At 36.0% G+C, this 144,179-nt stretch overlaps 3 protein-coding genes across 3 annotated transcripts; 1 reads left to right on the forward strand and 2 right to left on the reverse strand.

Moving 5' to 3' along the window:
- The first annotated feature begins 8,144 nt into the window (after positions 1 to 8,144).
- LOC149542842 (Ribosomal protein S21 family protein) lies at positions 8,145 to 67,626 on the forward strand. Its single transcript, XM_089797732.1, has 2 exons — positions 8,145 to 8,757; positions 67,183 to 67,626. The coding sequence occupies exons 1-2, from the start codon at positions 8,303 to 8,305 to the stop codon at positions 67,190 to 67,192; spliced, it is 465 nt and encodes a 154-aa protein (XP_089653858.1). The 5' UTR covers positions 8,145 to 8,302; the 3' UTR covers positions 67,193 to 67,626.
- LOC149542843 (uncharacterized) lies at positions 18,088 to 19,169 on the reverse strand. Its single transcript, XM_089796518.1, has 3 exons — positions 19,000 to 19,169; positions 18,702 to 18,889; positions 18,088 to 18,605 (listed from the first exon to the last, which is right to left on the reverse strand). Exons 1-3 carry the CDS (start codon positions 19,167 to 19,169, stop codon positions 18,088 to 18,090), a joined length of 876 nt encoding a protein of 291 aa, XP_089652644.1.
- LOC149542844 (uncharacterized) lies at positions 19,834 to 21,111 on the reverse strand. The gene is made up of 2 exons (XM_089796519.1): positions 20,319 to 21,111; positions 19,834 to 20,173 (listed from the first exon to the last, which is right to left on the reverse strand). Exons 1-2 carry the CDS (start codon positions 20,417 to 20,419, stop codon positions 19,834 to 19,836), a joined length of 441 nt encoding a protein of 146 aa, XP_089652645.1. The 5' UTR covers positions 20,420 to 21,111.
- Positions 67,627 to 144,179: the final 76,553 nt, after the last annotated feature.

Raw genomic sequence — 144,179 nt, forward strand, 5'->3', positions numbered from 1 at the left:
AAAATATGTTAACTTTGGGAGTTATAACTCTAAACCAAGCTTTAGCCCAAAAAGGCTTACGATGCTCTTCAAAAACATTAGCATACACTGAGGACATAGAAAATATCCATTAGGATTATATTTCCATATCAGAGAATCCTCCTCATGGCTTGAAAAGACAACATTCAGAATTTTGTTGAGATCATTTAGGTTTCTATCCACTCTCTTGAGGTCCAACCAATTATTCTCCTCCCAATAGTCTTCACAAAAATCCTAAAGAGATTCTTACACTGCTCCATAAAACCATTCCACCTTTGATTAGCACTGAGGGGGTTATCAAGAATCCAAATATCATCCCAAAAAAGAACAGTCCTCCCATTTCCCACCTTCCACCTGACCCCTTTCTTAATAATCTATTTATTTTTTTGAGCATGTTTCAAAATCATTGAACCCCCTTGAAAAGTCTCATTGTTAAGGAACTGTTTAAGGTCTTGATTTTCCCTTTTGTATTTATCATTCCAAATATCATGCTATTCACCTTCCTCTTTATGTCATCTCCATAACAGCTTGGCAAGAAAATAATCATTCATAGTGGCAACTCTTCTAAGGCCAATGCCACCTTTATTGAAAGGCATGCAAACTTTCTCCCAAGCAATCAGGGCCAGTCTTTTCTTTATTTCCACACCCATCCATAAGAAAAGCTTCTGAATTTTTTCAATTGCCTGAGCAAACTTTCTAGGGATCTTAAAAACACTCAAGGCATACAATGAAACATTATATAATATGGATTTGAGGACAATAACCTTACCTGCCTAACTAAGGAGGGAGCCTTTCCACCCTGCTAACTTTGAATGAATTTTATCAATCGACGAATTCCAAAAGATCCCAAGTGGGTCCATACAAAGGGGTAATCCCAGATAAGAACCCAATAAGGTGCTAATCTCACAACCAATAATTCTTTTAATTTTTTTCTGTCTATTATCATTAACATTGATGAAATATTTCACACTTTTGTTCCAATTAATAATTTGACTAGAAGCTTGCTCATTATCCTCTAGAGCATTCTTTATGTTTCTAGCATTTCTAACTGAAGCTTCTCCCATCACTATAGAATCATCCACAAATTGCTGATGAAAACAAATAAGCTCTTTAGACGAGGGTTTGAGACCAACAAAATCAGCCACAATCACCATTTTTTCCACAAATCTTCCCAAGCATTCAGCCATTAGAATGAAGAGGATAAGTGAAAGTGGACCCCCCTGCCTCAAACAACGAGAAGCCCATAAAAAAGGAGTTGGCAAACCATTCACTAGCACCAAGAAAGTAGCAGAAAAAACCAACACAAGGACAAATTCCCTAAATCTCTTATTAAAACCAAAAGCTTCCAACCCTCTTTGGAAAAAAGCACAGTCCACCCTGTCATAAGCTTTGGATAGATCAAGTTTAAGGATGAATGTTTCATTAGTTGTTTGCATTTACTTATCTGTATATGGGTACAATAAAATGTTTCATGAATTAAGTTTACATGCCCCTTTGATATCATTTTCAATTCTTGCTTCTTCATGTATGATTCTTGTCTGTTAGTGACAAACTGGGATCGAACCCTTGTGGGAGCCACATTTACATCCACATGTCACTAAGCCATCTTTCACTGCACATGACACAAACTAGTTAGAAAATAAATGCGGGTTTGAGATTTGGTGATATGGATGTGTGTGTGGGGTATGTTGATAAGGTAGGCAAGTCATTGCTTAGATCCATTGGATCTAACTCCCCTCTTGCTATCATTTTCAAGATTTAATGCTGGAAAGTGAGAAAGTGGGAAAGTGGGAACAATAGGAGTGCAAGTGTTCAAGACAACTAGCATCATTGTTAGTCATTCATGCAACGACTGACCCTATCTCTCCTTTATGCCTTATTACATTTTATCACATATTTATTTATGTTATTCAAATTCAAGCTCTAAATGTGTTCATTTAGGTAGTTTCATGACTTATATGAAGCAACACAACATCTAAATGAATAGATACTACATTTTCAAAAAAGAGTTTTCATAGTGTATGTTTCCAACTCTGTTTCCTAGATGAAATGTAATACTTGTAAGCGCAAATAAACAATGTAATTTATTTCTTGGCAAAGCTTAACAAGATGAGATTAGTTTTGAATGTACCTATCCTTAGTAGCAAAGGCTCTACCTAATTTGAGCCTGCAGCGAAAAAATAGGTCACTATAACATAAACCAATAATGAACACATATAAACTTGGATAGATAACTTCAATTTTTGTTTTACCACACTTTGTTTTCTTTGCGCTCTTAGTTGGGTGTTGAATAGGATGAGCAAGATGGTTTGAAGTCTAGTTGTCTATAATTTGTGCACTCTTACAATTTGAATTTTGAATTCGAAGTTTTACTTTTAAAATTTCATTTGATGATTGCTTTCAAGAAAGATTTCATTGGTCTTTAATGATTATTGATGGCCTTACACAATTTGATTTTGAAATTGTAGGTGGTATATTGTTGAGGTGACCACAAGTTGTGCGCTTAAGAAGGAATGACGATACATTTTGGTTGGAATAATGGGATGCAATCTTGTCTAAGTATTTAGAGTGGTACACAGACTTAGGTAGTACATGTCTCAATAGTGCAATGAAGTCACAACTATTAGTATGTCTTGAATTGATATGTATCCTCATTTGCAATATACTATTGACATGCAAGTGATTACACATGAGTTGTATAACCTAACAAGCAACAAAGTTGGGGCTTTTGTACAAAGCCACCCACCTTAACCTGTGCGAACACCTATCAATAAAAATAAAAATAATAGGTTGCTTTTCTAAAGAAAAAAATTACTAATATTTAATTTGATGCATTTATAAAATAACAAGGGCTCTATGGGAGCTAGAGTCCTTGCCTATTTTGTATTTGAATACAAAAATAAATTCGATATATTTGCAAAGGCAAACTGAAAAAGGAAGCTTAATTTTTGTTTAAAAAAGTGGCTCGTCAATTCAACGACAACTGGGTGTCTTGCCCAAAAGCATTTCCATGTAGGGAAACTTGTGACTTGCTCATTTGTTCTAATCTACAAAAGAAGCAGCATATTTATATTCTATAAATAAATTTATGTAGAAGGCGCTTAGAGATATTGAGTATAACAAATTTTTTGTTTTAAAAACTGGTGCTTTTACAATAGGGGCAGTTTTGTCTATGGCCACTATAACAGTTGGCATTATCTCCTATGTAATTGCATCTGTCATTGAGAGTTTGACTACTGTTACACATAAGAGTCGTAACATTGCAATGACACAATCACATGCTGTCTGACTAAATCCAGAACCTCTTCTTGTGCCTGAAAATGCATAGAATCAAGAACACTATATGGAGTGATGACTAAGAACAAGCCACTTAATCAACAGATGAGAGATAGAATTCAACTTCAAGATGATTTCATTGCAAAGGGACGTGTATATTAACTAGGCTATAGAGGGTGAAAAAAAATTATTGAATTCTGCACACATTGTAAGCTTGATTTACTCAGAGTTAGTTGTATTTTATTGTAATGGGTAATGCAGATGAACAATTGCCTAAGCTGGACCTGGAGTTTAGGCAATTGGCCAATAGAATTTTGACATTATTGTATAAAGTGAAGAGTTTCCCTTAACTTTGATTGCCATCTTTTGGCTTATGTATTAAGATTCTTTAATGACTCTTTTTCTGCTACACATGGCAGATGGTATAAAAATGGGTCCTCTTGTATTATGTTTTTTCCATTTCTCCCTAGCTATTTTACTAGAGTTTTGGTCACTTACTTCTTCTATTGATGTCAGACATTATAGGTTTTTAAAACTGCAATGATGCAAACAATTTCTTCATTTTTCTCCAAATGCAATCCAAGCACTTTGCCTGTTTTACAATTTTAAAGTACTTTTGAATTCTAGTTGACATTATTTTGTTAAGAACTATATTGATTAGAGAGTTGAATCAGGGACATGGTGGCACATTGGATTTCTTTTGACAACAACGACAATTGGGCAGACTAGGTGTAACCAGCCCAAGTTTAAGGCTAGGCATTAGTGATTTGAGTATCCATCATATAAGCATATAACTTGGTGTGCTGCAGCTAAACCCAATCTTTTTAACTGTAGCTAGTATGATCATGTGACTTCGGTTTGGCCGCTTGCTTGGTATGGCCTTTAATTCTCTTTGTACTTGAAAGACTAATGATAAAAGTCCAAGCCCATATGGAGATAATATCAAGGATAGATTACATGGTTTCTCATATTCCTATCACCAGGTTCTATCATTTTTAACTGTTCTACTAATCTAAAATTCAGGAAGCGAGCACATGTTGTCAAACAAGGAACAATGTTTGGCAAAATCAATAGCATTACTTGTAACTTCAAATTGAGAAAAAAATGTGCATTACCCTACCCCTCCTCATGGAAGTTAGTCTGTTGCCCATGGGCAATGAGGCCATAAATAACATGATATGTAATAGAAACTCAGTATGAATTTTGACAGCAAGAAGAATGACTTAATAAAAAAGAGAAAGAATTAAATTAATTTGTTTATATTCTGAAATCTATTTACAATAAGTAATGGAAAATGCTTCATATCATTTGTTTTACGTATAATTTCATTCAAACCAAGTGAACTTGTAGATTTCAAATGATCAATGAGATGAACAATATATAACTCCTCTTCTGAAATTACAAATAATTAGTCTACGGACATACCAAAATAAAGAGTATAAATCATTAAACAATGAATGCAGGGGAAATAATTATAAAGCTATGTATGCCAACTGTTGCTGAAAAAGTAAAGCAACACATTAATAGCATCATTAACTTGAGCAATCTGCAATGCAAAAGAAAATGTAGTAAAATTTAAGGCTGTGAGATAAAGTTGCTGAAAAACGTTACAGAACAAGAGTCTACAGAGTTGTTCCACAGACTATTTACAAGTTCAAATGACACTAAGACAAGAGGCATTTGTGAATCTGGGAAGGAAAAGGTTTACCTGAAAATTATATTCCATATTCAATCACGAGACTGAGACTGAAAGCCTAAAAAAATAAAAATTAATAATACAATAGTACGAACCCAATATCAGATTGGCCAACTTCAAGAATATGCAAACCTTGATTTAGTTTGAATTAATATTAACATTCTACCTGAAGGAATAGATAAAAAACATACTTGGAAACCTGGAAGCCATAGATATCCAATATTGTATCTCCTCCAAAATCCTTTTGTCCTCATATATTTCTATAGTCCATTCAAAATTCGATCCATATAAAAATGTCTACAATTAAAAAAACCCCAAACCAACCAACATAGCTTTGAAGTGCAAAAAGAGGCATACCAACACAAATATTACAGAGTGAAATCTAAGGATCTTAACATTATAAAAATAAAAAATTAAATGAAATGTTCTCCACAAAATGAATGAGCATACAACTTCAAAATTTTATTTAAAAACTATTACAAAGAAAACCAAAATTATTAATAATCTATAAAACCCCAAACCAACCAACATACTTGAAAGTGCGAAAAGAGGTATACCAACACAAATATTACAGAGTGAAATCCAAGGATCTTAACATTAAAAAAATTAAAAATTAAATGAAATGTTCTCCACAAAATGAATGAGCATACAACTTCAAAATTTTATTTAAAAACTATTACAAAGAAAACCAAAATTATTAATAAACTATAATAAGATACTACAAAAAAATCCAACTTTTAGGAAAAGATGGTTGCTAACTTGAAGAAGAAAGGTTACTTACTAGTTATCATGCCAGTTATCAGTGAAATTAAAGTTTGGGGTGACAAAAACTTTACAATTTTTTCTATATCTATATTGATAGCTCAAAATCATTATCAAATAGAGCAAAATTAAAACTGGAGATAGCAATCTAATTGAGGATAGCATATAGAATTTTATGCTAACAGTCTGCCTGGAGCAGCAATGCTTTCATGTTACAGTTAACAAATAGAATTTATAATGGTCTCTGGACTAAATTTTTCTATTCCCAAACTAATAACAATTATAACTCTTCATAATATTGTTCTCATTGAGTTACAACAGCAGAGTAGTATAATTGAAATGAGATATCAGATAACAAGAGTATAATAGTAATTAAGTTCACTAGAATAATAGAAGATCAATAGCCTTTAGAGGACTAACATCAACAAAGTTGTCTCCCTTCATTTTGGGATAATGTAAATCCATGTCAATTTCCAACACTAGAGGATAGCGTTTTGGAGGAATCCGATACAATAAATTCCAATTAAATTGGGACTGACTCACATTCAACAACATCAACAGTTATGCCTAGAATGATTGAAATAAATGATTTATATAGCCATTTCCTAGTGAATTAGAGTCTTAAAGCACTTAATCAATATCGATTGAGTTCAGGAAAAGAATTAGAAGAATATGTGGTGCAAACTGTCAAGCACAACAACTATTGTGGTGCTTTTAGAATATGTAAATTTGTGCTTAGCAAGACATTAAAATTTGCTGGAAGTATGACATCTAAATATAATTCTTTTATTTAGCTCATCATTTGTATAATAATGGAAGTTTATTAGGCAAATACTATAGCATCTAAATATGATTCTTTTGTCTAGCACAAAAAACTCATGCCAACCAACATTGCTACTTAAAATTGCAAAAAGAAGGCATAACAACACAAATATTACACAATCAAAGCCAGGGACCTTAACATTAAAAAAATTGAAAATTAAATAAAATGTTTACCACAAATTGAATCAGCATAGCAATTCAAAATTTTATTGAAAATCTATTAATAAGAAAACCAAAACTATTAATAATCTATATAGAAACCCACAATATATGTGAAACTTAAATTTGACTAAAACACAAGGATGGTCCTCGACTTGAAGAAGATAATTTACTTACGAGTGAAGTGAAGATTTGGGGTTATGCTCCAACACCCATACTTGGAAGAACAAAGATCTTATGAGAAATTGTGCGTCGGAGCTCTACCTTGGTCAGAACAACTCTGGCTTCATAATCAAACCAAATATTACAAATTTCTTCCCTGTAAAACCATTAATCCAGACATAAGAACATATGCCAAATCTTTTAGGAAAGAAAAGAGGCATAAGAACATATGCCAATTCTTTTAGGAAAGAAAACAAATATTTGTGAGAAAGACACCATATATCTGTGACCACTTGAGCATATATCAAGCATGACCTAAATCACAATCCGTAATGACTATTACCTCTATAATCAATGTTTTCCCTAAGGCCTGCAATTTTCAAGTGTATACGAAGTGCGATTTACAAGTTTATACGATTAGCTCAACATTATGCAAGAATGCTTTGATAAAATGAGAGCCCTATTTTGACAAAATGGAAAAAGGGTTTTGACATAATGGTTTGAAAATATGAAGCACAAGGAAACACAATGCATATGAAGCACATCATCCAAACCCTGCATTCAAATCCTTCAATCAAAGCATTGAACCGGTTAGATGGAAAATGGGAAATACAATGGTTGGAAATACTTTTGAATTCTCTAAAAATAATCCATTGCTACCATGATGAAAACAAAAAATGCCAAAATGTGTAGCACACTCAAAGATTCAAGGAAAAGAAAACGCATAAGCTTAGGGGTTCTCTCACTTAAAAGAATTGCACATACAAACACATAAAATGAAAAGGAAACAATTTAGACACAAAACAAAACCCGCTACTACTGTGAATTTCCACAACCTTGTCTCCCAATATTCAGTAGTTATGTAGGTTTCAATGCGGCAATCAATACAACTGACAGAGTTAATATCGAAGCGTGCGACCAGCAACTGTCCTCATTAAGAAAAGCTTTACAGGGGTTGCCACTTTTTATTATTATTTCTTTTTCTCTTTAGAAAACTAATTAAAGCACAAGCAAAATAGAACGAACCAATAGGAAAATGGAAAAATTCGTGCTGATGTAAAAATTAGAAATATTAAACACTGTCAACCATACGATATATTATTGTTTTCAAAGTTTCGAAGGAGAATTAATCGATTATAATTACGATATATTATTGTTTTCAAAGTTTCGAAGGAGAATTAATCGGTTATAATTACCATGAAAACAATAGTCTCTGCCTTTTTAAAGGCAGGGACTAATAATAACTTCTGCTAAACCCCCTACACTTCTCCCGTGTTCCGTATGCAACACAATTTTGTTAGGAAATTATTTGATCTCATCACAAAATAGACATTTTTAAACGTATTCTGTCGTGCTTTCATGTAAATGTAGGCTCAATTATTTGCGGGACGACAATAGGGAAAAAAAATGCAGGGGCTCCGTGATCAGTTTGCGTGGCTTTGCAAGGGAGTACTGGGTTCGTCTCTTTCAGAAGTCAAATGCCTTTCTACCCAACATCACTCTCATCATTTGGTTGGCAACTCCGCAGTGGCATGCCTGAGGCCCAGCATTGCAGGTTTTATAAGAAATTTGCATTCCTCTAGGCGTGGCAGCTGCGTTCGATCCCTAAACACCTTCATTGGCGTCGGACAACAAAGGCGAGGAATTCGCATGAGAGTGCGAAATGGGAACGTGGAAGATGCGCTGAAGTTCATGCAGAGGCGTATGACCTCCAGTGGAATGGAGAGGCTCATCAGGAATGCTCCACGTTGGCACATTAAGGACTCTGAGAAGCGTATTCTGGCCCAAAAAAGGCGAGAGAAGAAGGAACGCTCTCAAAACCTTGCAAGAAAGCTTAAGTCCATTCTCGTGAAAAAAGTCAGGTTAGTGTTTATTTACTCTTTGAAAACCCTAGGATTGTGTATTCAGCTATTTGTTTAATGTCCCTGAAAATCATTAGGGAACATTGAACGATATGACCGATTGTCGTATTGTGTGGAATACAATATGCGCTCTTGATGTCGGTGGATTGACAAAAGGTAAAAATAAAACCTAGCGTACAAATTAGAATATTATGTGAGGAAAATGGAATGAATTGTAATTCTGGCTTCCACAAGAGTGACCTCATATTGCAAATTAGCATGTGTCTCTATGAGACCAAAACAAATATCGTGTATCTTGCAGTTACTCTTATTTCCAATAAAAGTCATCCACATGCTTTAAGGATTCTGTTGATTTGTTGCAGTTGACTATTGTATTTTCTCCCAAAAAAACTTTGCTTATATGCCAGGGATTTTCCTTCTCGACAATGAAGTACATTAGCTTATTTGTGATGACAGTAGGTTGCTGTCTCGTCAAATCCGTCCAGGATTTGTGCCTAGCCCAGAAGGCTTACCCCGTGCTAGAACTTACAAATGTGGCTGGGTCTATGCCCCCTAGTGTTTCAATCCAGATCTCTTTTTGTGCCAAGAACTGATCTCAATCTCTCAACCACTACATAATGAACTCATTGGCATCTTAGATTTCATTCCGTTTTAGATTCAATCACTATATTGTAAAGAATGGGGTCATTCACTATCAAGCTTCCTTTAGTAACAAATTAACAAACATAATAAAATAGGACTTACTATATTGCTTGAGACATGTAAAAAGAACTCCCCTTCTCCTATAGTATATTGTAATGAAATAGGTCATTTGCTTTGCAAGCATCTTTTAGTAACAAATTGACATAAATAATAACACAGGACTTACTATATTGCTTGAGACATGTAAAAAGAACTCCCCTTCTCCTATAGTATATTGTAATGAAATAGGTCATTTGCTTTGCAAGCATCTTTTAGTAACAAATTGACATAAATAATAACACAGGACTTACTATATTGACACAGATGCATAAAAGCAGCTTCTCTTATCCTTGATGAAATGCACACATCATTAGTTCAAACTCTTAAGCTGCATTAGAGTGAAGGGGCGATCCCACAAGTTTTTGGACCTCATTTATTGGCCCCACCTTGCTAGATGACAGTCTAACAAATTGCCTCACGGTATGTTCTTTTTTTTAACCTTTAAGATCATTGAGCTGGAATGGGTTTTCGCTTTTCAGTGATCTGAGTGCAGCCTTGAGAATTCTCTTTAAAAATGCTATTTATGTGCTCGACCTCACTCAATGCATCATAGTGCTTGTGCACTTGCATGCAGCAATGTCCTCCTTCTTTCATATACAATTCTTGCATGCCACTGCATAACACTCCTCAGGTGCATCCTACTGACTTGCATATGGTGGCACATGCCACTATACAACCAAATCCTATAGGTATACATGTGGAGCTTCTTCATCCACATGTAATTCGATTGTGCATCTAATATGTGGTGCTATTTGTGTGAAAAATTAGTATCATATGAGTTTGACATTTGTCATTACCCTGTCAACATAAATAGTGCTACATGTATGTATGAAACTTGTTAGCACATTTTGAAGCCTAGACAAAGGCTCATTTGTATAGATTCTTTCATTGTACAAAGTATGGCATAAAGGAACCGACCAATATCTTTGTTAGTCACTAGCAAGTCATACATGTCTTCTTCAATGGTACTTGTCTTTCAAAGCATTTCATGCCTTTCATATGTGCATTTCAATTCTAGTTGAGGGTTTCACTTACATAATCCAATAACTTGCGGATTAACAACTAATTTGCAGCTTTGTTTTTGATCCATGTGGCAATTGCATCACGGGTATTAGAGCTCAAAAGTTTTATTTTCATGTTTGCGTAGACATTCTTATAGTATTTATAAGGATTGCACACACGAGTCAATATTTGAGCATTGCCATGAACATTGAGAACATTGCAAATGTTAGACAAATATGCACCTAGGGCTTAATAGATGCTGAAACATCGATCAATGTGGCATTAGAAACACACCTTTATGAATACTTTGGTTAGTTTTGCAACTTCACAACTCAAATTGAACCAATGCCACCACGTCTTGACTAGCAAGCTTCAATGTACCATCAAAATCTTTTTGCAATTAAAATGAATCTTGATATTTTAATGTTGTGTCAAAAATGTCCAACTATTGCATTATTGATGGGCACTACTTAATGCATTGTTTGGTAGGGAGCATGAGTCAATGAGTCTCGGAATACACCTATTAGCACCCTATAGGAAGAAGATTATATCCTCAAACGCTACTAGGATAATTACATTAAGTTTCAATAGTTGCTTTGAAAAAACTGCGGAATCTTCCATCAAGTTTCATGACTACTTTGTGTGCTTGTATGAAGAAATGCCTTAACATCTTAATGTGCTTTAATACATATGTGGCCTATTGACCTCCATCGATGCCAAAATGGAGTTCTTTACATTTGACACTTTGGGCTAGGCTTTTTGTCATGCATCTAGTTTAGAAGCTAAGATATAGATAATGTAGCACTACCTTCCCCCATGTAAGAGAAAGCTTGTGTTGTAGAACAACTTTAGGTATTTTGTGCCATGACGTAACATGCTCGCTTAAAAGCTACAACAAAACTTTTCTTTTCTTGAGTTGAGCCCTAAGCCTTTCAACACATTTGTGCTTGCTAGGGACAAAGGGAAGTGACCATGACGTGAGCAATGATATAATCCCCACCACACCATCTTCCACAGTGATGCTAATTGTTGTGCACAACAAAATCTTCGTTACACAGGCAACCATGGATCCTAATGAGATGCGACACCTCAATGCTACAATTGCACCGACATACACTTATAGAGAATATGAGTAGCTTTTCCACATGAAGTACCTGTTGGGGTGTATTTTCTAACACAAACAATTTAGAATAAAATCCTAGGAGTATTCTATCCTCTCTGGTTCAAAATCTTCTTTGTGCTAAACAGATGAACTATGTGATTACAAAAACAATTGCAAGGTTCCAAATGCATCGGTTTTGCTGGTCTTAGGATAGACTCTCGTGGTAGGATGATTTGCTGAAGACCTTCAAGGGGACTTACTTTGTTACTCAAGAGTTTGTAAACTTTTGGATGATGAATTTTCTATTTTTTCTATTTTTGGGTTTTTGCGACGACTTTAAAAATAAAGTGCAAAAGAGGAGGGTTGAAGAAGATAATTCTAAGCCTAAACTAATTCTGCTAACTAATCCTATAAAATCTGGAGACAAGGTTGCAAGTGGAATCTGAAAACCTATCCTTGTTTTGCCAAATTCTACAACTCTATAAGAATAACACAATCTTTTAAGATATTCCAAGGATTTTCACATCACAGATATTCACCAAGATTCTAACAACGAATACAATAATATAAGTTTTTCTATCACAAGTTCAAACTAAGTTGGCACGATAGTTGAAAATCATCCAATTATCAAAAGTATGAACATATTGATTCCATAATGAACATTCCCATCAAATCCTTTATTCATTTTAATAACTTTGGAAATAAAATCTACTTTAAGCGAGAAACAAGAAACCATGCAACTTGCAACTTGCAACAAATATCAAATTCACCAACAATTGAACAATGAATTTACTAAAGATGTGTTTTATGCAACAATTTATTCGAATCCCTTCACAAATGAAAAGAGTGGGGTTTATATAGGAGTTCAAAAACAAATGAAGGGCTTAGATCAATTTAAGTGTTAAGATTGATGACCATGACCAAGATTTTGACAACTATACCCTAATTAGGGTTTACAGTGATAATTGGTAGATTCCCAGGCATTACCCAGGTGCAAAGAAACAAAGATTCAAGCCAACGGCCGGGTTCCTGCTTAGTGTGTTCCCGTCGGGTTTGGCATGCAGTTGCGCCTTTTTTTCCCTATAGTTTTGTTTCATTTGGGAGCCCTCTTGCTTCGTTGTGGTGTTTTTAGCCAGTGGCTTGAATCTTTGTTTCTTTACACTTGGGTGTAGATCTTCCTGCGTTGCACGTGCTATAATTTGGGTGTTGTTGTCCATCTTCATTGACTATTCGATGCTACCTTCTTCGTATTGGCTTGGGTTCCCTTAGTGGGGCGTGTGTTTCTTGTTTGCTCGTGTAGTTTGTTCTTCTTGGCTTCTAGCTTCCATCGTGGGTGTTTGGTGTTTGGTTTCTAGTGCAGGATCTCTCTTGCGCTAGTGTTGCTTTGTCACGTGTTTTGGTTTTACGGATAGTTGCTGCTTTGTTTCTCCTTTTGGCGTGGTTCTGCTATCGTTTCTTTGCACTTGGGTGTAGCTTTCTCATCTTCCCGCGTTGCACGTGCTACAATTTGGGTGTTGTTGTCCATCTTCATTGACTATTCGATGCTACCTTCTTCGTATTGGCTTGGGTTCCCTTAGTTGGGCGTGTGTTTCTTGTTTACTCATGTAGTTTGTTCTTCCTGGCTTCTAGCTTCCATCATGGGTGTTTTGTGTTTGGTTTCTGGTGCAGGATCTCTCTTGCGTTGGTGTTGCTTTGTTACGTGTTTTGGTTTTACGGATAGTTGTTGCTTTGTTTCTCCTTTTGGCGTGGTTTTGCTATCGTTTGTTAGGTGGTGGCTCTCTCATTGTTGTTCCCAGAACTTGTTTGCTTTCACTCGTCTGTAGAGGCCGCTTCTATACGTTGGCTTATGTTTGCTACTGTCGAGTCTATTTGCCTCATTCCATGTGGTGGTTTGGTTGAGCAGTTTCTTCTACTTTGCTAGTGTGTGCGGGTGCAATTGCCCTTTTGCTTGATTCATTTTTGCAGTGATTCTTGACCATGCCAGCATTTGCTGAGATCCCAAATCTCAGCCTCCTTTGACATATTAGAGACTCTATGGCCGTTTGCTGAGTTGGAGTCGAAAAACCAACACTTGAGAGACATCGTGAAGTCTCTCTTCGAGACAATTTTGGCACTCGAACAAGAAACCGATTCTAATTTTACACTTTTACGCAATTTTTCTATTGCATTCACTATTGAGACAACATCTATCAAGTCCCATCTTGACTCTGTCATTGGGCACCTGGACGAACTAGACATCATGAAAGACAAGCAAACTGAAATTGTGGCCAAGCACTCTTCATTGCTGTTCGAAATTGAGCTGAAAGTTAAAACATGGGCCTCTTCGTGTAACAACAGTGGTGTTGCACCTCTTTTGGGCGTAGAGAAGATGGTTCAAGGGAAGATTGATGACAAACGTGTGAGGTGTGCTCACGAGCTAAACTTGCAAGTCCGTGGTTTTCCTACTTCCACTATGGACCCCACATCAACCGGTTACCGTTTCCTCAATGATCAACTTGGCATCTTTGATATTGCGTTGGATAAGAGTCGACTTGGCCCGGATAACACCCTCTACCTCCGGTTTCTCTCTTTATTTAACAGGCTTTAGGCTCTTAGGGCGAAGAGGAAGTAATTCCCACTTCTTACTAAGATATATCTTGACGAGGATCTCACGAGATCACATGTGACAGAGTTGAAACAAGCCGGGAGTCTCGTTGCAGAGGCAGGGTGCAATGGGAAATGGGTGGTTATTCATGACTCCCCTCCCAATGGTGGGGATCTGAGACCAGCCTCAAGGTTAGAGAACAATCTCGTTAGTAGTTAGGCAATAGTGAGCCCTCCTTCGGTTCTTTGCCTGTTAACTATTGGAATGGAAATGACTCTTTATGATCCTTGGTCTATTTTGGGATGCGGTGGGGTCTATTGATATTCTAGTTGTAATTGAGACTCACAAGAACTCTATATGTCCTCTTCTTGGGTATGCCAGATACTAGTGGCTATTAGTTTGTGGGGATGAGGTCTATGCTTCTAGCAATGTTTGTAGTCCTAGGGGAGTTGCTTGATTAGAGATGGCCTTTTCAATCTACTTTAGTGGTACATTTTGACACCTTTGCTAGATTCTTGTGGATCTGTAGTGGTCGTACTAGCCGTCATCACAGTGATATCTTTGTGGCTATTTGCTACTTTCCAATGACCACTCCACCTTATGCCATGCACAGTGCCGAGGACAGGGAGCTTTTTATGGACTTGCACGAGTACATCTCCAAGTTCATGGCGATGGGTGATATCATCATCTTAGGAGACTTTAATGCATGGACTAGGGATCTCTAGACTCTTATTCATGATCGTGGCTCAGACTTGACTTTTACTATTGAGACAGATTCTGCCAACCTAGGTCTTCAACCCCCTTCCGAGGATTGTCGCAAGCCTCTCTCGTGCAATGGTCACCAGCTCCTCCAACATTGTGAGTCGTCTAGTCTAGTGAGTCTAAACAACCTCTCTTGCTTTCCAAGTTTTGAGCTCTTTACTTGTTGGCCTCATTGTGGTGGTGCGAGTGTGGTGGACTATGCTCTCACCTGTGCCTCCATCCCTTCCATCCGCAGTTTCACTATCTCCTGCCTCCCTTTGGCCAATCATGCCCTCCTTAGCCTCATTGTTCACTTTCTCCCCACTCTTGCCTCCCCTCGTTCACTCCTCATCTGTTGTGACTCGCCCCCATACCCTTTTCCACTTCCCTGAGAGTGATGTGACCTTTTCACCCCCCATCTTAAATGACTCTTCCCAACCACTTCACTAACTCTAGTGAGACTTCTTCCATCTTTGACTTATTGGCCAGTGCGATTTGGGGGTCGACTCTCCTCTCCATCCCTCACTGCACCACTCCCCCCTCTCGCACTCCCAAATGTCAGAACACTTCCCTTATGAACTAGTGATTTGACGATGACTGTAAAACCTTCCACCTCTCCTTACACTCAACCTTTGTGGCTCCCTCCCATACATACACTCGCCTGCGACTCTCTTACCACCTCTTCCTTCGCTACAAGAAATGGTTTTTCATCACATCTTAGTGCAGATCTTTTTGTGACATGCTTATTCCAACCACAAGCTTCTCTAGTGCACCCTATTCCCCCGCCATCCCCCTGCCTTCCACCCTTGATCTTCGCTCCCTCACCTCCCATATGTCCACTCTTTATGACATTCTCGACCAACCCTCTCTCCGCCTCACCCCTCCTCCCCACTGCCACTTATTCACTCCCTCTTGCATTTACGAGGCAATCAAATCCATGAGTTACAATAGGATGAGGAAGGGTTCTAGGTTGAGCTCTTCAAGCTTAGTATCTCGGTCTTGGGTTCCTTCCTTCCCATGCTCTTCAATAGAGTGGTGTGTTCTGGCTTTCCTGATTCTTGGTCGAGACATGTGATCTATCCAACACATAAGACCAGGGAGACTTCTGACCTTGGCAACTACATGACCATCATGATTGGACACACCTTTTCCAAACTGTATGCCATGTTGCTAAACACTATCCTATCCAGAGAGCTTGACATGAGACTTCGTTGGGCTAGTGGCGAGGTTGGTTTTTGGGAAGACTATTAGACCATGGACCATATCTTAACATTGCGGGCTATTATTGAGGAGGCTCGACACTACATGGTGAAAGTCTACTGTTGTTTCATGGACTTTCGTAAGGCCTTTGATTCCATCCCCTGGGTGGCCCTTTTTCAGAGCCTTAGAGACATTGGGATTTCAGAGACTTTACTGACAGCTATTATGAGGCTATATGAGATTGTGATGGGCAGATTTAGGACTCTCGAGGGTTTCTCCGACCCTATTTAGAACCCCATAGGAGTGAAGTAGGGCTGCCCTCTCTCACCCACCGTGTTTGGCATCTATATTGATTAGTTGGAGGCCTTTCTTAGGAACTCCTCGCTCCTTGACGATGGTTGTTACTTGCATTAGGTTTTGATCTCCATTCTCATCTTTGCCAACGATGTTTGTGAGGGTCTTCAGAGGCTTCTTGATGGGTTAGCATCTTTTTTGCGACTTACAACAACTTGTTGTGAACTTGGGTAAGACTCGGGTCATGGTCTTCAACTGCTTGAAGACCTCACATCTTCATTTCTACTTTTCGGGCCATGAGGTTGAGATTGCTTCCTCTTACACTTTTCTCGGGGTTAAGTCTTTTGGACCCCACTTCAATTTGAGATCCGCCATTCAACCCAGGGTTGGGCTCCCTTATCATGCTGGAGAGACAGTGCTTTAGGCACCACTTCCAAGACTCTATGTCTAAGTTGTCCCTCCTGGACTTCTTAGTGAAATTGACTGTGCTTTATGGTTTTGAGGTGTGGGGTCTCGCTCTCCTGGACTCAAATTGGGCCTTGTTCAAGTGGGTTCAAACGCTTTTCCTTTGGCGTTTCGCAAAGGTCACCGGTCCACCCCACACAGTACTATTCTTGTAGAGTTCGGAGCCCATCGTTTCAGACATGGGGCCATCTTCGATCTAATCTAGTTTTTTCAGCGTCTCTGTGGTTTTGCAGACTCCGTAGATGGTCGCCATCAATACTCTTACCTGGCCTATTGCTCCTCTATTACTGTTGCTGATTTTGATGCCGCTACCAAGGCCCGATGCTGATATGCTCAGGCCATCGCTCTGTTGAGATCAATCGAGATTGAGATTGATTGCCTTCCTCCCTTTTAGTTTTCATTGGATGCTCCTGCTCACCTCCTTCCCTTATAGCAGGTGCTGAATGGGCATGTTAGACTTGATATTTACAATCGTTACATTATTACGGCTTGGACTAATCCCCCCCTCGGGGGGGTTACGTCTACGGACGGCCTTCTATGCTGAGCACTTTTTGAATATCCAAGATGGGATTATTCCTCGCCAGGCTATGAGTTGGTTCCCACAGACCATCCAAGGATTTGACCTAGGTTAAAATAACATTTTAATACAAAGGTTGGCTTAGGTTAACAATTCCTATCATGTACAATCCACACTATATATGCTCAAAAGAATGGGAGTCAATGATGTGCAATGCTTCATGAAACCATAGTTGGAAAACTCGCCAAATGCAAAAACTCGCCAAGCCCCCCAAAAGTTTAATCGGGAAAAACTCGGCGATTTAAAAAAAAAACTCGGGAACCTAAAAAACCGCTGAAATTTAATTAAAAATACATTTATTTTGCAAAATTTAATGAGAAGATGCATCTAATAAGTTAATTAAAGACAATACAAAAGGAAGAAACGAAGTTTAGATATATATAAATGTATAATGCGTACAAAATTGCATTCTCATGCAGAATGCTCATGGTAGGAAGCAAAATAGTAAATTACTAAATAGTTTCAATCTGTCAAACTAGAAGTAAATACTAAAAGTCTAAATACATCAATACAATTTGACAATGTCAATCACCTCTTCCTCTTTCCACTTGCACTAGCAGGAAAGCGAGGGGGTCTAGTCCTAGAAGAAGTGCCCCGCACTGGGATAGGGCGTGAGCTGTGTGACTATGAACTCTGTGGCTGTGCCCCCTCGCTCGATGTCCCTACTGACTGGCTCGGCGTCCTAGAAGAGGATGCATCTCCTCCTAATGGTAATGCCTGATCCTCGCCTGAATCATCATCATCCTCGTCCTCATCCTCAATGTCATCCATAGTGAACTGAAAATCAGCGTTAGCCTCCCCCTCCATGGCCTGCCTCTCCAAATCAGCGATCTCATCTGGTGTAAACAATGGACTTGGCTCCTGTGCTGTCCAATCAAAATAAGGATCTATCTCATCTAGATCAAGCGGACCAGGTAGTTCTAAGAGTTGTGCCTTTTTTATGCGCAACTTAAGATTATAGTGCACATAAACAAGGTCATTAAGCCGTTTTTGAGTCAATTTGTTTCTTTTCTTTGTATGGATGAACTCAAATAAGCTCCAATTGCGCTCACAATGGGATGAGCTACAAGGTTGGGATAGGACTCTGAGAGCAAATTTCCTTAAATTGGGGGTATTGCCACCCCAACTTGCCCACCAAGCATCTGCAAAACAAAATTAAAAAAGTTATAAAGCAATAAAAAAAAAAATCAGAAGCACAACTTATCAATTAGCAAAAATTTTAAAGTTTGACGCTTTACCTGGTGCTTGAGTAGATCTTGCTCTCTTTGCTAGCATAGAAGAGAACAAAGGACCCCTTGATTCCACATAGATTTGTTGTTCAGTCACAATAAGGTCTCTCTCCTCTTCACTTGATATCATTCTCTCAATGCATTTAGAGAGACCTTCCATGACCTCTCCATTAGGATCTGAGTAGGAATCATCAGCCCTAAAACAAATAGAAAATGATATCAAATCTTACTACACAACCTTAAAAAGTAAAGTAAAATAAAGACTTATTAAAATCCCAACTTCAAGGACAATCAATTATCATAGTACCTGAATTTGGGATTGAGGAAGTAGCCTGCTGCATGAATAGGTTGGTGGAGCATATTGTTCCACCTCCTATCAATTATTTCCCAAATGGGGTCAAATTTGAGACTATCCCCGTGATAGTGACTTCTAACAGCCTCTTTCGCCCTATCCATGGCCTCATAAAGACCTCCCATTGGGGATTGCTGCCCATCACATGTGCGCAAGACTAGAACCAGGGGCAGAGACATCTACATTTGAAATTTGAAAAATACAAATTAGTTAATAACATAGTAAGTTATGAATTGATAATGAAACTTGAATACACTAAAAATATAATGAAGTTACCTCCACAATCTCCTTAGCCTTTGCAAAAAAGCTATCATCAAACACTATTCGTGCCACAACCTCTCCCTCGGGCTTCTTTGCGTAAGGTGATGCAACCCAATCAGCACACACAAACATTTGCTTCAAAGCCAATATGTGGTCAAGAATACTTTGCAACGTCAAGAAGACCGTTGCAAACCTTGTCATAGCAGGTCTCATCAAATCTTTGCCTTTAGTGGCTCTTCTCATCAAACTGAGAACCCATGGGTGATCATAGATATATTTCGTGACTCGCCTAGCATCTTCCACAATTGGACTCACCCAATCAAGTTTTCCTATGTCCTCCAAAAGAAGGTCAAGGACGTGTGCTGCACAAAGTGACCAAAAAAGTGTGGGATGCCTCTCTTGGAGGATTCTACCTAAAAGATTAGCAAAAAATCAATAATCAATAACAAACTTTCCATATTTAGTATTTACAAATTACATCAAATCTAAATTGAATAATACCATTATCCAGATTCCACAGCATTACATTCATGATTCATATTGATTCAAATATAAAAAATTAAATCTACCTGCTGCCACATATGCTGCTGCATTATTTGTGATTATTTGCACCACATTCTCTATTCCCACCTCCATGACAACATTCTCCAACATTAAAGCCAATGTGGTTGCATTTTTCACTTTGTTGGAGGCATCGACAGATTTCCAAAACACCACATCATCTTTGCAAGCAATCAAGAAGTTAATAATGGTTCTACTTCTTCCATCTGTCCACCCATCAGATAAAATGGTGCAGCCATACTTCTTCCACTCTTTCTTTTGGTCTTCTATCAACAATGTTGCCCTACCAACCGCTTTGTCAAGCAACCTACAAAATTTAGGTGTAATATTAAATAAAGTGTAAGTGTTAGTAAAAAATTAGGAAATAAGTTATAACAATTAAGATTTAAAATATAACAATGAACTAAAGTGAATCACAATTATTTACAATTACTAAATAGTAAAATACTAACCTTCCACTCATATCCTTGCGATTAGGCGGCTTGTACCCTTTGCCTGATATTGTCATTGCATTCACCATATTGACCCAATAGGGACTATCAACGGCATTCATTGAGATATTGTTGAAAAACCAAAAATCAGCTGTTGCGGGCCTCAGTCATGAATCGCATCATATAAGTAACACAAATGACATCCTTATAGATAGTAGGGCACACGCCCCTATGTGATCTTGATCCATGCGCTCTACGATGTGTTAAAAGCTGCCCCTGTGTCGCTAACATGAGGAAGCTACCAACATTAAACATTGAAGATAGGTGCCCTCAATGTTGGATGATATGTCCAGTGAGAGATCACCATGCATGAGACCGATTCGCCACCCAGTTATATAGGTAGGGGGCGGTCCACCCCCCAGCTATAGTAAGGACCCTAACTGGATCTACGGCTAATGGTGCCCTACTATTCTAAGGCCACCTATAAACCGAATGAATCGAATCTAGCCGAATGCCTTCTTTAGAATACTCATGCACCTCCTTAAACCATGCAGTGCCCTCTAATGATGGCTGTGCTCCAGGTGTGTTCCTGGGCACAAAATAACCACCTATCCCTGATGGGGATCCGGATGGTGATGATGAAGAAGTAGGAGATGTAGAAGAAGTGGAACCGGTAAATGAGAAATTTTGTTTGCGGATTCGTGGGCCACCAAGAGATCCTGGTATGTTCTCAAGTGCTTCTTCTTCCTCTTGCATATCAAAAGGAGTTCTTTCTGATTCAGCTATGGCTGCCCTCATAGCTAATTTTGCCCTCTCCCTATTCAATTTTTTCTCTTCAGCAGCTGCAAGTAGGGCATGGATGAATCTTTTTTCTTCATCAGTTACCTTGAGACAAGGATTTGAGTCATGTTTCTTTATGCCTGCAAGGTGGTATTTGAGGCGGTTTATGCCTCCAGAAATAATTCTCTCACAGGGAATGCATATCACCTTCCCAATATCATTTGGATTTGGAGCTTCATAGGCATACCGCCATGCCTATTTTTAGGCCGAGTGCCTATATATCCAGATGGGCATGGTGTTTGTGGCCACTCTTCTTACGGGTTTGTCATTTTTTTAATGGTTGACCGCTGCCCTACACATAAATATATAGAAAAATGAATAAACAAAGTTAGAACTTAGAAGCTAGGGTTTCAAATGATTCAAAGTTTCAAACTTCAAACTTCAACCATATCTTTAGCAAACAACAAACTTCAACCATATCCTTAGAAGCTAGGGTTTCAAATCAAAATGATTCAAAATGATTTTAAATGATTTGAAAACATTTACAAACAAGTTAACAACAAAAAAAACAAAAGAACATTTGTTATAAAACTATAAAAAGTTTTCAAACTATGATAAGATGAACATACCTGGAAAGAAATTTGTCTTCTAAAATCGGTTAGAATCCTCTACAATCCACTCAAATCCGCCTTGAATCGCTTGCAATCAGCCAAGAATGCCTCCAAACCTTCTTCTCTTCACTCCTCAAGGCTCTAAACAATCCAAATACAAGAAAAAATGAGAAAAAAACACATTCACTGCTGCTTTAATCCGTCACAGGCCGTGGGTGAAAAACTCACCAAAAAATTGCGAGTTTTTTAAAAAACTCGCCGAGTTTTTTGCGATTACTCGCCGAGTATTCGGTGAGTTTTTACCAGTCCGCTGAGTTTTTGAATCGGCAAGTTAACTGGTGAAAAACTCGCCGAGCTAGGAAACTCGGCGAGTTTTTAAAACCCGCCTAGTACTCGGCGAGTTTTCCAACTATGGGTGAAACAATTGAGGGCATCCACTAACTAGTCCACACATTCTTCTTCGCTAATAAATTTACAATTATTACAATGATACAACACATGCCACATTTGTTTAGGCAAGTGAAAAGGTTTGGTTGCATAAAGAAAAATTGCTTCCAGGGTTTGTTGGGAAAGACCCTTTGGACTTTTAAGAATGAGAGGGAGTTATGAACTTCTAACTGCTATTTTGCCTCAATTTGGAGGGAGATTCACTTTGTGATGGAGATTGGCTTAGGTTTACACCTATTCCTGCCTTTGCGTTTGGATGATTGAGCTATTAATACTTGCCTCTTAGAACTAGGAAGTGCCCCAACTGGATTTGCTTGCCCGTTTTCTAGTAATATTCGGTCCCTGAGTCATCCGTTTTCAAATAGAAGGTAGATAACACTTCAATTTTTAATTTTTAATAGTCAGTACCCAAACCATCCATTATCAAGAAAATGCATTTTTATTAGATTCATTTGTTCCACAACCTTTTAATTGTGACAATAACTTGAACTTAGCCAAGATGTACTTAATGGAGGTATAATCATCACAACAAATGAAGTTTTTAATCAGCCTCTAATTGCAATGCACAAAACTCACTAATGGTGCAAACCAATTTGTCAAATTCGCCATATACTTACTATTGTGTTGTGCATTTTGCAATATGAGACAACATATTATTTGATACATGCAGTCCAATTGTCGCACGGCTACATTTAACCAAGGTTGCATGGTGACACGAGTACTTAGGGTACGGGTATGGGTATTTTTCATAATAGGGGACGGGAGTACTTGGGTATGTCAAACTTTATTTTTAATTATACTTTTATATTTATAGAAAATCTGAAACTATGAGTCATGACAATGGTTTTTCAAAACAAACAGAGTGATAAAGTTTGCAAATGTAATGTAGTGTTTTCAGTTTCAGATTTGCTATATGTTTGTAATAATACTATATGATAAATGTTTAGATGCATAGTAGAGAAGGCAGACTTTAAACATGAACAAAAAGATCATAAATCAAATGACAATGACATTGCAAATGATAAACCTCTGGCTTGAACTGTGAAAAAGTTTATTGTTAATCAATATTGTATCGAAGTATCAAACTGATTAGGTATTGGATTAAGCTTGATAACAACAAGTTGATACACAAACAATACACCCAAAGAAAAATCAGTAATCTTAATCAAGGTTTTTAGCTATTAGGCTCTCCATTGAGTACCCGATAATTGAGATACATGTACTGTAACAAACGAATTTTCCTAACCAGTTTAAAACACCTAATTAACGAATAACTGTTTCCATTTCACATGACAATGACTAATCTAATTAGAAAGTGTAACATACGAATTTTCCTAACCAATTTAAAACAAATATTTAACTAACAACTAATCCCATTCACATGACAATGATTTCCATTAACTAATTACAACTAGAAAGAAGTAACTGCTACCTAATCTATTTGCATTTTAAATTCAATGGATGTAAAGGAAATAAATAAATGATTACATTGCTATCATTTAAATCAATCGAACATATTCAAATGAAAGTAAAGTAGCAACTACCATTCTAAACATCCAATATATTCATGCATATATTTCTAAACTATCCATTTATGTTTCCATGATTCCAAAGGTAAAACTGCAAAAGAACATACACAAATGATGGAGAAATCTCTTTGTCTTGTTGTTCAAGCCTCAACATTGGTGAGAGGTGAAGCATTGACATAGGCTTAACCTCCCAACCGTGGACCTTACTTATCCCCACACATCCTAACTTAATAGAATGGCCCTCCCTACCTCGGGATCGGGCTTAGGATGTTCTTAAGTCTAGCCATCCGAGCAACTCGGTGGTTTGAGTGTCCCATAAGTTATTCCTAGATAACTGAAGCTTCTGGACAAACAAAAAGATCTCATGATCAGTACATCTGTCTATATCTACCTTGGCCAAGGATTTCAAATTGGGTTCGTAAATCCGATCTCCACCGCCCGACTTGACAACAAGTTTAATCATTAGGACATGCATGAGCTATTATTTGTGTTTGTTACTTAGTTATCTGATTTCAATCTTGATTTTGTTTGTAGGTTAGATTTTACACCTCTTCACCTATTATTGGCTTTTTTGCTAGGTGAATTCCTCGGTGTCAATATATTCTAATTCCATGCATGGTAGCGTGTTAACATTTGGATAAATTCCAATATACATATTTATCTTAGTTTTCAATAGGCTGCATAATTGATGTAAGCTCAAGACTGTTTGGAAATTGGTATCATAAACACCTCAGACATTTATAGATTTCATATTAGATTATCTCCACAAATCATTTCTAACCAATTGAGGAGAATATGTAGATACAGAAAGGAAGAGCAGAAATAAAAATTTAGAATGGAAGTACGTATGCATTATATTTGCATTCGGCTAAGTTCAGATAAGATCGGTTCCATATTATCACTGTTTCTAAGCAATAAACTTGCCATTGCAATACTACGCAATCGGTTCCCAAGGATTACCAAACAAAAGTATAACTTGCGAGTTCGGGTGTAACCTGTTCTCTCGCAATCGTAGGTTGGGCTTTCGGCCTCACTTCCGTAGCAGAGGATGTATCGAGTTCACAGTAGATGACTATGATTGTAATTGCAAGGATTTGGTTGCATAAATCAAATGATGTTCGGTGGTAAAGAAAGAGTGTACAGAACAATGATTAATCCTGGAGTAAACAAAAATGTGAGAGAGGCATATTCTCAAACCCGATCATGACTCCTTTAAAAGTTAAGCCGAGATTCCTTGGCTTCCATACGTTTCCGAGAAGTTTGTTCAGTTGCTTAAAAAATTTCAATTTTGATAAGAAAAGAATAAAAGCGGGAAGTTAATTGAGGAGAAAATGAAAAGATTAAATCTTTATTATTATTATTATAAGCTCTTATGTACATTCTCGTATGTATATTGATGAGGTGGCATCATTAGATTATTTATTATAATTTATTGGCGCCACTTCATTTTTATTTATATAAGTTTGTATTTATGAGTTTATAATAATGATTAAATAAAAGAGATTTAATAATTTCTTAAAAGGTATGAATTATATTTAGTTTTGATTATTTTAAGTTGTTATTATATTGTTTTCTTAATAGCTCATGCGGTCCCTAACGAAACCTGAGGTCAAGTCTTCGTATCCTTTCCAAGGCAGTTTAGGTCATACCTGTCGATCTTGATGACTGGGCCATTTAGACCATCTCATTTTGATGATCTCGTTTAGCAATGCTTCCCCTCTCCTCAGTCTTCTTCCTGCAACCACTCAAGCAAAACATTCTCACCAATACATTAATTCAAAAATATAAATATACATATTGATCGTTAGTTCCAATCAAACGTCATTCAATCATCGAATGACAATTATAAGTTGCGTAATCATTTTCTTCAACATCTATATTAACTAACTTATTTCACATGATCATGAAGGAATAATTCGTTATCAGTTGGTACAACGTATATAATTTAACTCACTTGCTGCACATGACTAGGAAAAGAAATAATCAATTGATGCAATGTATATAATTAACTAGTTTCACATGTTTAGGAAAGAAAAATAATTCGTTAAACCAACGATAAAAATTAGGGCAAAAATTTGGGATGTAACATACCCACCTCCTTAGATTTTTTATCGTCCTCGATGAACATAACAACAAATTTAAGCAATACTTAGTTTATACAAGAAGAAAATAAATATTCAATTCTCAGTTTTAGTGAAAAGATGGGGATATCTTTGATAATCCTCCCAGGTGGCATTATCCTCAGTATATTGGTCCCACTGGACATTGCACTGCATCACTTCTCGATTTTGTAAGCGTAGCTTACGTACCTCAAGTATTTTAAGTGGTCTTAACTCTACCACTCCTGGTTCTCGCACCTGCAATAATTTCCAATCAATCATATGTTCATGGTGGAAAATATACTTTTTAAGATATGACACATGGAAGACGTCATGCATCCTAGCAAGGGCTGGTGGTAAAGCAATCCTGTAAGCTACTGGGTTCACAACTTCCAAAACTTCAAAGGGTCCCACATATCTCGGGGCTAGCTTAGCATTTTTGTCAAACTTGATAGTACTTTTCTAAGGTTTAACCCTTAGTGATACCTTGTCCCCTACTGAGAATTCTCTAGGTGTTCTTTTGGCATCAACATAACTCTTCTATCTGTTGTTCGCTTCCTTTAACCTTTGACGAATCTGGGTTACCTGCTCCTCCATCTCTTGAAGCATTTCAAGCCCAACAATGATTCTGTCTTCCAACCGATTCCAACTTACTGGAGTTCTGCACTTACAACCATACAAGGCCTCAAAAGGAGCCATTCTAATGGTGGACTGATAGGAATTATTATAGGCAAATTCTACCAGGGGTAAGTATGTTTCCTATTGATATTGTCGGTCCATACAGTATACTCTCAGAAGATCTTTTAATACTTGATTTATCCATTCTGTTTGACCATCTGTCTCAGGATGATAAGCTAAAGTAATGTTTAATTTAGTACCCAAGGCTGTAAATAATGTTTGCTAGAACCTAGAAGTTATCCTAGCATCCCTATCTGAAATAATTTTCTCCGATATTTCGTGCTACTTGAAAATCTCTTTCATGAACTTATGGGCAATCTTGGGTGCTCCATCAGTTAAATTTCCTAGTATGAAATGAGCAACCTTTGTCAATCCATCAACCACGACTAAAATAGTGTTGTGTCGATTTTGTGTCATAGGTAACCCCTATACGAAATCCATGGATATTACCTGCCATTTCCACTCGGGTACTTCATTTGGGTGTAACAAGCCTGCTGGGTACCGATGTTCTGCTTTTACTCTGGCATTCCAAACATCCTGGGACAAACTCGATTATCTCCCTTTTCATTCCCTTCCAGAAATATAGAGGTTTATATCAGATAACATTTTTGTTACTCCCGGATGTCCTGAGTATGGGGCTGAATGAAATTCACCTAAATTTAGTCTTCAGAGTTTAGGGTCGTTGGGCACATAGATTTTGTGGTGATATCTTAATAATCCATCCTCTTCTAAGCTAAACTCTAAATACTTAGGATCTTGTGGGTCTCTGATAAGAGCTAAGCTTATTTCTGTATAAAACTTATCATGCTCCAAGTGTCGTAAGATCTGGTCCCTTAACTTGAAGTTTACAGTAGTTATCACCGAGATGTGTCTTCTCCGACTTAGGGCATCTGCCACCTTGTTTTCCTTACCTTTAATATAACTTATGTCAAACTCATAATCTGCTAAGAATCTCAGCCACCTCCTCTGTCTAGCATTAAGATTCGGTTGGGTGAAAATATACTTCAAACTATGATGATCAGATCTAAGCTCAAAAGGTTTTCCGATTAAGTAATGTCTCCACATTTGCAAAGCATGCACAATTGCTGTTAATTCAAGATCATGGGGTGCATAATTCTATCATAGTTTTTCAGTTTCCTAGATTCATAAGCAATAATCTATTCATCCTGCATTAACACACCTCCTAATCCTTCTCCGGATGCATCTTATAACAACGAACTGCTTTCGTAGGTCAGGTACCCTTAGTATAGGTGCTGTAGTCAATTTTTCTTTCAAAAACTCGAAGTCTGATTAACACTTCTCTATCCAGATAAATTTCTTACCCTTCCTCTGAAGCGAAGTGATCGGATAGGCTATCCTTGAGAAATTTATGACAAACTTTCTATAGAATCCTGCTAGCCCCATGTAGCTCCTAACTTTTGATACATTCCTGGGTATGGGCCATTCCTTAATTGCTTTTATCTTTGACGAATCTACCTCTATACCTTGAGCTGATATAATGTACCCTAGATACTGAATTTCCTTTTGATAGAAGATGCACTTAGATAATTTCCCATATAGTTTATGTTCTCTTAATCTTTGTTGAACTATTTCTAAGTGCCTCTGATGTTCTTCCTCGTTCTTAGAATATATTAAGATGTCATCTATAAAGACCAATACAAACTTGTCCAGACAATCCTAAAATATGTTGTTCATTAGATTCATGAAAGCTATTGGGGCATTGGTTAACCCCGAATGGAAAAACTATAAACTCGTAATGTCCATACCTGGTTTTGAATGCGGTTTTATGTATATCCTCATCCTTTATTCGAAGCTGATGGTGTCCTAACCTGAAGTCAATTTTTGAAAATACTGTCGCACCCTTCATTTGATCAAAAACATCATCTATCCTCGGCAATGGGTACCGGGTTTTGATGGTGACTTTATTGAGCATTCTGTAATCTATTCATAATCTCATGGTTCCATCTTTCTTCCTTACAAACAACACTGGGGCTCCCCATGGTGAAACACTGGGCCGGATCAGTTTCTTATCTAGCATATCCTGAAGTTGGATCCGTCATTTCATTAATTCTGCAATTGTCATTCTATATGGTGCTCGGGATATGGGTTCCGCTCCTGGTATCAAGTCTATGGTGAAATCAAATGCTTGGGAAGGGGGTAGTCTAGGAAGTTCTTTAGGAAACACATCTTGATAATTCTTCAAATAAGGGTATTTTTCTTCGAAGGACTCTTTTAACTTTTGTCTAATTTCCCCATCTTCATAAATGTAGTCATCTCCATAAGTGGTGGTTTTAGGTTCCGTTGTGTCCTTAATCTTAATTGCAAAAATTTCACAACCCTTTCTCCCATATCTTTTAAGTTGCATTGCAGAAATCTGTTTTGATCTAATTTCATGCTTAATCCCTGAAATGCTTGTTGGTCTACCTTGATCATCCGCACAATTTACAATTTTGGCAAGACAATCGACTATGGCCTAATGTTCACTGAGCCAATTAATTCCTATGATAATGTCGTATGACCCAAGGGGTGCTATATACAAGTTCAATTCCGTTGAAAAATTCGAGAAGTCAACCTGAGCTTCAAATAGACATTGCTCTACCTTAGCCCTTGATTGGTTCGTATATTCGACTATCCATGGTTTTGCCATAAAACTAGATCTTTTCGGAAACCTACTTAGCAATCTAGGTGATATAAAACATTCAAATGCTCCAGTATCAATTAATATGGACACAGGGTTTCCATAGATCTTGCCCGGAATTTCAATGGGGCCTATCTATTGTTCTGCTTGCCTATTATCTAGAGCTGCGTGAATCCTCTGCCAAAAGATTTGCTGTTGTTGCAGTAAAGGTGGTCGTTGTCGCTGGCTGACGTTGGGTTTATTGGGGCACCGGTTTACATAATGATCTCTTCCATAGTTAAAACATCCTCTTGGTGGTCCTTCCTTTTCATTATTCTTGTTGTTTTTATTCGTATTATAATTGCTTTTGGCATCCTCAGCTCTATTGCCCTTTAACTTTGGTTTGCTTTATTTGTAGTCCTTAAGTTTCTTTTTCTAAGGCTTGAAATCAGTACCTTTTGAATTTCAGGTTGTCTTCCTCTTGTTGTCTAGGATGGAATCATCCTTTCTGATTTTGTGTTCTTGCCGAATAACCTTCTCTAGGGCCTCTTCTATGGTTCGGGGAGCGAGAACATCAATAACTCCTCCTATCCTATTGTTCAATCCCATGATGAATTTCCTCACCTTCAAATTGCTGTCTTGCTGATAAGGTGGCACATATTTTAGCAATTGAGTGAACTTCTCCAAGTACTTATGTACTGACATGTCTCCTTGTTCTAAGTTTTGGAAGTCTAAAAGCTTTTGATCATAAAAGGTTTGTAGCAGCCAACGGTTCCAGAATATGTTCACAAATTTATCCCAGGTGATCTCAGTGGTTCTAATGTTTTGTTCAACCTTGGTGTTTTCTCACCAGGTTGTAGCTTCTCCGGTAAAATGGTATACTCCCCAAACTACTTTTGAGGTTTTAGAGAAATTCCTAATCTCAAAATACTATTCCATCTCAGTTAACCAAGCTTCTACTTCCTCCCCAGACTCAGAACCAAAAAACTTAGGTGGTTTTATTTTCTTAATGTCTGCTGACAAGTTAGCCACTATCTCTTTCTTCTTTTGCTTTTCTGATTGCTTGGGAGAGGGGTTTTTGATTGCTTGGGAGAGGGGTTTTTGTTATGCTTAGAGACTTCTGTCTCTGCTCTAGGAGGTGGTGAGGTTTGAGTTTCCTTGTGGTTCTGCCCTATCTGGGTTGCCATTTCATTCATTCTTCTTTCCATGTTTTCTAGCTTCAGTTGTGTTTCTTGCAAGATCTGGAGTAGCAATTCATTAGAAGATTGAGGGTTTTCATGTATTATGTCTTGATTACAATGTTCTCATTGCTGTTCATTTTTATGTTTATGGTTCCCGTTGTTAATTTACAATTGTGTCAATTATGTGGAAAAAGAAGAGATTTTTACAAAAAAAAGAAAAAGTCTTGCAAACACATGATTTTCAAATAACTTAATTTAACTTATTACTTCGTTGCTTCACTTAGAGCAACCTTATTTACAAAATTTCCTCTATTGAGGATGTTTACATCAACATAACATTTAGTCTTGCTTTTCAGCACTTAGTTTTGGTTCATATCGGTACATATCCCTCACCATCCAGGATCTATGGAACTGTAGAAGAGGATTTCTTTGCTGAGAGTTCCAGCTTTGAATCAGCTTGTTTCCATATGTTACTTTGCTAGAGGAGTTCACTTGACTCTCTCTTTCCTCATTCGCTGAATTGACTGATTCAGAGTTTCGTTGTCTTGGGGTATAGAACAACAAGTGTAGCCATATTTAGTCATGTTTTTAAAGAGATAGGGAAAGATGGGGTGTCGAGTCTTCTTGCGGGGTGTTTTACGTACTTGCATCCTGTAGTTAATCCAGAATTCTTTCAGGTCTCAAGAAGGTAGGGTGCCCTAGGTTTAGTATCGAACCCAGCGCTCTGATACCATATTTAACAAACGAATTTTCCTAACCAGTTTAAAACACCTAATTAACGAATAATTGTTTCCATTTCACATGACAATGACTAATCTAATTAGAAAGTGTAACCTACAAATTTTCCTAACCAATTTAAAACAAATATTTAACTAAGAACTAATCCCATTCACATGACAATGACTTCCATTAACTAATTACAACTAGAAAGAAGTAACTGCTAACTAATCTATTTGCATTTTAAATTCAACGGATGTAAAGGAAATAAATAAATGATTACATTGCTATCATTTAAATCAATCTAACATATTCAACTGAAAGTAAAGTAACAACTACCATTTTAAATATCTAATATATTCGTGCATATATTTCTAAACTATCAATTTATGCTTCCATGATTCCAAAGGTAAAAGTGCAAAAGAACATATAGAAATGATGGAGAAATCCCTTTGTCTTGTTGTTCAAGTCTCGGCATTGGTGAGAGGAGAAGCATTGACCTTACTTATCCCCACACATCCTAACTTAATAGAACGACCCTTCCTACCTTGAGATCGGGCTTGGGATGTTCTTAAGTCCAGCCATCCAAGCAACTCGGTGGTTTGAGTGCCCCATCAGTTATTCCTAGATAACTGAAGCTTCTAGACAAACAAAAAGATCTCATGATCGACACATCTACCTATATCTACCTTGGCCAAGGATTTCAAATTGGGTTCGTAAACCTGATCTCCACCACTCGACTTGACAACAGGTTTCATCATTAGGACATGCATTGAGCTATTATTTGTGTTTATTACTTAGTTATCTGATTTCAATCTTGATTTTGTTTGCAGGTTAGATTTTACACCTCTTCACCAATCATTGGCCTTTCTGCCAGGTGAATTCCTCGGTGTCAATACATTCTAATTCCATGCATGATAGTGTGTTTAAACATTGCAAACATTTGGATACATCCAATATACATATTTATCTTAGTTTTCGATAGGCTATATAATTGATGTAAGCTCAAGACTGTTTGGAAATTGGTATCATTAACATCTCAAACGTTTATAGATTTCATATTAGATTATCTCCACAAATCATTCCTAACTAAGGAGAATATGTAGATACAGAAAGGAAGAGCAGAAATAAAAATTTAGAATGGAAGTACGTATGCATTATATTTGCATTCGGCTAAGTTCAGATAAGATCAGTTCCATATTATCACTGTTTCTAAGCAATAAACTTGCCATTGCAATACTACACAATCAGTTCACAAGGATTACCAAACAAAAGTATAACTTGCAAGTTTGGGTGTAACCTGTTCTCTCGCAATCGTAGGTTGGGCTTCCGGCCTCACTTCTGTAGCGAAGGATGTATCGGGTTCACAACAGATGACTATGATTGTAATTGCAAGGATTTGGTTGCATAAATAAAATGAGGTTCAGCGGTAAAGAAAGAGTGTTTAGAGCAATGATTAATCCTGGAGTAAATGAAAATGTGAGAGAGACATATTCTCAAACCCGATCATGACTCCTTTAAAAGTTAAGCCGAGACTCCTTGGCTTCCATATGTTTCCAAGAACTCTGTTCGGTTGCTTCAAGAATTTCAATTTTGAAAAGAAAAGAATAAAAGCAGGACGTTAACTGAGGAGAAAATGAAAAGATTATATCTTTTTTTTTATTATTATTATTATAAGCTTTTATGTACATTCTTGTATGTATATTAATGAGGTGGCATCATTAGATTATTTATTTATAATTTATTGGTGCCACTTCATTTTTATTTATATAAGTTTGTATTTACGAGTTTATAATAATGATTAAATAAAAGAGATTCAATAATTCTTAGAAGGTATTAATTATATTTAGTTTTGATTATTTTAAGTTATTATATTGTTTTCTTAATAGCTCATGCGGTCCCTTAACGAAACCTGAGGTCAAGTCTTCGTATCCTTTCCAAGGTAGTTTAGGTCATACTTGTCGATCCTAATGATTGGGCCATTTCAACCATCCCATTCCGATGATCTCGTTTATCAATGCTTCCCCTCTCCTCAGTCTTCTTCTTGCAACCGCTCAAGCAAAACATTCTCGCCAATACATTAATTCAAAAATATAAATATAAATATTGATCGTTAGTTCCTATCAAATGTTGTTCAATCATCGAATGACAATTATAAGTTACGTAATCATTTTCTTCAACGTCTATATTAACTAACTCATTTCACACGATCATGAAGGAATAGTTCGTTATCAGTTAGTACAACGTATATAATTTAACTAACTTGCTTCACATGACTAGGAAAATAAATAATCAATTGATGCAATGTATATAATTAACTAACTTGTTTCACATGATCAAGAAAGGAAAATAATTCGTTAAACCAACAATAAAAACTAGGGCCAAAATTTGTGATGTAACATGTACCTTGTACTTGGGTACGAGTACCAAGGGTGTGGGTACAAGTACCCATGCAACCTTGCATTTAACTTGTTTCTGTAAGGACAAATTTCCAGCTTCTCAGTGAATTATGTAGACTTTTCAACTAATATTTGCCAATATCCTTTAGATTATTGTAGTTCACAATTTTAGTTTCCATGTGACAATTGCGCAAAGTGAGGAGCTTAATAGTCTTAGCTCTCGCTATGTTAGTAACTAACTCCAAGAGAGCAACAAAATAATGGGCACTTATATCATGACTTATACTCCCCAAAAATGTATTAGTATTGTAATTAAAGCCCTCTTAGCAAAGTATTAATGGGCACTTATGTGCAATGTTTACAAGGGAAAGTCTAAATTTGTGTTCCACAAAGTTTCATTGATAGGGATGGGTTAGGGTATGGGAATGTGTCTCCAGCATGTGTACAATTTAGGGCCAATTTTGAGGGGACGACTATAAAAAAAAAGGGAATATAGAGAATTTTGAAATATGCACAACATAGATAAAGCATCTATCATAGACATTTTAGAAGCTTAATACCTAGTAATAGACTTAAATTGAGATTTCATATTTGAATCGATACACAAAATAACAACATTTAAATGCCTTCATTGTCAATATACGACATACATATAGCAAAAATGCCCAAAGGCTCCAAATTTCAACCATGAAATGACAAAAAATGTTAAAATGTAAATACTATAACTAAACTACTAAACAATAAACATAGACATACACAATAATATATAACTGCCCATAATCAGTAGATGGTAGGTCTAAGAATCTAAATCAAGTAGATTTGATGCCCTAACATCCTCTTTCAACTATTGTTCACTCCTTGACCAGCTGCTCCTCTTGCTGCTCTGCTCTCTTGCAAATATGAAAATAAATTTTCTTTTTCTTAATTTTGGTTATTTTATGCTTAGATTAGGTCTTGGTAGTGTTAAATGTGGTTTGGGTGTCCTTGTGGGCCAACTATCCTTTTTTTTCAAATTTAAAAATGCCTTATTTTTTAACACTAGCAGTCCAAAAATGACTTGATCTATAGGGGACGGCCTAAGTCCCTGAGATGGTTAGGGAACCTCTTGCAATCCCCTAACTGTCCTAGCGACTTCTAGCCATACCTCCGTACCATGCTGCTCTTAAAGTGGTGTTCTGGGAATGGTACTCGATTTAGTGAAAATGGCATGCCTTTGGGGATGACAATTCCTGTCCCCAGGGCTGGTATGGGTGGAATTTCACAAGAGATGCATCCCCATGGAATGTAGTCTAAATAGATTCTTTATAATGCATAGATTTTTTAAAAATTAAAGAAAAAATCAGTGTACAATGAGGATGCATCTTTGGAAACTATAATCAGAAGTTCGGAACAATTGTTATTTTGTCATTAATGTCAAATCTGTTGGTGAGATAGTTTGCTATGTGATCTAAATGTCATATCTATTTGATTGATGCAGAGGATTTGAGAAGTTGTTCATGACAAAAGCATCTAGAGGATAGGTTGAGTTATGAAGAGGAAACTACAAATGCACATTTGATTAGTTAGACTTTGACAAGATAAATTGATTGTTTAAATCATATTGCAAGAGGAGAAGACAGTAATGTTCAAGTCTTGAAAGTGTGAGCAAAGATAGAGCAAATGTGTAGGCTTGACCGAGTAATCTGAGTAAAAGACTAAGAAATTTTGATGAACATGCCGAGTGATGCTAGTGTCAACCGAGCCACAGTAAGTGCCGAGCAAATTCAGTGTTGGTTGAGCATCAGTGTCGATCGAGCGACAATGTTGATGCCGAGCAAGAAGTTTTATAGCGACCGAGTAACCCAGATGACCGAGTGTCAGAACTTAGTGTTGGACGAGGAACAACATTTTAATTGTTTGCAAGGAATCATAATTTCCACTTCACTAAGTTGATTTCTTGGGATAAGGAAAGCGTGTTGAAGATAAGGATTGATGAGTTGGATCATTTAATTCCAGGAGAGGATTAGGTAGTTGACCTAAGAGGTGAATTCAAGGAGAAGTTTCTAGAAAAGAAGAGATAAACAGAATGGCGATCAGATTCATTGAATTTGATGGATCGAATCATGAATCCGAAGATCTACGGTGTTGATGAAGCGACAAAAGATCAGAATTACCTATTTAAGGAGGTACAGAGGCAAACTTTCTGTATTGGCAGAGAGGTTGTGCGTGTGTGAAAAAGTTCCAAAGAGTTGGAGTTGTTACTAATGTTGTTGACTGGTGAATCTAAGCAGAAGGCTCAATTGTGTTGAGAAGAAGTGAAGGGTGATTGCTTGAAGGGTTGCCAAGCAAATTTGAGAATGAGATGACAATGGAGGCCAGCCAGTGAATCAATATTAGGAGCTGAACAGAGATCTGTACATGCAAAGTGAGTTGTACTTAATAGATCAAACTTGCTATTACTTTCTAACCATTGTAAACAGTATTTGAAATCCTTTAATCAAGGTTGACCTAACAATCATAAGGACTTAACAGTCTGTGCAAATCCTTTAACCAGGTGACATTCTAATGGAATGTTCTAAAGTCCTCTAATAAGGCCACTTCTAATAGGGTGATTAAATCCTTTAACAAGGTTGGCTCCTAACAAGGCTCACTTCAGAAGAGTGAAAATTGGTGGCATGTTGCTAGTGGTTTTTCCCAATTTTTGTTTCCGCGTTAAATCCTAGTGTCAAACTTGTGTGGATGTTATTATGATGCTTTACTTATTAAAGTTTACATTTAGCAAGTCTTTTATTTTAGAATAGTGGATAGCTAGCTAATGTTGCAAATAGTTTACAATAGAGACCAAGTAATGGAATGATAAGACTTGAAATTGTTTGTGTTTGTTTGTTCAATTGGTACATCTGGACCTTGGATAACTAATTCACCCCCCCTTTCTCAGTTATTTTAAATATTCTAACAGCATCCCCCCTATTGAAAGATTGTATCTGCGATAGAGATCTCTATCTCTATTTTTTAGAAACATGATTGTTATAATTGTTATGTTCATCTTCAATTGAAGTAGACATTTGTGATAATAATTGAGATAATATTAAATATAGAGACATGTGTCATGCGTCATGTGTAGAGGCATGCATTTGGAATACAAAGAGCCTTGTTTTGGGAAATTGAAGAGACCTTTAGTTGTGATGTGAAGAGTCTCTCTATTTGTTATATATTGTATCAAGCGAAAAACATTGTACACTTGAACATTTTATGATCAATAAAAGTGATATTTTCTTGTGTGGCTGGTTTTTCCCTTTAAGTGGAAGGGCTTTCCCAGCGTAATCTTGTGTGTCTCTTGTGTCTTTTTTGTTCTTCCTTATTGTTGTTTATCTTTATTTCTGAGGAAAACTTAATATTGTGTAAAAGCCTTGTTTGGATAAAAGCAATAAATGGGTTGTGTATCTATTTTGAGTTTTTTCATGTTGATGTTTTTTTTCCCTCTATTTTATATGGGATTGCAAGAATATATCTAGATTGGAAGTTCTCAAGCCTTCTATAATTATATTTTTCGATATTTGACTCACCCAAGCTGCAATACTCTTTGTCTACATATTATGCAACATTCTTTTTTGCGTAGTGTGATATTTTTCTCTCTATTGGCACCATCTGGCACCTTGCATGAATCATCTTTCATGCCGACAATTTATAAGGCGACGATTATTCTTATCATTGACTGGTCTCTCATGGTTGAATTGATGTATCTCTCTACCGTTTGTGAAACTGAAATTTATTGCTCGAGTAATGCCTGCTCTAGAACTGATTGTCAGAATGATCAAATTTGTAAAGAAGAGCAAGTCCAGTGGTCACATGTGGCTGGCTCAATTGTGGGAAAATTTCAGAAGATACTTTGATTGCAAATATCAAAGCTTGGCCCGAAAAAGGCCCAGAGCTCGTTGATCAACATCTTTTTGTATGGGAATAGTTTCAAACTTAACTGATGCAAAAGTCTATCACCTTCCATCGAGCATTCTTGATATGCTCTTGAGCGAGATATTTTAGGTTCAGACTATTTGGATGCTATTGGAGATTCAAAGATGGTCAGAGCAGAAGCCAAAGTCGGAATTCGATTACTATGGTAGCATGAAGTATATATGGTAATCGTGATGATCAAAGGAATTGTAGGAGTGACGATTGTGATAGTAAAGGAATCCATCAGAGGAATTCTAAATGATGATATTGATGTAACGCACAATGAAGCATATTGGAGGGGCTGGAAATAATAAATGGAGCTTCCTGAACAGATCTTGGAATGACAACATCTAGTAACTCATTTATGTTACTTGCGGTGAGTTGTAGAATGGATGAAAATGCTTTGTAGCCATTATGTTTGAAGGAACTGTTGCACCGGTTGGCATCATGTAGAATCATTTATGAGCCTTGACCACCGCTTCCTCTCACATTCCTATGTGTGCAATGCTCATTTGCTACCTTGACATTTATTCCTTTGCCCTGCATCCTGACTCTTAAGTTTGATCTTGTAGCACATGTATGGATGTTCACTGTTTTCCCGGACAGGAATTGTGAGGAAATTGCTTAGAGTGTAGTTGTGAGCATTGCAAGTTTTGAACAAAATTGCGAAAAAAGATGTAAAAGTGGCAAAAAGTTGCTTTGCAACTTTTGCAACAAGTTGTCAAATTTGGCTTAGTTGGTGCCAAACAACTTCCCAAGGGTCATAACCTTTCAAATTCAATTTGAAAGGTTGATGACCTCTATTTATGTCTGATTCCATCGTTGGGAAGGCAGTTGTGATTTTGTGCATTGAAGTGATAATAAAAGTTGAAACTTTTCTAGATGATACTGATAATGCAAATTGATAGATCACACTAGGGGACGAGTTTGCGTTGGTTGAAGGAAATCCCAAGGCTTGGGGAGATTCGAGGAACTTTGAAGGCCGTTGATGTTACCGTAGGGGATGCATTACAGAGTTTCCCAAGCTTTGGGATTGTATGCCTATAAGGATTAAGTTATGGTATTGTAGGTAATAGGTTTCGTATCCAGGGGCTCCTATTCCTTGTGATCTAGATGCAAAAATTTGAAATGCTAGTAGAGCCTATGCAACATGTCATCTAGAAGCTAGGTATTTTCTATTTTTATCTGCCCACCTAAAACCATCTATTGCCTTGTCATATATGAAACGGTCGTAAAATTTGTGAATGTAAAATTTTTAAAGAGAAGTGTTTTTGTTTGTTTGCTTTCAACATTACTTATGCTAGGTTGATTTTACTAATCTCTCTTTCTTGCATGATGCCTCAAGATGATGAGAGATTACTAACTATAGTAATGAACATGGCGACTTGCACTCATGGGACTGAGTTGACATTATGTATTTCAAGATAATGATATTTAGTGAGAGATTTTTTAGTTACATGTTAGAGGGAGATGTTCAACTTAAGAGGGAGGTTACATCAATTATCTTCAAAGCCGTCTCTGCTAAGAGAGAATCTCAGTCATTATACATACCCAAGGTGAAGTTCTCTTACTTTAGAGACAAGGTAGGTATTGGAGAATTTGAGACTCTTGTTGGAAATGAGTCTTAACTGTGATTTTCCTTGTTGATTATGAGTTCTAATTCTTGTGGAATTAATAAAGTTTTAAGGATAGCTATGAAAACTCATTCACTTATGAGGGAAATCATGGTGAACATGGTGTAAAGGGAGTCCATGATGTCATCACGTTGAGAGATTCCGTGATGGGAGTTGGATGTTATGTTGAGAGATTTCATGATAGCATCACATTAAGAGAGTCTGTGATGTAAGTTGGCCGTGATCCTTGCAGGACTGCCATGTCGAGAGATTCCATGACAACATATCACGTTTAGAGAGTCCGTGATGTGATCTTTGTAGGATTGTCATGTTGAGAGAGTTTGTGGTGTAAGCTGAATATGATCCTTGTAGGTTTTTCATGTTGAGTGATTCCATGAATTATGTTATGCTGAGATAGCATGTCTTTTATGAGAATCTATGTGATGAAAATTTATCTTTGACATTTTTTGTTGCAGCTATGTGTGATTGCTATAGTGAAGATCTATCTCTCGCTAAGACGGAGTGTTGAAGATTGTAGCTGCGATAGAGATCTTTATCTCTATTTTTTAGAAATATGACCGTTAGAACCGTTATGGTCATCTTCAGTTGAAGAAGACATTTGTGATAATAATTGAGATAATATTAAATATAGACATGTGTCATGCATCATATGTAGAGGCATGCATTTGGAATATGAAGTGATATTTTCTTGTGTGGATGGGTTTTTCCTTTCAAGTGGAAGGGTTTTCCGAGGGTAATCTTGTGTGTCTCTTGTATCTTTTTTGTTCTTCCTTATTGTTGTTTATCTTTATTTTTGGGCAAAACTTAACACCCTCCACCTAACCCCCCTGGAAAAAAGAATAGAAAAAAGAATAGAAAAAAGAAGAGAAATCATGTCCCCTATACAAGGATGCTTTTGAGACTTGGAGAATTATGGGAAATGTTACCCCGCAACAATACCACCTTTGCTCCCTCTGTTGGAATGCCATTGGGTCACTTGCTATATGGCACATGCCATTACATATTGATTGCAACCTTTTACTTTGTCAAAACTAGTTTGCCTTTCATGGGGCAATTGTGGAGATGCTATATCATAGAGTTTACCTTTGAAGATTTCAAATATCCTCAGTGTGTATATCAACACCTCGACCCATCATTGCCTTGCCATTGCCTCCTTACCGTCCCCAAACTTAGGCCCTTGGCCCCTTCGTCGTCAAAACCCATCCCCACACCCCCTTCTGAGGAAACTCCATGGAACTATGGAAAAAGTGTTTATCATATACCAAATAGAGGTTACAAACAAATTCCTTGTTATTCTTTGATAAATTTTGATTTTTTTGCCTAAATTTGACTTAATGAACAAAAGATATGTTTATTGGAAAAATGTGCAAGAAATGACATAGAACATATTTTTTAATGTCTACCCTAGAATCTAGAAAAATAATGTGAACGGCATCAAAGAGCTCAAAAAGGGCTTGCCCATCCCATAAGAAGTTGAGAATTTAACATTATATGTGGCTTGTCAAAAAATGGCCCTTAAAGGAATTTTGATGTTACACAAGTAGATGGGCTCTTTAGGGTGAAGTTTTTGTGGCAATAGAGGGTGGAGTAGCCAAGGAGGTATGTAGAGCATTAAATAAGCAATGTGAAATGAATGGCTATTGATGATGAAGGTGCTTCTAAAGGTTGATATGGGAGGCAATTGAGTGCAAAAACCTTGGTGCCAAACTTTAGTACACACAAAGAGTTGTTATTGAGAGTATTTGGCGACAACAATGACGATGATAGGGATAAGGTATAAGTTGTCCTCATCAAAAGAGTTTGAGTAGAAGGTTGCTCTAGGATGTAAGTCAAATCATATTAGCACATTGATTTGGATGAGATTAGTCCTTGCCATGCTTGAATTGCATAGAACGAGGAGCCTTCCTTGTTTACGGAGTGTAGGATTGTTGATTCAACGAAGCCAATGATAGATGATGTAGAAGAATAGAAGCATGAGAGATGTGATTGGATGACATAAACGTAGACGATGTCGAACATGAGCTAGAGGTAGAGTCACTGCCATAGTAGCAAGGTGGAGTATGGAGCTAGATGAGTTGATCCTCACCTCAATTTTTCACTAGAGGGTGAAAGAAAACTGTAAGTTCTTTTGATTGCAATTTGTATTTTTATGCAATTAATGATGATTTTCAACGACCATCAACATGAATAATTAATCATTAGTTAAGTGTTGCATTCATTCATTGGTTGATGGGATTTTGTACTCTTTGTTTTCAAATCTGATAGAAAACATGTTCTTAATGTTACATAGTCTCATTGAATACATTTTGTAATTGTATTTTGGATACACACACAAAATTTTATAAAGTTTTGCGGAGTCGAAATTATTCCGTTCTACAAAGTCCAAGGATGTCAACTATGCGTTCAACTAGGATGAGTCGATCTATGATGAGTCTGAGAAGATGGAATTTTATTTGGTAATGTTGGTTTTGTGTCAAGACTGTCTTAGCAGTTAGCTTGCACCACTCTGTCAAAGATATTATGCCAAAATAGAGAACGAGTGTGCCATTATCTTGAATATTTGCTGAAATATTTAGAAACAGCATTATGCTGTTGTAGATATGAGTCATTGTGGATGCAAGGTGGTTCTTGATCCTTAATCTTTTGTAAGTGATAGACTCTAAAATCCTAGTTGATAATGAAAGCAAATATTGATATTTGATGATACTCTAAATTGCACAATATATGATTTATTGCATGGAGCATAAATTCAATTTACAATAATATCTTGGTAAATAGTATGCTATTGAACCACTTCAATTATCAAACTAGGTACACACAAACATATTTATGCATGCATATTTGTTGCAGTAACCTGTACATGCCATGAGCATAGGGTCTCTATTGCCACAGGTGCTCTTGGCAAGAATTGCAATGAGTTGATTTCTATAGATTTATGTTTGAAAGGAGTTGTTATTAGAGATGCAACAATTTTCAAAGATTAATGCTGCAAAAACCTACATTGGTATGGTTTATGGTAGTAAAAAATAGGTCCTGCTATCTGAAGCTTTTTGTTGAAGAGGTTTTTCATGTTACCACTCTTGAGAGCACAATAATGAAGGAAAATATACAAAATCATGAAACTAAAGGAATGTAAGAGAAATAGGAATAGATACTAAATATGTTTCTTATTCAGATTCATATGAGTGATTCCAAGTGATTTGTATTAATGTGTTTGTGGAGAGTTAGGGGAGTGCTGAATTGAACTCAAAACTAGTGGAGGACGTAGAAATTTGTCACACAAATAGGACTCGTTAGGAAGCACAAACTTAAACAACGTAATGGAGTAGATTAGTGGGAATACATTTCTCCAGTTCTAACTGTCCTTGATGGTGGATACAAAAGCCAAGAAACATGAAGTTACCATTCAAAGTGATAGTTCAAAAGACTTGTGAAGATACTGATAAAGAAAGTAATAGAAATCATTGGTTGGATTATTGACAATGAAACTACAAAATTTGTTGTTTCAATTCAACTTTCCTTAGCTCTGAATGTCAAATCTATTAGCAAACTGAAGAAATAGCAATTTGAACGCTTTTACCTTGAATTGTGGATATCTTATTTATATAATTGAAAATAATTCTCATGATACATACTGGTTAAATCCAAGATGATGAAAGAGGTTTTTGGATGACACAAATTGATACCAACAGCATATATAGATAGCATTAGTGATATATTCGTATGCAACCAAATAGTCTTTCACAGCATTGAAAGTTCATTTTCGAATAAGAATAAAATGGCTTTGCCCATTTAAGATGTACCATTGATTGGAAAGGGAGGAACTTGGCTATAGCAAGTTTGTAGAAAGAAGATGCACGGGGAACTATATCATCAATCCAACTGTAATCGTCCTTCTCCATAAAAGGTGTCACTTATAAACACTGGCTAGTAGAGAACCCGAGGATCTCTTATCAAGAACATTCTGATTTTGATAAATAATATTTTATTGGGGTATTAAAATGAATCGACATGTTGCACACCTACAAAGCTCCACCTTTAGTCAAGCTTGCAGTCAATTGACTATGCCATTCTGATCATGGTAATCAATATCAACCAAGTTTTCTTTCTTTTCTAAATTACAAAACTATCAGTTCTTGGTCTAGTTTGTAAATTAACAATCTTGTACAAATTGCTTACAAAGGAACAATGAAAGTTGTAGATAGTTGAATTCTTGATAGTTGGATAGTACAAGTACAAAAGGGAAAAAGGTGTAGGGTTGAAATCTTGAACTGGCATCGCAATTGAAGAATTCTCTAGTACAAGTTGTTGGTTCCCAAAACCGCAGATTAGAATCCTACAAGTCTTGCCAACTCTATGCTAGGATATCCAACCGGTTATGGCCAACTTGACAAGGCCAATCAATTTGATTCGAGTCTTCTACACTTCTAGCTTTGCAAGACCAAGGTGGGTATACCTAATCCTGAACAAATCACTTGAGTCCAAGATAACTATAACAAATCGATTTGAATAGGAATGCAATGAAAGTTTCCCAAATGGCAAGGATTACAGAAAACTTTAAACTTGCAAATTATGAATTAAGAACAAAAGTAAATGATTGTATAAATATGAGTGTTTTAAATAAAGAATAATTATTATGGATAATTGCAACAAATGAATATATTAATTCTTCAAGGAAGGATGTAAAATAATTGCCAACGTATGGATTATGAATCATGAATAATATAAAGACCAGTGCCAGTATTGATGGGCAAATAGAGCCAATATTATAAGTTATTATGTACAACTTTATAAAGTTTTATGAACCCTAACTATAAACAATTTAGTAATCAAGACGCGACGGATAAAACATGTAGACACAATTTTAAACTAGTCTAGAATGCACTTTAACTCCTATGGTTAGGAGACAAACCAGACACAGATATGGAAACAGTTAAATATTTCACAATATTTGTGATGATCAAGCTTAAAATGCTATAATTGACCCTATCCACTTATCTATCATATGAATTATTTAGCGATTATAAAAATATCTATAAAGGACACAACTTAATAATATTTTAGACTCTAATGCAAATAAATAAAATAAACACGCTTACTGGTTATGCCAGAAATGAAAAGGCAATGAAGACACTCATTACTGATGATCGGTCCGCTGCAATTCGATTCCACATTAGCATAATAAAAGTTTAACTCGATGATCCAATATCCATGAGCTTAGTTCAGCATTCCATCTTCACCAGTTGAAAGAATATAATATATCAAAAATGCATAATAATATGCAAAAGTTTTAGTAAGTTTGTATATGAATATGATTTGTTCCTTGTTTGATTTTACATCTATATTTATAATAAGCGGAGAGATGCAAGTCCCTCCTCAAAACAACATGCTTTTTCATAACAAATAACTTAATATGAAATATAAAGTTTTGACCATAATTTTGTTTTGGTATAAGCGGAGGTCTATGATTATGTGCCTTAGGCACTTAAGTGGTGGCCAAAATATGATTAAAATGGCTTGCACATGCATTCACTGGAATCCTTACGCTCTCTATGCTCCTCCTTGTGTAATTACATAAGATTGCTGCTTGAATCATGTCTGAGATCCTTATATTTCTGCGTAGCTTCTTCCAGAAAGGCCTTTATTTCACAAGTTCGAACATCATGGAGTGGCTTGCATCTAGGTATATGAGACTTGAGGCCAGGAGTTTGAAGTTGTTACGAATTGGAAGACTTACAATTCCACCCAAGTATTTCTTTTAGTTTATTGCAGTTGCATAGAACTTCACTATACATTGCCGCCTTTGTCTTTTATGTGATTTGTTTATAGAGGAATTTGCTTGCACTCGCCAAATTAAAATATCGCACAGTATGACTCCCTTCATGCGTAATTGTCGGGCTTCATCTTGGAGATGTTGCTACCACATATCAGATGCATTCATGACAAGTATCGGGCTCTTTGGTGAAGGCTTTTCTTCCACATTTCATTTCATGAACTGTAATTACATCTTCATTCCTGGAGATTATTTGTATCCCATGAGCATATGGGAGTAACTTCATCTTGGAGTTAAACATTCATTCCTCTTTTGTGTTGATTAACCCTGCAATAGAACCAAAGCAACATTAGATATGGAATAAAACTAAAAATTACAATATAATCAAATGAAACGAATTTCCCGTGATTCCAGATTGAAAGGTGCGTGAGCTTTGGTGATTTCCGGTGTGGGAACAACTGTAGTTTATTCACTGCTTTGGAAACAATATATTGAAATATATTTCGATGTTCTCCTTTCCTGATTTTTTATTTATTTGCCTTCCGAATATTGAAGACTCCCGGTGAATAGACTTATAAACACCTTCTATCAACATGTGCGGATGGCATTTCTATAGTTTACCATGACTTTATTGGGCTTTTTGAATTCATCAAAATTTGTCTCTCTAACTGATCAATCCTATGTGAATGCCTTCATTCATGTTGCCATAAATTTTCTCTCTTTGACCACTGCTTCCTGTAGAACTCATCTTTGTCTTTGTTCATCAAATATATACTTCTGTCGTGTTCAACAAGGATGCAGTTATAAATAACTGTGTTGTGCGATAATGGAAACTGCTGTGTTACTTGATGGCATGGAAAATGATTCATAGTCCTTATGCTCTTAATCATTGTATTAAAACTTCATTTCTGCTGCTAATATGAAAGTGCCGGCAGTAAGAATATATGAACTGTAATTCACTCTTTATTTCAGATGCTCGATATAGTTTTGCCTCTCTTGCCCTTCAATTCAGCTATCACTATAATGCCGGCTTTCATCTTTTGCATATGGATTGTTAACTGTGCGAAAGTGGATTGCTATTTAATATTCTTATTGTGCGTGTACGTGCTGCATATGCATGCTCAATTCTGATATGATAGTGAATAGAGACATTGATTCCTTTTTCTGTGCATATATAATAGTATCCATTGCTATGACAGAAATAACCTCTGTATATGTCTGGACGGCATGCTTCCTCTGAAAGCTGGTTACCAAGACTTGAAACAGAAAGTTCAGTGCTCTTAGCGAATCGTTGATGGCATAATACCAGTGATGTGGCAAGTTCTTTATGTGACTCGTGCAGCTTTCAACGTTCTTCCATATGTCTTTAAACTCTTTATCTCAATACACATAGATATCTACTTTTGTTGAGTACGGCATCATCATTATCAGATGCATCTTATTAAATTGTGTGGTGCTACATTTTCCCAATACGATTTGACAAACATTAAAACTTATATAATAACTTTGATTTATCTCCCCTGTTTCTTCTACAAAGCTCTTCATGTATTGCTGTTTCTTTTAATCCTTTGCACAACACCCAAAGATATCTCTGAGTTTAATTGAGTCTTTTCAATAATCAATGGGTCTTGCTATGTTGCAACAATCACCCATTACTATCACCATCTCTTAAGTTTGGTAAAGGTATTGTCGCTGATATAAATGTTGCTGCTTTCAAACTTATAAATAAATATGAATCTCCAATATTATTTCTTAAATGGAAGAGCTAAATTTTGCGAAAAATTAAGACTCCATCACAAGTCTCATGGAAATTTCAGTACAAGGGAAACAGAGGAAGGAAAAAATATATCAGCACAAGTATCATAATTCAATATAAATTACACCTTGGAGAAACAGATCAAGCAAAGAGAAACATGTCCAAGTCACAAATTTAAGCTGGCTAAGCCATGGCAATTCCATTCCTGAGGAGTGGCTCAGTGACTACAAAAGAACAATTACCACATAAGTGGTGCACATTTAGGGTGGTTGAACCACTTAAATCTCTTGCAAAGCTTGGCAAATGACTAACAGAACTATGGTCAATTCTAAGTGGATAACAGAAATACAAAACACACTTGATAGTGGTTTAACCCATAAAAACTGAACCTTAGGTGGAAGAGGTTGCAAAAGTGCAATAAGGAAGAAATACATTTAACTAAGTGTAAATGGTGCACTTTGCTGGTGACAATGCTATTCTAAAACTCCGATTATGGTGATGAACCTAACAAGAAAATAAGTGTTTGTGCGATTATAAAATGCATGTGGATGAAGGTCATAACCGCATCACACTTTTAAGTGATCATGTCATTAGCAAATGACGAGTTATGGCAAGTGATGAGACCATGACATTTGTCTGTAGCCTATCGCAATGAACTTTTACTTGCACCATCTCCATCATAACTACCATAATCCACAATAATTTGTCTCTTTACTAAGATGGTGACATTTTAGGTGAAAGCAAGCATTGCATGGCAAAATCTTCATCACAAACAATCGCCAAATCATCTTGTAGCTTAAGTCGATCAATTGCCTAATCAACTTGTTCAAACTGTCAGCCTTCACAAACCTATCGGTCCTAGAAAAGACACCTTATCAACCACAATCTTATCAAACAAAAAACATCCTATCCAAACATCAACATATCCAGCCTTATCCTATATGAAGCAATCATCTTTGACAAGAAGATTTAAATCTTTGTTGACTTGTTTGGTTAGCAAGTTTTTTTTCCTTGGTTGATCTTTTTCATGTCTTGTTCTTATGCTACTCAAGGATATCCATAAGCAATTAGAGGAGCAAAGATGGGATATTGGCATTGTCTTTTTGTATTATGTGTTTGTGGGATGTTTTCATGAAATTTAGGGCAAGTGTGTTCTTGGTGTCTAGTTTGGCATGTTCACTTAGCATTTTTAATTTTTCTTACATCCTATGCAAGTTAAAGGCCATCTAACACTTTTTTGCATAGGGCTCATCATGCCTTTTGACTTTCACACATACCTTGACCACAGACACAAATGCCTTAGAATGGATGGGATCATTCCTTGTTGGCAATGTGTCTATTTATGCATAGTGATATTGTCTTCACCTTGTTCATTCCATGCCTTGTTGTATATCTATCCATTTGCAAAATAAGTAAAAAATTGCCCCACAATGATGGTATGCACCGTTATAATGAAAACTTAATGTTCTAATCTATTCATATCTTTCCTATCTATTTGTTCATAGTCTCATTTCTTCTACTCCATTTTTTGTGTCCTCTTGATCTATCCACCTTCCTCAACCAATCTAACTTCCTTCCCTTTTATTTTATTTTTCTATTTTTATCTTATACCTTTCAACATCAAATATAATTGCACAATACTTTTTGCATTCCTGCATCCATAACCTTGTATGTACATCGTGGCATATACATATAAGCACCATAGGTATAACCCTACATCTCATCAGGACATAATCATAACATGTAATGTCCCCTTTTTAGCATTCATAGCATGATGTTGTCGTTAGCCTATTTCCCCACGGTCTCGTAGGCTAACCAGGACATTAAAGGGGCTTAGAGGCCATTTGGCCTAGATAGTTTCAGTTGCAGGTCTTTCTGAGGGGTTTTGAGGCAACTTTGGGCATACTTACTATTTATAGTAAGTCATCTTGGGCATGGGTGGACATCCAATGGCAGCGGTATGTCGATGGTAATTGTTTAAAATCGGCAAGAAGACTTGTTTATCATTGATAAGATTTGTTTTGCATTGATAAAGCTAGTTTATAAAGTTAAATTTAAATATTTAACTTTATTAATGCATAGACTATAGTTTGTGGGAAATATTTAAATTAAAAGAGTCCCCTTTATTTTATAACACATTGGAGACATAAGTTACATAAAGAGAGTTATGTTTTATCCCACATTGAGAAAACGAAGGACGGAGCTCTTGTGAGAACACTATAAAAGAAATGGAAAGAGCTTCTTTTAAGCATGGTTGGAAATATCAAAGAAATTGGAGAATTTTCTGGAGGTTATGTCTCAATAGTTTGAAGGACGAAATCCCTTCAAGCTGAAAATCTTGACGCCATTGAAAGATATGGTCTTGAGATTCAACAGGGTAGCAATCCAAAAAAGTAGAAACGAAAAAGCAGTCCGAAAAAGCGGAACCGAAAAAGCAGGCGGAAAAAGCGGAATCGAAAAAGCAAGCGGAAAAAGCGGAACTGAAAAAGCAGGCGGAAAAAAGCGAATCCGAAAAAGCAGTTGAAAAAGCAAATCGGAAAAAGCAAAGCAGAAGGTGCAGCATTGTAGAAAATTATTACAGCCATCTACAATCAGCATTTTTGAGGGCAGATTTGAGGAGGGTTATTACAGTGGTATCAGAGCTTGCTTGCAAAGTGTTTGACGAAATGTCAAACAACTGAAGTATAAAGATTTTTGGTGTTTGAAGAAGTTATAACCTGTTGGGGTCATTACAGTGGTATCAGAGCTATAAGTCCTGCCATCCTGTGGAGGTCTTATAGGGAATTTGGAACAGCCAGATAGAGAGAAAAATGTTTGACAAAATGAATGCCGGTCCAGATCAGGGAAAGGAAAGATTCTTACAATTATTAGACACCTTAGCATAGGGACAGCAATTAGCAGAGCAAAGAGCACAAGAACAGAGTCAGAGATTTGAGCTTATGATGCGGATGATGGCTTGTCAAATGGGGTTGAATGCTAATGTGGGTGGAGGAAATAATCAGAATGGTAATAATCAGGATGGGACACATAATGGAGGCGAACAAGTTGGGAACAATTTCGGTCATGCACCCCAGCAAACTAGGACAGTGAGTTCGTGGGCCATGATTCCCATATTTCCTCCTAGAGCTCCAGAGCAGCCTGTACCAGAGCCCCAGATCACTGATATACAGGACCAGCTGAGGAGAGATTGGGAAGCCGGAGGTCCATATTTTATTGCTGCAATCACCTTTAGGGAGTATATAGATGTGTGGATGAAGCATATGCCACGTGGACATGACAGGAACCAGAGCTATGAGCTACAGAAGAAAGTAGGGAAACTTCAGTTACCATGTTATGATGGCTCGGAGAAGTCTACAGCAAGAGCTTGGGTTCAAAAGCTTGACACATATTTTCAAATGAACCCTATGCCTGAGAAAGAAGCTATTAAGTATGCAGCAATTCACCTGGATGGGTTAGCACACGAGTGGTGGCATCATGGTATGGTCACTATGGGTCATGCACACATTACCTCATATGTGGAGTTTACGGAGAGACTGATTGAACGCTTTGATAGGCCTAAGGATCATACCTTCCCTATGATAGGCAGAAACTTGTATGAGGAGTTTAACAGACATGCAGATTCGATACAAGGAGACTTTAGCACATCTTCAAGTAATGGTTTATCTGCATCATCTTCACAGGTAGAAGGGGTTTCAGATGTTGTGCAGGTTGAGCCAGTTGCATTAGAAGGTGATATCATAGGCACATCGGATTGCATGATTGACACAGATAGTGATTCCAGTACAGTTGGGCTGGATGAAGTTACAGCAGTTGAGGATACTGTCATGTTTGAGGATAGTACAGTTGATCAGAAAGTGAGCATTCAGGACTTTGCAGAAAATGAGTATCAAGCACAGTTGGATGCTTCTTCACATCATATAGAGGCTAGTAGCTCTTCACTTGGTTTGGCAAGCCAGCTGAAGACAAGGGACAAGGATATTGTCGCGACTTTATCTCATCATGACAGGATGTATGGATTGATTGAGAATCACATTTGGATGATTCAACTGCAGGAGAGACAAAAGGGATTCACAACAGGTTCTTCTTGTGACGACTTACAGCAGATCAAGGAAGGCATGGAGGCAATGAAGGTAAGTTACATACACCGACTTTCAGATCGCGATCATCTCCTTAATCTTGCAGGGATCTATTTAGATGCATTGAAGGAGGAGGAGGTTGACTAGCTTTCTCATGAGCTAGAGGATACTCGGAATTCCTTGGTGTGTATTCAGTTGGCTCTCCAGGATTCTGAGAGACATGTGGACGAGCTTTGTCTTGAGGTGAGCTCAGTTCGGGAGTTAGCGCTTATAGCAGGGACTCAGTTTTCTTTTACAGTCAGGTCACATGTTGATGATTTCTCAAAGATGACAGAGTTTACAAGAGAGTCCCAGGATCTAATTATTACAGATGACACCCAGGGGGATGTTGTGGATAGTTTTGAGGACTTAGTTTCCTCAGCAGTTTTTTATGGTACGGAGGGGTTGGACAGCGATGCTACAGTTTTTGATACTACGTATGTTGATATGAGCTTTGGAGTTGATTCGCAGGATATGGATGGTAATAGTCTAGAGACCAGTAACTTTGAGGATGCTCCTTTAGACAGTGTGTCAGAGGAGGTTTGTAGGAGACAGTCTAGCCAGTGCCATCATGTGTCTAGTCAGTTGAGAGTTAGTGAGCGAGACATTTCTATCGCTTGCCAGCATTTGGACGCTGCTCGTTAGTTGTTAGTAGTTTATGGATGGGGTTGTCCTACTAGTGATGAGCAGGGAGGTAGTTATCTTTCCTTGACAGAGATCCACTCTTTATGGGAGGCTATTCGGATTCTGAGACAGGATTATATGCAGTTGGTAGCCGACAAAGATTATCTTATGGAGTGGGGGAGTATAGCATACGATGCATTATTGGCCAAGGAAGATGAGGTGAGTGAGCTTACTCAGCAGCTCGAGGTGACTTCTGAGATTCTTGAGAGTACACAGTTGGCTTTCGAGGAGTCACAGTTTCATTTGGCTAAGGTGACCATGGAGTTAGAGCGATTGCAGTCTTTACCAGATTCTGTACAGTTACAAGCTGTGGTGTCTAGTGATCCGAGGATGTCCATGGTCAAGATTGTCAGAGACAGTGGAGATGGGGATGCATCCACCCTTGTTACTAACATTGGCATATCGGTTCCGTTCCTACTAGAGCCAGGTTCAGTTGAGTTGGGTGCTATAGTAGATTGTTGTGGTATGCCTGACATGGTGGTGGCCTCTAGTACTGATGGCACAGAGACTAGAGATGTTGTATCAAAGATCATGTGTGATGTTGGTGAGCCGACAGTTGGCATGGTTCCTGCTAGTGATACTACTCCCTTGGCGATGTCTTCGAAGGTAGTAGTTAGTTCCAGCTTGGTTAGTGATCGATTGCAGTTAGTTTCATCTGGGTTGCAGTCTGAGCCATTGACTAAGATTGGCGCATTCTATCGGCATTACATTGTGAGGTATGCTCATCAATTTACCTTTGATGACCATGTTGATGAGATGATGATATGGAGATATACTTTGATTCCTAGTGCTTGTCATCAGTTATGGGATGGTTTGACGCCACAGGATGAGAGTTGTGATGGGCATGACATGGCAATAGGTTCTGCAGTTGATAGCTTGATAATACATGACTTAGAGCAGGAGTTTGGGAGTGATGCTTCAGCGGTTGTTGTTATTGATTCTACTCCTTTGGTTATGACATCTCCTGACTTAGTTGGTGATCAGTCACAGTGGGTTGTATCACTTGTTCATGGTGAGTTGTTGACTGGGGTTGGTTCTTTTTATCAGCATTATACTGCAGGGTATGTACATCAGTTAGCATTTGATCCTTGTGTTGAGGAGTTGGTGGCAGGCAGATTTGGTTTGGGTTCCATTTCTTGCTGTTTATCTTGTGATGTCTTTTCACCATCAGCGGTGCATGGGAGTTATAATTATGAGACAGTGGCTCGTAATCTACAGAGTTGTGTTAACTGCAGTAGATGTACAATGTGTGGATTCTTTGTATTTGGTGCAATTTCATGTGGGAGTGGTCACCATTGTTGCAGAGTTGGATTGTACATTCCATATAGACCAGTGGGATGCGTTGATGGTATTTACTGTGTTGGCAGTTTGGGTTATCTACTCTACTTGGGTTCTGATATTTCGAGAGCTTGTTTCTCATGGGTTCTTGACTTTGGAGTTTGGGTGTGAGTTGTATTCACTAATTTGATTATGGATTCCTCTTGGTTAATTTTCAGAGGTTGTTGCAAGAGCCTATGTTGACTAACAGCAGTATAGTTCATGACTACATTTGGGATCCAGGTGGATTGATTGGGTTGTTGTTCGGCCATTGCTTGGGGACAAGCAATTTTGGGAAGGGCGGACTGTAATGCCCCCTTTTTAGCATTCATAGGATGATGTTGTCGTTAGCCTATTTCCCCACGGTCCTGTAGGCTAACCAGGACATTAAAGGGGCTTAGAGGCCATTTGGCCTAGATAGTTTCAGTTGCAGGTCTTTCTGAGGGGTTTTGAGGCAACTTTGGGCATACTTACTATTTATAGTAAGTCATCTTGGGCATGGGTGGACATCCAATGGCATCGGTATGTCGATGGTAATTGTTTAAAATCGACAAGAAGACTTGTTTATCATTGATAAGATTTGTTTTGCATTGATAAAGCTAGTTTATAAAGTTAAATTTAAATATTTAACTTTATTAATGCATAGACTATAGTTTGTGGGAAATATTTAAATTAAAAGAGTCCCTTTTATTTTATAACACATTGGAGACATAAGTTACATAAAGAGAGTTATGTTTTATCCCACATTGAGAAAACGAAGGACAGAGCTCTTGTGAGAACACTATAAAAGAAATGGAAAGAGCTTCTTTTAAGCATGGTTGGAAATATCAAAGAAATTGGAGAATTTTCTGGAGGTTATGTCTCAATAGTTTGAAGGACGAAATCCCTTCAAGCTGAAAATCTTGACGCCATTAAAAGATATGGTCTTGAGATTCAACAGGGTAGCAGTCCGAAAAAGTAGAAACGAAAAAGCAGTCCGAAAAAGCGGAACCGAAAAAGCAGGGGGAAAAAGCAGAATCGAAAAAGCAAGCAGAAAAAGCGGAACTGAAAAAGCAGGCGGAAAAAAGTGAATCCAAAAAAGCAGTCGAAAAAGCAAATCGGAAAAAGCAAAGCAGAAGGGGCAGCATTGTAGAAAATTATTACAGCCATCTACAATCAGCATTTTTGAGGGCAAATTTGAGGAGGGTTATTACAGTGGTATCAGAGCTTGCTTGCAAAGTGTTTGACGAAATGTCAAACAACTGAAGTATTAAGATTTTTGGTGTTCGAAGAAGTTATAACCTATTGGGGTTATTACATAACATGCATAACAACAGTATAAACACATTTCATGAGGTCATGCATTCATAACATATTGTAGTTTATTATCCCTAAAGCTACCTCTTGAGAGGTTACTAATAAGTGCCTTGAACACATAGTTTGTAAAAATTATAGTTGATGCCGGAAATCGTCATTGAGTTGTCAAGTCAAGACTTATGGCCATGCTTAGTAAAAAGATATGTAAATTGATGTTTACTTTTTATTTATTTTTGTAATTATAAAAATCAACTTTCTATGCTTGTAGGATCATTTCCTATTAATGCTAATTTACTAATCTCTAGTTTTTAGCCATTTGTCAATGTTTATTAGATTTTTTCTTCAGAACTTGTGTTGCGATCAATTGTTGGTCTCTGCTTTAACGAGAAGAAAGTTGTCTCCGTTTGTGCTTGATAATATAACTTCAAATGTCAAAACCTCACTACTTGTCTTATAAGGTGTTTGCCCCTAAAAAGAGTAGCAGAATATAACTGATAGAAAGTTCATGGGGAAGACCATAAAATGGGAAGACATTTATATCCGTCAAATAAAAAATAAAAGCACATGGTTGAGATGTAAAGCATGATAGGGTGGGGAAATTAGTGTCAGTGGAACATTTGTTTGCACTGAAACATGGCATTTGCATTAATGAAGTGAAAATGCTACCTAAAGGAGATCACTCTTTGAAGAGACACTTGAGAGAAGCTGACAAAACTTGGTAATATGATAATAATATAGATAGAATGGAGAATGAATGAGTATAAATTCTTGGAGGCCTTTGATACATGACATGTTAGTATGGCATAGATGACATAATAGTAATTATTAAACTATTTATTAATTTTTTAGTGTCCAACTCTCGAAAAAGCTTAAAACCCCATTACTTACTTTATTTAAGGAACAAAGAGAGTGGCCGATATTCCATATCTTTGATCTAATGATTCCTTGAAGAGGAGCCTCGCAATGAGACTCAAAATTTTGGAGTCAAAAACCATGATGCAGTTATATCTAGACATATGTAATTATTTTTAACTCTACCTATGAAAATCTTATATCTTCAATTGATTGATTTCATCAAGTTTTGTGAGTTTAGAGGTAACGGATTGTAATATCCCTTGCCCAAACTGACTGATTTTAGCTCAAGGAATATTGTCAAACATTTGTATTGCTGCCTTTCAATGCTAAGAAATTTAGAATGTTCGCAATTAATATTACAATGAATTAATATGCAAGTGCAGTTCTTTTGATATTTTCAATGCATATACATAGAAACTAGATATGAAATGCATACCTACAGCCAACTGACATTTTGACAAACAATTGACATACAACTAATATGCTGATCATATATGCTATTAGATGGACATTTCGTCAAACAAATGGTATGCAACATGTATCTCCTTTATTGAATTCATAAACATGTACAATGTTACTATGAGTTTGCCAAGACAAATGGCTTCCAATAATGACTACAGTAATGCCAAAATCTGATTCTGAATCATCACAGCAAAATCATATACCCTAAAACAAATACAATGTTAACTACTAATAGCTGCAAGAGGAACCTGATAACAGTGATGCCTAAGAATGGAGATGAATCAAGCATAAGTACTGTAGCGCGGCATCGTTCTTGCGTACTTTAGTAGCCAACAATAATTGTATTCTCCAATTTAAACACAAATAGAACTCCTGAATTGAAGCTCTCCTGAATACCAAATTTAGTGGATATTTCACCACCTCAAATGGTTGCAACACTGAAGAGTTGATGCTCTCCGATGGTTGACTGAAATTAGAAACCTTATTTTTTTCTCCCAAGTTCTTATCAAATGCAATTCACATAATCGGATGATTAACAATGAAGCTCTCACCTCTATTTATTCTTTTCCTTCACCCTTTGAGAAGGAAATAAAATATTATTTAATTGCATTCTCTAAAAGCTTCCCCCTTTCCAATACAATAATTAATTGCATTTCTAGAAAATGCACTCTCTAGAAGCTTCTCCCTTGCAATACAATAATTAATTGTGCTTCTAGAAAATTAAATTAATTAAATATAAAGTCACCTTTTAATTTTAAATTTTTTTAATGACTTCATAAGAAATTAATATAATCAATTTCTTTTTATTTCTTCGCTTAGCTTTCAGAGAATGTAAAGGCTAAGAACCTCATTGAGTTGCTAAAGAGATGAGGACATTATAGTCCGCCCTTCCTAAAATTGCTTGTCTTTAAGCAACTTCAAGTCCGGATGTTGCAAAATCTCCTTATTCTCCCATGTCACATCCTCTACTGGCAAGTCCTTCCATTTCACCAAATACTCCCTTATAGTACACCGCCTCAAGTTTTTTTCCCTGAATTCAATGATAGCCTCTGGCACCAATGCCAATTTTCCCTTATCATCCAAGGGTGGAAGCATTGTAGAAGGAACAATATGATGTCCTAGCGCCTTCTTGAGGCGTGACATATGAAAAATGTTGTGCACCTTGCTCTTCGCCAACAAGTCTAACTCATAAGCCACCTCTCCCACTTTCCTGATAATCCTGAATGGACCATAGTATTGTGGCTTAAGTTTCTTGCGACCACTCTTCTTGAGAGTGGATTGATGGTAAGGCTGCAACATAAGATACACCATATCTCCAACCTCAAAAGTCTGCTCAGTCCTCTTCTGATTTGCATACTACTTCTGCTGATTCTGTGCCTCGGTTATATTATCCTTAAGAGTCTTAACAATGTCTTGAGTCTCCTGTAACAAATCACCTGCACCAAGCACTCTACTATCACTCAAAAGTAGATCCATAAAATTGGGTGCCTCATATCCATACGGGCCATAAAGGGTGACATCTGAATAGACATGTGATAAGTGGTATTCTAGTACTACTCACAGAGATAAATCCACTTTACCCATGCCTTTTGTTTCCCTGCTATATAATTTCGGAGATATCCCTCCACCCATTTATTCACTATCTCTCTCTAACCATCTGTCTAAGGGTGGTAGCTAGTACTTGGAGTGAGCTCTGTTGCACACCACTTGAATAACTCCTACCAAAAGTGACTCATAAACTTGTTGTCTCTGTCACTCACAATGCTCTGAGGTAAGCCATGTAATCTGAAGATCTCCTTGAAGAACAACTCTGTCACCTGTATAGCAGTGTATGTAGCAGCGATCAGAAAGGTGATCGGAAAGAAGTGTGCAAACTTTGTAAGGCAAGCCACAACCACATATATGTAATCCCTGCCTTGGGCTCTAGGCAGTCCTATGATGAAGTCCATAGATAAGCACTCCCACTTCCTATCAGGAATCGAAAGTGGCTGAAGTAAACCGGCTGGATAGGAGTGTTCCTGCTTATTCTGCTGGCAGGTGGGACACTCCCTAACATACTGGAGTACTTCTACTTTGAGCCCTTTCCATGTGAAGCACTCTCTAATTTGCTGGTATGTCTTGTAGAAACTAGGATGTCCTTCCATAGTTGAATCATGAAAAGATTTTAGAATCATCCTCCTCACTGTTGAGCTTGGGAGCAACAATATTCACCCTTTGTAAATGATGAGCTCATTTGAAACGGTGTATCTTTTGACCTAAATAGTTCCATCTATAAATCTGACTGTCTACACATACTTTGCATACTCTACAAGCGTCTCCAATCCTCTGATATGTCTGTCAATAAGCTCAAATGGGGCCTACGTGATAAAGCATCAACAAATACATTCTGTGTCCACTTAAAATATGTAATATCAAAGTCATAAGACTGTAACTTGCCCACCCACTTCTACTGCCTATCATTGACATCTCACTGCCCCAAAAAGTGTTTTAGGCTATTATGGTCGATTTTGATACAAAATTTTCTACCTACCAAATATTGCCTGAATTTAGCCAAAACATGCATAATGGCTAACATCTCCTTATCATATATGCTGAAGCTCCACTCTGGCCCTCTTAATTTCCTGCTCTCATAAGCAATAGGGTGCTTCTCTTGCATAAGCACCGCTCCAATGCCCTCTCCGGAAGCATCACAGTGTAGCTCAAAAGGTTTGCTGAAATTTGGTAACGCTAACATTGGACAGAAAGTCATAACTCCTTAAATTTCTCTAAACACTCCTATGCCTCAAGAGCCGACAAGAAAGCTCCCTTTCTCATCAAATCTGTCAAGGGTGCTGCATGCCTTGAATATGCATCCACAAACCTCCTCTAGAAACCACATAATCCCAGAAAGCCCCTTAATTGTGTAAGGTTCACTGGTGAAGGCCACTCCACAATGGCACAAATCTTTGCAGGATACATGTGTACGCCTTCTGCACTGATGATATGACCCAAATACGACAACTCTGTCATACCCAAATCACATTTCGACTCCTTTGCATACAAGGACTCTCTGCCCAATATATCCAACACCATGTCAAGGTGAACCAAATGCTCCTCCCAAGATCTACTGTACACCAAGATATCATCGAAGAAGACAAGTACAAATTTCCTCAACTGAGGATGGAAAACCCTATTCATTGTTGCCTGAAAAGTAGTAGGTGCATTAGCCCAAATGGCATAACTACAAACTCAAAATGACCACAATGACATCTAAAGGATGTCTTCTTGATGTCCTACTCTCTAACTTTGATCTGGTGATAATCTGATTTCAAACCAATTTTTGAGAAGAAGCAAGCTCCATGAAGCTCATCTATCAACTCATCGATCTTGGGAATGAGGTACCTGTTTTTAATTGTCTTCCTATTAAGCACCTTGTAATCAATGCACATCCTTAATGTTCCATCCTTCTTCACCAACACCACTGAAGAAGCGAAAGGACTTACTTGGTCTAATGTGGTCCATAGCAACTCCTTTATGGTTTTTTCAATTTCATCCTTCAATCTTTTTGGATGCTTGTAAGGTGTAATCATGACGAGCTTAGCCCCCTCCTCTAACTCAATGATTTGCTCAATACCCTTGTCTGGTGGTCTACGTGGTGGAATGTCACTGAACACCTTAGAGTGTTTAACTCTAAGCTCCTGAACATCAGGAGGATATTTAGTCTTTTGCTGCCCCTCCTGTGATGGCATCAACATGCACTCTGCTGCCCACTCTACTTGATCATGTCGAATCAATCTAGTGATCCTCCGAAAGAGACCATTATGAAATCACTGTCGCCGATTGCCTTAAGAATTTGTGTCTTCTCATTCACTTTAAACCTCATCTCCATCTCCTTGAGATTAAGATTGAATTCACCAATATCATGCAACTAACTCATCCCAAGGACTATAGTTGTATCTTCCATGGGCACAACATAGAAATCTGCCTTAAAGGCATAATTATTAACTTCCAAAGGGAGTCCAGTGTTCTTACGATCACAATTGAGGACATAGCCATCCACTACCCTCACTCTAATTCCCCCAAACTCCTCTGTTTGTATGCCACGCCTCTCCACCAACCTAGCATCAATGAAATTATGAGTGGCACCAGTATCAAACAAAGTTATAACCCGCTGTCCAGCAAGTACTCTCATTCAAAATGATCCTTCCTGCTTAATACTAGTGAGACGAGCTTCCCTAAGTTGCTCATCTCCTTCCCCATCTCTGGACTCCATTTTAGACAAGTTTTTAGCCTTGTATTCCTTTTTTTCACCATCTATTTCCTCTATATCAGACTGCTGGTCTGAATTATCTGATTCTGATTCCTCATAGTATGCCCACATAATTTTGTTAGCTTTGCCCTTTGGTCTAAGAGGACAGTCATGGTTTGCATCATAGGGTCCTTTACAGTAGAAACATAATTTTTTTTCCTCAAATCATTTAATGTTTCCTTGTCAAAAGGTGCTAGAGTTTTATTTTTAGAATCATTTTAAAAATCAATCTCTTTGTGGTTTTTTATAAAATGGTTGTTATCCTTACTAGAAGATGCTCCTTTGGACTGAAATTTGTTTGTTGGAACTGCATGTTCCATACTTCTTGCCTTTTTCATAGCTTCCTGTAAATAAATGGGATTAAATGCCTTTATCCAACCTCTCAGTGGTTCGGATAGGCCCTCAATGAAAATAACTATCAATCTACGCTCTGAAATGTTTGGCACCATGATTGCCAACCGCTGAAAGTCACCAATGAAATACTCCAAGTTGCTTGTTTGTTTCAGTTGTGCTAATTCCCGGAAGTAAACCTTTGGATCTTTCTTGTCAAATCTTTCAACCAACCTATCCACGAAATCCTGGTACTCTATCACCTGATTATGCTGAAGTGTTACCATACTATGGTACCACCAATCATGTGTTACTCCCTCCAAATGCAAAGTGGCATATTTGATAGCTTCAATCTCTGTCATTGGCCTCAGTGCCAAGAATGTGTCAAGCTTATGAATCCAAGCTTGAGCTGTCATCTTACCATTCCCATCAAATTTAGGCATAGTAAGCTTGCCTGTAGCCCTCTTCAACTCACTATTTTGACCCCTAGGCCTCCTATCCCATCTGAGTGACCTGTAATGTTTTCTCCTCTGATTTACAAAACGTTCAAAGGTCATCCTCTCTCGAACTTGCGGTGCCAATAATTCTCATTCATCATTTGTAGTTATAAGGATATCTGCAAATGTCTCATCCTCAACTTCCTCTGTTGGTTCCTATACTGGTTCCTCTCTAACAAAAGTAGGACGTGTGGGCATGTCTGCTATTTTGGAAAGAGTTCTATGAGTTCTAGGTGATCCCACTGCACTCTTGTTATCCCCTTGTTCCAAATTCCGTCTGTCCTGTGGGTTTATGCACTCAACCATGGTGGTGAGTGCTTGCAAGGCCTGAGCCATTCGCTCGTCTTGTAACCATTGTTCTGAAAATTTTCGTTGTTCCCTGATCCTCATTCCTATTGTCTCTTGGTGGGCTACGCTCTTGCTTGTCACCCATGGTGTCTGGTTGCCTAATAAAATCTTGTTCCCTGTCAAACAAAGCTCAGCGGATAGTGAAAAATCTGTGAGAGCCAACCTCAGGTGGCTTGTGATTGCTAAACCCTCAGGATGGCAGCATTTAACTCTGATACCAATGTAATATCCCTTGCCCAAACTGACTGATTTTAGCTCAAGCAATATTGTCAAACACTTGTATTGCTGCCTTTCAATGCTAAGAAATTTAGAATGTTTGCAAATGATATTGCAATGCCTCTTACAATGAATTAATATGCAAGTGTAGTTCTTTTGATTTTTTTTTAATGCATATACATGGAAACTAGATATGAAATGCATACCTATAGCCAATTGACATTTTGACAAACAATTGACATACAACTATTATGCTGATCATATATGCTATTAGAAGGACATTTCGTCAAACAAATGATATGCAACATGTATCTCCTTTATTGAATTCATTCTCATTTACAATGTTACTATGAGTTTGCCAAGACAAATGGCTTACAATAATGACTACAGTAATGCCAAAATTTGATTTTGAATTATCATAGCAAAATCATATGCCCTAAAAAAAATTACAATGTTAACTACTAATAGCTGCAAGAGGAACTTGATAATAGTGATGCCCAAGAATGGAGATGAATCAAGCATAAGTACTGTAGCGCGACATCGTTTTTGTGTACTGTAGCAGCCAACAATAAATGTATTCTCTAATTTAAGCACAAATAGAACTCTTGAATTGAAGCTCTTTTGAATACCAAATTCTGTGGATATTTCACCACCTCAAATGGTTGCAACACTGAAGAGTTGACGTTCTCCAGTGGCTGACTGAAATTAGAAACCTGAGTTTCTTCTCCCAAGTTCTTATCAAATGCAATTCACAATAATCAGATGATTAACAATGAAGCTGTCACCTCTATTTATTCTTTTCTTTCACCCTTCTAGAAGGAAATAAGATATTATTTAATTGCATTCTCTAGAAGCTTCCCCCTTTTCAATACAATAATTGATTGTATTTCTAGAAAATGCACTCTCTAGAAGCTTCTCCCTTGCAATACAATAATTAATTGTGCTTCTAGAAAATTAAATTAATTAAATATAAAGTCACCTTTTAATTTTAATTTTTTAATGACTTTATAAGAAATTAATTTAATCAATTTCTCCTTATTTCTTCACTTAGTCTTTGGAGAATGTAAAGGCTAAGAACTCCACTGAGTTGCTAAAAAGATGGGGACATTACAGGGATTGTGTGCTCAATTTCTTTCTACACAACTAGAACTGGCCTCTTGTAGATTTTTAACCAGCTAAAAATTAAACAACACCGAGCCCATTTGATCTCAGATTTGTCATGTGTTGTGCTTGGTGATAAAGATACTGGATTTGTTAATTAACATGGTATCAGAGCAAGGCTATAAATGTAAGAAAGAGGAAAAATGACACGTCAATCAGAATTACAGACCGGATCAAAGATCGAATATGAGAATTATAGAAGAAAAAAAAAGAAGAGAAACGACAGAGAAGACAAGATATTTTTCCTCGACCTGTAGCATTGACTTATTCACTTGACTTTCTTGCAACGATAACGAACTCAGGCCAACCTTTTTTTATAAGAAATATTGCAATCTCTGGGATGGAAAAATAAATAAATGAAAAATGTGGCATAGGCATTGAACAAAATAGATAATAAAAGAATGGCCACCAGTCAGAAAAAAAAGAAGAGAGCAGATAAATTAAAAAGAGGATGCATACTATAGAATATTAAAAGGAATAAGAAAATGAAGTGTGGGGTCCTAATTGGCTTGACTTGATAATTGGGGATCCTCAAGCACTCAAAGGAAAAATGCAGGAAACAAATCATACACCATTTCCGCTATATCCAATTCGCATATGTCATCAAATTATTAAATGGGGGGGGGGGGATTATATTTGAATTAAAGGACAGACCCTAATATACAGTGGCATATATTAAAAGAAGTTTCAGTACATATTGAAAGAGTGAATACCTACGTGGATCCTTCCGAATGGGAAATATGTGAACAACGTATCATGAACTGTACAAACCGCTCAAGCATCAACGTGGAGCCACCACATATGCAGAATATAAGATGGGGAGAAGATTTAATATAAAAGAAAAGGCAGTCATCCAACGTGAATAATTATTGAAAGATCCTCTTCCTTCGATTCACAGGCCACGTGGATAAATGTGGACCCATCACAAGTGTGGAGCAGTAACAAAGGTATATAAAGAAAATTATGTTCGTTGTCCATCTCTTTCGGAGTTCCCAAGGATAACTGGTTTGCCAAATTTGGAAAAGACAAGGCTTAATGTGTGTGATAAAGTGAACGAGACACTTGATTGTAGAGCATGTGTAAAGCTTCAAAAGTATCTGTCTTTGAGGATTTCTAGATGGCTCACATTCCATTGATCGATGGTTGTTACAGCCTGTCCAAAAAATCATTCTCAACATATGTGAACAAGTGACAGAATGTTCAGGTAAGGCTGAGAAAAGTGCTTTAGAGATTGTAGCATTATAGGTGCTCCATCTACAATGATAACATGAAAGGTCTGCCAAAGATGGATGGCTGCTAAGCATTAGAGAGAATCAAAGTGAGTTGGAAATTGAAGGAGGTCCATTATTACTTTCACTGCTACGAATATGACGATCTTGAGTTTTCCTTGGATCACCAGAAAGATGAGGCATTCCCTAACATAGATGAAGATACACATATTTTGTATTGATAATTAGTAACAAATAGAAAATGTAAACTGCGGTCTTGAGAATCTCTCGACGTCTCAGTACATATAACACTCACTATTACAGTAGAATGAAGACAATAGCACAAACATCTGTTTGGAAATCCCTATTGATGTCCAAGGTTTAAATTTTTTAAAAAAATAAAAATAAAAATAAATAAATAAATAAATAAATAAATAAATATATATATATATAGATATGGATATATAGATATATAATAATAAACAAATATGTTGGAGCTCAAAATCTTATATTTTCCTAATCCATCAGGGAGGAAGTTAGGAGGGACAAATGGGACCCAAATAAAATAAAATATATTTGCTCAAACAAGCAAGAGGAGATAACTTTTATTGGACCTACACATTGAGGAGAATGTGTCAAATTAGAAGAGATATTATCTATGCACAATTGGAATACAGGGAATACTATACATATCCATAGGGAGGTAATTTCCTATGATAAAATCATAGTGTATGAGCAAAAGATTCTCATCAAGCATAGTACTACATATTTGATAAACATCACATTAAAGGAAACAATTTTACTGGTATTGAATCATTGCATATATATGTGAATTAGAAACATCTTACAAAGATAACACACACACTATCAATATTAAGTTACAAGTACATAGTTGAAGAAGAAATCTCTCACAAATTAGAAGAATCAATCCCTAAATTCCTCTAAATTGGATAGGGGACATTATAGTGAGTGAAGTGGAAAGACTATGATGGTCAACTTATTAAAGTAATGCATATTAACAAAGACAGTCCTAATCTTTGTGATTATGAGTAGCAAACAAGACTTCAATAGGCATACTTGATGGACATCCAAGTCAGCACAGAAATAAAAACACAACAATCATTAATGTGGAATTGAAGTTTTTACCTTGACGGCACATCAACATTTAATAAACTAGAGGATTTGCCTAAATAGACTGTCAAATAGACTAAGGTTCTTAGATCTATTAAACAAAAAAAAGTTTTTCATACTTGAATATGATGCAAAATTGTTCGACAATATAAGAGTGAGAACTTCACATTGTGGTGGGGAAATGATAAACTATGTTCCAATCTTACTTGAACCATCTTTAAAGGGAAGATGTTCCATTCATGTGAAGATAAGTATTTCTTACCTTTAAGTATCACATTTATCTTCTCACTATATTCTCTCTATTAATTGTATTTCTATATGCACTATGAAGAGTCATTTCCTTGGTCTTTTCTTTTGTCTTTGGAGATGTTCTTGCAAGAAGAGATGCTTGATACTTTACACGGGCTACCAATATTATAGTAGCTTCAAAGAACTAGTGATATAGAATTCATTGGTCATCTGATGATCAGGCTGGATAAAGTGAGACCTTTGAAGCAAATATCCTTGATGATTGAGATCATGAGTATTTTTCTATATTTAGAGGGAGTATGACACTTCATCTAAGGCAACGCAAGAGCTTAGAAGAATAATATTCAGAGGGAGTCTAGAAATACGTTTGTATGACTGCATGATTTTGATGGGCCTAATATTGAGTGCATCATGAAGAAGTATTGACTTATCACTAGAAAATCAAAAGATTGATATCAGATTCAAAGTGAGTTTGATAGGCATCCTTGGGTGAAGAGAGCTTTTGAGGAAGTAACTAGATGACTTGACTTCCCAGGATTGATGTTCAGAGGGAGAATTTTGAGGTGCAATCCTTTGTAAATGAGATCTTCTCTATGAGAAGTTCTAGGTAAAATTTATTGTAATGTATTCTTCTCTATGAGATTGAATTAAGGTGAAAGCCTTTGTACCACCCTCTGACCTGGTTCATGGTGGTTACTATTTCACATATGATATGTAATGAAAGATGACGATCTTTCATTGACATGTATAAACAGAAGGTAACCATTGTAAGGTGACGATCTTATAAATGGGAGACCTATTATCATGACAAACTTCATTAAGTTGTCCCAGAGTTCTGGAAGTCATGATAACGAACAAAAAGTAACTATTGTAAGGTGACGACTTTATCAATAGTTGATCTATCTCCTAACACTAAAATGTTGGATCAAATTTTATCATTGTTCTTCATGCCGGATTTTGCCAGACACCTTGATAACCATCGTGGTTCTTTGGGCCGGATTTTGCCGGACACCATGAAAATCAATTGTTATGGTTCTTCAGGCTGGATTTGCCAGACACCATAACTTGATAGACCACACTCAAAGTGTGTTTAATCTTGTATTATATCTTCTTCAATTCCCTCCTCGCTAAAGAGGGAGTATTGAAAAATTTAGCCTCATAGTGAATTGAAGCAAATTCCATATGTAATATATATATGTGTGTTGATGGATTTATGTTGATATCCTTATATATGTCATTCCAAGAATATCATACTGAGACGATATCTCTTCATATACTTGAGAGCACAAGATGTTCTACAAATCCTCCCTAGCTAAGAGGGAGTGTTAGAGTTATAGCTTCAGTTGGATAAATTCGTTATGAGATACATTGTTGTATTTGGTAAATCATCATTTTCTATATATACATATTCATGTAATAATATTATATATAATATACACACACATATAAAATACAAATTATTAATTAAATGATGATTAAACCTTGGAGACATGAGACATGTCTCCTCTCATATTTATATGAGATCCAAATCTGCATTTGGAACATATATATAACAATGACAATATAATTACATTTGCAGAAACCGATCCATGTTAGTCAACACGATTATGTTGCTTTATTTTACAATATGTTTTACAAGTATCTTAATTTCCTTGTATCCTTTTGTTAGTGCAGCATGAGTTCTGGAAGTATTGCTTGATGGCCCCCATCTAGTGAAATTTATTATATAAGCTGTTATTGATCCCAACCCTCTAGCTGGCCACGTGGGCATCTTGAGAAAAGTACCATGAATAAAAGATCTGCAAGTTTTATTGGATTTTGTTTGATAATGACTGGCCTGCATTTAAGTCAGTCCCTCGATGAGCTATGATATCCATCCCAGCATTAACAACTTGTTACATTAGTATATAATACTGACTAGTCATATTGTGCGTGATGCGATGGTTAACTTGTAAACTTTTTTGGTTAAGCAAATACTTGATGACATAGGACTGGGAATTTCAATCGAAAACTTACATGATGCACCTAAAGCACATTGATTTTGTTTAACTATAGAGTTTCCCTTGCTTGCTTTGTGGGCATCAAACTGATGATGGTCATTAAAATCAACCATAAACAAAAAGGAAGAGCTGATTGACATTGCGAATTTTGTTTTACTCAAACAGTGCTTTCTTGCTTATTATTTCCTAAGATGATATAGCTAGCAAGAACAGTGTCATGGGATAACAGAACGAGAATAAGACGTATTGTTGGATATTGATATCTCTATCTCCAGACAGAATGCCAGGTGTAATTGATGAATTTCTACTGGATAATTAGTGGCTGAAATTTCAATTGTGTACATCTGAACAGTTTATTCTTGTTTTGACACTCCTAAGAGGAGATAACTAGCAACAGTAATGCTTTGCTAATATAACTAGAATGATATCTATGGTTATATTTATGTCTTGGTCACCGGGAGAGAATACCAATTTTATATGATGAATGCTTATGAGTTATTGCAATTCAGATAGATTTTTTATAATACAGATTTGCTGATTACTCATCCTTGTTTTGTTTTTGAAAATGTGGCATCAGAGGTCTTTGAGATTAGGTACATGACAAAGTGAGAAGTGCATGCTGTACACTTTTTTCTAGCATTTATGAAGGTTGCTGTGAACTGGGAAATCTTACGTAAAAGATGACCATGAAGTTTTGGTTACGTTGAACTTTAAAAGGTTTTCTTTCTTTGTGAATCTATTATTAGTGCAAAGTTTGCTGCTGTTATTGCTAGAAGATTTAGTTTCTTTATATTTATTTTGAGCTCCTTTAGCTCCTTAACTATTGAAAATGCTTTAGATATAGTGAATTTTGAGTAATACTGTGCCATTGGATCAGAATGACAAACTCCTCCTTTTCTTTGGGGAAGATGTTGTAGTTCTTTAGTCATCTTCTATGTTAGATTTTCAAAGCTAATTTGAAGCCTTCATTTTAGGCACTGGCTAATGCTTATCCTTCAGTAAATGTCTACTTTTGTGTAAATGTTTGAGCGGTGGTTCTCATTTCAGTACTTTTTACATTACTGTTCAAGCTAAATTTGTACATCAGGCAAATAGCTATGTTACTATTTATAGGGAGATGTAAGCATTTCAATTCAGTTCTCGTATTATTTTGTCATTAAAGGCTCAGTATTTCCGTGTTGAAGAAACAGAACCCTTGGACGATAGACAATATATATGTTTAATTGTTTAGTCATTTAGGAAGTTTTTACAATCATCAATTTCTATGATGTATACATGGAAATACCACATTGGCTACAGGGTACATATTTTGTTCTATATTAATTGAAATGTGCAAAGCAGTTCTTGCAGAATTAAGTTCTATATTAATGGCTTTTTCAATGAAAAATCTGTATTGTTGGTTGAAACCCTTTTAAACGCAAAGCTACTCTAGTTGAGTGTCTTCACGGTGGTCCGAAATTTAAGGGAGAAATTCCAAAAACTGTATTCATGAGCATTGCTATTTATGTTACAATTTTTGCTGCATTTATTTGTCAAAAATATTGTTGTGCTGAGAGGCATTTATCAGTCATACAAGGATGCAATCAATCTTGGTAAACAAGAATTCCTTTTGAATAAATTTGATGTTTAAATGAGAGTTGCATCACAGCTGTCTGTTTATGATGGAAATAACAGCTATCTTTACATGAAAACTATTACAATAATAGATAAGACGTCTATTATTAGTTAATGGTTATCTTGTAAATATCTTTAGCTTTAATTTGCTTTCGTTTTTTGCTTTCTCTGGAATAGAATGTTTCTATTCTTTACGATCGTTTCCTAAGGAAACATCGTCTCTTCCTTTTGTATAAATTGACCTTTCGGTCTCTGTTATTAATAAGCAAGTATTTACCAATTACCTTGTAATATGGTATCAGAGCTAAATACTTAAATTTTTTCGGAAAAATTTATAATTTCTTCTTGAAATTATTTGTTTAAATTTTTCCAAAATTATTTCAGCTAATTTCTCCAAAACCCACCTAGGGTTTTTCTGCTTGGAGAAATTCTCGAATTACGGGTCTGCCAATCGCGTGGAAATCGTGGCCATTTTTTGAAGACTCGCGTTTTTGGGGTGAAAATCTGCATGTTTCTGTATCAAATCTTCATGCTCTTAGCCGTCTCAGTCTGTCATCGTGCTCTGGGAAGCAGATTCGACCATTTTTCATCAAGAAATCTGAAGTTTTTTCAAGTTTTTTTCAGCTAGGGCCGTTTTTTTTCGAAACCCTAATTTTTGGGGTCGAAAAAATATTTTGTTTGCAGATTCTTAGTGGGTTTTTCGAGAACTCAACTGGGTTGTCGTCCGTTTTTTCTGGGTGCCTCGATTTTTGAGCTAGCGGATTCAAAAAACGACAACAGATTTCTTCTGGGTTTTTCGAGCTCTCTTTTGGGTCATTCTCTGATTTTTTTGGGTCTTCCGTATTTTTGCCTCGAAGAACGTGCCTTCACAGATATTCACAGTTTTTCATTGAAAAACGTGCCATGGCATCTCTGACAAATATTCTGCTCGAGCATAATTCCAAATTCAATGGTCGCAATTATGGAACCTGGAAGCAGCGCATCATCGCAATCTTCGAATATCGAAACACCGATCAACTTGTTCTGGGTGTTAAGCAGCGTCCGACTTCTCCGGGTCCTGATCAAGATACATGGGATCTGAACAATCGAGAGGCAGTAATGCTTCTCAAACTCTCCGTAGCTGATGACCAGCTTTCTCAGATTCCATCCGGCAAGACTGCTGCCGAAATCTGGACACATCTAAAAGGTCTTCATGAGACTTCCGACAAGAGCAAAGCCTTCTTTCTGAAAAACACTCTGTTTTCTATTGTCATGGATGAGCGCACCTCGCTCCAGGCACACCTGAATCGGATTCAGGAAATCCGTGATCAGTTACTTGCCATCGGTCGCAAGATGGAGGAAGAGGATATTGTGGTAATCACTCTTCGGAGTTTACCAAATTCCTATGAGCATTTTATCGAGACTCTCAACATCACATCTACTGGTGTTGATCTAAAGTTCACTGATCTCTGCACCCTGCTACTTCAGCAAGATCGGTGGAAACAACAGTTCGGTAGCAGCTCCAGTTCCACCTCCACTGAGCAAGCCTTAGTTGCGAAATCCTTTCAGAAGGATAAGGGCAAGTTTCAGCAACCATCTCAGCAGAAGTCTTCTGCTCCAGCATCCGATGGTACCAAAAAGAAGAACATTCAATGCAACTATTGCCACAAGTATGGTCACATGAAGGTTGCATGTCGGAAACGCTTAGCTGCCCAGTCTAAGCAATCAGGTTCGCAACCCAAAGCGAACAGTGCAGAGCACACTGAGCAGGTGGAATCTGCCTTTTATGCCTTCATGGCTAAAAGACCTGCAGATCATGTACAGTCATCTGTCTGGTACATTGATTCAGGTGCCTCTCGACATTTCACTCACCGCAGAGACTGGTTTACTGACTACCAGCCTTATTCAGATTCTGTTATCTTTGGTGGTGGAGAAGAGTACACGGTTGTTGGTAAAGGCAACATTCAAATTTAGTCTGTTGGGAGGAAGCTCATATTCCTTGATGTGTACTACGTTCTAGGGATGGAACTAAATCTACTCTCGGTCAGTCAGTTGCTGCGACATTCTCCACACTTGGCAGTCACCTTCAGTTCACATTAGTGCACCATCACTGATCGGGCGACTAAGTCTACTATTGCAGTTGGTCTTGAGGATCATGGTCTTTTCAGACTTACTGATTCTGGTGATTCTCAGGACTTAGCTATGGCTGCTCGGCGATCTTCCATCAGCTCACTTTGGCATCAGTGATATGGGCACTTAAATGTGCATTATCTCTCACAACTTGCTCGGGATGAGCTTGTTCTTGGTTTGCCAAAGATTCAAACCCAACACCTTGGAGTTTGTGACGCATGTCACGCTGGGAAGCAACATCGCACACCTTTCCCCAGTGGCGATTCTTGGCGAGCTTCTCAAGTACTTCAGCTTGGTCATGTTGATATTTGCGGCCTTATGGCCACTCCTTCTGTTCTTGGGTACAAGTATTTTCTGTTGTTTGTAGATGATTTCAGTAGAAAAATGTGGGTGTATTTCCTTAAAAAGAAATCTGATGCATTTATTGTATTTCAGAAGTTTAAACCCTTAGTTGAAAAAGAGTCTGGGAAATCTATTATTACTCTTAGATCAGACAATGGGGGGGAATTTTGTTCTAATGTTTTCTCCAGCTTCTTGGATACACATGGCATCCAACGCCAGTTCACCACACCCCACACGCCACAACAGAACAGTGTAGTTGAACGTCGAAACAGGACAATCACCGAGATGGCTCGTTCCATGCTCGAACACAGACATGTTCCGAAGCGTTTTTGGGCAGAAGCAGTTAACACTGCAGTTTATCTGTTGAACCGGTCACCCACAGTGGCGGTCAAAGGTAAAACTCCGGAAGAGGCCTGGTCAGGTCGCAAGCCCAGAATCAGTCACCTGAAGGTTTTTGGCTCTCTTGCTTTTGTTTGGATCCTTGATGCTTCATGCACCAAGTTGGATGCCAAGAGTCAGAAACTGATGCTTGCTGGATATAGCAGTCTTCACAAAGCCTACCGCCTTATTGATGTTGAGACATCTCGTCTCATATACAGCCGCGATGTAGTCTTTGATGAGCAGCGATGACCATTCATGCCTGTTTCTCTTGTTCCTGATCCAGCAGACCAGCCTATGCAGGTTCATGATTTGGGAGTTCGGCTTCCATTAGGTCCACCTGATGGGAGGGCTCCAGTAGCTCCTACAGCTCTAGTCCTGCCAGTGATACCTGTACAGCCACCTCCGGCTTCTCCTGCAGGATCACCTCGTTTTGAAGATGCTTCACCTGAGTTTGATCCAAATTCTTCTGATCAGGATCCTGCTGATCAAGCATCTCCTAGTACTACTGTTGGTCATTCTCCTCTCCGGCCTAAGTGGTGGGCTAAGACACTTGCTGATCTTCATGATGATGAGCTCATTGATGGGAGAACTACTCGAAAAAAGAGCAAAACTATAGATTCTGTTAACTTTTCTCTTATGGCCAACATTCACAGTGTGTTTGAACCTCAAACATATTCCGAGGCTAAAGAAATTCAAGAGTGGGAACAGGCCATGCAATCTGAACACCAGAGCCTGCTGAAGAACAACACTTGGGTCCTTTCTGATCTTCCCCCAGGGAAGAAACCCATTAGCTGCAAATGGGTCTACAAAATCAAATACAAATCAGATGGTACTTTGGATAAGTACAAAGCTCGTTTAGTGGCAAAGGGCTTTTCTCAGCGTCAGGGCATTGATTATGAGGAGACCTTTGCTCCTACTACAAAGATGAGCACCATCAGATTAGTCCTAGCTATGGCAGCACAGTTTGGCTGGAAGGTCCATCAGATGGACGTAAAGAGTGCTTTCCTGAATGGTGATCTCCATGAAGAGGTCTACATGACGCAGCCTCTTGGTTTCAAGGTTGCTGGGAAAGACCATCAGGTTCTCAGATTGGTAAAAGCTCTCTATGGTTTGAAGCAGCCCCTCGGGCATGGTACATCAAGATTGATACGTACCTCAGTGATCAAGGCTTCAAGAGGAGTTCTTCAGACTCAAATCTGTACATCAAGACTACTGACAGTGACATCATCCTTCTGATTATCTATGTGGATGATCTGATCATCACTGGCAGTTCGGCATCTTTGATTCAGGGAATCAAACAACACTTATGCCAGTCTTTTGATATGACTGACCTTGGGCTCATGCATTATTGCTTAGGTGTTGAAGTTTGGCAACAGTCTTCTGGTATATTCATCTCTCAGTCCAAATATGCCAGAGCCTTGTTAAACAAATTTCGAATGCAGGATTGCAAACCTGCATCTACACCTATGGAGAAAGGTCTCAAGTTATCAGTCAAGTCTGATTCTCCTTCCGTTGATGATACTACGTATAGGCAACTAGTAGGCAGCCTCATCTACCTATCTGCTACTAGGCTTGATATCAGCTTCGCAGTCAGCTATATTTCACGCTTTATGACAGCTCCTAAGGCTGATCATTGGATGGCAGCAAAGCGTGTGCTTCGTTATGTGACGGGCACTTCTGATTATGGACTTCTGTATTCTCGGAGTTCTAATCCTAAACTCAGTGGGCTCACAGATTCAGATTGGGCAGGCTCTGTTGATGATAAAAAGTCAACATCTGGATATGTGTTCAGTTTGGGATCCGGTGCAGTCACATGGACCAGCAAGAAGCAGCAGGCAGTTTCTCTCTCTTCTACAGAGGCTGAATATAGAGGGACTGTTAAGGCAGGATGTGAAGCTGTCTGGCTTCGTCGGATGCTTGGGGATATGCAGATGTCACCAGTAGGATCGACTACTCTGTTTGTTGATAACGAAGGCGTTATCAAGTTAGCACAGAATCCAGTCTTCCATGAACGAACCAAGCATGTGGATGTTCATTGTCATTACATACGACAGCTGGTTGAAGACGGGACTATAGATCTGCAGTATGTTCCTACCTCAGATCAGACTGCAGACATTCTCACCAAGCCTCTTGGTCCTGATAAGTTTGTCAAATTCAAAGGACATCTTGGTGTGTTAGATAGATCAACCATTAAGGGAGGGTATTACAATAATAGATAAGACGTCTATTATTAGTTAATGGTTATTTTGTAAATATCTTTAGCTTTAGTTTGCTTTCGTTTTTTGCTTTCTCTGGAATAGAATGTTTCTATTCTTTACGATCGTTTACTAAGGAAACATTGTCTCTTCCTTTTGTATAAATTGACCTTTCGGTCTCTGTTATTAATAAGCAAGTATTTACCAATTACCTTGTAATAAAAACTGTTCCAAGAGTGAACCATTTCATGTTGGGCACTGCATCAGTTTTCCATCATATTTATCATTTTTGTGTCTTTGTTTGCGCTCATTTTTGTTGGGGGGAGCTGAGCATAGTGAAGTTCCTTTCCCATGCAGAAATGTAGAGGAATTTGTAGCGTATGATCTGGGTGAAAGAAACTTTGCCTCTCTGGCGCTTTTTATCTCCTCTGTCCTAGTCGGGCTCTGTCTGTTGTTTCGGTCTTCTATTACACGGAGTTTGCATTGCCATTGCCATTAGTGTCACTCGTGGAGCTTTCAAATTATTTTTAATTTTAATTTTAAAATTATACTAGCGCTTGCAGCAAAAGGAGGTTGCAGTAGATGTAATATTTCAAATGCAAATGTCCTAACAATTTAGAACAATTTGATTGAAATATCTACTTATCAGCTTTATACAATTTTTTAAATTAAATGTTTCGAATCACACATAAGTGGGTGGGAAGGACATTGGGAAAGGTGGATGATTTTGGTTTACTAATGTCAAATTCATTTACTTGAAAGTTTTTGGAGCTTTCTACAATTCCTTTTGAAAGATTCTGGAGCGTTAGAAATGAGGTTGCTGTAAGTTGTTAGGCCTAGTCTTCTCTACTACTTTGCCTTAGAAATGAGGTTGTTGTAAAGTTGTTAGGCCTAGTCTTCTCTACTACTTTGCAACCCATAAAGCAAGCTGAGGACACTTTCCTTACTATAACTATTAGAGATTTGGTGATTTTTCGTTCATTACCACTTTGGTCATGTGCATAATTAACCCTAAAAGAGTTTAGTCTTTTATGTTTAGAAATTTTGAGCCAATGCCATGATGTAGCTGTCTCCAATGGTAATCTAGAAATAATTGCTATATTGTCTTTTAGTTGACAACTTATCCAAATTTCGATATAACCATTTTCAAGAACTACATCAAGTTTTAATAAAATAGCTTCTCCATATGTAGTGGACAACCATCATTTCTCACTATGTTACTGGTGTTGTTTCAAATTTACATGCTAAAATTTAAAACTAATATAGAACTCAAGTATGAGTCGATAAACAAACCATGTCACTTGGTTCTATAAAACAAAACGAACACTGCTATTCATGTTGACATGTCAGTCCACCTCAATATTGAAGACAAAGTCTTGTCAAACTTGCTCAGTGTGGCCAACATGCCCACAATTATAACAAATGATGACAATTAGAACTCTTTTTCTATATCCTTAAAAAAATAATAAAAAATTAAAATTAAAAAAGGCAATATGTTTGAAATTTTGCTTGCTTGATAAAATTAAACAATGCCCATGTGCATCAAAGCTTAAAACAAAGTCTTATGGTTGAATTACTTAATTTTAAAATAGATTGTTTTTCTATTTATTTATTTTATAATGAGTGATATCATTATATATATATATATATATATATATATATATATATATATATATATATATATATATATATATATATATATATATATATATATGAAAAATAATACTTTAAATATGTTGCAATATATCAAAGTAAAATAACTCAGTTTGTAATGACAATTGCAAACATACATTTCTTACAACAGATACTTCCATGACATACAATTCATTCAATGAATAGGACCGATATCTATCTTTAGTAATTACAATAGAAAGATAGAATCATAACATATGAATTAAAGCATAAATATGCAATAATCATTACAAGCTTGATAGGTATACCCATTAGAGGTCTTTGTTTGTCAACCAAGTGCAAAACATTCAATGCTAAATTTACAATCTTTTGATTTAATTCCCAACACCTGATCCATCTAGATTAGGAAAAAAATTGCTCCCCACTCATCAATAAGATGCCTAGAAATTGTTAGTAGGACCTTTATTTTGTAACAATATCATTATGTTGTTAGAGCTACAATTACCCTAAACAACATATAGAATAAATTAAGACCCATTTGCAGCTTGGTTAATTAGGCGCCAAGTCGTCAATTACATTATTAAACGAGCTCCTTTGGTCAATCATGATCATTAATGCAACTTCTATGTGAGGCCTCACTCAATTTGCCCTAGCATAGATGACATATTTGCATTATGATACTTCTAATTCAATGTTTTGATACACTTTTGAGACTATAGAGTTATGTCATTTTAATATTTGCATTTTGATGATCCGCACTTATGTTTGCACATTAGGACTTAATTGATATATTTAATGATCTCATTTCATGATCTAAATTATTTCAATTGGTTTTATAGAAACTAAATTGTAGAAATGCTTGAAATGTCAAATTGCAATGTTTAAATAGAAATTAGTTTTAAAGGATAGATTGTGATATGCAAGAGGACCTAATTCCAACGCTTGGTGACTTATAGTCATGGATTCAATATTTCACCACTATGATAGAAAATAGATTATAAGGTTGTTTAGAATGTTATTTAGATCATGTTAAGTAAAGATCAATATTGATATGTAGGGATTGATATTTTAATGCTTCGGATATTTTATATGAAAATGATTAGAATAGGGAAAGTTAATTTGAAATAATGAAATATGCAAGCCTAATGTTGAATGGGATAATGATTTATTGCACATATTTATTTGTTGCTTACATGATTTTCTTGGACTATTGATGCTCAAGTTTAGTGTGCAAGAATTTGACCATGGGGTTTAACGGGGAACCAAGGCTCAAGCCCATGTGAACATAACATAGCCAAGGCAAATCTTTGGAAGATTCAAAGCCTCATTGTGATGTATTTATTTTGTAAATGTGAGTTGCATGTGTAGTAAATTTATATTCATGAATACTTTAGAAACGTGTCATTGTGAATTGTGATGTGTTCTAATATGTCACTTGACACTTGTGTTGTCCATGGGGAGATGACATGTCATTCAAGGTTTGGCAAGAAGTAACCTAACCTAAACCTAACCCTAATGTAGTACCCAAGTTAACCTCACATGGGAAAATGTCATGAGAAGTCTCCATCAAGGGAAATTCGAATTCCAATTTCATATTGACTTTTAAGGATCAAAAAGTGGTCCTAGGGGGTTATTTTGGTGAAAAATAAGTGCTCTCATGATAGTAATATGGGTTGGGGGTCTAAATTTAACCTATAGTAGGCCTAGATGACCTTAGGAACCCTCCAAACAAGTCACTTTCAAACCAATTCGAAATTTGAGTTGTCCCATGAGTTTACCCCCACTTATTCCACTTAGTCAAAGCAACAATTTTGGTAGGGACAAGGGTGTAAGAAATAGTGGCTTGATGTTTTTGCCAAAACAAGATAGGGGGAGAGCCTTTTTAGTGGACTTGGACAAACTAGTAGAGTGTCTACCCACTCTCTAACTTTAGAGACTCTTAGGATTTGGAAGCTTGGAGGGAGCTTTTCTATAATCTATCATTTCCATTTTGCAAAGGAATTCAAGTTTGGTGTTTCTTGCCATGTAGTTAATTCCTTCCATTTTGAAGTTGAATCTTGGTATTGCATTCATGAGAATGTAGGTAGTGAGAATACCATTGTAAGCAAAATGTGTGGTATCATCTTGTAGCATGTTGTGTTGTGTTCTGATGAGAATGAAGTTTGGATTTTCATTGTTTTCTGCTTTTGATTTTCCATGATTTTGTGCATGAGTGTTGTTATGGGTGTTGGGGCTTCACTTACCCTTTTTGGGAAGGGAAGAGAAGTCCAGGGTGAAGGGGTTAGTTGGGCTTGAAAATGTATTGAGAACCTTGGAGTATGGGCTCCATTGTATGCCATAATCATTCATATCTTGCTGGGGGTGATAAGGGAAGTATGATGTATAAAGGAAGTTTATGGAGTATGGGATCCAAGAGAGCTATAGTTGATGGTAGTGTGTTTGGAAGATTATTGTGAAAACCCTGAAAGGGCATATAATTGATGTTTGGTGAAAGCCTCGAAAGGGCATGAAATTTGTTTATTGTAGGTATTGTTTGATATGGAAAATCTCTATTTGAAAAGCACACCTTCACCTTATGTTTATGGTTCCATTGGTGAACCATTGAGAAATATGCTTGGGATGGAATTGTTCAAGTTTTGAAATTTAATGTATATGCATTTGCAAGATTGTATGTGAAACCCGGCTTGAGCCTTGTTCCCCTAGCCCAGGGGTGGTCTCTTTGGAGGCCTATGGTTGGGTGGAGAGTACCCATGGTCCCTGTTGTTTTGTAGGTTTTATTAGAAAAGACCCAATGAGGAGATTAGGGTTTCACCTTGGCAATGTTGAAGAGTCAAGTATTGTGAAGAGTCCAATGTTTATATGTCATCTTGTAATGTGTTGTGATATCAAATTACCATTGTTGTTTTCGTGTAATGTGAGGGGGGATCACTTCTGAATGTATATTGTTGTAAATGAGTAAAGAGAAATTTGGATATTGTCATATGTATTTGTATTGTGAAATTCAATGCCATGTATTTAGTTACAATGAAGGTTGACAATCATAATAGTCATAAATGGAATGTAAAAGAAACTCATTTTATAAGATATTTCATTGTTTGATGCTCACGTAATGAACCTGCATTGTTTGTATCTTGCTCATTTTGGAATCATGAATCAATACATTTCCAAAATATTGTTCATATAAAGAAATCTCATGATGTCGTAATTCAATAAGAAATATCATTTCAAGTTCCATTAACTGATAGAATGGATTAACCTATTAGTTCATATTTGATCTTGTTTTTAAAAAAAATCACGTGCTCAGTAATTATTCAAGTGGTTTCTAATGGATCCATTAAATTTGGTTTTTACATTGAAGTATCAAAATAGCATCATACTAATGCCAAACCAAGATTCACAACAACATAGTTGCATAGAGAAAATAATTTCAAATAATACTAGAACAAAAAAACTAAGGGAAAACACTATGGCAGACTAAAACTATAGTGTTGGGAGAGTGTTTTCCACTCTCTAGAAAATGTATGGGGAGTGGGATTTAATTCCAATATTCAGATACCAATTACATCCCAATATAATAATCAAGAATATTCCAAGCATCTTGTCCTGTCAACAAAAGAGGTACATCAAATGATGACTTAGGGATATAAACTTTATATTCATTCCATTTAGAATTATTTTGTTTATGATGTGACTGTATGTCACAATCCACAACAAAAATAATAATAATAAATACCATGATCAGGTGTACTCCACAACAATATCAAGCAAGAAAACTCTGAATGAAAAAAAAAAAAAAAAAAAAAAAAATATATATATATATATATATATATATATATACAACATATTTATGAACTAATTCCTTTTCCTAGGAAACATGTGATAGGATATGTCCTTTAAAAAAAAAAAAAACCTATCCCACTACTAGCTACCTACCTAAATACCCTCCCAAAGGCATGACCCCACTCTAATACATTAATAAACAAGGAAGAAAAATAAGTATGGGAGAAAGAGAATACACAAAAAAATACACTTTCCCATATTATGTATATTCCACATGTATTTTAAAAAAAGAGGAAGCAAAGTATATTGTTTTTAAACAAACAGAGAGGGGACAACATAATTACTTTACCCCTTACCCAAATTGAGGCGTCACTTTCCAAGGAGGGGGAAAATTGGCACCTACCTTGGAGATAAGTCACATCCCCACCTTGGGATCCAAGTGACATTGCGCCCCACCCCCCTCCTCCCCCCCATGCAAGTACATGGCCGCCACCCTAAGCTTGGGGAATAGGGCTGTTGACACTCGACCTAGGTGCCTAAGACGTTGGTTGATGCATCCCATGCCACCTCACGCCTAGGAAAGAGGAAAGTGTTTGGGTGGTCACGTGGGTTTTTTTTTGGGTAGTGATAGGAATTAAAGTAAAATGAAAATTTATTGGTGGATATGGAGACGTTAGGAAAAAGGGTATGTGCATTTTAGTAGTGGGTTATTAAGTAGAGGATGTTCTTAGTGTAGATATGATATGATATGATATGATAGATTTTAATGACGTCCACGAGACTAAAGTAGTCTATAGGACTCATGCAATCACCCTCCCGAGTCAGGAGCGGAACTAGTCATTTGTAAAGTTTTGGTTAACTTGTCTCTCCTTCTCTGAAGTTTAGTAATCAAATCCGTTGCTCTCTTCACTTGATCTTCCTTGAATAAATAGTTGAAGTCCTTGTTCTGCAGTATTTTTGTATAACCAGATCTAATGTCATTGTAAGCCAGGCAGTCCTTGACAAAGTGTTGCTCTGTCTCAACTATTCCCATATTACAAAATAAACATGTTTTGTCTGCCCACTCTTCCTTTGGAACTTGCCATCGACCAGTTTCACATCGCAGCTGATGTGAACTAGTTCTAAGTTGTGCCATCAACATTTTTCCTTTCCAGTTAATAGGTGCTCTTATATAGGCCTTTTCATCATGACTAGAAGTGGGATTAAATTCTTTAATGTAATAGGATTTTTTCCATCCTATGCGTCTTGTCCATAGAATATTGCGAAATTTTTCATTGACAAACTTTTTTATTTCTGTAATGTTATCCGGGCAAGTTTGGATGTTGATATCCCATTTTCGCATCCATTTGTCATTTTGCTTCATCCATGTGCTTTTCCGCCTCACGAGTTTTTCCTCTATGATCAACTTGGGCCAACGATTTGTTTCAAGACCTTGGGTTTTCTTTAAGTAGCTTATCATTCGGACCAAAGCAACAACTTCTAATGGAAAGGAACCCACCTCCGCCAAAAGGATCTCATACGGAACTATGGTCTTGACTTTAAGATTGCATGTGATGAAGTGTTTTTGAATTCTTTCTACTTGTCGCCATTTCTGTTCGGACATACTACCTCCCCACACTTCACATCTGTATAAAATAACCAGAGTGACCAGCAAACCAAAAAGAGTTTTCATGGTCGTCCAATCCCATAATTCTGCGTTCCTGCACTTGTTTTGTAAAGAGTATAACACCTTCCAGACCCCTTGGATCCTTTTTGATCTACAAGTATCCCAATTGAGTTTGTTATGAAAATCGATGCCCAAGTATTTGTACTCTTCCACAATCTCAAGTGGGCTATTTTCCAATAGGGAGAAGATCGTAATTTTGGTTTTACTAGTGTTAACTTGCATTCCTACTTCATGACAAAAAATTTCTAGTGCTGTCAAGTGCTCTTTCAAACCTTTAGCTGTTCTAGCAAGAATTATGAGATCATCTACATATAAGAGCAATCTTATCACAAAGTGGGCCAGCTGCACCCCCTCACCATTGGTCTTGTTTATCCACTCTTCTAACTTGTCAATATAGAGCCTAAATAATGTTGGAGATAGCGGACACCCTTGCTTAATTCCGATGTTGCTGTCAAAATTTTCTAATAGCCCTTCTGTCGTTTTGATTTTAGCTTTGACTTGCTCATATAATCTGTAAACTGCTGACCTAAGTTCTTTAGGAACTTCCAACTCTTCCATTCTATCCCATAATTTATTATGTGGCACTGTGTCGAATGCTTTTTTAAAGTCCACGAAACAACAAAAAGCCTCGTTCCCCGGAGTGTCCCAAAATTTCTCAATCAAGTATCTAAGAGTGATGCCATGATCTATAGTAGAGTGTTTCAGTCTAAAGCCTGCTTGCCCTATTGCACGTTTGCCTTCTGTTTCAGCCCAATTGCTGATTTTTTGTTCCACCAAGCTGCCAAATAACTTGCCAAAAAGTGGATTGATCATGATGGTTTGGTAATTAGAAGGATTATTTATATCTCCACTTTTGTGGAGTGGGATCACCACACTTCTTGTCCATTTTACAGGGAAACCTTCTCTATTGACACTGTTGAAAATTTTAGTGATGTGTGGTGTGAGGGTTTCAACCCCCATTTTAAGTATTCAGCTTGAAGCCCATCTATATCTTGCGCTTTACCGGCAGCTAACCTCCTTATGCCTTGGATAATATCCTTTTCACTGAATAACTCCCCTATAATATCTGTTTCCATGGTTCTACGTTCTCCTAGATCACACTCATAGAGAGTCTTGACATATTCCAGCCATTTCGTTCCTGTTATGTTGTTCTCTATCTGAGTTTTTCTCTGCTGAAGTTCTTTCCAAAACTTTCTGAGGTTGTTTTTACCAAGATTAATCAACTCGATTCTTCTCTTATTTACATACTCTCCTTTCTTCTTTTTAATCAGTTGATCATACTCCTTTCTACTTTCTTTATTTATGTTCTTTTTCCAATTTCTTCTTGTTGTTTTGCATTCTTCATCAAACCACGGAGTGGCTGAAAAAGTGTTCTTGGCTTCTCTTGTGGCCCTAGATCTTTTACACTTCTCCAGTGCTTTAATGATAGTAAGAACAAGGTTGTCCTTGTCCATGAAATGTTGTTTATTAGACTCGGGATGGTTTTTCGAAACCCTAGACAACCACAAAAGAGAGTTTTGGAAAGTAGCACGGTTTTCTTGTGTCATTAAAACTTTGCCAATCAGAATCCTCTTCCTCTTTTGTAAAGGTTTTGGGACAATATGTTGATCTTTAAAGTGAGTGGCCACCCTTATCAAAATGGGGTTATGAGGGATGTAATGAAGGGTGGGTTAGAAGTTTAAAAATAGTTGGTGAATTGATATAAATTGTTTTTCATAGTTATGTTTGTATTGGAATAAATAGTGTCAAATGGTAAGTTACTAGTAATATACATTGAAATGGAATATTAGTATGGTAAGTAGATAATGAATGTTGATAAACGGTGTAAGGTGAATTAATTAGTAAAATAATAAGATAAGTAGTTTGGGGTGGGTTAGTAACATAGAACTTGTGGGTAATTAATATCTGAATCTAATGCTTTTAAGTTATTGGTTAAAATAATATTCAAGTTAGCAATTAGATAAGTTGGTAAATGGATGAAATAATTGATAGGTGAAAATTAGGTTTTGCTAGTTGATAACGTTAGTAGTGATCGTGAAATAATTAATAAATAAATTCCATAGCATAGCTAGTAGTTTATTAGCATGGTTAGATTTTTATTAAATAATAAAGTGAATGTGTATTAATACTAGTAGACATTAGTAGTATATAATTAAAGGGTCAATAACCTTATAGTAACATGGAAGCAGAGGGGGAAATGTAACTTTTCAAAATTTGAAACTTGCTTTGGGCAGGATTCCTTTGGTTGGTCGGGATTAGAATCATGGTTCGGGTCACGGATTGCAGGGAGGGGATGGAGAATGTCAGGGAAATTTAGAGGATGGAGAATCGACAGAGAATGGAGACGAGGACCCACGTGCCCCTAGAAAGGCTCTGGACAAGTCACCTTCGGTCCCCAAGGTAGGCCTTGTAAGGAAACTCAAGTGCGGAAACAGCTTCCTACACTAATCTCATAAGGAAAGTATGATGCAAATCCTATTAAAATCTTCTACACTTACAGATTCAATATCATGTAAACAACAATATTGCAGCCAACCATGCATACAGAAAATAGACAGAGAAAGAAACACATAACACAAAGATTTGCCGGTGGGGAAAAACCTTTCGGTAAAACAACCCCACCCCTTCAAAACCTACACAATGTATTATCTTCAACACAAGGTTACAATACACTTGCAATGCAAGTTCAACATCAACAACAGAAGACTCCAATAGCTACTCGCAGTACCAACAATCCACCTTTTTCGCATCGCATCTCTTCGCAACCCTAAAAAAATGGTTATAAAATGCGCTTCACTTTAGGGCTGCTCCCAAAGGTAAATCGTATTAGAGTTTTACCATTCTCCGAGAAAATAGGAACCCCAAATTTTTTTTCAAACCCCACTATTGGGGTAGAGTGTACAGTACTCAAATATCTTAGTTGCCACATGTTTTCACCTGTCATTGAATCTTCCTAACATAGCTCTTACGTGTCATAGGAATTCCTCATAATCGTTTTAGTCATGATCTCCTTACACACAATTCAAGATGTCGACACATCAACATTATTTGCAAGAAATACAATTGTACAAAACAAATAATAAGAATAGGAATTATTCAAGGTTGAGACACCTTATTCCTAACAGGCCTTCTTGGGGTACAAATCGTAAAATGGTCTTCACTAGTTGGAGTTAAACCATTTGGTAAGCCTTCTTTTCTAACTGTTAAAGTGCTCCCTGGGGCAGAAAAAGACACTTGTGCAATTTCTATTCCGGATGAGCTTGTTGGCCACAACATTACTTCCATGGCCTCTACCCATGTGGGTAAGTTCATTGGGCAAAGGCCAAATATAGACATTGTTAGATTTTTCACACAAAAGAAATGGAATCTTAAAGGTCAAATCATAGTCACTGCAATGGCCAAAGGTTTTCTGTCTTTTGAATTTTCTTGCAAGGAGGACCTTTCAAACATTTTGCGTGAAGGGCCTTGGGTAATAGGACACTTGACTTTGGTCCTCCAGAAGTGGACATTGAAGCTGGACTTGAATGATTCTTTTTTTGTGCAAACTCTAGTTTGGGTTAGACTTCCAGAGCTTCCAATGGAGTTCTAGAATGAGGATGTGTTCGTGGGAGTGGCTAGTTCTTTTGGTGAACTTCTCCCCATAGACCCAATAACAACATCTAGAAGAAGGCTAACCTATGCTCGTATCTATATTGGAGTTGGGGAGGGGGTGGATATGCCGGAAGTAGTGAGCTTCCATTCTAAATTGGGAATACATGTTCAAAAGTTGGACTGTGAGAGTGTGCCTTTTGCCTGCTTTCATTGTTTGAAAACAGGCCATAAGGCCAATCAATTCCCTAAGGCTAAAGAGGAAAAGAACAGGAAAAAATCTTCTTCCAAATCCGGAAAGCAAAGGAAAAAGGTTTGGAAGCAAAAGACCATCAAGGGTCTTGAGACCAGTTGCCCTAAGAATCAGGAGGTGATTGTGGAAATTCTTGTAAAAGAAGTGAAGGTCGCTGATCAAGATGGTTCCCAAATCAAAGAGGTGGAAAAAGATGTGAAGGCTTCAGATCCGTCTGATTCTCAGACCAAAGAGGTGGAGATCCCTATAAAAGATGCAAAGCTCTCAAATCCATATGAGCCCCAGATCAAAGCGAAGAAGGGAGGACCAACTAGTGGAAATAAGGAGAAAATCAAGCCAACCTCTAAAGGGGAAAGAGGTCATTGTGAATCTTCCCTCCAAGTAATTGTCAAACTTCTTCCGCAGGAGGGATGGGGGAGGAGCAAGTATCAAAAGATGAAGAGGAGATAGTGCCGAAAACTCAAGTGCCTCAGGGCACCAAAGAGGTTCCCTCATCACCTCTAGGGGATCATTCAATATCCATTAATTTGGGCACTAGGATTTTGGATTTGGTCAGAAATTCTTCCCTTGGATAGATTTCAAGAATGGAGGAATGGCTTGAGATTTGCTCAGATGAAAACAAGGGGATTTGGATCAAGGTTAAGAAGAAGAAAAGTAGAGATCCTTCCCTGGTGTCTCCAGCAGCAACCAAGAGTCGAGTTAAAGCTGATGTGGGGGTCAAACCAAAGACACTAGGCAGAAAGAGTTTAAGCCTAACCATTCAAGAGGAGGCTAGAAGGAATTTGGTTGATGGGAGCCAAAGAACCATCAAGGAGTGCTCTGTTAAAAAGAAATGAAGATAATATCTTGGAATATAAGGGGGCTAAATGGAGCCCATAAACAAGAGTTAGTAAGGAACATGATTAGGGATCATAAACCTGATTTTATGTTTATCCAAGAAACTAAAATGAAGAAGGATCTGGTGGGTAAGATTTCCTTTAGTAATAGCATGGATGGAGAGGAAACGAATTTTGAGGGAGCATTCAGAGGACCACTCACACTCTACGATAATAAGCATTTCCTAGTAACTACCATTTATAATGAAGGTAATTCTCTATTATGTAAAGTTTTGCATATTAATAGAAAAGACTCTTGGTTTTTTTTTAAATGTGTATGCTCCTAATTCAAAGCGGGAGAGGAAGGATTATTGGACCAAGCTTTGTACTCTTATTCAGAATTGCAACCTTAACAGACGAATAATAATGAGAGATTTTAATACTCCCCTTACTAATGAGGAAAAATTTGGGGGTTTGGCCCCAGACTTGGATAGCAAGTTGGATTTCTCTAATTTCATAAACAGTTTGGCTCTCCTGAATGTTGATCTTTCTAGTGGGGTTTTCACTTGGTCCAATAGGAGTATAGGGAGTGATTGTATCCAAGTCCGCCTTTGATAGAGCTCTCATATCACCAGACTGGTTGAACTCTTTCTCTTGCAAGCTCTCCCTTCTTCCCAGAGTTGGGTCTGATCATTTCGTTATTTCCCTTTCGATAGCCCCTCTTGCGGCCAGGCGAAATTTTCCTTTTCATTTTGAAAAGATGTGAATATCCCACTTGGACTTGTTATCTAAGATCTCCTCTTGGTGGAACATTGAGGTGGGAGGGACTGCAATGTTTAGGTTTGCCAAGAAACAAAGAAATGTAAAATGTAATATCAAAGTTTGAAACAAGAGAGACTTTGGTCATATTTTCCAAGCCAAGGAGGAGAAGTTTGATCAGCTTCGTACTATTCAAGATATAATACAACAAGAAGGATATAATGACCATAATAGGAACACATAAATGTCTATTCTCTCTGATCTCCATAACATTATTAGTAGAGAAGAGAACTTTTGGAAACAAAGATCCAAAATTAACTAACTTAAAGAGGGTGATCAAAATACCAAGTTTTTCCACCTTTCCTTTCTTAAGCATAGAGCAAACAATAGGATTATAGGTATCAAGAAGGGACAAACTCTTTTGACTAATGATAGTGATATTTCTGCTAAGGTTGTTAATTTTTTCTCTTCGCTTCTTTCCTGGGATCCTATGTTATTTGTGGAGGACCAGAAGGAAATTGTTTCATCTCTTCCCCTGTTGATTCAACCTCATCATAATTCTATGTTGAGGGTGATACTAGATTATCAAGAAGTAAAACAAGCTTTGTTTTCTCTCCCTGCTGATAAAGCCCTAGGGCTAGATGGTTTGCCTACTTTTTTCTTCCAGGTTTATTGGGAGGTGGTTAAGGTGGATGTTGTCAAGGCAGTGCAGGAATTTTTTGGAGCTAGGAATCTTCTGAAAGAGCTCAACTCTACCTTTTTGGTCCTTATTCCTAAAATTCTTGGAGCATATACTATGGACCAATTTAGGCCAATTAGTCTTTGCAATTCTTTTTACAAAGATCATTTCAAAAGTTCTGACGACCAAAATCCTCAAAGTTCTTCCTTTGATCATTTCCCCAGAGCAGAAGGGCCTTGTCCCTGGCAGATAGATCCTGGATTCTATTATGATTGTTCATGAAGTCATTCATTCGCTGGAGGTTGGGAAGAGGGAAGGCCTTCTCCTCAAATTGGATCTCTCCAAAGCTTATGACTAGGTGGATTGGACATTCCTTGATTCAATTCTCCAAGAGGCCAAATTGATGAAGAGATTACTAGATTTGTATACCAGGGGAACTAACCAACTAATTAATTGGGCAAAAAGCTCAGTTTTCTTTATCAACACCCTTGTTGATAGACAAAGGAAGATTACTAGTATTCTTGGGTGTGGGGTAGGAATCCTTCCTTCGAGCTATTTTGGACTTCTGTTGGGGACAAAGCCGCTAGAATCTTTCTAGAATGGGATTATTGATAGGCTTAGTAAGAAGCTGGCAGGTTGGAAAGGTACCACACTCAGCAAAGCTAGAAAATGTCTTCTGGTAAAATCCACTCTTCAGAATCTTCCAACATATGCCTTGAGTCTCTTTGGGATCTTGGTAAAACATGTTGATAAAATGGAAAAGATCCAAAGAGATTTTTTGTGATCTGGCTTGGAGGAACATAAAAGATACCCTCTAGTGGCCTGGGATAATGTATGTCTCCCTAAGTGCTATGGAGGCTTGGGAATCAGAAAACTTAGGCATCTCAATAATACACTTCTAGCTAAATAGGTATGGCGAATATTTAACAATACTGGGGAATGGAGGGACATTTTGGTGGAGAAGTATATTAGGAGGCCATCTCTAAGATTTTTGCTCAATGACCCTGGCATCCCGAAAGGTTCGGTTATTTGGAATGGAATCTTAAAGGTAAGATCTTTAGCTAACTCTAAGGCCAAATGGAAAGTGGGAAATGGAGAAAACATCCTCTTTTGGCATGATAATTGGCTGATTCAAGGTCCTCTCATTAATAACCCTGCATATGATAATTGGGCCAATACTTGTATAAGGTTGTTCAGAATGAAAGTAAGAGACTATAGAATGGACCAAGGATGGAGAGACCTATCTTTGATTTCAAATGATCTTAAGCCAATAATGGTGATGTTGAATTCTTTGTTTTTGAATAATAATAAGGATGAATTGAAATGGGAGGGTAATCCTAGTGGATCATACTCGGTGGCCTCGAGGTATAACTCCCTTTGGAGCCTGAAGGAGAAACCTCTTTGGGCTAAGGCCTGGTTGCCTGGCCTTACCCCTAAAATTAACATTTTCTTTTGGTTGATGCTTTAGGATAAAATTCTCACTCTGGATAATTTGGAAAAAAGAGGTCAATATATCCCTAACAAATGTATTCTTTGCAAGCACCATTTGGAGACGGTTAATCACATTTTCATCCATTGCCCTTATTCAATGGAGGTTTAGGAAAATCTCACCAAGAAATATGGGGTAAGCTGGTGCAAGCCAGGAAATGTTTTGGACTTCTTTTGTCAGTGGGATAGCATGTACAAAGGCACTAAATTGCATAGTATTAGCTTATGGACTTTGCCCCCACTTCTGTTGGGAAATTTGGAAGGAGAGAAACAATCAAATTTTTAGAGATAAAGAGGCTCCTGCTTATGTGCTTCTGGATAAAATCAACAACACTATGAGAGAAATTTTTTTTTATAAGGAAGGGTATAGATATTGATGGAGGTAAGAGTAAGGAAAGGGAAAAGGATAGGAGATTGAAAAGACAGGAGGTGAAGTGGAAACTCCCCTCGAAGGATGGAATAAAGCCAATTTTGATGGAGCGACTAAAGGTAACCCTGGTCCTTCGGGATGCAGGGGCATTATTAGAAATAGCCATGGTGTGGGTTTTGTGGCAGCCAGTGTTGCTCTCCACACTGTTAAACTGGCTGTGGAGGTGGGAGTCAAAAACCTATGGCTGGAGGGGGACTCGTACAATATTATCAGATGCATTAAAGGAGTTCTCCAACCTACCTAGACCATTGCAAACATAGTGGAAGAAATCCCTATTAACACTTGGAAAATTTGAGAGTGTCCATATCAACCATGAGTATAGGGATTCTAACTCAATGGTTGATTGGTTTTCCAACAAGGCAGTTAAGAAAGAAACGACAATGATATGGAACACCAGAGAGAATATTTTGTCAATCGCAAAAGGCCTAAACGATCAGGAGAGGATCCAGGGAGGTACGAGTAAAATCCCTAGTTAATTATGGGAACTAATGCAAATATGTGTGAAAGCCAATGTGTTTATGGAAAATACGAGAGGATTTGGCGGATGATGCATTCAGTGTCTAATCGCCACACTTTATGCATTTTTTATTTTCTTTACCATTTCACTGGAACTGAAAGAAAAGACAGTTTTTAACTGAACAAATAGAGGATAGAGGAAGGAGAGGAGAGGACTATGTTTTTGTGAAAGGGTATCACTCAATTTATCGGGATGGTGGGAGAACAGACCAGAAGAGAACCGATGGGAGAGGCGAACAAATGGAAACAAAGAACCAAGGTCTGAGAGAAACTAAAAAAGGGTGGCATTGTAAACTACATTGCCAAGCTTCATGGGTATGATTCAACGATTACAAATCTCATGGTCGAGTCTTGGAAGGATGGTAGAGTTAAGATTGATGAAGTGTTGCATCATGTAAATGTGGAGGTCATTGCCCATGATATTGAAATACCTAATGAGGGTTCAAAGTTTTATAGAGACAAAAAAAAATTTGCGAATGCGATGAAGGATTTAGCCAAGAACACGAATGAGAACTGAAGTTGGTGAAGAGTGAGACTTACTATGAGATGGACTCGATCAAGAAGCTCTAGAGGTATATGTTGAGAGCTATTATTGAGTTTATTTCTTTGGAGACGAGATTTGATAGTGTTGGAACCCATCATTTCATTTTGCTCAATCATTTTTGTTATGGGGCTAAGATTTCTTTTCCTTTTTATCTATATTCTTCCATGAACATGAATATTTTGAGGTATAAGAAAAAACCTAGTGCTAACCCTTCCCTACATGAGGGTTTACATCTTTTTCTCTATGAATATTTCAAAGCTCAATCTAGGAGAAAATCTCTGGCTCAAGATGTGGTTGCTTCAGAGGATACGGGGAGCTCCAACTTCTCCTCAGATACAAAGGAAATCCAGAGGTTAAGCTTAGAGGAGGAGGAAGAATATCATTCGTCAGGGAAGAAAACTAGGGGAAGAGACAAGGATACTCCTACTCCAAGTAAAGTTCCCTGCAGGAAAAGTCCTAGGGGACATGTGTCCAAAATCGCTAGTCAGGGAGAAGAACAGTAAAATGAGGAAGGAGAAGGTATGGACATGGAGGATGAGAAAAAGGGGGAGGATGTAGAGATTACAAAGGAGCCGACTACTAACCCTAAAAAGAAGTAGAAGAGGAATAAAGAGGAGGACATGCCTCTAGAGGGGAAAAATGAAAGGGCTCCGGAGATCTCTGTACCCCCTTCCCTTGCCATTCCCCAATAGGAGCATGAAAAGGAGAATATGGAGGAGGGAAGTGGTGAGGTTTTTATAAAAGACAGATGTATGGCTTGGAGAAATTTCAATGCCAAAACTTCAAAAATGGGGATTGTAAGAGAAATTATGAATCCTCAAATCCTTGAAGAAAAAGAGGGCAAGATCCAATTGGAGGAACTAATAGAACCAGTGCTAGTGGCCATCACAGACAATGTGAGGGAAGTGGGCATGAATTTTCTCAATAATGAAAAAAATAGGATGATCGATAACTTTTGATCTTTAAATGGATTTTTCATGAGTTGGAGGAGGTAAAGAAAGAATGGGATAGATGGAAAGCCAAGGGAAAAAGAATGAGCAAGGGATCCTGATAGACCAGGGGGACCGAATAAGGTTGGTTGAAAAAAGGATGCAAAATCTGGAGAATTACAATCTCAACATGGCTAATCAAATGCTTACTATTCTGAATTCTCTTAATGAAAATATTGTCAGTCTTGGTGGTAAGATGAAAGCTAGGGGTTTCATTGTGGAGAAGAATGAGAAGGACAACATTGAAGACAAGATGGAAGAGGACACCATAACAGATATAACCCAAAGCCACTTGGATCAGATCTGTGAAAAAAGCTAGGAGCTCATGGCAGAGGAGAACCAGAGAGCCTATGAAGAGGCAAAGACTATCTAGGACCTTGAAAGGAAGGCAAGGGAGCAAGTGAAGAATCTTCAAGTTCTGTCCTTGGTTTCTGTAGTCTTTGTAGATCTTTTTCATTTTGGCTTTTTGTCTATTTTTTGTTTTGGCCTTTTTGTTGGCCGTTGTTCTGTTGTTGGGCTTGTTATGTTAATCTACAGCCCTTTGTTATGTAAGAACTTTTGGGTTTCAGGATCCATGTAAAACCTGTTTTTCTTAATAAAAAACATAAGGGTTATATTAGATTGTCATGATGTAATAAGTACTCTATACTCTAATTTCGTAATGTTTAATTTGAATGCAAATACTATACATGCCAATAACCTATATAATGCATACCTAGAATGTAAGAGTTCATATAAACATCTACTTTGAGATATGAAATTTGGAATGAAAGAATAATGATTAGAGGTTGCCTTACAAATGTTGGAAACATATATATGTACTAGAATGAATATGATTATTTATCATCGATACATCACCATGATTATGTTGTGGACCTATAAAAGACTTGATATTCCACATTTATGAATACAATACTACTTCCAAGTTAGGTTATGAAATTAAAAGTGATGTCGCTTATCAATGCATGCACAAAAAGGCCTCGAAACAAGCTACTACTGTGGAAGCAATTATAATTTAGCCATGTGTCATAACTTAAAAGTCCAATAATGATACGTGACCTCCCAATAAATTATCTATGTAGTGATACTAAAGTATCGAATGAGCAAATCATCTAGAAATGTCACCAAACTATTCATTAACTTGGTTGCAATATGCACATGTCAATCATGGGTATACATAGGTACCATATCCACCATCTCTTAATGTGATTTAGTAATGCAATTCTAACTATAGTTATGAGTACTCTTGTTGTAAGATACAAATGTTAGGGTGTAAATTTGAATAAGATTAGGTACTAATCTTGATATGTTAGTTGTACATCCTAGAGTTAAGAAAAATATTCAGTATTCTATTGAAATGTTATGGTGTAAGCTTTATCATGTTTCACATTTGAAGAACCTTACGTTTACCTCAGAGACGTGGTGTTACTATATATTGAATACTTAACCATCCTATCTGCAACTTGTCAATGTCCATATATGTTTACCTTGAGTTTATCTTTATATTAAACTATAATAGCAAAAATAAAATAAAAAATTGTTGTGTTTTTCCTTGAAGATTTGGGCATGACATTCTATAACTCATTCACCAAGAGTCTTAGCAAGAACACTAATAGACTTAGTAGAACAATTTAAAAGAGACAAATATAGGGTATTGATAAAAAGCCAATGTTTGTGAACAACTGACTATTACATTAATACTGATTTTCTCTAATAAATAATGTGTTTATTCATTAATCGATGTTTGAAAATGAAATTGGGATACCTCTGATAGTATGCCAATTTGGTGAATTAGAAAAGGCGTCAAGAGTTCAAAAAAATTTTGAATTGAAAAGGGCATAAAGATTACAGTTGCTCTTGAGAAGACGAATGAGCGGCTTCAATGGCAACATGGTTTTTCTCAGTGGCAATGATGACCTATTTGGGAAAAACTCCCAACTGATACTTGTTCTTTGTTGGGTCTTTGTTGAACTTTTCCATGAGAATTCTAGGGCACGTGTTCATTCAACCATTTTTGGGGGTGAAGAGAGAATTGAGTTGAGAAAAATCTGAGGAATGTGCTACTAATGACAGTGAAGTCTTAATTTGGTCACAATTGTTTTGGTCAGCGTAAGACTTCAAATTTTGGCAAGCATCTTCACACAAAATAGCCTATCAACTAATTAATTTGATGGCTTTTGAGATGATGTTACTATGAAACTTATTTCATTGTGCTCATTTATGTGTATACCTTTTGTTAGATCTCTGTGTTCTTGTATATAAACATGCTATTATTTTATAATGTTAAAAATTAAGATTATTACTAAAGTAATTCCTTTGACCAAAAAATCCATCCTTTGTTTTAAGCTATACAATTAAAATAAAGCAGTGAGATAAAGTGTCCTAGTATATATCTACCTAGCTCCTATTTCATAACACCACATTGTGTTTTAGAATTACAATAAATTCATGATGCTATCACAACCCAAATTTTAAATGGAAATAAATAGGAAATAGGGGCTCCACATGATCACTTAAGTGTTGTGAGCTGGAATTGCAAAGGTTACTCGTGGAGAAGAGGTCCTGGGTTGGGGCCCATAACAGAGGGGAGGTATATTATTATCCTTGTTGAAACACGTGAGCATGAAGGTTGCATGGTCTCAAAAATTTGATGGTTACAAGAAATCTTTAACTTGGAACAAAGGGAATGAATTTAGCAAGGGTTATGGAGGAATCACAATATTTATTAAGGAGAAGTGGTACAATTTTATTAAAGTGATAAAAGAAGATCCAAACAAATAATACATTTGGCTGCAAGTCATAGCTAATGAAACAATTTTCAACTTGTCTGCTTGTTATTTTGCCCCAAAAAACTCTAAATCCTACATGAGGCATAACTTAGACAATAAAGACCCATTTGCTTCGTTAAAAAAAGCATACATATCTATTCAATAATTTTGGGGTGATTATGCTTGTTGGAGACTTAAATGCTAGAATTGTCAATAATCAATTGGTGCAATTGAACAACATGGTGGAAGGGGGGACAACCCTCTATGGTTTGAAGAAAGTGAGAACCACCCTTGGAAAAGAACCTCTTAGGACAAAAAGGGGGGTGTCTCTCATTTTGGGACAGAGCTATTGGTGATGTGTAGTCTCTTCAACATGGTTATTTGCAACAATATGGGTAACTGGTCAACTTCTGGGGATATCATGTGTAAAACTTACAATGGGCAATGCGTAGTAGATTATATTATCTGTTCTCAAAAAATGACTTCTAGAGTGAGTTCAGTATTGGGAAAGCCCCAACAGAGATGAAGTTGGATTACATGCCTGTTTATATCATGTTGAACTTGGCCCTAAGTAATTAGCATGCCAAGCGTGACCTTTATAGGGACTAGAAAACCATTGGAAATGGGAGAATACTCATAAATTAGGAAAAAATGGATGTCTTTAGTGTTGCTCTCAAACAACAATTCCTTAAGATAAATAATAACGAGGATACATATCAGACCAATAGCAATATTGAACATGTTCACAACAATTTGTTGATCCCTATTATCCAAAATGTGCTTAAGGCATGCAAAAGATCCCACAGTAAAAAGAGGGTTTCTAATACCTTTCTAGCTAATCCTTGGTGTGATGATGAGTGCAAGGTGGTCAAGAGACTTTAAAAGGGAAAAATAAAAGCATAGAGGACAAGAAGAAATACACAGAGTTAGTTCACTGGAAAAAGGAGGTATGCAAGTACAAGGCGAGAGGAGTAAATATCTCTGAGAAAACACAATCCCAAAGACTTTTGGAAAGAACTGCAACAAAGGAAATAACAAAACAAAAATAATATCACAGATGCTTAATGGCCAGAATACACAAAGTCACTTTATGATCAGACTGTGGAGGACTCCCCTCACATTAAGATCACTTCTTTGGAACACTTAACAATGGAGGATATCAAACTTGGAATAAAGAAGTTAGCAAAGGGTAAGGCTAGTGACATGCATGGGTTTCAAGCTGATTTTTTGAAGTGGGGAGTGGATCTGCTTGCTCCTCACATAAAAGGGGTCTTTAACAAGACCATTTGAGATAGATTTTCGGTGGGCTGGACTACTAGTGTAGTTATCCCTTTATTTAAGAGTGGGGATAGTAACAATCCATCTAATTATCATACTATTATGATAAACCCCTTATTTGGTGTACTCTTTGGGAGCATGGTGGAGCACAAAATCAACAATTGAGTGAAAGGGGAAGGAAACACTCTACTATTGACCATTGCACCACTCTTAGGAATTTGATAGAGAAAATTGCTTAATGGCCAGAATACACAAAGTCACTTTATGATTAGACTATGGAGGACTCCCCTCCCACTATGATCACTTCTTTGGAACACTTAACGATGGAGGATATCAAACTTGGAATAAAGAAGTTAGCAAAGTGCAAGGCTAGTGACATGCATGAGTTTCAAGCTAATTTTCTAAAGTGGGGAGTGGATCTGCTTACTCCTCACATAAAAGGGGTGTTTAACAAGACCATTCGAGATAGTTTTTCAGTGGGTTGGACTACTAGTGTGGTTATCTATTTATTTAAGAGTGGGGATAGTAATAGTCCATCTAATTATCATACTATTATGATAAACCCCTTATTTTGCGTACTCTTTGGGGGCATGGCGGAGCACAAAATCAACAATTGAGTGAAAGGGGAAGGAAAAAAAGCAAAAGGGCAAGCAAGTTTCAGACCTAGGCACTCTATTATTGACCATTGTGCCACTTTTAGGAATTTGATAGAGAAAACTTGAGACAACCAAGGAGGTTTTTCTTATTGTTGCTTTTTAGACTTCAAGAAAGTTTTTAGTACAGTACCTAGAGATAAGCTTTGGAAAAGAGTGGAAGAATCAGGCATTCCACATGTGTATAGAGCTACAGTGCATAGAATTTATGAGAGGGTTAGAGCCAAAATCATAATCAAAGAGTGAATGTTTGAGTGTTTTGGTAGTGACATTACTGTGAAACAAGGGTGCCTGTTGTCTCCCACTTTGTTTGACTTATATATTGATAAATTGGACTTGTGGCTAGATGTAATCAATGGTGAGGGGGTCGAAGTAGTTGAGTACATGGTGAAACTTCTTCTTTACACTGATGATCTTATCTTAATATCAAAGACAATTGAGGGATTGAAAGATCTTTTAAAGACTTTGAAGCACTTTTTTTAGAAGTAGGGATGCAGACGAACATTACCGAGACAAAAATCATGATTTTTTCTTTGAAAAGGAAGGAGGAACACTTGGATTTTCTTTTGAAGGCAACTCATTAGAAGTTGTGAAGGAATACAAATATTTAGGGATTGATTTCCATTATAGGCTCATTTGGGATACTTGTAGAGTGAAAAGGATTCATGGAGGGTGGAAAGCTTCCTATCTACTACAAAATAGATTTAGAAATGCTAAGCTTTGGGATTGAAAGACCAAGAAAACCCTCTGTGGTCTGTCCGCCACTTCGACGGTTCTTTACGGGTGTGAGGTCTAGTGGGGCAACATGGAAAAATGTGGGTGGAGACAAGTTATAGAGAGGATCCAAAACTACTTAATCACTAGCAATATCAAAGTCAAGGCCTTTCTACTAGACAAAATTATTTTAGTGGAAGATGGTATTACACATTGGAGCTGACAACAATAACTCGATTAGGTATCTATTTAAAGAAACTTGAAAAGATGAATAACCAATGTTGGCCCAAAATTGTGATAGAAGAGGGCTTGGCTCATAGGAAGAAGAATTGGATGAAACAAAACATAAAGTGGTCATGTGCTTGGAACATCAAGTTGCATTAATTGTCCTACTACTAATGTAGAAATAAAGAAGTTTGTCATGGGAAAATTCCAAGCTGCCATGTGCTGCCATAACATGGGGTAGAAAAATGTTCAACCCTACTAGGGAGCATGGGGATTAAGCTTATCTTGGGTCAACAATTAATGATAAGGCTAGGGTGTTTGTGGCTCAACTGAGGACAGGTTCTCATCATCTCAGATGTGAGATGCATAAAGACCTAAAGATGAATGTGAAGAGATGATCTATAGGCTTTGAAGAAAGGGGTGGTTGAAACTGAATGACACTTTCTCATCGAGTGCATGACTTATGTGGACATCCAAGCCCACTATGAGTTCTGGAGGAGGGCACCAACATGCATAGTTTATTTAAAGAGGATAAGATGAGGTAGATTGCCAATTTGATTATCAAAAACCATAACAGGAGATCAAAGCTAGAAAAGAACATGGAGTTAGTTTAAGTTTCTTTGGCTCATGGTCCCATAGAGTGTTGGTCTCGCGGACATCATTGAAATCCTTCATTCATTCAAGCTTATATGGATAAACTACTTTGATGTGAACAAAAATTGAGATAACATCACTTCGACATCGAGACACTTTTTTGATTGGTGTGACTATAAATTGTGATAACATATAATTTTGGAATATTATATTTAGCTTTAAGGTTACTCTTGTTGAAGTTAGATGGAAATAATGCCAACTATCTTGGTGGTATTGTTTGGTCGTTAGGATGATGCTCTAACTCAGTTTTAGTTTTTTTTTTTGCCACCATCAACAAGGGATAGAGAGAGTTAAGCATTCAAACATTGATATTTGGCACCAAAGACAATTCTATTCAAAAATTTATTTTTTGGCTTGCTAGTCAGCAATTAATTTGTTAGTCAAGCAAAATAAGTCCTAATGCATCATTTGAATCATCATTAATTGGAATAATAGCTCCAAAACCAATGAGTAAACTATCTTTAAGTTTTTTATGTTTGTGTAAAGTTGTTTTATTAGCATTATGATTTGTGTTGTCATTGATGCTAACATTTGTTGCGTCATTAATACTAGCTTGCTAAGGATAGATAGTTATTGAGATTATGAAGAAGATTGTTATGACATTTATTGCAGAAGAAGATGAGAAGATTTGAAGAAGTTGCTAAGGTTGTGACATTATTTGATGGGGATGATATGAAGAAGTTGTTGAGGCTACAACATTTATTGATGAATAAGATTCAAATAACAAATGAGGATACTTGTGATTTATTTACAAGACATAAGTATGACAAGTAAGAAAACACAAGAAAGAGCTTTTAAAGATTTTATTTAAAGAATTCTTTGAGGTGATGTCTACTTACAATTTTGGATTTAATGATTGGCTATTGTGAAAATGTAGTATCATGTGTGTATGTCTTCAATTGAGCATTTGACAAAGACTTGATGCATTGTTTGACAGACAACAATGATGGTTGTGAAGAAGATTTAGATAGGCTCAAAGGGTGGATTGGATTGATTTGCAATGAGATTTCAAGGTATGTGGTTTGGACTAGTTTAGATGGTTCATATCATGTTTTAGTTCATATATCTTTTGATGGCTTGCTTTGTAGGTGAAGATTTACTATTTTGTTGTTTGTGTTGGATTTTGGCCAAGTCAACTATATATGATGTCACGATTTGAGTATTGTGGGTATGGATATAGGGAAGAGCCGAGATGTTTAATATGATTTTAGTGTGGTGAGTTGTGCTTCAAATTACACTAAATGCATCATAGAGTGTTTTTAGTTGACTTGTAACATAGTTTAAATGCATTCTTACATGTTACCTTTGGCATTGACTTTTGAGGAAGATGTGATTCATATGGACAAATTATATTACTTGAAGAAATTTTGTGATGTGTTTGGGTCCTCTCTATATCTCTTAAGGAGGGTTGCAACAAGTATTTTTACTCATGGTAGTCGATTTTGTTTTAATAATTATTATATCTTTATGGTTGACCCTTTAGATGATTTTGATGGACAAATATATTATAAATTTGGTGGAAATGGATGAGATGATTATGAGTGTATGTGAGGTAATTGCAAATTTTGTGTGATTCATGTGTAAAGGCAATATTATGCAAACAAGGTAGAACTAAGGTGCACATTGTTGTTGTAGACAAGAAAGTTAGTACAATGACTTAGGGGATTCAATTTTTCACCTGTTGCTAGACTAGAGAGTTTCTATTGAAATCAATATTTACTATTTTATTGAGGATAAGTGAAATTCTTGACAATGTGCCTAAACTGATAGGAATAGTGAGTTTCTTGGTTTTTGCCTTAAAGTATTGTAATATGATATTTGTAAATAGTAAGTAGATCTCTCACCATGGTTTTCCCCATCTTGTGTTTTATATGTAATTTTGGTGTTCATGTGTGCATGGAATCATTTCTTTCTACTGATGAATAGTTGGATTAATTGAGGTTTCTTATTGAATTGTGAAGTTTTAGTTATCATAATTCACCCCCTCTCAACATCTAGTAGTGTTCAATAATTGGTATTAGAGTAATTTTCTCTAAGAGAAGCTTAATTTCTTGAAGAAGACCTGAAATGGTTAGAGAATAGAGTACCAAAGTTTGATGGAACAATCAACACCTTTTGAAAGGAGACAGTGGAGTCTCATTTGGACTTTTCCATGTGGTGTTGATGTTATAAAAAAATAATATGTTCTTTTGGAATTAGGTGTGCTTACTATTCAAGAAGAGAAGATCAAGGCACATGAGAATAATTCAAAGGAAACAAATGTGATTTCGGTGATTTAGTTTGTTGAAAGTCATGGATGCAAATCTGCATTTTATGCATGGGAGAAGCTTTCTAGTATATATAGATATATAAAGATCAAACAAATTAAGTTACAAAATTTGAATCACAAGTTTGAAAGTTTAAAGATATTAGAAGATGAAAAGATTGAAGGCTATCTACATTAGGTAAATAAAGTTTCCAATTCCATTAGAGGTTTTGAAAAATTCTTGAAAACATTGAGGTGGAATTTGAAGCATTGAGGACAATGAGCAAGACCTACAAAATTGTATTGATTTCTATGGAATATAGTCAAGATATGGGGAAGTATACCTTGGGAGGAGATATATGGTAAAGTAATTGTATTTGATCTATCATAAGTTGAGGAGGATCAATGTAAAAACAAGATGTTTCTTTGACAACTACTCTCTAAACAATGAAGAATATTCTAATTCAGATGAAGAGAAACTTTGTTAGAAAACTAAAGAAATGATCCAAGAAATATAAAGGCAAGTTTTCCTTTAAATTCTTTAATTGTGGAAGAGAAAGAAACTATGTTTCTAAATTTCCTTTTAGAGATGATATGAAGAAACTCAATATTGATGAAAGGAAATAAATTTATAAAAAATCTAGTAGGAATGGTAGATTAGATGACAAAGATAAGAAATAATTATTGCACAATAAAATAATATTTATTTGAGATTGAGGAAGGAAATGATTCAATTAACAAGGTGTTATATTTTTTCCATCAAGTATGAAGCCAATGAGAGATTTGAAGGATATAACTTTTCTTGGTATGTGATGGAAAAATCTAGATTTTGGATCATTAACTCTGATTTCTCAAATCACATGATTGGGGATAGCAAGGTATTTTTACATCTCGAGAATTTTGGAGGATCAATCTCATTTGTTTAAAAAGGTTCTTTATTTCCATTAATGATAAGCACAAAGCTACATATGTCTACTATGTAAGAGAATTATGGCGAAGTCTTTTGAGCATTAGTTATGTAACAATGGTTTTTATTTCACTTTTATTGGAGGAAAATGTGAAATCAAGAATGGGTTCAAAATGTTTCTTGTAAAAAGAATAATAAATGATAGTTTTTACTATCCAAAGAAGAATAATGAGGGAAACTTCTCTTTGACATTAAATAATGAATGTTGGTCATGACACAAACGAATGAGACACAACAACTTTGACAATCTAATAAAGACGAGTTCTCCTAACATTGTGAGAGACATGCCAAGACTACTAGACATGCAAATATAATGCACAAACAATGTTAGATTGGAAAGGAAACCAATAACACATCCAAGAACAAAGAAGTATTCAACCACAAGGCCTTCAGAGCTAATTTACATTGTTCTATGCCGACCTACAAGAACAAGAGAACTTGATAGTGAGATACTTCATGTTGCTAGTATCATTACACACTATAACGGCACGAGAAACATTTTTAAGAGCAAAATATTAAGCTCTATAGATTTAAAAACTTCTAAATCTTGGTTGAAAATAAAATGGATACGAGGATTAAGTATTTGAGGTTTGATAGAGGAGGGTGATTTACATCATATGAATTTAATAATTTTCATGAAAGATATGGAAGTAGAAGACAACTATCAACTCCAAGAACTCCATAATAAAATGAAGTACTTGAAAGGAAAAACCTAATGGTTGTCAAGAAAAATAGGATGATTTTAAAAGATGTTAATTGTCAAATGCTTGCTAGAGAGATGCACCCATACATTGAAAGTCTCAACATAACTCTGAAATTTAACTTATGAGTCCCAAAGTTTTTATGCTTTATTGTCACACATTGCCCAAAGGCCGAGAACATGTGATCCTTTGATCCTGTACAAAAGTTTAACTCGGTCCTTAGATCACACGATCTCTTGATCCTACATATAATTGGCCTCATGATAGCTTCAAAATGAGTTTTGAACTTCCTGTTTCCCATGACCCTCCTACAATGAGAATGGTCTATTGGGAGGTCTGGATTTTTCATCCTTATAGTTGCAAGAGTATTAGTTCGAAGGTTTCACTATCGTTTGATATACCTAAGGTTGGAGAATACCTCCTACTCTCAACCAATATAAGGTTCAATTTCCTATGTGACTTAGCTCAAATTTGACAAAGTGCATTTCTTAAAATGGTGAAGTATAACGAAACAAAATTATTGAGGCAACAACACATTTTTTTAAACAAGAATTATTATCATCCTTGATATTAAATAATTTTTAAATCTTTCTTATCAAGGAATTTTGTGATATTTTTGAGTTAACTCTTCTTTGCAAGAAACAACCAATCAATTGTCCAGAATGGTGCTTCCAATGATTGTAGAAGAGTGGGACAAGGAACCTATACTTGTGGTTCAACCATATTTAATTTGTCTTGAGGAAGACAATCTAGATATCATACCCACTTTACACCATCTGACATGGAGAGAAAAGATTAGCTATGCAGAGTATTGCAGGGACATCTTTATTTTAGAAGAAGTGGAAACAAATGTCAAGCTTCATCAGCTTATAATGGAAACTTAGCTTTTTAAGATGATCGAGCTCTTGCACTGTAGAATGATGGTTTTATTTTTTAGTGTGTATCGAATCTTGTTAATTAGTAATTTTGGGCTTGCTATAACTATTACCACTTTTAGCCTTTTCTTGATACCAAACACTTTCAAAACTGCTACATTATATTTTAAACATTTTCTTTCTTTCTTTTGTATATATATGAGGCCTTTGAAACCATAAAAAAGGACAATAAGAGTAGGAGGAATTTTAAAAAAATAAAAATGATTTATCTATTTTTCATGGTGGAGATGAATTGAACATTGCATCATGAATTTCAATGTAATTATCATTTAGCAAGAATGTGTACATGTGCAAAGTTGTGCATTTGTTACGTTCTTCCTTGACTATAGATTAAAATTTGTGTTATGATGGTATTCCATGATATTTTCCTATTCTAAATAGTCTCTCTATGTTCATATCAAAAGAATTTTTCTTTCTATTTACCAAGGAACTCTTTACCTATTCTTTAATAATACATTTTTGGTGATTTGGATTTCATGTCAAATCACCTCTTTAAGCTAGCTTAGAATCATTATTCACATTTGCAATATGACTATACTTAGATGTTAGTTCTTTCTTTGAATATACTCAGAAAATCAAATTAAATCATAAGAGGGAGTTTTACCTATGAAAATTGAATGAATGTCATATGTATAACAAAGATCTCAATTTTGGACATTGTCAGTCATTTTAGAAATGAAATGGCCAAAACCTTCCTTGTTTCATCTATATTCATGATGCCTTCCCAGAAGAGAAGGATGATGACTTTATTTGTTTGAAAGTTCTATATGAATTCTTATCTTCTTTACATTTCTGTTGCCATGGGATCTTTCTCTGGTTTTTCAACCAAGATTTTCTCCAGGTTCCTATTTGGGATTACTATGACCAAATCACATTCTGGAAAACAATAAATTCCATTATAGAAGAGTTCAAGATGCTTTTTTTGGGCATTTTTGGTGCTTGTTCAATAAATAATTATCTATCAAAAGAGTATTTGATGCAACATGGGAGAAGGTGAACCAATACGACTGTATTTTTATTCAATTTCGCACTTTGACATACTTGAGAGTTGGATATTTCAAAGGTGAGTCGTATACCTTACCTAGGTATGCTACAGATCAAATCATCTTGATGAAGCTATCTAGTGATCAACATGTTTTGCATAGGCCTGGTTTGAGCATTACCTTAGCAAAACCTTTTGCTATTGGAAACTATTCGATCATTTCTGTGCCTAAAGCAAAGAACATGGAAGCAAAGTTGTAGTTGATCACCTTGAAGAAGTTCAAGGCCAGATTTGATTTTAACTATCAAGAGATGAACTCTTAGATGAAAAGAGCCTACACTCATGTTCATCACATCGAGGACATCTGGTTGATATGAGGATGAAACTTGACATCATGAAGATGGACTACATCGGATTAACCTTGTAGCAGATGATTAATTTTAACATGCTGGAAATCCCTTCATATTTCCAAGTTGAAGATGATGGAAACATCCTTGATCCAGAGTTTCATCAAGCCAACTTTGATAAGAAGTGCCCTTTTCCTATCCAGTGGCAACAAAATGAAGGCATGTCTATCATAGATAGGTTTCAATCCGTCTTGGTAAACACCAACAAATGGTTGAAAAATAAAGGCCTTAAAAGAGTAAATCCTAACATGGGCTTGGATTGTGGAAGTTTTGGTCCTCTTAGCTGAAAGTGACAATTAGAAATCATAGGGAAATATGATGCCTCATCCTCTGATGCTAAGGGTTCCCTCAAATTCAAATTGAAGGGTAGAAAAGGAGCTAATTCATCTCAAGTTCCTGAACCAATTCATGAATCAGTGGAAGAATCAGAAGAGGAATTGGAAACAAAATTTTATAAAGGAGATTCAAATGAAGAAGGGGAAATCATGATCATATCTCCTCCAAAGCTTGTACAAGCTTGTACATCTTCTATACATGAAGAGCCTTTTTTGCATGAGGTTGATGATGGTGTGGATTCATTCTCTATTATTTTCACTCCTTCCATTCTAGTTTTGGAGGTTAATACCACGACTCTTCCTATTTCCTCTACTGCTCCTCACATCCCTGCACATGAACAATACAATCATTTAGCAAATGTGTTTGAAGATTTTCCAACTCTTACCAGTGGTCAAGTTTCCCAACTTGATACATCTTTGACAGGATTTGAGCTTTTCATGACGGAGTCTTCTCAACATGTTCCCATGCCTTTAGTTGTACAGACTAAATCTTTCTCAGTCACTATAAAAATACAATTTGGATCAATGCTAATGGTTTCCACTGTACCTGCTTATACTGATGAAAATTTTAGTCTACCTACATGGTTGAGAAAAATAAAAACGAAGAGGAGAAAAGTGGTTGTTCCTCTAGACAATCTTCTTGTTAAGAAGACCAAATCCAAATCTTTGAAAGATAAGATTGTTTCCAAAATTTTGGTTGATTATGATAAAACCAAATTTGTTGAAGTTGTTGAGGCCCTAGCAGAAAAACTTGTTGAGGAACTTACTCATTCTAATTACAAGTTTACAAAGGTTGAGATTGGAAAGCAATCATGTTTGAGTTGTTCGCAAGATGCTCAAGATGCATTGGTTGATGTATCAAAGAAAAATCATGAGCTTTGGGAAAATAAAAATCAACTGAAACAGGATATCTCTTGTCCAAATGAGGTCATCTAGAAATAATCTTCTCAGAGTGATGTTGTTATGTCTCAAACATCTAAGGAGAGAAGGTTGATTGAAGCCACCAAGTCTTGGATACAGGAAATCATTTTTGAAGGAGTTTAAGCCATCATGGAAATATTTGTAGTTCTTAGGCATGTCAAAGAGATGAATGAAATGGAGTGAAACTTAATTTCTTCTTAGACTCAAGAAGCAGATAACTTAAAGGAAATCCTTGATGATTGGGATGAAATGGTGAAATTTGATTTGGATGCCTTGGTCTCATGTGACATTCTTTCATCATGTGAATGTTCTTCAAATTTTAAGGGCTCATTGGTTACAAAGAGGAGACATTGACGAAGTTGATCACAAAGTTGCAGGTGGCTTTTGGAGATTGTCAAGCAGTTGAAACAAGTGTTACTTGTGATTTGGAACAGATGAGATGTCATGTTACTGATGAATTTAGCAATCTTATTGCAACAAAGAGAGTAATATCAAAATATACAATCAAGATCAATGCTGATGTAGATTCTGAAGACTTTGGTTTGCACACGATGAATAAGTTTGTCTTGTATAAATCCTTGAAAAAACACTTGTTAGATACTGCAACAACAAATTCTAAAGTTGTGCGATCAACATATGAAAATGCAATGAGAGTAGAAGTCATATCAAAGACTATGGAAATTGTTGATCTTCTCATAGTGCATGGCATCATTGTCAAATTCAAGGCACTAAGAAACAATCTTTAAGATTGTTGTTCTTGTTTTTATTTCATATTAGTTGTTGTAAAGGATGCATTACATGAAAAAGTTTAATTACATCTATGTAAAAGGATGTAATACAAGTTGCATGTGCAGGTGCATGCAACCCTTTATTTTCTCCTGTAGTTAGACTAGGTCAAAGTTGGTTGAGTTGCTCTCACTTTTTCCTCCACCTTTTTCTCAACTCCTGTGCCTATATAAAGGAGTTCCCCTTATTGTAAAATCATCATTATCTTTATGCAAGAGAGCTCTGGAGAAATTGTGCCAATAGAACTTTGTTTGTGTAAACACTATTTTGGGAGAGAAAGTGAATATAAAGGAGTATTTGAGACTTCACTTTGATTAAGTGAGATTGTTATTTGTGTAAATTGTAAGCTTTATCTATAATTCATCCAAGTTATCTTTGATTCATGTTATCTTGTGTTATTGGTAATTGTATCTCATGAATTGAATACAAAAGAGTTAAGAAGTAATTGGAACTAGAGCTTTGACCAGGAGCAATTGTGGAAGTGTATAGCTAGAAGCTTTGTCTATAGCTTATATTTTCTTCTTAATTCGCAAAATGGTTAAGTTATTCTTACTCTTAGGAGTGTTTGTTCCCTAATTGTAAAACTTTTCCATATATAAGTACAACCAGACTCAGAGCCAAATAGGTACATTTTCAGCTAACCTTTGAGTTAGTGAGGGTTTATGGTATCACTATTTCCATCTCTTGATAGAAGTGTAGTTAGAGATTCACCATGACCATTACTCTCTCCAAGACTAAGTGGATACTTTCTTGAAAGATAAGAAGAGAGAATATTGGTAAGACCCCTTTTACAAAATCTCACGACTTCTTGCTTACCTTGAGTTGATCCAAGCAATAGTGAGAAGGGGGAGCCTTCCCTTTAAGGTAGGAGAGACTCTATCTCACATGCTATCACTAGTCATCCTATTTTGTGACTGGATTTTAAAACTGTCGGTTGCAAAATATCCACCCAACACAGACATACAAATAAACCATCTTCGTCCCAAGAGATAGTCTCCACCAACTTTCCAAGAAATAATAGTAGAAGATGATTAAAATCTATATTTATTCTGGGACACCTTCAAAGAAAGTAGCTATGAAACTAAAATGAGAAAGCTAGACCCCTACAAAGATCATATATTTGCATGATTATTAAAAAATGTGCAGCAAAAGTACTATCAACTCTAAAGCCTTAAACATAAGGTTCATCAATCTTTGGTTGTAGATACATAACTAAAGGAAGAAAAAGGATTGAAGAGCCTTGTATAATCTTTTGGTTCTTGGGGTACAAGAGTTTACACCAGAATTTGCAAGGTCATCACTCCCTTGGAATCATTGTTAACAAAATAAGGAGACCCTATGCCCAAATTTTGGTTCAAAATATGAAGTCTTTCATGACATGCAATATTGAAATCCGCTAGATTCTCTTAAAAAAAGAGATCAAACACAAGGTGGCCTATATTCCTTGTAGGTTCTTAAAAGGTTTGGGTGAAAAATTGGTGTGGAATTGAAGATGTAAATGGTAACATTAGTAAAGTTGGAATCGATACATTTATTCATAGTTCAAACAATACAAATAAAGGTTGAATGTTGTTGTACCTATCTGTCCTTTTTATCCCAAAATGATAATCCTCAATCTAGATAATTATAAAAGAAATTCAAATAAAAGCCTTGCCCTTTATAGAACTATAAAAGAAAATTTAATTCAAGATCTTGAATAAGGAGTTTTTGTTTAGGATGTCACTAATTTAATGCTTGACGAGACTAAGAGGAAATGCAAGAACCTCATGGATATGGAGACACATTCCAAAATTCCACCTTTAACTTTTTTGACCCATAAAATAAGGAAGAAGAATGTTAAGAAAGACCTACTATTGAAAAAGACCCTATTGAGGATGATTCCACATGTGCAAAGAAAATTTCCCCTCTACATAAAGATAATCTTGTTCTTGAACTCACGATGTGTACAACTAATTGTAAGGTTGAGGAATGTAATAATAAACATGTCCAAAATGATGTGAACTATAAATGGTTTTATCTAGATCCTTGTTAAGTGTAATTTTTACACAACGGTAATGGAAAAAATCTAAGATAGATTTCTCTATTGAAAAGTTGATGAAATCAACTCTAAGGTTCCTTTAGTCTATTTATCAACCATCCGAGCAGCTCAATAGAAGATAAATGTGATTGTTCATAAGGAGGCCTTTTTTGTGTGGTTCCACAATACACACCACATTGTAAAAGTGGGGGCTCCCTTTTTTATTTTGTTATCATATCTTCTAATCCATGCTCTCCCGATAATTCAGAAGATGTTCTCTCCTGAGGGTTCCTTGGTTATCTGGTAGGGTCTTGGTTTCTTGTCCTTAGTCTCAATTTCTACTTTTCATGTTTTATTTTTTTACCTCCTATGTCCAATTTTGTAGACTTGCGGAGTTCAAGAGTTGTGAAGCTACACAGCCTTGCAAGATCCTCTCTTTGTTTCCTCCAAGTCCTTTTGTGGACTTACAGAGTTGTGGAGCTACAAAGCTTTGCAACCCCATAAGGTTTTATCTTTTCAGGATACCTCTTCAAAGCTGTAAAGTTGTAGAGTTTTGTAACCTGGCAACCTCAATTATTTGAGGTCTCCTCGTCTTCCACTTGGGATGCAAAGCTCGAACATCGCATACCTTCAAAACACTAAAGAACCTTTCCTATGGAGGTGTGGACCTGTGAAGGTCTGTAACTCTATTGTCTTTGCACTTATAGTAGAAACCCTAGGGCTGATGTAAAGCCTATTATGGGTCTTTGTAAGGTGAAGAGAGTATGCTTTTTACTCATTCATTCTCTTTGCTCTTTGCCAATTTTAAGCTACACTTGTCATTTTCTCCTACGCTCAAAGATTCACATTTTCTTCTCCATTATGTCTATGATCATCCTTTTGCTAGTGTGCCCCCTTTTTCTCATCTTTGAGATTGTTTCTTTGCTTGTTCTTTTGTGGTCTAGCCCTAGGGTTTTGATTTATTTCTTTCTTCCAATTTGTCTATGGTTGTGTGGGTTTCCCAAGCATTAGGTTTTTATGTCTCATTGATTTAGGGTCTAGGGTTTGGTTGTCATTAAAGAATGCATCTACAAGTTTGATCTTTGTCTCTTGGTCTTGTTAGAAACACTATTTGACATTGAGTTGTTGTGTTTGACCAGTGAAGATTGATAGTCCTTAAAAAAATTATTAACTCCATGCCAATGTTAGAGTTATAGAGTTCTAGAGGTCAGTAGGTCCACGAATCCCTTAAACCCCATAAACCCTTGCACCAAATAAGTCACTAACTCCATAATATTGCATATATACTTCACATGATTACGAAGGTCTATAGGTTCATAAAACTTTTAACCCTACAATTATATAATCCCCACAAACTTTGGAGTTAGAAGTCTATCTAAAAATTATGAACTTTCCATAGATGCAGAGTAAACAAGACCCATGTTTGAATGCAAAAAAAACCAATTATCATCATAAGTCATCATGTCAAATCACTAGAATCATCATGTGGATATTATCAAATTGAACAATATAACATCTTAACATCTATTAGCTATGATGTTAGTGATAAAAATAATGTAGAGTCATCAAAGCATCTCAAATGCACATAAACATGAATATATTAAAGTATCTCTCGAATAAAAAACTAGACATGGTACATAATTAAAAAATGAGAGGCATTACAATACATATTATACATAAAGAGCTTTTCATCATTTGTACATGAGGGTAGATCACTTTCATTTATCATTACACTAATAGTCTTTGTAATCAACTAGTAATCAATCCCCATGCAGGTCAAATGAGTTCACGTCTTATCCTTCCAACTGTCATAGTGTTCTCTATCAAATCTTACTCTTTCTTGAATGTCATGGATCTCCTCTAGCTATTAAGCTTCCTAATAAAACACGACAATACCAATTATTAGAAAGTAAAGGTCCACACACAATCCTAAAAGGGGAGGGGGTGAGTTAGTTGTGACTAAATCAAACTTATATCCAACTTCACTAACCAAAATAATGAAGCATAAAAAGAGATAAACTATACACATTGACACAATGATTTGTTGAATAGGGAAAACACCAGTTGAGATGACACCCACAAGATAATGTACTATTATAAAAGTTCCTTGTGAAAGGATTTGGCCCTATTAAGAGCCAAATACAATGCAATCAATACAACAATCCCTATTAAAGGAATTTTTCAGGAGACCTTGAACCCTTGTTAGAAGGTTCTAACCCTGTTAAATACTGATAAGAATACAATTGAACTCACTATCCAATTTGCTTCAGTCAACAATGAAGAGTAGATCTTTAGGATAACAAACCTAGTATACTGAAATGACCAATGTTGCAACTCAAATGCCAATACAATTCCTTTGAAGCTCAACACCATGTACCTACATCACTCTTCTATTGTACTTTGATCAAATTTGCATCCTCTGACCATATACATTACATACATGATGGTTTACAATCAAGGAAAACATCTTTCCTTTATACCCTATCTAGACAACTAATTAGGTTGACTTGTTAAATTTTTCTCAATGTACAATTGATTACACAAGACCTCACTAAGGCATACATACCTTCTAATACATCATTACAAATGTTACAATAAGGTTCCCATACATTATGTGATATTAATACCTCAACCTTCAATAAAAATCAACACACTACACAAAATTAATTTCTAGTAAAACATATCACATGTTTTACTTTTGTGCTCTCTCCAGAATGATCCTTAAAATTTGCTATCACAAAAATAGCTTCACAAACATGTCTTCAACCATGACCCAAGATCTCTAACCTTAATTTCACTTCACTAATAAAATACAACCAATCCCCCTACATTTGTCTCTTACAATATTTCTTGCTTACTGGTTCTCTACTAGTCTTCACCAAATGAGCTATAACTTAGCCAATAGTCAAAAAAACATAAGTAAACATAGATGTAGAATCTATGCTCATTTGTGAACACAATAATAAGCTCACATAGCTTAACCTGTTATGTGCCAACTTCGCTAAGCCAATAATCTTCAATGATGTACAGAATCCATGTTTGTCTTGAGCTCAAGAATATATGTTGACATCAATGACAAAACCTATACTGAATACAACCTATAACTAGCATATCCAAGTGACAACCAAACCTGTATTCCTAACACTATCGTTATAGTGTATCAATCTATCTACAAAAGTAGGGAGGAAATCAAATGCCTTACACATTTCAAATTCAAAAGGTCATCCAATCCTATCATAAGCCTTCTCAAAATCCAAAAAGATCATGGCAAAATTTTGATCATCCTCCTTGGCCTACTGTAGAGCCCCCCAACTAGTAATACTGTTTTGCAAAATATAACTTTCTTTTATTGAGCTAGTTTGGGTGACAAATATGATCTCCCCCAGCGTCCCAACAATCCTTCTAGTAAGATTTTTAGCCATGATCTTGTAGGAGAGGTTGAGGAATGTAACACCTCACCAAGGGATCCAAAAGAACTAACCTAAAGTTTTACTAAGTTTATCAAACATATTTTATATATAAAAGAATAACATGTACAATAATCATAAAGTAGTGGAAGTAATAACATACAATCATACATAAAAAAACATAACATATTACATTCCTTAAGGATCCTAAGACATTGAGTCACATTTAAATTTAAAAAATACTAAGTCCAATAAATAACACATCCACGTAAAATAATAACTACAAGTCCAAATCCATTTAAATAATATACATTTGTTTTGAATGCTACTTGGCAATAAATTTAGAATGCACAATCATCTACTGTACATGTCATAGGGTATGAAAGGCTAAAAGAATATACATTTATAAAAATAGATTACATCATCCCTTTCGGATCCATGAAACAAGTGTTGGGTGATGCGACGCGCTCCCCTGCCCACAGGTGGTTAATTATGTGGTGTTCCATGTTCACTAACAGTCATGGCTTTTGGTGCAACGGCAAATGGGCCCTACAATTGGTATCAGAGACTGGTTTTGGCCTGGTCATGGGTTCAAATCTCCCCGGTGCCTTCCCGACCCGCGTAAGCACCTGGTATGCGCGTCGAGGGGGAGATTGTTGGGTGATGCGACGCGCTCCCCTGCCCACAGGTGGTTAATTATGTGGTGTTCCATGTTCACTAACAGTCATGGCTTTTGGTGCAACGGCAAATGGGCCCTACAACAAGTTACAATACAATAAGTAAAATCATCCATCAAATAGATATAACCATCCATCATAATACACAAAGATAGAATGAAAAGAAATGCACACAAGGAACTCTAGCCACAACATCAATGGACATTGGCATCCCTTTTGTAGATGTAGCAGACAAGTACTGGGAGGAAGGCATAGGGTGCATTATACATAAGAATCCTTTCCTACTCAGCATGAATGAATGACAATTGACTAGCCATCAAAAGTGGGCGCGGCTTGGAATGGATTTTCTATGGAAGTGGTTATTGTTGGACGACGTTAGCGAGACAAACTTCACATGGTTGGATGAATTCAGTGACATCATCTTCTCCAATAGATTCCTCGTGGAGGGACTTGAAGACCTTTCTGATTGAAGAGTTCAAGCCCTCAGCCCCTCAGCCTGCTAATGCTTCTAGCCTCGTTGGTTCCCTGGTTCCTTGTTCCTTGTTTCCTGAATATTGTTTCCTTAACCATTTCCCTTAGGGAAAAAATATATTTCTAAGATATTTGTATTTTTTCTTTAGATTGGGCCTTGCCCTTTTTTGTAAATTACAAAATAGTAAAACTTGGCTGATTTAATCAGCTATTTTGAATATCTATGGTATGAATCAGTATTATGTACATTGTACAGTCTAAAATATTATCAATGAAAACAATAGTTTTTGGCTTCTCAAATCATTGTTCTTGTTAGTCTATGACTTTGTTTTTGGCATCTCAATTCTCAATGCACTGTTGAAATGTTAGTCTGTGACTTTGTTAAAAATAATTAACTGTTAACAGTTATAAAGTTAGAACTTAGAAACAAAAAAAAAGTGTTTCAACAATCCCGATTCCCTTTATGGTTTCATATAATATACTTAATTAATGGTTTATAATAAAAAATTGTTCAATACAAAATTATCCAATTAAAAGTTTTGTAATTTCTAAAACTATTTTTCTTTAATCTGATTGGTTAAAACAAATGGAGCGATAAGAGCGAATTTCAAGGAAAAATAAAGATTATACCCTTAACAAAGTTAAAAATAATTTTAATAATTTATGTGTCAAATTTTTATTTCATATCTATCTTGTCACCTATTCCTAACTTTTTTTAATTATGAAATCTTTTAAATAATGAAGAATAGTATATAAACAATTATCACAATTTTCAATATATGTTAATAATTTATAGATAATTTAACTATATTACATTTTAATTTTAAAACTAAATAATAAATAAAAATAAAAATATAGCATTTGAAATTATATTTTTTAATTGTAATTATTTTATTTACATTAAACTATTGTCATTATTATTTCATATCTTGCACCAATTTTATTTTATAAAATTTAATATATCTTCATTGAATTTTTCATATCATCTTTACAATATAAAGTTTATGATAGAAAAGAGAATCATTTCTATAATAAAAAAGAAAATCTTTTATTTATATTATATTAAAACTATAATAATAATAAAAAATTATATATATATATAATTAAATTAACATCATGATTTTGACATGTTCAAGCTTAAAAGTAAAATAATGATAATTAATAATAATTTTTTTAACAATATTTATTTCAACATTTTTCTCTATATTAATTAATATGACATGTAAAAAAAATTCAATGATCGTGGCTCTATTTTGGACCAAATTTTATAAGATTGAAGATAAAGTCTATTTCTACCCAAAACTGGGACACGTGTACTTGAAGATTCTACTTGAAATTCTGATTGTTGCATAAAAGAAAGATTGACGATCCAAGATGAATTTTGGGGCGATTTGAGAAATATTTTTTCATATGCCTAAATTCATCCAGAATCGTGACATGTGTCCGCTGATTGGAAGACTCGGTTAATATTATTAATAATTATATTTATAAACAATTATCACAATTATCAATATATGTTGATCATTTGTAGATAATTAAACTATATTACATATTAATTTTGAAACTAAATAATAAATATGAATACAAATATAACATTTGTAATTATATTTTTAAATTTTAATTATTTTATGTAAATTAAACTATTGTCATTATAATTTATTATTAGTACTTGATGGTAGGCTTAGGCCTAAGAGTTAAATATTTTATTTTCAATGTGATTCATTAACATTAATATTTTTATTTTTTTAATGTAAGTGCATTGATTTATATTTATATTTAAATAATGTATTTTTTATAAATTATAATATATTTTTTGTCATTCAATTAAAAATAATATTACTTATATTATATAATCATTTAAGATTTATTATTATTTATTATATAATAGAACATATAATATAATTATTTATAATATAATATAATATAATTATAACCATATGATATATATGTAATAGAACATATATATCAATTATTATATTTATGAATAAAATTTAAATTAACATCATTACAGAAAAATATAATTATATAACATTTTTATTAATTAAAATATTTTATATATTACAATAAATTTATTAAATTTAAATTAGATTTATATAAAAACTAAAGACAAGTATTAATGGCACTTGTTTCATATCTTGCACCAATTTTGTTTTATAAAATTTAATATATCTTCATTGAATTTTTCATATCATCTTTATAATAAAAAGTTTATGATAGAAAAGAAAATCATTTCTATAATAGAAAAGAAAATCTCCTTTATTTATATTATATTATAACTATTATAAGAATTATTATAAATTATATTTTTTTGATATAATTTTTTTAAATATAAATAATTAAATTAATTCAAAATTGGGACACGTGTATTTCAAGATTCTATTTGAAATCTCTACCATTGATTAAAAGAAAGATCGACGGTCTGAGATGAATTTTGGGTCGATTTGGAGAATGTTTTCCCATGTGCTTAGATTCATCTGAAATCATGACAAGTGTTTGGTCATTGCAAAGCTCAATTAAGTTTCTGGACTCAATTAATTTATTAATAATTGTGTTTAGTCTTTAAAATAATTATTACTTAATCCCGACTTAGCGATGCTGCGATTGTTAAGTAAAAGACAGATCAACACCAACGGGAACAGTCCAGGATGAATTTCAGGTAAAATTTGGGTCTGCTATTGTTGTTGTCAAGAAACATTTGGAATTGTGACACATGTCTTTGACAAGTGTCATAATTGACATGTATCACAATTTCAGATGACTCTTGACAACAGCGATAACATTTCACAAATTGTCCCGAAAATTATATCGATAATTAAGTTTAATTGTTATTAATTAATTTATTTAAAATGAAAAAAAATTATTCAAATGTATATGAATGTAATAAATTTTTACTTTTTTAAATTATTATTATGTACATTACTAAATTATTGAGTCTTGACTCTTTCTGTCATTTACATGTACATTGTACATACTATTAGTAAATTACCTAAAACCATTAATTACTTAATACTTTGGTTTTAACTTCTAACTATTAACCCTCTATGTTTATGTTTTTGGAGTATGAAGTTGAAAGTTCTCCAAGTTGAGTCCGATAAGATAGGGTTTTCAAATTTCAATTTTTCAAAGACTGGCTGAAAGTGTGAAACTTGAGTAGGAGACGACAACACCAATTATCCAATCTCGATTTCGCGTATTTAATTTTTTTAAAACTTTTTTCATTGCAATTTGTAGCAATAGAAATCTTGATTTTAATTGTCTTAGGTTTACACTTTAGAATTATTTTAAGTAGGGCTTGAAGAAGAATTTTGTGTAATAACCAGTAGCAGGCATGGGCAAAACAAAGTCAAAAAACTCTTGTAAAAGTGCAAGCATAAAGGAAAAGAAACACATTATAGAACTCAGGCAAGTGCTACAAACCCTAAGTTTCACCGATGAATGTCATGATATTTTTTATCCTATTATCCATGGAGATTTTGGAATCATGGGAATTAGACATTCATTGTTTAATAAGTGGAAAGATCCACTAAAGGGGAGAATTTATTACAAATATAACAACAGTATTTGTGCACATACAAATAAACTAGTTGCTCTAGTTACTAGACTAACAAACCTCATTGTATCTGAAGTATTCTCTTACCTTGAAATTGTAATGCTATGCACTTAGAATTATGATGAAAATAGAAAGGCAATTGTAAACCAAAACACTTAGGAAGAAATTTTATCCATAACTGAGAGTGAATTTTTCACTTTGTTAGACCTAGGGCTAGGGTTTAAATCAGAAAGCTTTAATGAGCACATTGACTTGGATAAACTAGCATAGGCTTATGACAAATTGGAAAGAGTTTTACAAGATTCATTTATTAAGGATTTAATAAACTCAAAGTTCTCTACTAGTGTTACACTGGACATAGACCATAAGCCTCCATATCAATATGATATTTTTGTGCCATGGGTTCAGAATACTATTTTTTTGTTATCATTTTGTGTGGAATTTGACAGTAAAAAAGAAGTGGTGGCCATTGTTCTTGAAATGATTTATAATATCTATTGTTAATGTCAGTCAGTTGAGAAGGTAGATATAAGATATAATTTTGTTCAGCACATTGTTGAATCTATGCAATAGCAATTACTAATGATTAAACAAAGTACAACTATAGGCAAGATGAAGACATTTAGGTTTACATGTTACTTTTGCTACCTTCTTTTAGCAAAGCATCACCCAATATTTGAGACAAAGAACAATAAGCTTGATATTGAGGTCTATAAGTTTGATGAGAAAATCCAAAAGAAATCAGAGACTCCAAGTCTAGTATATGAGCGGACACATAAGATGAGGATGATTGCTACAAATAAAAACTACAACCATTTTGTAGACTTCTTTTTGGCACCTATTTACCAAAAAATCACAAGCACTTCGATGCCTAGATTGCCTGTGTCTTGTAAAGATTGCATTCAACTGGGAAGTCAAATTCAATTAGCTAATTGGTTCTTCATGGAAGAGTACACTGTCATAAGGTTTTAAAGTTTAGTGGTTGAACTTTGCAAACTTCCAATGCATGTTACAAAAAGTGTTTTTGCACTAGAATATGTATAGCAGATGGAGAGCATAGATGAACTTTTCAATGGACAACAAAAGAAAATGATATTTCCTTCCTTGCCTTTCACAATTGGAGGCCTCACATTCGAGAGAAAGGCTTTCAAAGTGGCAAATGAACTTGTAACTTTTTTGACTTTGATTTTGTCAGTAACTGGAATTATGATCCACTGAAGATAATAAAAATAAGACTTATTGCCAATTGGAACTTTGTGAGAAAATATCAACATTAGGAGATGCCATTGATAGAAAAGTTAAAAAACAAAGATTCATGGGATGAAGTTAAGAAAGAGATGGAGAAACATGCAAGAGAGAACAATATTTCAATGCAAGAATTGTCATCCCAAATTATGACATTGTACATATCATAGTCAATCAAAGCCTTTGACATACTTAAATTTTTACGAGAAAGCATCTGAACCTTCTAAGAGGTCTATGTTGAAAGTAATTAAAGAGGCATGTGCATCTACTTTGTGGTGTCAAACCAAGATGACTAATTTTTGGAAAATGAGACAAAATTTGGGTGAATCAAGGACATTAGTAGGTTTTGAAGAAATCGAGGAGGATGAACTTTTCAGCGATTATTGGAATAAATAGCATCCAATTGTACTATATGATTTTGGCAGTGACAATGATAATGAAAGATAGAAGGACCTCAAGTTTGATGTCAAAATTCAAGGTATTTAGGATTTTGGGTCAACTAGGGGCAAAGATATTGTTAAACTTCAAATGAGTGATTCTATTAAACAAACATATAGTAAAGGGGGAACTATGATATAAAAAATGGCTTATGCAAGTATAGGGCCCATTAGTGCAAGTGGTGAAGGGATTTGGAATCCAGTTTCAGTACCAAACCCACCCAAAAGAGGATGTAAACCAATCATGGGACTCTCTGAGATTGAAGATGATTCATCTAGAAAGGGCAAAAAACATTATACTTTTGCTTCTGAAGGTCATCCCAACACATTATTTGTTAAATCTTCAAATCTAGATGTAGTTGATCCCACCAACACTGGCACTAGCACCAACATGGATAAACCTTATGCAAAAAAGAAAAAAGTTATGACAATTACACTACAAGCAATGTCAGCGATTACTTCACAAATGTATGCACCAGTAGCTTCCATGCAAAATTTAGAAAATAGTCCTAAAATGCTAGGATTTGGAATGGGCCATCTTTAGTTTGTTGGCAATCTTGAAAATACAATTGTAGGTGGAGTAAGTTTAAATGGAGTTGGAAGAGCATACATGATACAACTGATACTTCACCTTTCAAACACTCAATTGTGTCAACAAACCCAGATTTTAGTTTGAATGAGTTTGCATCAAATTTTGAATAGACAAGCGAAAGAAATAGGCAAATTATGAACACTTTGAAAAGTGATGTAGTTCTTGAATGTCAGGGATCTGCTAACAGAATATTTTCAACCTATGATCCAAACAATGAAATGATGAACTTCATGGCTATTATGCCCCTGGGGAGAGATAATAATCTACTAGAAAATGTAATAAATCATAACGATATACAAGTTACTAGTCTTCAAATGGATTTGTCAAAAGTGAAAAATATTGACAAAATCAATATATCAAAAAAGAGCAACAAAATGGTCTACTCTACACTTTTGAAAGTGGAGAGGGAAAACAAAAGACTTACAAAGTAAATAGAAAAGTTATAGGCAGACCTTGATTAATGTGAAGGTCAAGGAGAAAGTAGCAGACAATAGGTTCAAAGAATTGCAAAATAGGATAAAGATTTTTTCTCCTATAGAGGCAATTGTCCAACAAGAAAAGATGAATGAACAAGTGCAAAAGTTGACTAAAGAATTGGATGAGTGCCAAAAAAGACTTCAGCATGAAAAAGACTCTACTAAATAGTTGTTCAGGTCTGTAGAGAGTAGTGCATAGGTCAACAATAAATTGAAACCTGACTTGGACTCTATTGTCAAGGAAAATAATAATTTGAAGATTGAAAAGAAAAAAGAGGAGTCTAAGGCAAGGATGCTTTATAATTTGCAAAAGGATTTGGAGAATGAGAAAAAAAAAAGAGGAGTCTAGTGCAAACACAATCCACAATTTGAATAAGAAATTGGAGAATAGGAAAAAAAAAAAGAGGAGTCAACTGCAAAAACAATCCTTGATTTGAAAAAAGAATTGAAGAATGCGAAGAAAATAGAGTCTAATGCTACAACAAGCACTAACACAATCCACCATATGAGGAGGGAATTGGAGAATGCAAAGAAAAAAGAGGAGTTAGCTACAAAGAAAATCTTCGCTTTGAGAAAGGAATTGGAGAACACAAAGAAATGGGAGTCTACAAAGACTCCATAATTTGAAGAAGGAATTGGACAATGCGAACAAAAAGGAGGAGTCCACTACAAAGACAATCCATGATTTGAAAAGAGAACTCAAGGATGAGAAGAAAAAAGAGGTAACTACTGCAAATACAATCCAAGATTTGAAGAAGAAATTGGAGGATGAGAGGAAGAGAGCAACTAATTAGCAAGGGCAACTAGAGGACATACTGAAAAAGAGTGAAAAAGAGATGTCTGAAATGAAGAAAAAAATGGAGAATGAAATTGCAAAAAATAGAACGACCTCTTCTAAAGACCATCATGTGAAGGATACTATAATAAACACGATTAAGCTTATCAAACAAGAAAATTGGAACAAAATAATGATGAACAGTGATAATTTGTTTGAATGGCTTGATTTAAATAGCAATCTTAGACTTGCCTTTGAAAATGTAAAAAATGATGTTTAGGGTAAAAGACGAATCTTCACCAATTCCTTAAAAACTTTTGCTAACCAAATTTTGAATAAAGTACATAGATCCAGTGATAGGGATTTGGCAAACCATGGAATAAAAAACTGCTTGGATACCTCTATAATGACCATTGATGTCTGTCACAATTGTGAAAAAGTAATGGAAATAGCTAAAGCTCTCAAATTTGCTTCCAAAGACTTGATGAAGATGAATCACATCATACTAAATTTGCTAAATGTTGGATTACCAAATCCATCTAACTCAGATGGTAGATTCATTGGAAAAGAAGATTACATGAAAAAGTTGCAAGACAACATGAATTCTGATTTAGGCAAATTGCCAGAGGAAACCACTCCAAAAAAAATTGCAAGTTGCATCAAACCACTATCAACAATGAATGAAGTTATAGATAAATTCTTCGGTTCATGTAAAACTATCTCTTTGAAGTATTCATTATTGACAAGGTTACAACTATTTAGCTACAACCTCAAACAAATGGAGCTTCCAAATGATGCAGAATGGAGCGCCGTAAAGAAATTCATTGAAGCTGGGTCATCTTCTCAAACTGTTACTGTTGTTGTTAGTGGCAATCATAGCTGATAGCACTAAGAAGTAATAACTTAGTAAGTGATAGTACTATAATTTTTTTGTTACTTGTTGCTCTTTAATTTCAATTTTTGGATTTAATTTCAACTTTATTTAATGTTAATTGTTACAAGAATCAAGAGCCAATATATCAGGATAGTTGGGCAACTAGGCATTGGCATACTATTACTACATAGAGTAGATGAAAAAAAATTTCCTACTACTTGAAAAAATTGTACAATTGGCAATATGGCAAATTGGCAATGTGATTGTATACACATAATTTATTATGTAGTAATAATCTAGTTATATATACAATTACAAACCGACCTACAGCTATTGTTGCTCCCTTGTATCTGCAAAAGGGAATTCAGGGTCATTTCAATTTGACATTGATTCATTTGCAAAAGGTTGTAATTAATAAATTTATTATGTTATAGGCTCATTTATAATTATAAATTATAATACAATTTTTTTAAAATAGAGCTTATTCTGTTAAATACATTATGTTACAATTTCTTAAAGAAACTAGAATCAATGAAAATCTCAACTTGTTAAAAAAATACAATCAATGAAAATCTCAACATGTAAATTTGTAACATCAATATGCTCAAAAAAATATTTAAGCATCTATAAAAGGACAGTGAATGAAGGCTATAAATTGACTTCTACAAACACAATTAATTAGTAGTTAGAGTCTTAGATCAGAGCTACTACTACTAGCCTACTACTTGACTCATGCAGAAGTTAGAACTTGAGGTTGAGAAGCTGCTATAGTTGCCAATCCACTTGGACCGGCTCAACATCACTATCATCATAATCCTCCTCATTTATTGCATATAACATTTCATTGTTCGTTGTGTTTTTTGCAGATTCACTATTAGCATCAATATGCATGCCAAAGTCAAAATCATCTTCATTGCTTCCAATATCAGGACATGAACCACTACGACCGCCACTACCACTGCCACCGCTACTACCATTGCCACTACCACTTAGTTATGAAATGTTGAAAATCCCTCTTCTTTGACATTGGTTTCTCCAAATGTTGAGAAACCTGTCATAAGGGAAACTATCTACCTCATATGTAGAATTATAGAGCCTCAAACAATTATCCAAATTTTTGTCTAATTTGTTTCTAACATTTGACTTTAGGAAGCCCAAAGTACTAAAAACTCTCTCATCCTCCACTGAATCCAATATTATTATCAAATATAAATCGGTAAGCTTGAAATATTCTAGTATTGACTCTCTCAATTGATTACTCTCACCAAATTTTTTCCAAAGCTTTGTTACCGCTCCCTCTTCATTTGGGTTCTCCATAAGATCATATTGTTCCCTCATTATGTTTGCAAAAGAATATGATTGATCTCTCAGTCGAGATTCATCTTAAATTCCATTTATACTTAGTCCATTGATTACTTTAGGTTTGCAAAAATGTTGAATCAAAGTTGTCATCCTTCTTCAAAAATCAGTCAGACAGTTTAGAGACCAATATTGTGGAAAAACAATTAACATTACTTTGAAAAATTCCTCTGGGGGGAATCTAAACCTAATTTCTGATGAAAGATTGTAGTAAACTTGATTGACAGAGTCAAGCACAGAGTCTTTAATCTGAAGTCTTCACTTGTAACACATGAAAGTACCTTCTCTTATTTTGATTCAACTTTGCTTCCTGCTTCATTGGGGTTGGAGTTGGGGTTGACACAAGCATAGTACTGCATTGGTATGTCAACTCTACGTACCCTAGCATAAACCTCATTGTTTGCACCAATATGTCAAAAGTTCCTAGGATTGTTCAAATCTTTGATTTCTATCCACTTTGCAAACTTTGATTCATCTAATGGTAGTAATCAATATAGAGTATCCAGGCTATTACATGTCATTTTACGTAGCTTATTATATTCTGCAATGTACATAACTCTTTGTTGAACCTTTTTAATAATATTTCTCATGTCTTGTAGCATGGGGAGAATAGCTACTAAAGTTAAGAGTATCTTAAAATTAGTTAGACTTGAATATAGTCAAGGGAATCTATCTCACACAGAGTGGATTAGTCCAAGCAATGATGGATATTCAGAGATTATTCGATGCATTGGTCCATCCAAAGAGATCCACATGGTATCACTGTCTTTAGGAAGCTTCCTCCCATTGGTAAGTCCTTGGGCAAAGTGTTGAAATTCTCATACTCGTCTTGGACTTCGACAAAAGTATTGGTAAATCTCTTTGATTAGAGATTCCACTTTATTTACACAACCAAAATTGTTGACAATTCCAAAAGCTAGATTCATTCGATGGGCCATGCAATGAATGGGAATAGTGTAAGGTGCCAAATCATTCTTGATCATTTTGCAGAGACTGCCTTTATGACCTTGCATAACCGAAGCTCCATTTGCTCCAACACACACCAACTTTTTGGCAATCTCCATTTTATCCAAACCTCAACATTCAATTAGAGTAGTTTTTAATAAATCATATAAATTTTCAGTTGTCGTACTACAATTCAATTTAGCTACAGATCGTAGAAAGGGTTGAAGACAAAGATTGTTTATAGTATAAACATGCATGCACACCCAGGGAGTATTATCAATTGTTGTAACTTCATCTAGAGACAGTGCAATGAAATTTGAGTGTTTTATTTTTTCCTTCATATCTTCTTTTTCAACTTGTGCAAGACATCTAGTCCATTCCCATCCGCTATTTACTGACCAATGACTGTTTGGATAGTTTCTAAGTTTGAAAAAGCGCAATAAGGAAATAATTGAAGGGTAGTCTGTGATAGGATGTCCTCTACTCAAAATATAGAAGAACACACTTAATTGAACTACTTTTCCCATATTTTTCACTTCCATTGCTTTCCCAATGAAATCTTCGATGGAACCTTTTACTACAGAACACTTCTCCCGTATTTGTTGGTGTAACTCGTATATTGTCATGCCCAAAAAATAGAGGGCAAAAACAAATGTGATTTTTTTTTAAAGAGTAATAATAATTAAATCCCTTAAGTTGATAAGTTTAATTCAGTTAAGACATAGGTACATTGCAAGGCAACAACATGTTTTCCTATCAATACCTTGGCATTCCATTTAGGCTAAAAAATCAATGTGTAGGACTAGATTGTTAAACTTAAATGTTTATTGTTAAATCAATTATTTAATTTAAACAATCAATTTTCAATTTATTAAAAGGTTTCACACATTGTCACCTTTATTGACTTTTAAAATATTAATGAATAATACATTTAAATTATTTGGATAACAATATAAATAAATACAAATCTAGTTATTTTGAAATATTAAAATCAACTGACTAACATATCTTTATAACCTTTCACAACAATGTAATATCAAACTTTAAACTTATTACTATCATAATGATTCAAAAATTATTTCTTTAAATGAATTAAATAAATAAACTAACTCAACTTAACAACATATTAAACCAATAATACAACTAACTTATCTAATTACAATCCAATATTTAAAATCATTCTAACACTAAAATAATTTCTAATATACACTAAATTACAACTAAGTTTAATTAAAACTAAATTATAATGGCCAACATTAAAAATATATATTTAATGAGTAAAATTTAAAATATAATTAAATTTCCTAAAACATAACTAACTAATATTTTAAAACTTTAACTAACACTTAATAATACTAATCCTAAAATAATAATCTAACTAAATTTCATTAGATAAATTTACTAACATTAAAAAAAAACACATTAATTACTAACAAAATAAATAAATAAAAAATACTAACTACATAACATTACTTACCCCCACTACCCTTACTCCCTAACACCCTAAACATCCCCCTACATGCCTAAAGAGAATCTCCCCTCCCACGTGGGCACAAGGCCCAAGCCCACCCCACGATGACCAAGGGAAGCACAAGGCCCAAGCTTGACAATGTGTATGCTGGGCCAACCAAAAATGCAGGCTAGGAAGAAAATAAGGTAAGGTAAAAAAAAATGTTGTCGGTCTTTAATTCCCACATAAAACCTGCCCAACTTTAAGTTTATTCCTCCAATATTATTTGCTCAACCCAACTGCCATGTTAGACATCGAAACACGTGAGAAATCCTTGTTCAGACTTTGGAGGCTTTGGAAATTTGCCTAGAAAGGAGGATGATAGGATATTATGCGAATAAAGTTTTCTTGGTAAGAGTTGTGTTTAAAAAGTTAAGTAGGTAGGTTTGCTAGGATATTTAGGATATTTATTTTATGTATTAATAGTAATTATTTTTTTTGTTTTTCCTCCTTTAAAAAATAAAATAAAATATCTAATATTAATAAATTCAAACAAACAATCATTGAGGAATCTTTTAGATTCTTTGTTGCAAAAAGGGGATGATTAATTTTTCCCCATACAAAATCCAGTGAGCGTTTTTGGTCTAGGAAACACTTTTTTTTTTGTAAGGTCATTTTTTTTGTCTAAGTATGAAATTTCAAATTTATTTTTATAACAAGGGGGGGTTTATATTTTTCTTTTCTAAATGGAATTACCAAATGCTTAGTTAACCAAGGGGTTGAATAATTTGTTTTAACAACAATGTAAGATTTATGTTATCTCCTAATAAGCATGAAATTGAATTGAAGTTCCAACCATATAAATTTTTCCTTAACATATTTGAATTTAAAATTGCATAATTATCTATCACCATTTCATCTATTTTACCTTAATCAAATGAGTAAAATTTTGAAAACATAAGATTGTCGAAGTAAGGTAAACATCATCACAACTGATTTATAAGTACATATGCAAAAATTGAAATGAACTAGAAATATCGTAAGCAAGGATATTACTCAATCATTTTTTATTGACCACCTGATTCAAAGGCTCTGTCGAGAAAGAACCAGGAAGAAAACTCGACATCGTTCCCATTTCAACAATAAGTTTAAATACATTTTTACATAGTATTTCAGTCCCAAGGAGAAATCTCCCAACATAACTGAAATCCATTAACCAGTTTGAATTTCCTTCTTGGCACTTAACAAGGCATCCATTACGATTTCTACAATACATCACAGTGATCATGGAGAGAACGAAAACTGACTGGGAGACAACCAATCATAACATGAAGACACAATCAAACATTCACTCCCATTTCGGATTTGCACAACAGGTTTATCATTGAACCAGACTAGGGAGAAGGTGGATTTTTTCAACATGAGACATCAGACACAACATCATAACAGGTGCCCTTTCAGGACTAAAACTCAAGAACTTTCGTTCTTCCATTCTTACATACCAAAACTCAAAACTTGATTTGTGCTGACAGGTAGGGGCCCATAATAGTGTACCCTCTCTCCCTCTTCTCATCTTGAGAAAAGACTTTACACTATCAGAGTCCAACTATAGACCTTCCCTCATACATGACCACTTTTGCCCTATCTGAGGGTGAGTAATGCCAATACAACCCATACAATTCCTTTGAAATTAAAAGCAAAAGACAAGGGAAGACATTTAAGAAAATCTATTTCAATCCCTCCCAAACATACTCAACACACACACAAATATACATATGCAATAAAATTAAAACATGAAACACAACATGAAAAAAATGAGGTGAAGTATTCCTACCTTCAAAATTGGGTTATGGAAAATGAAAAAATTTGAGATGAGTTTGCTTTCCTCCCCTTCTCCTTCAATCCTGAATTCCACTCTAAAACTAGAGGTTGGGTGAACACTCAAACCCTCTCAAAATTGCCTCTAAATAAGATCCTAAACTCAACCACCCAAAAAGAAATAACTACCCCACTTGCCTAAAATTTCTAGAGTCTTCTAACTCAACTAGACATAGGCAAACCTCAAGGTGGAGTTAAAGTTATCCAACCCATGATGAAATCATTCAATTTTCGCAATAAAGCAAAAATGGGGTATTTGAGTGACCATAAAAGTCAACAAAAGGGGCTAGGGGGGTGGAAAATGCTCCCAACCCATACCCATACCCCTTTGGTACTTAGATGTCATGATTTTAAGCCTTTAGGATTAAATAGGGACCTATCAAAAGATAAGAAATTTTAGGACTTTCTAACAACCTTCAAAAAAGTAGATTACTCACTAATCCTGATTAGGATAATTAACCTTGATTACTAATTGATTAGCAACAAGGTAACTAACCTAATCCAACTTAGATCTTTAGATTACTCAGTTAACCCTAACTATCATGTTGGAATGCATATGAAATTCATGAGTGTCAAGTGACACTAAAAAATCACTTTTACAAAACATTAACACTTAATGATCACAAAAATGATACATTCATTCGATCTATGACATAAATTAAATACAAACAATGGGGTTTGCATCTTTTGTTAGATTCAACCCTGGTTTCCACAAATGGTACATAGGGTTCAATTTCATTTCTCCATTAGATTTCTCGGCTAAAATATCCTACACACTCATTGCACACATCAGTAGCTCAAGAAAATCACATGCATATATATAACATATCAAGAAAATCACATAAATTAAAACATCCATCTTTCAAATAATTAGTTGTTTATCTCGTTCTACTCATATTCTCAATCATTAAAATTTCATAATCAAAGTGTTAATTCTGCATTCACTTAGTTCATCAGTATACATGTTCATAAAACATTAAATGATGTAATCAAATATCTAAAAGTGAAACATAACACAACATATAATAGCATAATAATGTTCAGTGTATCTGATAGTGTCTCGACATATTGAGTCACGAGTATCAAAATAGTAATGTATCAACTATGCTATGATGGGTCAAGGCGAGGCCTTACATCCTCCCCCACTAGGCATGAACTTCCTCCTAAAATTCATCAAAAAAAATGGGTACTGAGATCCCATCTATGTTGCATCCTCCCATGAAGTTGTGACCTCATTATAACAATCCCACTGGACCCTAACCCGGTCCAGCTCTTGGCCTCAAAGAGCTAGGGTCCATCGGGCAATAATATAGATAGGCTCCAGTGCTAGCTAGTTGAAATGTCCCTTTTTTTATTTTATATGATATTTCAAGCCTCTAATCAGATCTTTAAAATCAAACAACCAATATTTCAAAGCTCCACCAATTTCTCAATAAACTCCAAATCGGGTATGTCCGAAATAGTGCCAAAAACTTCACAACTTCACAAATTATTAATAAATCTGAAAATGGAAATTTTTACAGAAATTTCAGTAGCATAACAGCCTAAAAAATGAAATTTCTAGATCTATATAGCATTTACACAACAGCTCAAAAATGTAGGACAAAAACTATGCTCATTGGGCTCCCAAAAACAACACAAAATAGCCAGAAATACCACAAAAGCACTGATAATATATCACAGAAGTATAATCATGACCAAATACATATATTCAGCTCTATTTCAACATCTAAAAGTCTAAAATACAGCAGCAACCCAAACTGATATGAAATACTCAACTGGAAACACCAAACTCTTACAAAAAATACACCCGAAAATCCACAAATCTGCACTGTTCAGCACAAAGAAAAACTCTGTATGAGCATGCACATGGAATGGCTTCAAACTTCCATCCTTAGCCTTCTTGGAAACCTGCAAAATCCTATTTTTGGGTATCCTTCTTCACAAGTTTGGCAGCCTCTGAAGAACAACAAAGCAATGCGCAAAAATCAAGTTCTGGAATGAGCCCAAAATGCCTCCAAACTCCTAAAAAGAGGGCATAACCCTAACTCACGTCCAAGAGGGGTTAATAAAACATATTTTAATAATAATTTTTATTTATTAGTCCATTAGCTTTCAAAGATTATCCCCTTTTTCCGAAACTTCACCTTTTTGGGCCTGCCTGCCTTAGAAAAGATTATTATTTTTAATTATTTGAAAAGGGGACATGACAAGTCCTCCCCTTCCAAACATTGCTTGTCCTCAAGAAATGGCTGAACAATAAACCAATCAATCCACTTGGATTCCAAATGTAGTCATGAACTATACTATTGTCAATTAACACAGGCTCCTGCAATATCCTCTGCAATATAACCAAGAGGAATCCATAATCAAACTGACAATTACTGCTCAACCAAACTCCAAAGTCACAACTTCCACAGTCAGAAACCCTAGAGACACAAACTCTTAGAACATCAAAACCCAAGTAAAGTGGACAAATCAAACTACCAACATAGTAAATACCATCAACGCATTCCACTAGCCTATACGAAATGTACAATCTAACTCTGCAACAATGGTGAATGCTCCCGAATGAAACTGTACCAAGTATGGAGAATCCACACACTATAGAACTCCTGCAGTCAACACAACTCTGTAGATCACCGACCACTATCTCATAACCATAACTCACATGCACCCCTGATGGTGAAAAGCCATCACAAGATAAACAGCAAGAATTGGAACCCAAACCAAATTTGCCTGCCATCAACTCCTCAACACAAGGATCAAATGCTAACTGATGTACATACCTTGCAATATAATGTTGATAAAAAAAACCAACCTCAGTCAACAGCTCACCATGAACAAGTGATACAAACCACTGTGACTGATCACCAACTAAGTTAGGAGATGTCATAGCCAAAGGAGTAGAATCAATAACAACACCCACTAAAGCATCACTCTGAAACCCCTGCTCTAAGTCATGTATTATCAAGCTGTCAACTACAGAACCTACCGCCATGTCATGCCTATCACAACTCTCATCCTGAGGTGTTAAACTATCCCATAACTGATGATAAGCACTAGGAACCAAAGTATATCTCTATATCATCATCTCATCAACATGATCATCAAAGGTAAATTGATGAGCATACCTCACAATGTAATGCTGATAGAATGCGCCAATCTCAGTCAGTGGCTCAGACTGCAATCCAGATGTAACTAATTGCAATTGATCACTAACCAAGTTGGAACTGACTACTACCTCTAAAGACATCGCCAAGGGAGTAGTATTACTAGCAGGAACCATGCCAACTATCGGCTCACCAACATCACACATGGTCTTTGATACAACATCTCTAGTCTTCGTGCCATTAGTGCTAGAGGTCACCACCATGTCAGGCATACCACAACAATCTGCTATAGGACCCAACTCAATTGAACCTGACTCTAGTGGGGATGAACCCGATATGCCAATGTTAGTATCAAGGATGGATGCATCCCCATCTCCACTATCTTTGACAATCTCGACCATGGACATCCTCGGATCATCGTACACCATAGCTTGTGACTGTATAGAATCTAGTAAAGATTATAGTTGGTCTAACTCCATGGTCACCTTAGCCAAATGAAATTGTGACTCCTTGAAAGCCCACTGTGTACTCTCAAGAATCTCAAGAGTCACCTCAAGCTGCTCAGTAAGCTCACTCACCTCATCTTCCTTGGCCAACAATGCATCATATGATGTACTACCCCACTCCATAAGATAATCTCTGTCGGCTACCAACTGCATATAATCCTATCTCAGAATCTGGATAGCCTCCCATAAAGAGTGGAACTCTATCAAGGAAAGATAACTGCCTCCCTGCTCATCACTAGTAGGAGAACCCCATCCATAAACTGCTAACAATTGACGAGTAGCATCGAAATGTTGGCAAGCGATAGCAATGTCTCGCTCACTAACTCTCAACTGATTAGACACATGATGGCACTGGCTTGATTGTCTCCTACAAACCTCCTCTGATGCACTGTCTAAAAGAGTATCCTCAAAGTTACTAGTCTCTAGATTATTACTATCCATATCCTGTGAATCAACTCTAAAGCTCATATCAACAAATGGAGTATCAAAAATTGTAGCACTGCTGTCCAACTCCTTTGTACCCAAAGAAACTAAGTCTTCAAAACTACCCACTGCATCCTCCTAGATGTCATCAATGCCAATATGATCCTGGGACTCATCTGTACACACTGCCAAATATGAAAGATCATCAACACATTCCAGCAAGTATGGTCGACTGGATATATGAACAAAGACCAACACCAGTGTATAAAAACTAATACCAGCATCGGACAAGCTATTGGCACAAGAAAAGACAACACCATGCAATCTGCTAATCAAATCCATGATAGCACCCCAACAAACACTGCTACCAAAAAGTGTTAAAGATCTCCAGTCAACTGAATCCCAAACGCCAATATAACAATCTTGAGTCCATATTTGTAAACTAGAATCAGCTGGTATCTCAAGAAAACTCCTCACCTGAGTAATATGACCAATACCAACTAAATCCACATACCTGTCATGATGAGATAATGAAGTCACAATACTGTCTTTTTCCACTTTCAGCTGGCTAGACAAATCATGTGAAGTACTACTAGCCTCAACCTCATGTGTCGAAGCATCTAACTATGCCTGGTACTCTTTCTCAGCAAAGTCATGAATGCTCAATGTATGCTCATCTCTACTAGGTATCTCACCATCATGCACAACAACATCCTCATAATCATCATCTGAACCCACTACGATGTAGTCACTACCTGTTGTAACTATACCATCCTGAATACCTGTGACATCACCCTTTGAGGACCTGTATACAATTGTCTCAATTTGAGTATCAAGTTGACCATTACTATCAATCTGCATAATATCCTTTCTCACTACCTCCTGTGGCAGAGTAGAATCTGAGACCTCAGCCTGGCTATAAGCTAGTTTCTCAAACTCCTCATGCAAGTTCTTGGTAATTATGTCATCTGCCCTGTGAGAAAATCTGCCAAATAGAAATTCAGTCAACTTATCCACCTTAGCTGGGTCGGACAACATGTCATTCATTATACGGTGGTTCTCAACCAATTGTTCATACATGTCATGGCTTATTTTCCTAAGTTTATCTCGAATGTCTAAATAACCATCCTTTCTATTGTTTTGACTCTAGATATCAATTATCCAATATCGTGTCCTCTGAGACTCTGTACTATACCTGTCCATTCTGGATAAATTAGAGTGTAATCCCAATAGGTTATAACTTCTTCAAACACCAAGAACTAACATGCAATCGATTAGAAGTAGCATGCAACCATATATTTTGACATGCAGCTGATTAGAAGCAACATGCAACCACCAAATTCACCAAGAACTAACATGAAAATGATTAGAAGTAGCATGCAACCATAGATTTTGACATGCAACTGATTAGAAGCAACATGCAACCACCAAATTCACCAAGAACTAACATGCAAATGATTAGAAGTAGCATGCAACCATAAATTTTGACATGCAAGATTTGGGTAGTTGTCAAAACTGACATGCAAACTTCTACAAACCCTTAGGCTGGCAAGATCATAGCTCTGATACCATTGAAATGTCTCTTTTCTGATTTTATATGATATTTCAAGCCTCTAATCAGATCTTTAAAATCAAACAACCAATATTTCAAAGATCCACCAATTTCTCAATAAACCCCAAATCGGGTATGTCTGAAATAGTGCCAAAAACTTCACAACTTCACAAATTATTAATAAATCTGAAAATGGACATTTTTGCAAAAATTTCAGCAGCATAACGGCCTACAAAATGATATTTCTAGATCTGTATAGCATTTACACAACAGCTCACAAACGTAGGACAAAAACTATGCTCATCAGGCTCCCGAAAACAACACAAAATAGCCAGAAATACCACAAAAGCACTGATAATCTATCAAAAAAGTATAATCATGACCAAATACATATATTCAGCTCTATTTTAACATCTAAAAGTATGAAATACAGCAGCAACCCAAACTGATATGAAATACTCAACTGGAAACACCAAACTCTTACAAAAAACACACCCGAAAATCCACAAATCTGCATTGTTCAGCACAAAGGAAAACTTTGTATGAGCATGCACATGGAATGGCTTTAAACTCCCATCCTTAGCCTTCCTGGAAACCTGCAAACTCCCGTTCTTGGTTCTCCTTCTTCACAACTTTGGCAGCCTTTGAAGAACAACAAAGCAATGCGCAAAAATCAAGTTCTGGAATGAGCCCAAAATGCCTCCAAACTCCTTAAAAGAGGGCATAACCCTAACTCACGTCTAAGAAGGGTTAATAAAACATATTTTAATAATAATTTTCATTTATTAGTCCATTAGCTTCCAAAGATTATCCCCTTTTTCTAAAACTTCACCTTTTTGGGCCTGCCTGCCTCAGAAAAGATTATTATTTTTAATTATTTGAAAAGGAGACATGACACTACCCGTCTAACTCCACCTACAAAGAATCCCAATCTATAATATGAGACTCATCATAAGTACTGAAATGTGAAACACATCATGGATGTGTGACAAGCTAGGTGGCAAAGCTAGATGGTATGCAACTAATCCTATCCTTTCTATGATCTCAAACAATCCAACGAATTGGGGTGCCAACCTAGAGCCCTTTCTGAATTGAATCAAACTCTTGTGCAGTCGTACCCTCAAGAAAACTCTATCACTAACCTAATAATATTGATCTATCCTCTTTGCATTTGCATACTTCTTCTGCCTATCCTGTGACTCTTTCAAGAGTTGTCTAATCAAGGTCACCTGTTGTTCCATCTCCTTGACTAACTGAGGACCAATAGATACTCGATCCTCGATCTTATCCTAACTCAGGGGTGTTCTGCAAGGTCTTCCATACAAGGCTTCATAAGGAGACACCTAAGAAGGAATGGTGCCCATTGTTATAGAAAAACTTGACAAGATGTAAATATTCCTCCAATTTGACCTGATGGTCCATCACGTATGTAATTAATATGTCCTTCAATACCTGATTCACTTGCTTGGTCTAACCATTGGTTTGAGGATGGTATGTTGTACTGGAATTGAGCCTAGTGCCCAATACTGCTTGCAACTATCTCCAAAAGGATGAAGTGAACAGTGAGTCTCTATCAGAGATGATCTTACGAGGAATGCCATGAAGTCAAGCAATGTCTCACAAAGACACCTAGGCTATGTCTCGTGCTATGTATGTAGTATGCATGGGTGAGAAATAGACAACCTTGGTCAACATGTCAACTATCACCAAAATGGCATCATGGCAATGAGATGACATGGGAAGACTAATAATAAAATCCATAGATATAGCATCCCACTTCCACTCTACAATCTCATGAGGCTGAAGAAGCCCACCTAGATGATGGTGCTCTACCTTAACCCTCTAACATTTGAGGCATCTCACAAAAATGCTAGCAATTTGCACTCTTATGCCTAGCCAGTGATATAACTGCCTCAGATCTGCATGTAGCTTCTTAACACTGGGGTGCACTACATAAGGTGTTCTGTGAGCCTCAAGTACAATGAGCTCGCACAAACCCCCAATGGAAGGTACATAGATACATCCTCTATGACGCAAAAGTCCATCAGACTCCAAGGAATCCTCTTAATACTTCCCTTCCAAGGGTCTCTAAGAATGCACTATCTGACTAACTTCTGCATAAAGCTCATCTGCTAGCAAGTGCTATAGGATCCACTCTCTCAAGTCAATGCAAGTAGTCATAGATGAAAGCTCATGGCACCTTCTGCTTAAGGCATCTGCAACCACATTCTCTTTTCCCTTGATGTAATGAACATCAAAATCATACTCACACAGGAACTTCATCCACCTTCTTTGCCTAGCATTAAGGTTTAGCTAAGTAAATATGTACTACAAGCTCTGGTAATTAGAATGAAGTTCAAATCTATGACCTAGAAGGAAGTGTCACCACCTCACTAAAGCATGAACCACTCCCACAAGCTCTAGGTCATGAGTAGGGTAATTGAGTTCATGAGTCTTCAACTTCCTAAACTCAAAGGAAATAGGTCATCCATCCTGCATAAGGACTGCCCCTATACCATCTAAAGATGCATCCATGCACACCACAAAATCCGTAGAAGGATCTAGTACTGGTAGGATCAATGCACTCGTGAGGGCTCTCTTGAGCTCTTAAAAAGCTCTATCACACTTCTCTATCCACTCATATTTCTTCCCCTTCTTCTAAAGAGATGTGATTAGGTGTGCCAATCTAGAGAATCCAACAATGAAGCATAAATAATATCCTACTAGTCCCATAAATCTCCTCACTTCAGTGACACTGGTGGTTGCTAGCCAATCCATGATGGCCCTAATCTTTGATGGGTCTATTGAGACACCATCACCTGAAATGACATGACCCAAATAATGTATCTTAGGTCTATAGAACATAGACTTCGACAAGCTTCCATACAATTGATTCTTTCTCAAATTCTGCAATACTTGTCTTAGGTGCTCTTCATACTTCTTCTCATCTTGAGAATAAATTAGAATGTCATCAAGGAATACAACCACAAACTTATCTAGAAAGGTACAGAATACTCCTTTCACGAGGCTCATGAATACAACTAGAGCATTTGTGAGGCCAAATGCCACCATAGTGAACTCATAGTGACCATACCTCATACTAAATGTAGTCTTGGGGATATCACTATCCATAATCCTCAACTGATGATAACCCAACTTTAGATCAATCTTTGAAAATACTCGGGCACACTATAATTGATCGAAGAGATCATCAATTCTGGGAAGAGGATATCGGTTCTTGATGGTTACTTTATTCAACTGCTAACAATCAATACACAACCTTAGTGATTCATCTTTCTTCTTTACGAAGATCACTAGTGCACCCCAAGGTGACACACTAGGTCAAATATGCCCCTTCTCTAAGTGTTCCTCCAAATGATTCTTTAGTTCATTGGGCTCATGAGTAGTCATCTTGTACGATGCTCTCAATACTGGCTCGGCTTCTGAAACAAGATCAATATGAAAATCCATTGCTTTAGGTGCAGGCATACTAGGGAGCTCTGAAGGAAACACATCTGGAAATTCCTGCAGGATTGGAAAATCATCAAGGAATGGATTTCCCTCTAAATCTTCCTCTCTGTCACTAATGGTGATAGTGAACAACTAACATCCCTTTCACATGCACCGCCTAAGCTGCATAGCAAAAATCATAAGAAGGGATATTGGTCTCTTTACCTCGAAGATCACTATAGAGATCCCAAACTCGTCCACACATTCTACCCTCTTCTGTCGACAATCCATCTTGGCACTATGGGCATAAAGCCAATCCATGCCAAGTACAACATCAAAAGAACCTAGAGGGGTAATGCGTAGATCAGACATCATGGTCATGTCTCCAATCTGCATCTGGCAATTATGCACCATGAAACTAACTGACACTCTAGCTCTTGAGGCTAACTCTACTTTCTAACTAACATCCTATCTAACTGCCACTAGCCCGCAATGCTCCACTACATATGGAGATATAAAATATTTAGTAGCTCCAGAATCAAATAAAACAACCATACTACCTTGTATTATACCTGTAGCCTTGATAAATATGGCTTGATGCTCAGCCTGGCGATTGTCAACCACTACAAAAACTCTGTGGAATCTACCTATGTCACCAACTATCAGCTCTAAAAAAGCCCCTCTCTGACCACCGAATGACTATCCCTATGGACACTCTTTAGCTATATGACCCATGCCAACACAAGTGTAGCATGGTCCTCGAGTATAAGACTATACACCCTATGATCCATACTGCTGTTGGCCCTCTGACCTGCTAGATCCACTGTATCCACCCCTGGAAGGCTGTTGAGTCTTCATTGACTAAGATTATGGGGCATGTACCTTCTTATCTTGTTTGGGACCTCATGACTACCATTGCTTGGGCTTGGAGCCCTGATAAGCCTGTGAGGGTTTTTGCTTCTGTTGTTGTGGTTTCTATTGTTGAGACTATTGGCCTTAGAGGACCCTACTGTATAGTTCTGATTCCCTTTCCAAGGGAGTTTCTGCTAGGTAGAGTTTCAATTCTGAGACAGATCCCGTGACTCCTATCTACCCCGAGTATCCTCAGTAACTAGTGCTATCTCAACTACCTATCTAAAGGTGGTAGGGAAGGCCAAACAATTTGGACCCCAGAGTGAGAAATTCAGGCCCATGATGAAGTGATATACTCACAGTTTCTCATCCTTCATGTATTCAACATATGGAAGGAGCTCAAGAAACCTGCTCTCATACTGAGCTACTATGAGACCCCTCTGATATAGAGAATGAAATTTCTCAATTTGTTTCTATTTGACGTGCTTGGACAAGTACCTCTCCCGAAATTTGTCCAAGAATGATTCCCGTGTGAGGGTATCCATCCTCACTCCTCCTATAGTCTCCTCTTGATGCCACCAAGTGGAGGCATCTCCCCTCAACTGATGGACTACTAGATGTGCCTTCAAATTACTCCTATAAGGATGTAATCCAATTCACCGCTATAGACTCTGTAACCAAGCCTCTCCTACTATTCGCTTTGTGGAATTGGTATAGAATGGTGGCTGGAGTCGTATCAACTCCCTAATATCATCTCTTATATGTCTAGGAGGTCTATTGAGTGGTGGTCCTCTTTGATGTATCGACTCACCCTCATGCTCACCCTATCCCTCTACCTGCCTCGGTGGGGGACTCCTACTCCTCTCTCTGCCACTGGCCCCACCTCCTCCGAGTCCCTCTGCTTATACTTCAAGAATCTACTGCCCTAGTTGTACTATAGGTGGTAGCCTCTACTAGACTACACCAATCAATATTTGAAGGGCATCCAAAATATCCTAGTTCGGGTTTCATCATGGTGGTGGTGGAGGTGGTGTTCCATCCTCCTATTTTTCTCTACCACCTCTCACCCTACAACCTCTGCCTCATTGGTTTCTTTGTGTGATGAGAGGCATCCTACACAATTTAAATTTTAGGTTAAGTTTCATAAGCATAATGGTTTTAGGTTCCTAGTGTTGAACTAGGCTCTGATACCAAAATGTCATGCCTAAAATACAAAGGGCAAAAACACACATAATTTTTTTCTAAAGAGTAATAATAATTAAATCCACTAATTTGATAAGTTTAATTCAGTTAAGACATAGGTACATTGCAAGGCAACAACAGGTTTTCCTATCAATACCTTGGCATTCTATTTAGGCTTAAAAATCAATGTGTAGGACTAGATTGTTAAACTTAAACATTCATTGTTAAATCAATTATTTAATTTAAACAATCCAATTTCAATTTATTAAAAGGTTTCACACATTGTCACCTTTATTGAATTTTAAAATATTAATGAATAATACATTTAAATTATTTGAATAACAATATAAATAAATACAGATCTAATTATTTTGAAATATTAAAATCAACTGACTAACATATCTTTATAACCTTTCACAACAATGCAATATCAAACTTTACACTTATTACTATCATAATGATTCAAGAATTATTTCTTTAAATGAATTAGATAAATCAACTAACTCAACTTAACAACATATTAAACTAATAATACAACTACCTTATCTAATTACAATCCAATATTTAAAATCATTCTAACGCTAAAATAATTTCTAATATTAACATATACTAATTACCACTTTATTAAAAAATAACACTAAATTACAACTAAGTTTAATTAAAACTAAATTATAATTGCCAACATTAAAAATATATATTTAATGACTAAAATTTAAAACATAATTCAATTTCCTAAAACATAACTAACTAATATTTTAAAACTTTAACTAACACTTAATAATACTAATCCTAAAATAATAAACTAACTAAATTTCATTAATTAAATTTACTAATATTTTAAAAAAAACACATTAATTACTAACAAAATAAATAAATAAAAAATACTAACTACATAACATTACTTACCCCCACTACCCTAACTCCCTAACACCCTAAACATCCCCCTACATGCCTAAAGAGACTCTCCCCTCCCACGTGGGAACAATGCCCAAGCCCACCCCATGTTGACCAAGGGCAACACGTGGCCCAAGCTTGACAATGTGTATGTTGGGCCAACCAAAAACACAGGCTAGGAAGAAAATAAGGTTAAGGTAAAAAAATTTGTTGTCAGTTTTTAATGCCCACATAAAACTTGCCCAACTTTAAGTTTATTCCTCCAATATTATTTGCTCAACCCAACTGCCATGTTAGACATGGGAACACATGAGGAATCCTTGTTCAGACTTTGGAGGCTTTGGAAATTTTCCTAGAAAGGAGGAATTATGATAGGATATTATGTGAATAAAGTTTTCTTGGTAAGAGTTATGTTTAAAAAGTTAAGTAGGTAGGTTTGCTAGGATATTTAGGATATTTATTTTATGTATTAATAGTAAATTTTTTTCCCTCCTTTTAAAAAAAAATTAAATATCTAATATTAATAAATTCAAACAAAGAATCATTGAGGAATCTTTTAGATTATCTGTTGCAAAAAGGGGATGATTAATTTTTTCCCATACAAAATCCAGTGAGCTTTTTTGCTCTAGGGAACACTTTTTTTTTTAAGGTCATTTTTTTTTGTCTAAGTATGAAATTTCAAATTTATTTTTATAACAAGGGGGGGTTTATATTTTTCTTTTCTAAACGGAATTACCAAATGCTTTGTTAACCAAGGGGTTGAATAATTCCTTTTAACAACAATGTAAGATTTATTTTATCTCCTGATAAGCACGAAATTGAATTGAAGTTCCAACCATATAAATTTTTTCTTAACATATTTGAACTTAAAATTACATAATTGTATATCACCATTTCATCTATTTTACCTTAATCAAATGAGTAAAATTTTGAAAACATAAGATTGCCGAAGTAAGGTAAACATCATCACAACTGATTTATAAGTACATATGCAAATACTGAAAGGAACTAGAAATATCATAAGCAAGGATATTACTCAATCATTTTTTTATTGACCACCTGATTCAAAGGCTCCACCGAGAAAGAACCAGGAAGAAAACTCGACATCATTGTCATTTCAACAATAAGTTTAAATACATTTTTACATAGTATTTCAATCTCGAGGAGAAATCTCCCACCATAATTGAAATCCATTAACCATTTTGAATTTCTTTCTTGGCCCTTAACAAGGGATCCATTACAAATTTTGCAATACATCATGGTGATCATGGAGAGAACAAAAATTGACCAGGAGACAACCAATCATAACATGAAGACACAATCAAACATTCACTCCCATTCTGGGTTTGCACAACAGGTTCGTCATTAAACTAGACTAGGGAGAAGGTGGACTTTTCCAACAGGAGACGTCAGCCACAACACCATAATAGGTGCCCTTTCGAGGCTAAAACTCAAGAACTTTTGTTCTTCCATTCTTGCATACCAAATCTCAAAACGTGATTTGTGCTGACGGGTAGCGGCCCATAACATCGTACCCTCTCTCCCTCTTCTCATCCTGGGAAGAGACTCTACACTGTCAGAGTCCAACTAAAGACCTTCCCTCATACATGGCCACTTCTGCCCTATCCGAGGGTGAGTAATGCCAATACAACCCATACAATCCCTTTGAAATTCAAAGAAAAAGACAAGGGAAGACATTTAACAAAACCTATTTCAATCCCTCCCAAACATACTCAATACACACATGAACATACATATGCAATAAAATGAAACATGAAACACAACATGAAAAAAATGAGGTGAAGTATTCCTACCTTCAAAATCGGGTTAAGAAAAATGAACAAATTTGAGATGAGCTTGCTTTCCTCTCCTTCTCCTTCAATCCTGAATTCCACTCTAAAACTAGAGGTTGGGTCAAGGTGGAGTTAAATTTATCCAACCCATGATGAAATCATTCAATTTTCGCAATAAAGCAAAAATGGGGTTTTTGAGTGACCATAAAAGTCAACAAAAGGGGCTAGGGGGGTGGAAAATGCCCCCAACCCATACCCATACCCCTTGGGTACTTAGATGTCATGATTTTAGGCCTTTAGGATTAAATAGGGACCTATCAAAAGTTAGAAAATTTTAGGACTTTCTAACAACCTTCAAAAAAGTAGATTACTCACTAATCCTGATTAGGGTAATTAATCTTGATTACTAATTGATTAGCAACAAAGTAACTAACTTAATCCAACTTAGATCTTTAGGTTACTTGATTAACCCTAACTATCATGTTGGAATGAATATACAATTCACAACTATCAAGTGACACTGAAAAATCACTGTTACAAAACATTAACACTTAATGATTAAAAAAATGATACATTCATTCAATCCATGACACAAATAAAATACAAACAACGGGGTTTGCATCTTTTGTTAGATTCAACCCTGGTTTCCACAAACAGTACATAGAGTTCATTTTTTTTCTCTGTTAGATTTTTCGGCTAAAATATCCTGCACACTCATTGCACACATCAGTAGCTCAAGAAAATCACATGCATACATATATAACGTATCAAGGAAATCACATTAATTAAAGCATCCATCTTTCAAATAATTAGTTATTTATCTCGTTCTACTCATATTCTCAATCATTAATATTGCATAATCAAAGTGTTAATTTTGCATTCACTTACTTCATCAGTATACATGTTCATAAAGCATTAAATGACATAATCAAATATCTGAAAGTAAAACATCACACAACATATAATAGCATAATAATGTTCAGTGGATCCGATAGTGTCTCAACATATCAAGTCATGACTATCAAAATAGTAAAGTATCAACTATGTTACTTGATGCTATCTCAGGATATGGTACCAAAATGTGCTTTCACTGTAGTATCGTAAGAAATAATGAATTTTTATCCTTCACCATATCCTGAGATAGCAACAAGTAAAATTAAGAAATTTGATTTATTTTGGAGAGATGTATAGACAACCTCTATCTTATATTTTCTTTATGAAGAATAAAAAGGATCTAAAGTTCTAAGGCTTTAAATACATTATTCATACAGCTGAATTATTTGAGTTCAGATAGTTTCCAATAACTTTTCTGTATTCTTCAAACATCAAGGCAATAATATAAGACTACTCTGAAATAAAAATACCTTTGGGGCAAAATAGAGAGGAAGATCTATGAAAATTGCATAGTTATCAGTTATTGCGAAGTCATGTACCATGATAGGCTTTGAAAGTGTTATGGGATCAAGCATTATTCCCTCCTTCATGAAAACTCGATAAGTAGCATAGGGAGGAGTATGTTGGTAGCAAAATGTAAACATTTCTCTTGCACATAATGGAAAAAGTGATTATGCACATAAATCTATATGTTAAAGCAGTCTATAGCTTTCTCAAACATCCTTTACGAGTAGTTACATTAACTATACAATCTGAACATGTTCGACTATTGTGATCGGATCAAACTTTGGCTGTGCATTATAGTTATTTGATTCTTCTTGTTCTAAAATAGCCTATAGCTTACTTGAACATCTTAACTGCATTTAAGATTTAACTATCAAAACATAACTTGTTCTGCTACCTGTATTTGGATCAATCTTTGGGTGTGCAGTGAATGAATGAGTTAATTTATCATCATAATCCATCAATCCAAGAGTCTACAAATCTCCATCTTCAAAGACTTGAATAGCATCTACAAAGGAGAAAATAAGAAATAAGTTCAATATAGAATAATTTTTCCTTCCCTGAAATACTAAATAGTTTCTTATCTATTGTATCCTATTGCGAAATGAGAAAAAGAAAAAAATCAACAGGTTATCATGCTATCAGAAAACCTATTCAGAGTTTGACTCTAACAAGTTACTCTAATAAAGTGGGATTTCAAGCTTAGCATGCTATCAGAAAACCTATTCAGTGTTTGACTCTAACATAATGACCACCACTCAGCATTGACATTAACTAATCTTGTAAAGAGTGAGTGTACTATGTGATTCATTCATCAACGTATCTTTAGTTCAAAGGAACTTGCACTAGGCAGAGATGCAAGGGCAATGCAAAATATTATTAACCTAGGGATGCTCCAGTCTCACAATGTAATTCTAGAAGTGCTTAAAGAGGATTGTGTAATCAAAATGTTAAGCTGAAGAATTCTCATGAAAATTGTAGACCTAGTAATGCATTCCCTCTTAGGATTATAGGCTGATATGTAAGCTAAGCATGGCACATCCTCCTTTTAGCAGTAGAACCAAGCATAAGTTATTTGTTAGATTTCCATCATAAAGGTAAATGTCCAGTTAAAATTCACCACTGAGCTCAATATTTGATTCACATTAAGTTACCATCAGTAGCAAGTGGATAATTGACATGGAGTCTAAAGTAACTTTGAAGCAAGCCATCTTTGTGGGGAGCAAGGTCATGTACTTCTATTTATGGTATCTGGATAATAGGCAAGTACATGGTTCTCATTCATTGGATAGATCATACAATGACTAGTAACCCTTATAATACACTTCCATTTAAAGATAGAATGTTCTTCAGGGTTGATTTCAAGGAACATGGTATACATGTATGTTCATCTTGAGGAGTGGATATGGGCTCTATAGGGTTGTGAGATCCAAATTGGGTATAGAGATGTGCATTGGGTTTCTGAGACTTTTCGAATACCTATGAAAAATTCTTTTATTGAAACCTAATGTTCCATTTAGTCCATTAAATGTGCTTCTAATAGTTTATCTAAGAAATCATATTTTTTATTTTCTGTATGCCTGCCAATATTTTTTAGCAGGACAAAGCATTTATGAACTTATTTCTTATCCAATTTTTTCTATTGTTTTTGTATGAAAAGTGTATAGATGTTTTTTTGAAATAGAATCATGCTAAAATCTTTTGACGTGCTTTTTAATGGCTTCAATTTATGGATATTGTCTATTGCAGGTGTATGAAAAAGGTGTAGCTACAGTTAAGCTTCCTAAATCAATAATTAAAGGATCAGACTTACTACTCATGGGTTTTCGAAACTGTGGAAATTCTTAGTACCTTCTAATACAATTGGATATGGATTTTAAGCCTCTTTTTACCCTTCTAAAGTCTAAGTAAGACTCAACAAGTAGATATGGTCTTCTTTCTGGTTCCATCCACATGTTTCGTTTCAACAAGATAGATATTGGAAGAATGCAAATGGTGGATCATGAGGTGAACTTGAGCCTTTTAGACAATGGACAGTCATCTCTGGAGAAAGAGATAACAAAAATTTTAGATTTAATGTCAGAATTTGTGTCTAATCCTGATGCATTTACAAATTCTGAGCTTCAGGGTCAAGGGTGCTTACAGTCAGGATTTTCATCTCTAGTAGATGATGTATTTGAGTTTGACAAGGGAATGCCATTATCTCGATATTTACCAAAACATAATTATATTGTTGAATCTTCACCATCAAATCATCTAAGTGTTGTGCAGGTTATTCAACAAGGAAGAAAGTATGGTCCATCAACTACATGGTATAGGAACTCTCAGTTGTCTTTAATTAATAATACTAGAAAAACTTTTGCTGGAAGCTCACCTTTTAACACTAGGTTGATTTCTGAACCAAATCATAAGAATGTACGACAGACTGGCTCAAGCCCCCTAGTTGGTGGACACAATTATGGAGTCAATACATCCACACTTAGCCCTGCAAGGATCCAATCTTTTAATAAACTGTCATTAGCTACAAAGAATTATTCTAACCATGATCTCACTTCTTCAAAGTCTCCATTGCATTTGGGAGACACTTCAGGTTATCCATCAATGGAGGATAATCATCTAAGAAAAGTAATGTATTCTCCAAAGGAGGGGCTCCCATCACATTCTACTAATTGGCAAACTAGTTCGTCATATACATCGAGAATATTGCTTGTGCACAGGAATTCCATTCAACAGTCAAGGTCTTCTCTTGTTAAGACTTCAATTGGTGGTCAAACATCAACTGTATTCAAAAGCTTTGCAACTAGCTTGCACATGATCCCCCCAACATGTAAGTTGCTATTTCTAATTCACAATACTTTTGCGATGGAAAATGGTAGCATGTTGGGTTGGGCATGTCAATTGTGTCTGTTGCATGCCTTCTACTTTTAACTAAATATCATTTTGCTAATGCATGAGGTATACATCTTATAGGTCAAACATTATATTCTTTAACTTCTCATGGAAACACATCTGACATAACTCTAGAAATAAGCAATCGAAAGTGTTGCCTTTCAGATATTGTGCAGTCAATTCCATCCTTACAAGGAATATTAGCTTATGGAGAAAATTAGAAGAAAAGAAAGACCTCTAAATCAGGTAATACACAACATGCCTCTATTCAACTAAATACTTCCAACACTTTGGGGAGATCTGTTGGTCGTGCATGTGGGAGCATTCTCAGAGAAGCTAATCATGGGAAAGCACCTTCAAGTATATACATATGTATTCTTCTTCAAGTGACTAGGCATTGTTCTTTATGTATTAAGCATGCTTGACTTACAAGCCAAATGGAAGTCCTAAATATCCCATATGTCAAAGATGTGGGCTTGTGAAAACCTTCTACAGACTTATGGTTTTGGCTGCCGTATTCAAAAGAGGATGCATGGCAACATATTTGTTTGTGTCTTGGTAGACCTGGAAGCACCTACTAGGATGTCAAGGTAAATGATGAACATTTTAGAGACTTGTGGGAACTTCAAAAAGGTAAAACTTAAACTTCATGGGGTTCTGGTGTGCGAATTGCAAATACTTCAGATGTTGATTACCATAAAACATAGATGAGAAATAGACATAAGAATTTTTTTACATGATTATTTAATTCAATAACAAAGCAAGGGAATACATTCATCGCAACTTTCGTCAATATGAAGATTTCGATTGATTTTTGGTTACAATGTTGTCTTACAATGACCCCAAAATTGCAAATAATTATTTCACTCAAATTGTACGATGCTTTTATAATTATATTTAACAAGAAGAACAATATGTGTACTAAAGAATCTCCAAGGTTATGTTTTAGAGGCATTCAAAATTTTCTTGTTTTGCAGCATTGTTTCACTATTGAAAGGAGACATTATCATTTGATATA

Source organism: Cupressus sempervirens, chromosome 8 (assembly GCF_028749045.1).
Source record: "Cupressus sempervirens isolate cs-2001-9-10 chromosome 8, ASM2874904v1, whole genome shotgun sequence".
NCBI classification, from domain to species: domain Eukaryota; kingdom Viridiplantae; phylum Streptophyta; class Pinopsida; order Cupressales; family Cupressaceae; genus Cupressus; species Cupressus sempervirens.

Excerpts from the sequence above, each read along its gene's own strand:
- LOC149542842 (XM_089797732.1), top strand. The coding sequence starts at position 8,303 with ATGCAGGGGCTCCGTGATCAGTTTGCGTGGCTTTGCAAGGGAGTACTG.
- LOC149542843 (XM_089796518.1), bottom strand. The coding sequence starts at position 19,169 with ATGGGAGGTCTTTATGAGGCCATGGATAGGGCGAAAGAGGCTGTTAGA. Across the intron at positions 18,890-18,999 it reads TTCCTCAATCCCAAATTCAG|GGCTGATGATTCCTACTCAG; the intron begins GTACTATGATAA and ends TATTTGTTTTAG. Across the intron at positions 18,606-18,701 it reads AAGATCTACTCAAGCACCAG|ATGCTTGGTGGGCAAGTTGG; the intron begins GTAAAGCGTCAA and ends TTTGTTTTGCAG.
- LOC149542844 (XM_089796519.1), bottom strand. The coding sequence starts at position 20,419 with ATGAATGCCGTTGATAGTCCCTATTGGGTCAATATGGTGAATGCAATG. Across the intron at positions 20,174-20,318 it reads CGCAAGGATATGAGTGGAAG|GTTGCTTGACAAAGCGGTTG; the intron begins GTTAGTATTTTA and ends TAAATTTTGTAG.